This window comes from Chamaea fasciata, unplaced genomic scaffold (assembly GCF_029207755.1).
Source record: "Chamaea fasciata isolate MVZ Bird 193981 ecotype frontalis unplaced genomic scaffold, bChaFas1.0.hap1 SCAF_1, whole genome shotgun sequence".
Lineage (NCBI taxonomy): Eukaryota > Metazoa > Chordata > Aves > Passeriformes > Sylviidae > Chamaea > Chamaea fasciata.
The window spans coordinates 124379780-124482715 of record NW_027094086.1 but is presented as its reverse complement, the minus strand read 5'-3'; the positions used below and the strand labels follow the sequence as shown (position 1 = coordinate 124482715).

Below are 102936 nucleotides of genomic sequence, written 5' to 3'. Positions count from 1 at the left end.
CTTTTTCCTCCTTCATTCTAGGTTCCCATATATTCATGAATGTTTCTAATCTCCTTTTATGTTCAGGGAATGAAATAGGCTTCAAATTCATATGTCATAAGTATGGAATGTATTCCCTGATATTTAGTTGTGGGGAATCCTTCCTGTGTTACAGAGTAACTTCTACAGCAGCTGTGATCAAGATGTTTGTACAGTTTCCTTGCTGTGTTATGTACCTGTTCTGAAACACTCACTGTTTTAACATCTGAACTAAAGCCCAATCAGAATGGTAATATTTGTGATGCATAGTGGTTTGGGGAATGCTTAAGGGTTTGTGGGTTTTTTGTGGCAGTTTTTAAAAATACTGGAAGACAAAATAGTAGAAAATTAGAAAAAGATCTTCAAGATGCAACTATTAAGGTCAGCTCTGTCTACTTAGAGTAGATTTGCAATGAATCAACTCCAGAATTTTGACAAGAATCATCTCTTAAGCTTTTAAGGGACTCATGTGGCACCTGGGGAATGTGTTCATAGTTAAAAGACTACAAAATCTACCATAATCTGAATAAACTGAATCAATCACTAAAATGTTTTAAGTAAATTATATTTAAAATAAAATTTTCAATTTAAAAAAATTTACCTTGACCTCTCAACTTGCTATGGTTACTTGTAAATCTGTAAAAATTTTAGACTGTGGTTCTCAGTTAAACTGCTGTTGGTGTATTTTAGCCACTTTTGTAACCTCCTTAGTCCTTTCCTTTGGGCCATGGATAGGTATGTCTTCGAATCTGGCATGCAGTGAGTGGAAGAAATGGGTAGCAGGAAACAGAATAAATGCAAGCTTACCTCTATCAGCTCTTCAGAATTCAGAGGTGAAAGTTAATATTAACATCAGGTGCCTTTTGAAAGTTCCACTGAATATGAGTGTGCCATCTGAGTCCAGGTGTTGTCACAAAGCTAAAAGAATTTGAAGCATGTAAATCTAGATCTCCAATCTAGTTCACAACACTTTTTTGCTTTTCATAATTTTTCAGCTCTTTTAACTGAACAAACAAAAGATTTTTCTTCAGTGTAAGGTGAAAATTAAAACTGCCAATGTAAAAACTTCTTAAAGGAATAAAGGAATCTTTCCCTTTTTTCCATGGGTTTTTTTCACAGGAATCTTGTTTTACTGGCAGTATCATAATAATAACGTTTTTGACCTTATGCCAGCTGGCATTTCAGAAGCTGAGAGTTTTCATTTTGTTTTTTCAAAATATAAGGGAAGTGATCTCTACAGTATTTTTCTTGGTTATTTTGGGCAACTGAAATTCTCTGAATTGCTCCATTTCTCATGTAAGTACTTGATCTGATTTTGTTTTTCTGAATCACACCTATGCAGGACGCCTAAGCCACTGCAATAGTGTGGAGACAGCGCAAAATTTTATCAATTTCCTAATTGGAACAAAAAATGAAATATGCAAGTAGCCTTCTAACAAAGTGCAGTTGCAGGTAGATAAAGCATCATTCATGTTCACTTCTTCCATTGTCTCTCCTCAGAAAGAGCTGCATAGAAGTCATAGGCAAAAGGATAGATAAGAGGTGCCTGTGGTTTTCTTAAAACTGCTTATACCTTTCAAGATGATTCCTTAGATGCCAATTTAAATATCACGATGACAATATAATCTTTTGGTGGCAAAATTTCTATGAAACTTGTGTCTGCCTTTGTCTTCAGAGTTTTATCAGACTCATCAAGGTTGACTCCTTAATGAGTGTTCAGTGAAGAAGCCTCTTTTTAAACCATTGTGATTTTATGCTATTGTTAGGCAGTGGAAGGTGTTTGCACACATTTGCAAATGTGTTAGGAAACTATAGTTCCTTTCTAGAATGAAAATAAATCTTTTGTATTGAACTGTCAAATTCTCTATTCTCAAAATCATTTAAAATCCTGTTGTGGGATGGGTTTGATCACAAATTTATGGCTTCATCCTCATTTAATCTGTACTGTGAGCATGTACGGAACGGGATTTAGCCATTAGTGCAGTACAGCACAGAAACAATTTCAGTGCAAATTTCAGCTTTGTTTTCCTTTTTTTTTTTCTAAATTGAATGTGTTTATCCAAGCCTCTATTCTGCAATGAAGAATGCTAATGAAGAACCCACTCTACAAAGTAATACTGGGATTTTGATAGGTATTCAACGTGGGCCAAAAAAGGGGGTTAGGTCTTTGTAGCTTTGTTGTTTAATGAAATTGCAATGGTATATTTCAGAAATGTATTCATACAAAGTCTGCTTTTAATTTCATGAGAGCCTAACTCCAGCTTCATCAGGCTTATCTTCGTGCCATTACTGGATCTTTAATTCTTCTTTTGTTAGTCTCTTAAGAGTCCGTATAACTTTTAACAGGAATCTGGCTGAGCCAAAAAGGAAATCATCTCAATAACGCTGCATGCCAGTGCTTTGTGTACATCTCATTATCGCAATATGCTCAGGCCGTTAGGGGCTAAGCCTGATATTGAAAACACGAGAGGAAGTCCTTATGGAAGTAAAATTGTTCTTCATAGTAGAAGACTAGTAGTTCAAAATCATCCAGATGTCTCAGGATTGATCAAAATTTTAACAGCACTACATTCTCAGTTACTTACAGGACTGCTCTTTATCTCAGCATCACATCAATCTGTTGTAAATATTTTGTCAAGGGTCTGCTTAAGGTGGGAGAGAAAGTTGGATTACTTTCATCACTGATAAAGCAAACAATGCAAAGTCTTACTGTCAGAAGGAGTAAATGTGCCTGTGCTCTCCTCATCCTCATTTTTTAAACCACTAACAATGTCAGTCATTCTGAACACCAAGATTACAAATAGTAAAAGGACTGTTTATTCAAAATATCTTCTGAAAATGGCATAGAAAATAGGAAGTCTTGCATTTATACTGGTAATCCCTCACCTCCTAACAACACTCATCTGTTGGGGAGAGAGAAGTGTTGTAACATCTGGCTCAGTGTGGTGAGTTTTCATCTTTAGTTGGGAGGGCTGATGTCATGTAAGGAACAGAGCAGCTCACTAACTGCTGCAAATGAGAGGCGGCAGCAGTGCTTATCCTGGGAGCTGGGGCTCATGGATCAGCTGAATAGCTGCCTGCAGCCCTCATGTGTTGATTCTGGCCCATTAACCAACCTATTAATCTTCAAAAAGCTTTAAGGCATGAGTGATTTGGAGAGTGAATGTAGGTGAGAATTTGCAGGTGTCATTCACAAAAAACAGCCATCTTCCACACTCTTTTCATCAAACAGCTTTCCCAGTCTTTCAGAGCACAGAAGGAAATTCTTTCCACCACCTTTTACCCTGTTTGAAATTTCTGAGAACATCAGGGTTTTTAACATTTTGCAACATAGCAATGTAAGCATAAAGGACCAGCAAGTCAGTTTGTAAGAATCACAAGGACATTTGGTTTGGAAAATTTATACACTTAATTCAACCCACATTCTTTAACTTTCAGTTTTTGAGTGTCACCACAATATATACTGCTGAATGAGTCATCTCAATTCTGTATCAACCAACATTTCAATTCTCTCTAATCTTCCATTCTATTCTTTTGGGAAAGAACCATCTAGGAGAACAGAGCAATTTTAGTCAATTTAAAGTTTATGTTATGCTTGACACCTGACTTCACTTTAGTAACACCTGCCTGAAGAATAATTAGCAGGCCACTTTTAAAGAAAGAACTTCCATACACCACAGATGGCATTTTTCATACCAGACAGGCAACGATGTATGTTGGATATGAGCCAAACTGTCTGCAAAAACTGTGAGAAATTCAAGACAGACATCTGAATGGAAGGAAAGTTTTACCTTCCTCCCTCCCACCCCTACCCCCCACGCCATTTGGGAACATCTGTTCAAACCTACCTTTCTGTATAATGCACTTTATTTTTCTTATCTATTAATACCATAAATTGCAGAATGAAAGCAGCATAGCAAGATTCTTTCATATTGCTTATGAAGCCTGCAATTTAATAATATAATGTGATGATTTGCCAGCTATGCAAATCCTGCATTATGACTCCTGTTAGAACCAAGAACAGAATTTTCATAACCTCACAATATGGGGTTCTCAACTCACATTTCAATGAAGTGGTTCTAATTTTCACCATGTACTCTAAACTTTGTTGAAATCAGGATACTGTGTGTCATAATGGAGGCACAAAGTCAACAGTCACTTTGGAAATTATTGGCTAATGTCTTAATCCTGGACTGTTCACTGATTTGTATGAACTTTTGTGTGTACTTTGGGCTGAGTCCAAATCTTTGTGAAATCAATCGTAATCTTTTCATTGCCATTTACAGGCTTCAGATGAGGTCCTTTGCTGTCTTAAAAGAACCTTTACTTCTTGCATAAATATTCCAGGTAAAAGGAATACTGAGATCTCATCATAATATTGTCATCAGAATCAAATGTCTGACACAAATATGCTAAAATTAGAAAAGTGACAGCTCTATGTTTAACTTAGTATCGCTTATTAAAGAAAGTTGTGTATTTTATTTCCACAGTTCCAGTGAATTGGTATCTACATAAGAATTATAGAAATATGTAAACAAAATTATTTACAATGTGTTGTAATTAGAAATTTTGGGGCTTTTTTTCTCCCCTGGTAGGTTTTACTCCCTTAAACACATTTCTGTGGTGATTTCATAAAATTTTTCTATGCACACTTTTCAAGATACATTTTTAATTTGGGCAAATGCCCATTTCAGTATTTTCTCAGCTGTGCATGTGACTTTCTTGGCAAATAATGTGGTAAGCATTCAGAATAGACATATTTCTAGACGCCTGCAGTCCATAAGCAAACCTGAGTTACATATACAGTGGCTATATGTTCATTGTGACACACTAGAGATGAGAATCTGTCCCTAAATACTAAAATATTCCTACAGATATCTGCCACATTATATGCTTCATATTGTTTTGGAGAATGTTTTTATAATACAAGTTTCATTACATTATCATGTGGTTATTGGACAATAAAGTTCCTACAGAAGTCAATTATTGTGATGTTTGCTTAAAGGATGAGTGAATCTCATGAACTTGTTGGTCACCAATGTAAATAACATTTTACAAAATTTCTCTTAAGAGCTGCTAAATCTTCAAAATTTGCCAAAAAATATTCCAAACATTAGAAAATTACTTGTGTCCAAATTTTCTCTTTCTTGAGAGATGTCAATCTGTGAGATAGCAATCTTATTCTGTTAGACAACAGAATTAAATATTTGAATTCAAGCATATAATCTTAATAAACGTAATACACAAAGATTTCTAAAGGTTTTAGTTCACAAATTATGGACAGGAAAAAATAAATCATTTATGGAAAGAAAAGGAATGTGGCAACACACTTTATTCCTGTCGATTAATTCTCTGAACAGAACTTGTACCATTTTAATAATTATTTAATATCCTGAATCACATTCTTATACTTTATTTTAACTATATTTTTCAATTCTTCTTTGAAGCACCACATATTTGCTCTTTTTTGTGAATCCTGGTAAGGGAAGGTGTGAGGGTTACAAGCGCTGGAATAGGTTGTCATGGAAAGCATTCAAGGGCCAAATAATATTTAAAAAGAAAGAACCATTGCAGGACATTTACTAGAGACCTGCATCTAATCCCACAAGGCTTACTTGGCCAGTATGAATTTCTTGAGTGCCCTTTCTTTTAAAATCTTTGGAGAAGATCTGGGGGGGAAAAAAGGGAACTATGGTTATTTCCTACTATGCTACTATTTAACAAACACTTCATTTACAATGCTTTGTGAGATCTTCTCTGTTTATTGATCTCAACCAAGTCTACTGTTCAGGTGATAGTCCTGCATGCATGACTTGGACAGAGGTAATAAAGGACTAAGAAACTGCTAAGACATTTGCAGTTTTTACAGATGAATGTGATAACCTCTTATTATGCCATATGGAGACCCTGACTAACAGCCAGGGGCCCTCAATTACATTGAAACTGATTCCTACACCACAGCTTTCAGCTGTAAATGATGCCAAAAGACCATGGGCTTAAAATTAAAATGGAAAGAAATATATAAAAGCAAATGAGCTCCAGTGAGTCAATATTAATCTGAGGTTATAGTGTCCGTCACTACAGAACCCCTATGCCAGTTACTGCCGGTTATCTGCTACATTGTCTTTTTTAAATTAATATAGACATCAGGTTGTACAGAATTCTCCCTTTCAATCCACGCACATTACATAGTGATATTAAATTACAGTTTATAATTAGTTAAATGTTGTTCTCTAAAATTTCTTGAATCTTGTAGTTGATCTTAAATACTGCATGTACTCTCTGAAATACAAGCTCACCCAAGAGACACCAACTGACTGAAGCCAGGAAATTCTAAATGAAGGCTCAAGGTGACATTTTATCCCTAACTTATATGTCTCCTCATAGCTACTAAGAGTCCATGTCCTAATGGTGTATCTTTCTTTATTTGTATAAATAATATTATTGCAGCAGTCAGAACCTTCACTTAAGAAAGCAGGAAACATAAACTACCTTGAAACTTGGCCTTTGGTGGAAAGATGCAGGTATGGAGTCTCTACCTGTGCTTCCCTTTTTCTTAGTACTTTTGGATCCAATGAAAAGTCAAGAAAAGATACTACTTTCAGCATGTGGTTAAATAAATTCAGCCAACTGGCAATGGTATTATTTAACGATATCTCTTGAACTGCTATTGTAAAAATAAATCTAAAATAATGAAGCTAAAGTAAACAAAATCATGAAATAAAAAAAAGCAAGTCATAAAGAAAGAAACCCTGCAATTAACATATAGCTTTATACCTGATAAAAAAGAATTCTTATCATCCATCATGTTGAATTAAACTGTTAAATATCACTGTCTTTTTACAGTCAATTGTATTTTCTTTCTGTATTTCCTGAGTACATTTTTGTATCTGGCTGAGAGACACACCAACAGAACATCAAACAGAGGTTGACTCGGGAGAAATACGGTATCAAAATTATGATAACTCAAAAACATTATTCATCAGAAGCCAGATTCATTGACAACAAGTCATGAAAAATGATTATCCACTATTTAATAACAGAGAGTAATAAAGATAAACCAACCTGATTAGGTTTCATCACATTTACATTTCACTCCATAACAAAGTGCTTGCACAACTTCGGGCAGGTCACAATCTTAGGGCTTGATTTTGTCCATGTGTTAAATGGTAAAGCCTTAGCTCTACCATATGGGTAGACTGGTAGAAGACTTAACAGTCTGCAGACATATAAAACAACAAAGATAAAATGAACCCTGAAGTTAATAGTTCAAAAGGCTTTATCCATATCTGTTTTCAGCAACAAAATTGTGCCACAACTTTGATACAAAGTTGTAGTATCCTGATCCCATGAGCTTCCATAAGAGAGTTTTTGGGTAACTGGAGTATTCAGACGAAGATGAGACACAACATGCATTGATGAGTCCTGAGAAGACCTGCTAACCCACAAAGAGGTGCTAAAGTGTGGGACATTTGTTGCTACTCTACATGGCTTGAATTCAATATAGCTGAAATCTGGAAGAAGCATGTCTGTATTTGTGGGGCTGAGCATGCAAGGAAATTCCTTCAAGAGCATAGTAGGAAGATCATTGTGCCAAGACTTCATAGGTTCAATTGCTGCCAGTGTAGGATCTCTGCACCACAGTGTGCACACCAATGGTGTACCAAGAAACAGTTGTTAAAAGCCACCAGAGGTCTTTAAGTAATCTGAGAAATTTGAGTTAGCACCTGACAGCCATCTTCAATTCTGAGCTGTTTTTAAAGCATAGGAAAATTTCAATTTTGTTAGTTGTCATTTTATTCTGTAATATAAAGTTACATTGTTTGGTCCTTTGTTTCAAGGTTCATTCACTTACCTAGGCAAAAACCCCATCTCCTAACACTGTAAATCTATTTATATCTTTCTCTCTCTTCAACTGCTTTAAATCTCAGCAGATTCAGTTAAAACTAGGAAAATGGAAAAATACTATCTTTCTTAATAGGCAAAGCTGGCTGCTTCCCAATGGCAAGTAACCTAGTCCAATCCCTGTGCCACTAACAGAGTAACACACCTCAAAAAATGCCTTGGGGTAGGAACACATTGGTGCATTTCAGGTAATGTAAACAAAGCACTTCCATTTGTTTAGTAAAGTGTCAGCTCAAACTTGGTTGATCTGTTTTCAGATACAGTTGTAAATTTTTCATGAATGACAGCAATAAACAATTCTGCAGACCTTGAAAGGCATTTTTAGCCAACAGAGCACTTGGAAGACATCTCTCTTCTCTACTAGCAAAACAAGTCACATTATATTTGACTAAATCTCTGTGGTTAAAAAAAGTTATTTGAAAATTAAAGATATTTATTTTCAACTTTCCATTGTAATTTTTCATTTTGAAATGTAGTTATATTTTGTTTAAGAGGGGAGAAAAATTGTCAAGAGTAAAAAGCTTTAGTGTGAATCATTTCAAGTTTCTTCTGTTCCGACAATCCCTGCAAAACCCAGAAAGCTTTTCCCATCCAGACATAAAATCAAAAATAAAAAGTGTTCTTAATAGTTAGCTTACTTCTTTTATCCCATCTCTGTTCTCAGCACTTTTCTATGACAAAAGCATTTGAAAAAGAACTGAGAAAAAAATGCAAAGCCCCTTAACTGCTGTAATCAATAAAATGCACTGAAGTCTTTTAAGAAATTAATTACCCGTTGCTGGGGTATTTTGAACTAAAATGGTCACGACAACAGTTAATGTACTAGAAAGATCAAAGTTACAGTGGAAAGGATTTGGAAAATCACACAGATTTCTTGATTGCATTTAACTTTCATGATGCCCTACTGCTCCACATAGCGGAGTTTCAGTGGATGCTCACAAGTATTGTCTAGGATATGCACATTTATTGCTCCCTCTTTTTTTCACTCATCTCCTTTTATTGCACTACCCAGTCCAATTAATCTCTGAGGTTTTGGGGAGATGCTTTGAGGTTTTTCTCCTAAACAACTTTATTGAACAAAGGCATGATTAATATAAGTATGCATCCCTTCCTTATATTTATTCCCTTTTATCCAATTCAACAAACTTCAAAAAAATAACCCTTTACATTTGCTCTGAATCTGGAGAAATGGCTGAACACACTCTTGTTGGTTTTGGCTGAAGACATCATTAGCTGCTAGTTAAATTTTTGCTGCTAACAGAAAGTGTTTCCCAAATGGATCAAGGTAGAAGGTTTATCCAAGATTAAAAGCCTAAATTTGAAAACAGCTTTGTGTTGTCCCCAGAAGTTCCAAAAGACACAAAAAGAGACAGAGCTTCTAAGGCAAAAATCACTTTTAGAGTCCTATGAAATCACTGTAGAGAGACCAGAGTTACTTAAAAAGGATTATTTATTAAACATATTTCTTTACAAAGTACAATCAATAGTTTGCATTAAATTTTGGGGTTTGGTATTTGCCTGTATGTACACAAAAGCTTATAACAGAAAATGTGTCTTGATTTTACACATGGGACACAATATAGAGTTACCTTCATTTTTTGTTTCCTACCAACATAAGCAGTTGATACTAAATTTCAGTTTATCTGCTGTTTTTTCAAACTGAACATGAAGCAACAACATTTCTGCAGAGTGTCAGCATTTATCAATGTACTCAGTTATGAAAAAATAGAAATGAATAATCCTTTGGAATGTTTCCACTGAGATGAGTGGAACATGACATTTTTGCCAGGTTACTGGACTATCCTTATGATCGTAAAAATCACTTTTTGCAGTTATAAGATAGGAAGAATTGAGGAGCTAGGTAAATTCAATAATACCCTATTAGCAGCAGTTGATAGTAAATGCAACATAAGGTTTGTTTTGTCTGTCATACAAGGATGTGTCCTAGCAGACACTATTGTACTGTTCTCTACTTGAACAAAAGTATCTGCATGTATTGTATGTCTTTGGAGAAACAAAACAAAGATATAGAGACAAAAAGCCATTTATTGTCATGAGTGACTACTGCCATCAGCTAATATGAATGCATTGCTAAAAATTAGTGAAGACAGGAAAATGCTGTAAGGTAAATATATACAGAGTTAAAATACATTTCTTATCCACTAGATAGTGATTTTGTGGCACTGTGGTTTTCAGAATATAACGTCTTTTGGGAGCAATGTAATTTTCAGTGCAAGCTTAAGCAAAAATACCTGCCCGCTGTCATAAAAACGACAAACAAATCTGGAATGTTCAAAGTAAGTTTGTCTTCCACTTCTCCACTCTTGAGGCACCTTTAAGACATGGCACTTACTGTAAACCATCTAAGAATCGAGAAAAGCAGACACAATAAGCCTGAATTTTCCGTAACAACTTTAAAGATCACTGCCAGAGTCACTTGCATAAGTAAACGATGCCTGTGTAAGGCTTGCCAGCAAAGCATCTTTCCTGAGAACGGAGCTGGGACACTCTCTGTGTATCATAAGTGTGCGTGCTCAGAGCTGTGGTCGCTGTCGTGGCTGTCGTCGTTGGCTAGTGAGTCCCCCGTGTGCTGGAGCCCAGCGGCGCCGATGCCGGAGAGCTCAGAGGGGAGCAGCGTGCCCTTTTTCACGTTCACCAGTTCTTTCTCCCGGGCTGCTGCCCCTTGCTGGCCCCCTTTTACACGCTTCCACTTCATCCGTCTGTTCTGGAACCAAACTTTTACCTTCACGGGAGAAAGACAAAACAGGAAAATAAAGATGGGGTCACTGAAGGTAAAAAATGAACTTTCTACCTGTAGCACAGCACTTGGGGATTGTATTTTTCTAATGTGCCTTTCTGTCTGGACGGTAAAGAGCTTAGCAAGCTTTTCCTGAAGATCAGGCAATTCAGTTTTGGATAAGATGTGAACACTGGGGATAATGACTGCAAGGGAGAAAAAGGGGTTACTTGAAGAAGACAGCTGGGATATCTGCTACAGACATTTCTGTAGGAACATCTCCGAGCCCTTTAGAAAACATTAAAAAGATTACATACTCTTGAAAAACATATTAATGCCATTTGTCAGGGAGACAAACAAAGGCAAAATGTTTCCCATCAAGGGACTGTGCAAAAGAACATACATACTGAGTAAAAGAGAAAAGAGAACTCTTCATCAGAGGGTAGTTACTCTGCAAAGCAACTTGCCTGAAAAGTTGGGGTTGCTTTCTGCTTTGTTTCTCTAAGCTGGTGATGATTTTCAGGTGCAGCACTTTAAAGGTGCTTTTTTTTTTTGTAAACTTGCTGAAGTATCTGAAAGACCGTTTCTTACTGTAAGAGCTTAAGACTTCCCTGTCTATTTCACAAATGTATTCAAATTATTCTAGTCAATTGATCCTTTATTCTGCTACATTTAACTATTCTAGTCAATTGATCCTTTATTCTGCTACATTTAACTGTAGACCGTGATCAAATTTTTTAGACAAATAAATACCCCCAAAGTCAGAAAGCAAGGAATTTATAAATTTGAGTCAAAAATAACAAATAATTTCAGATAAGAATGAAAAAGAAATTCATAACATGGAAGACTAAAAATGTATCTGTGTTTAAGTCACATTAAACCCCAAGATTTTACTCCAGCTGAAACTCATTTCCCCTCCTCCCCATCTCTGTATGGAAATATATAAGGGAAAAGTAAACCTAAATTATTTGCACTGCAAACCACAATGTTTTTCAATAGCCAAAAGAAAAAAAAAAAAAAAAAAAAAAGATGTGCATAGCAGCTGTCAAATATATTAGACCAGATTAAAGGCTGATTCCAGATCAGCTTCAAGTTCTGTCACTGAGAACAGTATGAATACAATATTGTTCGGTTTGATTCATTTAGAGTTAATGTTGCTGAAAAATCTTGTGTGTGTGTGTGTGCAGCTCTTCAGATGAAGGTTCCACAGAAAAATAAACAATGCCTGCAACATTTAACTTGGAAAAAAAGCAAGGAAGCTTGAAATGCTGGTATATCCTCTGCTGTGTTTAGCAGAATGTGTTTCAGAGTTTTAAAAGAATCAGCAAGCAACAGGCACAGCAGGATATATTGTACAACATGAGTAATAGAGCCACAAAAATGCTGTTTTGCTGAATCTGTCTTACACATCCAGGAAACCTCACAGTTTTTAACCTTTACTATTGCTTTGAATTTTACATTAAAATTTTACTACACTTGAACTGATAGATAGTGTCACTATCTTTGTAAATGTATATAGGAAGGAAGAGCGGTTATTTTTTTAATACTCTATATTCCTGTTAAAGCCAAAGTGAGCTGTTAAGGCAAATCACTTGGGAACAGCGCAAAATGATTCCAGGTTAGTTAAGAGCCTTAAAGCACAGGATATCTTTTCCTCTAGTCAACTCATCAGAGCCAAAAAAATCTAGCTTGCAAAGTGAAGTGTAAGAGGGAAGGTATTTATTACTGGCTGCTGGGATGTTGGAAATTACCATACTCAGGACTGGTACCAGAAGTGTCTGTGTAAACAACGTCTTCAAAAGGGTACAGCATTGGCAGCTTTCTGGTAAAAGTGATAATGTTATTTTGTTTCGTTTTTAGTGGTTTTTTTAAACAGTGAAGTTTCCCTTGCAAACAGCACTGCTCCACTTGTGCCAGATTGTGCAGTAGATGCAATTGCAAACACAATCTAAGCATCAAAAATAATACACTTTGGATTAGACACATTATCACAGGATATTATCACACTTCTTATGAAATGAGTGCCAAGAGAATTTTCTTTGGTAAAAAGAAATTACAGGATTGGAGTAATTGTTAAAACATCCAAGCAGTTCTATGGATATTTCTAGGTCCTTGAACATTCACAGGATAATTCATAGCATTCAAAGCCTAGAAAAGAGTAATAATGTATAGAAAACATGGTTTCAAGAAAAATGACAATGATACATTTGAAGTAAAAGTTTCAGTCCACAGTCTGGATGCAACTTATTTTAACTTACTGGAACAGGAGGCATCCAGGCCTTCTGGATGCAGTCAGTTCATTTGTGGATACTTGAGAAACTGAAGCTAATACTCCTATGACCAGTCAGACACTGTCCTGGATGGGACAGGAGTGAGCAGGATGATTATTGCCTGGCTTCTGTTACAGGTGCTAATTTCTGTTCTCTCACAGACAAAACTAATTCTCACATCTGCCTGAGCTGACATTTTTTTTACTGTTTTCTACTGTAATTTAATAAATTATTCTGGTTCTCATTTTTATGACAATACGTTTTGGTTCTGCTTGTTGTAATCCAGGTCACTTCACGTAGCAGAGTTGAGAGCAGTCTGTCTCATTGAGTATTAAACCCAAAAGAATGACCTCAACTTCCAGGTAATGAGTAGCTGAATCCAGGCTGGGGAGTACTTCTTCACTCATATCACCAACCTTCAGATCAGCTTGTAAAATCATGCCTTAAAGTGCCTCCACCAGGGATTAGTAGAGGTCAGTAAGTACCTGCATATTAGTTGATATAAATCAGTAAAGGGATGATGACTTCCCTATTCGAGAATAAGCACAAGATGTATTTCCATATTCCTCCAAGGATCCAGTATGCATCTATGTCAGCATGTGATCCATTGTATGGGAAACATGGCATTTGGGGAAAGTTGGGCTGAAACTACTCCTTTGCATGCACTCTCTGGAGTGTAGAAGGGAGACAGTAACCCTGACAATCTCATAGGAGGAAATTCACTTCTGATGGATATATAGCCTTTCCATAAAGAGAAAATGGTAACAATGTTAAAAAGGTGGGGAAGGTATTTTTTGGGTTTTTTTCAGTTTATTAATTTAAATAAGCTGCATCTCATTTACTTACAGAATGTAAAATAAGCAATTGCCTTTTTGGTATGTCAAAGATTATTCTCAAAAGCTAGAAATCATTTATAGTGAAGTTTATAATTGAAAATATTGTGTTTATTTTGATGCCATTTGCCGTGGTAATGTACCACAGGGCTCTTATATAAGGGAATACATTATACATCCACAAAATATTTTTAATATATATTTCTTTATGTCCTCCATTATGAAATATTGAAGTCCACTTTTGATCTGATCTAAAGTACACTAATGTCAATGTGAGATTTTCATACAGCTCAATAGACTCTAAATGAAGACTTTAATGCTCATGTGCTAATAATATGAGACAGGTACTTCACTTGTTATTTCCTCTAGAGATCAAATTTAGATATTGGAATTCTGAACTTCCTTTGGAGCTGAAGAGCCAGTTATAGAGGATATAATTGTTACTGATATGTGATCCATTGATATTTTAGTAATGGAAAGGAAGTGAAGCAAACTTTGTGTGACGTAATTTAGAGCATCAGTTTATCTTGGTTCATGGAAAAACATGCTTTTTAAACACACATTTAAATCATCTCATAAACATGAATCAAAGCAAAACATCCTGAAAAACATAAAGGAGAAAGGTCAAAGAAAAAAGACAGAAAATAAAAGAAATAGACTAGACTAGACTAGGAAAGATCAAGAGTGACAGAGAGTGACTGAATGAATGAAAGAAAAATACAGAAAAATTAAAATAAAAATAAAGGAGAGAGAAAAAAAAATCCTTACTGAAATGAACTTGAAAAATTTTTGAAATTTCCCCCAATGAAAGAACTAGTGGTCACATTTATGACTTCTGCAAAAAACTGTACCTTTTAAAGAAGCTTAAAGATCTATTGTGGCAAACCTAATTAGATTTACAAAGCTTTTAGTGTTATTTTTCAAGGCTGAGTTAGCTCCAACAGGGTCTTAGTGTGCTCACCACCTCCCAGAATCAGGTCCTGATTGCCTACTGTTTATTGAAATGCACTCCCTCTTCTCCACCCTTTGACTAGCACAACTTGACTGTATAGAGCAAGCAGATGTATGCACAGAAAACAAAGGAAGTGGCGGGAAATGAGCTATATTAAAGATGATGGTAGCATTAACAGCTGTTTCTAAATGAGCCAGTCTATTGAGCACATCTGCTTACTGGCACGAAAGCCCTGTTTCTTTTCCCTTAGTCAACAAGTTGTTTAGCATCTGCATCTCCATATCTGATGATTAGTCTGTTACTTAAGAGATGAGTAAATTATTTCTCATCGCGTATCTCTTGATATACCAGATAAATACTTTTGCTGTGACCAATTTATTTTAAGGTCTGCTCTGTAGGAATCATAGGAGGGGAGTCAAAACAAGGAGGTTGACATTATTAGTGTCTACATTGCCAAAATAATTGTTACATACTTATATAGGTCTTTAGTAGTCTTAGGGGACATAAGATGTGCTGTGTTCCATTGTGATCTTTGGTATAATTTCCTGATGTGGACATCAACAAATCCTTTTGATTAAAAATGCAAATATTTCCTAAACTTCTGGTTGAATGCTCCTTCTTCAGCAGACCCTTTCAATCATGTTAACTTTAAGAATAGTTGACTGATAAATTAATGACAGAATTCAAACTACCTTAGTTGCACTATCTACTCCCTTTATTCTTTTAAGAAAAAATACTTTCTCTTTATAAATACTATTTTCTGGAAATGAAAAATTCTTTCCTAAAATCAGGTTTTCTGTTCCAGGTTTTAGTGGCATGAGTCCCAAACAAGATTAAAATTTGAGGCCTGATATCTAGAGAGCTTTAAAAAATTAGAAACGAGAGTGCTGTGCCAGTTGTAACTGTTCCTTTGCTTTAAGGGATCCACATTTCTAAGCAACAGTCTTTGCAGTTAGTATCCTAAATTCCATGTTTCAATAGACCTAAATGATATGGCATGAAGACTGAAGCATCAGGCCTTTAAAGCATTCTGTCTTGGTCAGCCACTGTCCATTTTCTTTTGCTTTTATTATTTTTAAATCTTTCAATTTACTTTCCTCTAATACAGACAAACATATGAATAACAAAAAATAACCCTGAGTTTTTGAAATTAAAAAAAAAAAGAGGTTTACTTCTAAACTTTCTTTGGCCTTGAAAACATCCCTGTTATTTTTAGATAGTACATTTCTGCTGCCAAGTTTTAAGGATAGTCAAACTTCTGAACTTTACAGAAATCCCCGGTGTTAGACTGCTGAAGCTTACCTTTTTTGCATATATGGAGATAGTATTTTCATGATAGTTAATTCAGAAACTTACAGAAGTAAATGGAAATATACAACCAACGAAAAATGGTTGAGTTCATAGAATTTGACTTGAAGGAATTCCATTTTCTATTCCAAAGAAATTCTCATAAAAACCTCAAATATTTTTTAGAAATTAAAACTAGTTTAAATAAATCTTAGTATTAAATGTCTTCTTAGTTACTATAAAATATTTCCAAAATCCATCACTTGAAGAAAATTGACTTATCTTTGGAAATTAATGAGTGGTACCAGAACCTTGTGATTAAAACTACTTAAGTCACCTGCTCACTTATTTAAAATGATCTGCTCAGTGTTACATTACAGAACTTTGCACTGAATGTGTACAAGTACTTTGCAGCAGCTGTTGAGAAAAAGGGGAGGTTTTGGCAGGTGCACAAAGGACAGCTGGAGCTTTTGGCACCCAGGAAGGTGTAGGAGTGAGTTCTGGTTTATCGTTACATAAAAGTCAGTTGAGATTTTGGTACTGCTTAGGTGATACATTCTCCTTTCTACCACCCACGTTTGAACAGGGATGGAATAGACATTATATTTCAGAGGACAGCAGTGATAGCAGAACTTCATTCCAGTTTCAGAAATCTTGGGGAGCACTCAGTTTGCCTCCCTACACTCCATCCAAAGAACAGTTTCCTACTCTACCAATGGTCTTCAAAATTGATTTCATGATCAAACAGCTAAACCTCCTGAATCAAACCTTCTCTAAAGCAGATTTCACAGTTAACATATCTTAAGCAGAAAGATGTACAGTATTTCAGGTACCTTCCTCCTACTGACTTGTTTTACATCTTTTTATTTACATAAGGACATATTTTTTGTAAAATTAGTCTTTCCTTTTTTTTTAGTTAAAGGTAAAGAACGGCAATCTGTGGGGCTGCTGCTAAAACTCCCTCTACCTTATTCTCCTGTAATACATCTTTTAAGAGCCTACTTTCATCCATTTCTTTACATATGTATCGTACCTAAAGGGGGCTCACAAGGATGGAGAGGGGCTTTTGATAAGGGCATATAGTGATAGGACAATGGGGAATGGTTTTAAGATGAAGGAGGGTAGGTTTAGATTAGACATTAGGAAGAAATTCTCTACTGTTAGGGTGAGGTTGCCCAGAGAGGTTGTGAACTCTCCATCCCTGCAAGTGTTCAAGACTGGAATGGATGAGGATCTGAGCAACTTGGTGTAGTGAAATGTTCCCTGCCCATGGCAGGGCAATTGGAACTGGATGATCTTTAAGGTACTCTAACCGAAACAATTCCATGATTCCATGTGTGATTGATTGTGTGATTACAAATCTACAAAATAAACCAATGGTGAGAAACTAATTTGCGGGGAAGATGATCTTTAGCTAAACTTTCCTCTTCTTTGTGTAGACATTTACCTCCATGAATTACTCACATGTAGAGTAATTACTTTATGATAAAAAAAATTTAATGTGTATCACTTTGCACCCATTTTGCACAGATCAACGTTTCTCAATGACCTGCATAAAAAATATCTCCTTTATTCTGCATGTTCATTTTTAACTCCATAATCATTGGTTCTCCATAGATTTCTTCTATTTCTTAAAGTGACTACGAATGACAAATTTAAATGAAAAAATTAGCACTCTCTTGCTACACAGCTGACAGAAGCCACAGCTTTCTCAGCTTGAGTCTAAGAAAGAGCAGGGGTAGGTAATGGCAGTGCCTCACACACTTTGTAAAAGCAGCTGTATGAGCTGCTAATATTCCTGTCAATATCACATATGCTTCTTGGCACAGGCAGAGGTTTCTCCCCACCCAGTACCTCATGGGGTTTCTCTACAGGTGTAGAGTCAATTCACAACTAACAGCTTGAAGTTCTAGGATCTTTGCATATGAATTGCTTGTTTGAATTCAATCAATACTGCAAATTAAATATGCTGATTGAATTTTTGGCTTGTGATTTTTTTTAAAAAAATTATTGTACAAATCTAAATTATACACAATTCATAACTAAGTTTTCTAGCTGCATTCTTTCCTGAGAAAGAACAGAGGTAGCACAGTAAGTCTTACTGCAGGTATTTATATTACTCAAGACAAGTATCCAAGTTTTATTGTATTAAGAGTGTTACTTTAAATAAACAAAAAATCTAAAGGATTTCAAGCTACACAAACTCATTATTATAGTGTGGATAGAGTGTGCTTAACAAATGGAAGTGTGGAATGAGCAGCTGTCTTTCAGAGATGATGTGACAACATGACAGACAGATATGGTCAAGCCTGTCTTATCAATACTGTTTGATTTTGTTTGATTTTTGTTTGAAACTATTCACCACCTAACCGCAGAAAACTAGCTTCCTAAAGTAGAAAACTAGTTATGCCATGTAATGCATGAAGAGACATTTATACTTCCAGAGGCTGTGCAGAACAAACACATGATGGAGGAATATTGAACTCCCTGTTTTCTTGTCTGGGTGACCAAGTGAAGTCATCCTTACCTTACCAGTGAAGTCTAAAAAATGCAGTGATTAGCCTCCCTGGACCTTTGTAATGCTGAGAAGTATTTTAATCAAGTCACTTGTGATGAATCTTTGAGGTAACCAGGTCTGGAGAAAAATTTTCTTATAGTAAACTTCATGTAGTATTTGCATGGTCTTAACAATACAGTGCTACAGTGTGGGTTATGGTACTATACCAAAGTATAATTTAAATAATAGTGCTGCCTCCTTCCATTTCTGGCAGAAAAAGGCATCACAAAGCTTCTTTCTTTGTGACTCATTCCATGTTGGTACCATATGCATGGAAGTCAAACACTTGCTACAAAAGCATTCTTCACTTGGACAAAATGTTGTCTTTTGCCTATGCAAAATCAATGGCTTTAGGCCTTTTATAAATGATTGGTAGCATCTAGGCAGATATTGGAAATTAAAGTTGAGAAGAAATAAACCTCTCATTCCATCAGCAGAATTTAATCTGACTAGGTGGGATTTTCCGTTTATGTTGGCAAACTGATGCATTACATATTTGGACTGTTTATTCCGGTAACCTTAGCTAGCCTGAAGAACTGCAACATTACTCTTTTGATTAGCTCCATGCAAAAAGATCTTGCAAGATGGAAAGATCTCCTACTCTTTCTATATTTGGCAGGATCAACTCCATAAAAATGTCCATTTTGCCACTCCTCTGATACCCCACTGCAGCTGCTTCCTCTCCTCATCCCACAGTGAGATATTAAAAAGTCTGCATGGAACCTTCTCCAAGTTTATCTGGACGTACAAAAAAGCCAAGAATGCGCTTGTCAAGCTTACAAATATCTAGGGAGCTCAGATAGTTTTTAGTCTAACTAGCTCTTCAAAATATAATAGAGGCCTGCCAGCTGAAAATTATTAAATGCTGCCTGATCTGGGATTGTGAGTGCACTCTATAGGAAAGGGAGCAAGAATTATATGTACCTATATTTCTGGAATACTTACAGTACCATAATAGAGCCATCCTACGACCAGATGTGCTTAAAATGCTCTCAAAGTGCACTCTTAATATCTAGGCAATTGAGGCACTTATTTCATTTCATCCTCCTGTCTTGTAACTCAGGTTTCCTTTTTAGGGAGTTAGAGGATTACTTCCTTCTCTTGAGCCATATGTTGTTAGGGATTTTTTTTTCATTATTATTTTTTGTGAAATAGCCTTCCATGAGTCATTTATGTTTTAACTGATCTTGTAAATTATTTCAAAATTCAAATGAAGCCTTACTTTGGTGACTGCAGAAAGCTTTAATATCCTTATATAGCTTTTTAAATATGGTTAGATATATGGTTTTTTCTACAGCTTGTTTAAATGCCAGAAAGGTAATTATGAAGTGTTAGTTGGTCAGTGCCTCTTTTAATCTGTGGCGTATAGTAGAAATTATCACTTTAGTCAAGAGGAAGATAGAGATTTTTTAAGATAATAGGCTCCATGATTTATCTCACATCTTGGGAAATAACTGAAAGTTGTAGCTTTAGGATGATCCAACAATACTTTCCCCACATTATTTTGTTGTTCTTCTGTCTCTGAATAATACAGTTGTCATTTTTTTAAAATCTTAGTGAAAAAATAATGGTAAACAAATAATTCCATCAGGGGTTAGGTCTGCTCCCAAACTATTTTCCAAGCAGATACAGTCATTCACCCAAAAGCCACCACTACTTTTTTGCCATTGTACTATCTCAAGCAAGTTTCAATTCTCTGTATGCAAATTTCAGTTCTCTGTATGCAAATTCATGAGACATCATGAACTCTCCCAACACCAAGAGGTCTACAGCATGTGATGAGATCAAGGCTATCATTTTTGTTTTCACTTATTTCGAACAAAGGAACTACTACTACTTTCAAACAAAGGAACTATCAACTACTGCATTTTATGTAATGCAGCTTTGGGGAAAAATACTAAAGAAAAATGGTTTCTCAAACAGCGATTTTCTAAAAATGCCACCTCACAGGAAAGAGGGGCGGGGGCATGGTGGATAATTCTATCAATATATTTTTAGATAAATTGTTTACACCTGTTTAAGGTGGTATCAAATGTGATCTCCTCTGTAGGGACAGCTGTTTTAAAAAAAAGTATTAACACTAGTAAGAATGAAAATAAGTGCTGTTATCTCACTGAAGAGTAATAATTAATTTTGGTAATGATGGAAAGACAGGTCTTGAAGGAGAGTTCCCTCTCTTAACAGGAGAGAAAAGAAATATTATTGTCACACCACCCTCACCCTGAAGTACATTTTTAAGTCACTGGAAGAATACTGGTGTATAACAAGTATGCAAGAAGAGCCAAGTCTTTTGATTCATGGCACTCAGCTTCTGAAGTCTGCCATATACCATGGCAACCCATACCCAGATCCATACTATTTACACCATTTTTCTATCAAAGCAATATATTTCGTTTAAAAGAGACATTTTTACTTTACAACATTACTTGGCTTGCTATGGTTCAGAAACTGAAAAATATGTCCAGAATTTCCCCTCAGTTTTCTTTTTTTTGATTAACAATACAGGTTTTATGCTTTTTTTTTTTGTTGTTGTTGTTTCTTCTTTTTTCAGACCACTTTACTGTGTGAAGATACAGAACTGGACTCTATCAAACTAAAAATCTTAATGCTTTCCTTTTCTAAGGTAGTCTTAAACAGGAAGGCAGGGAGGCAGGGAGGGAGGGAGGGAGGAAGGAAGGAAGGAAGGAAGGAAGGAAGGAAGGAAGGAAGGAAGGAAGGAAGGAAGGAAGGAAGGAAGGAAGGAAGGAAGGAAGGAAGGAAGGAAGGAAGGAAGGAAGGAAGGAAAGAAGGAAAGAAGGAAAGAAGGAAAGAAGGAAAGAAGGAAAGAAGGAAAGAAGGAAAGAAGGAAAGAAGGAAAGAAGGAAAGAAGGAAGGGAGTTATCTCTAGGAGCTCAGTTGTCATTCTGTGATAATCTGGGGAAGCAGAGAAGGATTAGATTACATAATTAAATAGACTAATGGCAATTCTATGGAAATTATCACAATAATCAGCAGAATGCTTAAAACTGATGCTTTGTGACAGCTAGAGAACAGCAAGTACTGCCATGACTTAAATAAATTCTCTGTGCATATGTAGCTGGGCTGCCTTTTCCAGAAACAATATTCAATATTTATCTGTCCCTTTTCAGTATGCTAAATGCTTTTAGATTAACTATTTTCTTCAGGATAGTGAACTCTCTCTTCATTTATCTGTACTACTTAACATGATCTTTGAATAAAAGAGTATAGAATTTCTTAGGGAGAACACTTAAATTCTAGGCCAAATTCACCATTATTAAATATAGGGATATATCCAGCTGACTGATTCATGTCAAATTGTCCAGCAGATATTTTTTAAAGTTTTTTTATCATTGTTCAGTTTCATGCTGACTGTACCTTTGTCACCAACACAAGAATTCATTCCTTCTCCCCTTAGCTGTCAAAATCAGGAGTAAATCTAAATAGAATAGGCAGTGTAAATGAAAAAAGGCAAAATTTTATCCACTGTTTGATAAAAAATTATGTGCTTCACAAATGTAACTACCGTATTTAAGTAACTGAATATTACCCCAGTGAAACCTGGCAATGTGGCCAAATCAAACAAGAAATTGCTCTGTTTTTCTTGAAAAGTTTGAAGGCACAACTATTCTCTAGAAACTTGCAAAGCAAAAAGCTGTTGCACTTGCTTTTGTGAGTAAACATTCATTTTTTTTAGAAAAGGCTGGATTTTTGCTGGATTTGATATGTGTACCTATGGCAGGTGTTAATGAAACTCAAGAAAATTGCAAATCTTCTTATATGTAGACTTCACAAATCATTATGCCATTTTGCTACCTATTTTGAGTATGTCATTATCTTACTAATTGCATCTAAAGCAATCCCTCAATCTCATACTGATTCCTGAAAAAAGAATGACTATCCGTGGGCAAAAATCTTTCCATTTTAATATTAAAACTGTAGGAAATATTTCATCAAATTTTATGTACTTGAGGCCAGTATTCTAAACTTTACTAAAACACATTTTCAAAATGTGTACAATTTGAAATGTGATTTCACTACCTATTTAGTATATAGAGATGAGATCCTGAAATATTTTAATACATGTGTAACATGGATATTTCCATTAGAAATCAATGTGACAACATGCATGATGAAACTTAAGCACATGCAGAAGTGTTTCCTGGACCACAGTTTGGTGAGCAGGAAACCAGTAACAGTGATAAGAAATTCCATCATCTCTGGTTTCAGAGAGCAGGGTAAGATAAAGGGTTTTAAAATGCCTGTATCCCAGTTTTGCTGGCGTTCCCATTATTGCTGCCATCTGGAAACAGGATGTTCAGAAACTCTGCATTAATGGCCACTGCATATACTTAATAGATCGAACCAAGATGCTCGTATTTGTTGCATGCAGGCAAACCAACTATTTGTGCACAAAGTGTTTGGGACCTAGATTAGAAAAGACGTACACCCATCTAACAGATCTATTACTCAAGCTTTTATCTTCCATCTCTGCCTAATAGATGAAATTAATCTGTAAGTGGTACATATAAAAGTATAAATTACTTTCATAGCAGAGAAATAATAAATGTATATAATTTTGCTTAAAACATTCAATCTGATATATCAACATAAATATTAGCATTATAAACAGGAGCTTTACTGTGAGGAACTACTAATCACTGGTATGTATTGAGCAGGCATTTAAAGTCCACTATTTTTCACCAGTACCTGTCTTTCAGTGAGGTCAAGGTTTACTGCTATCTCATATCGTCTCAGCCTGGTCAAATAGTTATGATGAGCAAATTCTGCTTCTAGCTCTCTGATTTGCTCCTTGGTGAAAGCTGTCCTTTCCTTCCTGGGTTTACTGTTGACCTCTGTCTTGTAGTTTCCTTCTTGGGAATCTGCAAAAAAAAAGTAAAAATGGATGTAATGACAAGTGTACAGCTCAACAGAAAACAAGCCCAAAGACAACAATAAGTTAAAGTTACATTCTTCAAACTTTCTTCTCTCTGAAACACACTACTGCTTTCATTCCTATGGAGCATTCACTGTAAATCAGGAAAGCGAAAGTAATTCTGGAAGACTTGAGCTGCTGCTTCCATTCACAAACATCAAACTTTAGCTGTGTTTCATTTTCCAACAATTCTCTGAAGAATTTCTGCAAAGCTTCAATTCCTTCCCACTGTTGGCAACTCGCAGTGCATCCAACCAGTACAGGATATGTATCATTTGATTACTGTACAATAAATAATACTTCAAGAATCTCTCTCTCCTATCATTTCACTAATACCTTAATCCAAAGCTGTTTTACAGCAGATACTTTAAGGCTTAGTCCAGTTACACATTCAGGGAAAGCTAACAGAGAAAGCATAGGAAGTAGAACACATGTCAAAAAGAAGTTGATGAGCATGTCCCATGGGATCTTCTCCTACTCATGCTAAGGTGCAGGTAGGAACTTCTTGGCACAGCTGGTATCAGTATAGGACATTTGCTACCACTGAAGCTCATTACCTAAGGAATACTTTAGCCTCAATCAGAGGAGCTTTGCTGAAAGTTTCATTATCACCCTCATAATTCCTTTTACTACCAGAAACAGGTATATTTGGTCCTGACCCAAACTACTGAACTCAGTCGCTCAGTGACAGTCATTCTATTGCTGTCAGTGAAGTAAGTTTAAATAAATGAATGTTTGAACTATAAGAAAAAAAAAAAGAGAGAGAGAAAAAAAGAAGAAAGAAGAAAGAAGAAAGAAGGAAGAAAGAAGAAAGAAGAAAGAAGAAAGAAGAAGAAGGAAGAAGAAGAAGGAAGAAGGAAGAAGAAGAAGGAAGAAGAAGAAGAAGAAGAAGAAGAAGAAGAAGAAGAAGAAGAAGAAGAAGAAGAAGAAGGAAGAAGAAGGAAGAAGGAAGAAGGAAGAAGGAAGAAGGAAAAAGAAGAAGGAAGAAGGAAGAAGGAAGAAGGAAGAAGGAAGAAGGAAGAAGGAAGAAGGAAGAAGGAAGAAGGAAGAAGGAGGAAGGAAGAAGGAAGAAGGAAGAAGGAAGAAGGAAGAAGGAGAAGAAGAAGGAGGAGAAGAAGGAGAAGAAGGAGAAGAAGGAGAAGAAGGAGAAGAAGGAGAAGAAGAAGAAGAAGAAGAAGAAGAAGAAGAAGAAGAAGAAGAAGAAGAAGAAGACATTTGTAAGTTTGGGTATGATACAACACCTATAAATCCAAAATTAGCAGTATTGTATGATCACTACGAGTATCATTAGTCAAATTCTGGCCTCACAAACCATCTTAAAAATGTCACAGATTAATTCACGCTTCAGCTGCTGATTTAAAATAGAAACATGCATCAACATCCAAATGAACCGGCTCACAAAAAAATCACTCCCTGGACTCTGTGTCAGATGAATCATCGGCATGTCTGAGCCTGTCCAACTGGCCAGTGAGTCTGGTTTCAAATCTACATTTTAGAAAGGTATAAGAATGTTTTCACTTTTTGTCAGTCACTCTGTTACTTGGAAGGGAATTTCAGGGTTTGGGGAGTTTTTTAATGAGAACTGTTGATGTGTGACTCATTGCTATAGTCATTAATGTAAAATGTTTTAAAGCTAATGGCTGCATATCACCAAAGCTCTACTTTTGCTGACATGACACACAGAACTTTGCTTCAAATGTGAAGTGTAGTGCTGGCTGTGTGACTGAGGGTATCCACCAAAGTTATTGAGTGGATCTGGGAGTTGTTCAGCCACAAGTGGAGTAGGGATTTCCTAGGGTAGGACCACATTAGATGGCAGACCCATTGACAATAGTGTGGGGCCAAGGACCTTTTCCAAACTCAACATAGAAAACTTAATATTTCAAAACCACCTTACACCTAGAAATTCACATTTCTTCCTTTATACTAGTAGGCAAACTAGAGTCACTGTAGCTTCTCTCCAAGTTTTTCTGTTTCAGAAACATGCACATTTTTTTTCCTTTAAATTTCCTTGTTTGCCATCCCATTGTAACATCCAAATACTAGTAGGTCACCTGAATTTAAATACTTAAACCCCCATATCCCCATTCCATTGAATCACTGAAGAGAGATATCTAAATTGTTATTCTTGCCATTTTGGCTTACCATTATTATACTTCCAGATGTGTTTCATACAGGTTTGAAAGCGGACTGGTGTGCATAGTCCTCATCTGCAGCATGATACAGAAAAGAATTTCATGGAAGTAATTTCTAAAGTCCTCTTGTAACTGTCCTAGTCATCCTGTGCCTGCATGAGGCCGTGAGCCAAGAAGTCTTCCCATGTCAGTGCTTGCTGTAAGAAAGATCCATGTCTCACTGCTTTCCAGATTAGAGGTTGTGTCTTTAAATAAAAGTAATGTGCCTACATAGAACACTGATACCACATCGAAAATTAAATACTAGAAATGAAGACATAAGTCTGGATACACAACAGAAAGAGGAGTCAAGGCTGTAAAACTTTTGTAGCTACTTCTATTGTGAATATTTGAAGGGAAAAACTTCAGGAGTACCCATCCAAACATGTCTCAGGAGGGTACTGTTCTCTGTAAGTGACTGAGACTTTTAACATGTGCAATTTTCGCAAACAGATGGTTCCCTGAGGAAAACAGTTTTGCTGAACAGCAGCAAATGCTTCTTCATAACATTCAGAGCCAATGGTTCTTAGGATACTGAGGGAATGGGAGGAATACTGGGATAAGGAAAGGGAAATATAGCTGCATAAGTAGCATATGTCCATCATCTTTGCCAACAGAGAGGATTCAGAACTGCTATCAAAGTTAGCCCACATAGATCCTGTGCAAATATAAGCATTCTTAGACTGTTAGTTATTTAGAAATTCCTTCCATTGCTGGATACTACCTTTCATTCAATACTGGATTCTAAATGCCTGACAGCCATGGTTTTTTCAGCAGTAAGATTCCACCAGCAGACTGACACAGTGAAAAAGTTGCAGAGTTTTATTTGGTTTTGAGAATATCACTGATTGTATTTGTAATAGTTGAAATACACTAAAAACCATATGGTATATTTCTGCTGAAAGAAGAAGTTGGAGAGGTACACAGAAACCTCGGACAGGCACAGAAAGCCGACTCCCTCTCAATACTGAGGTTAATGCAACAGAGCAACTGGAATCCCAGGAAATCTGTTTCAACAAAACTACGGCCAGCAAGACAGTGGTATTTTGCTTAATGCATTTGAGATATTGAAAACATATCTAAAAAGAGACTTAAATGGATACTAGTTAGGTGATCATGAGTCTCTTGCTGTCATCTGACCTGCTCGCTGCAGTGTTGCTGTGGTTCATGTACAGATGTACAGGTTGCCTTTCATGTCCTATTCATGTCATACTTCTTGGAATTTTATTTTTAAAATTTGGGGTTGTTTTCATTTCCAAGGAGAAAGAATCTAGGTTTACTAATTGGTTATTGTTTTTTTAACAGTCTATGGGAACTCTCATCTCTTTCTGACCTTCAGGACTCTGTTCATATCACCTGACTAGCTTCTCTTTGGTGGAAAATGGGTGGGAGACTTGGAAGAGATTCTTGGCAGAACTCACATCAGCCTACATCTGTTTTGCAGCTGTTGCAACTAAGGCAAGAAAAAGGTCCCAAGAACCTTAGTTTTCTTCTACTGGCTACATCTTATGCCAAGTGGTAGGTGTAGAGGCAGAGAACAAAGCCTAGGGGGAACTCAGTCAGACTACTTGCCTCTCAAAAGGCACACATAAAATACATACAGATGGTACAAACCACTTGATGAAAAATACAGTAATCTATATTGTCTGTCTTCTGCCTTCTGCCAGACAAATTCTGGCACACTTTCAGAAGATGTAGCCTACATGCAGGTATTTGTACCTTATCAGTCTCTCTTTCGGAAACCTTTGTTCTTTGCATGTCAAGTAATGTAGGCAGTTAAACACTGCTTTGAGGGATGCAGGTCATGCCTTTTCTTAGAACTGTTTTTATCACTTTTCAAAAACTCCAGGCAGCATCTTTTATATCTCCTGTTAGACAAAAATGCTTGTTGGTAACTGATGTAAGAGGGTTCCATTTGGAAAGACATTCAGAGTTATAAATGGCTGTTCCACAAATCTTTGAAGACTTAGATTTTTGCCAAGTTTAATAACAGCTCAAGATTTATTAAAATAAAAAAAAATCCTAATCACACTATTCCCCACCCTAAAAAGTTACTTCTGCTTTGCTTTAAGGAAAGGTTTGTTCTTAATCCCAAAATTTGTATTATCCCACCAGAGTTCCTATTTTCTTCTCTCTACATCAAGAGCTGAAGCATGCCAAGCAAACACAGGATCAAACTCCTATGTGTAGAATATGAAAAATGACAATTTTGATGTTTTTACTTCTGATACATGCCTGGGGAAAGAAAAGACTGATCACAGAACATGGAAAGAGACTGGTGGGGATGTCTATGGTAGAAAGATTTGCTAGTAACCAGATAGGGTCAGAATCAATGATAAAATGTGTAAGAAGCACCTATTTTTTTCTTCTTGTTCAACAGCTGACATACCTCCATTTTTTAGACAGAAATGAACATACAGGTAATACCAGTAATGTAAATCCCCGGACAAAAATTTTCAAAAATCAATCAGATTGCTAGTGTTCTATTGGTCATTACAGAAGGTTTTCAGATCCTGACGTTCACAATGAAAGTGAGTAGTGACAATAACCACTAATGATTTGCGACCAAAAGGGCATAAGGATTTCACCTTTATTGTTCAATATTCAGGTTTTCAACTTTCACTAACAGTTTCCAACACTTACCCTTGAAAAGCCCCTAGCATCAGCAAGCTATTTCTAAATTTATTACACTATTAATTTATAGTGAAGTTGGATAAATTAAATGTTCTTAATCGCATATCTTCCTATAAATGATGATCAAGTGTTTCAACTACTACGCAGGTATGTACTTACAAATGAAGCAATCTATCCAAAGCAATAAAAGCAAAAATCTTGCTACTTCTGAGTAGTTTAATGTTGCATGAAAGAATATTTCTTTCAAACATAAAATTTTGACATTTATTTAAATAACTAATATGCAACAAAAACTTCTAGAAATCAATAGAACACAATAATGATATGTGATTCAATTCAAAATGCTTGCTTACTTTTTTTCTTTCTTTTGAGATATGAGCAATATGAACTAAGGGAAAAGTAGCAAGGAGATGGCGCAAAGGTCTCCATATGGTTCCTATTTTTTTTGCCAGAAACTACATGTGAGAGCAAGATTTACCCAGAAATAGTCACTTTCAGACATTTTTGACATTTAATACAGAATATTATGAAGTTTTATATGATTTTTTTCTAAATTTTCAATTCAAAGTGCTCAGAATTAGTATGAAAACTTACCCTGTATCCAAAACACTGTTCTTTTCTTTGCAGGATCGTAAGTTATCCTTACTCCCTACTTTTGTGTATAATCTTTGTACAAAAAAAAAAAAAATATTCCACATATTTATGTGTACTCTGATGCACCTCCTCTTATTTGCACCAGATATTGAGTAAATGCTTTCCAACAGTCTGTGGCAATTAACAATTTAAAACAGCCTCATATCTGCACCCCAAAAAACCTGCTAACCTGGCACAGCAAAACCTGTTGGTATTCTGAAACATACTATATACTGTCCTAAACCATTACCTACTAGCTGTTGCTGTCATCATTTTGTTATCATTGCCTGCTAAAAGTAAAAGCCTAGGAATTATACTGCAGTATTGGAACATTGATTCATAACACTGTAGCAGCTAGTGCTGCAGGTTCTTCAAGATACCTCTGCTTAAAAAGATATTCTGCTACCTTCTAACTATGTACAGGTCACTGCTTCTTCAACCCATGCAGATATGGAAAACAACATATGTATTCTCTGAGTAATTACCCTAGTGAGCAGATCTTCATGTGGAAGACACTACTCTCTGTCCAAAGTGTGTGTATAATCACAGCTTATTATAGAAAAGGAGACACAGGATTTCTCTGAAAATAGCTTTACTTTACTTTTTTGATATGACATTTTATCCACTGGGATTGACAATTCCCATTTTTAGACACATTCTGCAGATACCTCTCTTAGATGCAGCATCAAATAACACATGTGCTGGATTTTTGCCTTTTTACCAAACAAGTTTTATAACTTGCTTTCATGTAGAGAAGCTTCATTAAATGATGTTGAGATTTGCCAGGACCATCTCCCCAATGGTTAGGAGTGAATATTCCAGAGTAAAAGCTAACCTATGAAATTAAAACAAAAGATTTTCCATGCAGAAGCCTCTTAGAACAAAGACTGACAAATGAAGAAAACTTCACTAGTTCAGAGAGAAGTTTATATGATTTCTCTTTTTTTTTTGAGTCTCACTTCCTAGACATCTCCCACAGAGACTCTTTCCAACCAAGAGGAAGGGAATAAAAGTGAGGAGCAACCAAAGCCACCCCAAACACTGTGCATACCTCAGTCATCCTCGTTCTCATCATTCTGATGAAAGTTCTTCCCTGGAGAGGAGCTGTATCAGAACTCCAAGGAGACATTAAAATATTCCTTTTGGCAGTACATTATTGTATAAAAATACTCGGGAAAATATATCTTCTCTGCTAAGATGGTATTTGAAAGATCTAGAGCACTAGAAACTGTAGGGAAGTGGTTGCTTGAGAAAAGAGTAAGACATACAGAACTTACTTAGATAATTCCCTCTCAAAAAAAGTCTTATCTCCCTAAAATGATAGGTTGTATTTTTTGGCTTTAGCTTTGCAAATCAGAGACCCTTGTCCTGCCAAAAATACTAAGCAGTGTCCTGGGACTCAGGTTTAACAAAAAGCCATATATAACTCACATCTAAAAAACAAACAAACAAACAAAAAAACCAAAACAACAACAAAAAAAAACCAAACCCAAAAAAACCCCCAAAACCTAAACCAAAACCAAAACAATCCCCAAAAACAAACAAACAAACAAACAAACAAACAAACAAACCCCCCAAAAAACAGGAAATCTAAAATACTTCAGTGATGAAAAATTCACTATGGATCATTTAATCCTTTGGCCACAAAGCTTTTTAAGAAAATGCTCTCTCTCAAGTATGCGTAGATTTGCCTATTTAGGTAAAATATGTTTGTGGTTGTTCCACTTTATATGACATAAATGCTACACATCCAGCTTAAGATATTGCCAGCAAAAATTGAGATGTGGGTAACGAATTGAAAAACATATTACAGTGACTTGCTTCTAAGAAAGTCACCAGTACTATAACCAAAACACACCAGGATGCTTCCAGCACGTGCTACCTAGAATTTAAACATCATGAAAATAGATACATTACTTTTTTTCTCTTTAAAGCCAAACTGCCACTGTTAGTGTATTAGAATCCAAATCACAGCGGGATAGGTACATATGTTAAGTGATGCATTTTACAAACCTTTCTTCATATATTAACTTCTTTGTATAAATGGCCATTAGTTTTACGTGCTTTCACACTGGCATTAAAAGTCCTTTGTATTTAAGCAGCAGTACATTCCAATTCAGAACTAGCCATGTTTGCTTCCCAAATGGCAGTCAGAATTTGATAATAATTCTGTTGCTTGGAAAGTGCTGACCCTGTGGATACTATTCTTTGAATAAGTGAGTAAAACTTTTTAAATGTGGTTAATTAGTTACTCCATGAAAAAAAGTCAATTATTTAATTTTCTGCTACCACTGTAATAAATCTGCATTGTGAAATGCCAAATATACTTCTAATAAACAACTGTGTTTCACCTATAAGCAAATAGGCTTCAATCTTTTTTACACATTATTCACATTATCCATAGTTTGCAGAAATCAAGGTGTAATTTGATTACAGACTTCACCAAGTGTTAAGCCTAGAGATCTTTCTGCCATAGTTGGTGTGCCAGAGATACGCTGGGCCATTGCCTCCACTCCTCCGTCACCTTACATTAGACAAAAGCCAGAATTTATAGTAATTCTTGTAGGTCTTACAACAGGCCACATCATTGTACCTTCACTACAGCAAATGGCCTAGAAAAGAGTGTGCCATCTGGGCCAGTTTCTTAGGATAGGCCATGTTCTTCCCCAAATTATAGTGAGCAAACTGGAAAAGCTCCAGAATTTCAGTGGAATCTCTTCTCAACCACTAAGGTATCAGAGCTGATTTTGCTCCCATTATAAGAACCAGTTTACTTTGTGTAGGATCATGAGAAATCTTAAGTTGAATAAAGAAGAGTATTTTCTTAAGCTCCTTCATATATATTTTTTCAAAATATACAGGCAGAGCTTACAGTCAAAATTATGCTGACTTCTACATTTGCTTTTTAAAAAATATTTATTGCAACTGCATAACCTCCTGTCTGAACAAAAAAATAAATACTTTTCACGTAAGCCAAAGACTCAAGGATTTTAGTTTTCCATACTTAACAAAAAAAGTTGAAACACTTTACAGCAGTTTAATACAGTTTCTTGAGGGCTCCATATTGCCCAACTCACTCATCTTTTCAAAGCTTCAGGATACAGTTACACAAAGGAAAATATAAATGAGTACCAACAATTCCACTTTAACTCTTTCTAAGAATTATTTTGCTGCTACAGGAAACAGGAAGCCATTTCACAGTGGTATTTTTAATGTAATTCTTCCACATATGTTACACTACCTAACTTTTTTTCCCCGTTCATCACGAAACAGATTTATTTGGGACCCCTTAGTGATGTAGTGAAAATTTTATATATGTTGAACATATGACAGAAAAAAAGCAGTGTCTGGAGCAAATCTAACATCCAGTACTTCTGTTTAATCCTATGTTAGTGTGCTCTTTCCTATTTTTTTTTTTAATTCAGTCTGCTTGAAATGTTTTTACTCTTTCTAAAACCTGTCCTTTTTAAACACCCATAGCTGGCCTCTAAAGTGTATGTAGCACCTTGCAGAGCTGCAGGATCACAAATCACCTTCCATTTCACAGTCTTGATGAGTGTCACAACCCCCACAAGCAATTCCATGTGGTCATTCCCTGCTTTAGTGGCTGTCCCTATTGTACATGGCTCAGCTAGTGTGGCATTACAGCTTTCAGCATGAGGCACAAATGTAATCTCTGTCTGGGTCTTTAAGAAATATAGATTTCTGTGCAAATGTATTTGCCTGCATATGTTTTAGTGACATGTTTTGTAAATCTTATTATCCCTCAGAAAGCACTAAAATGAAGCCAACAGGCCCAGCTGTGCTCATAACCTATCTGAGCAAATATCCAGACTTTTTTCAAAATAGAAAAACACACACAAAACACACACACACGCACACGCACACGCACACGCACACGCACACGCACACGCACACACAGAGTCTCGTACCCAATAGGGTTGCTTTTCAGGGTGTCTTCTATTATTTCATTCATAGTTTACTTTACCATACTGGGCTGAAGTATAACACTAACTATAAAACTGGAAAAACAGTGAAAATTACTTTCCCACATAAAATTAAATTGAATTACCTGTCTTTCAGGGAAAGCCAAAATAAAAGGGTTGTAAAATAAAAATTTTCAGATGTTTTAACTATTTATACCATTGGCTTTTCAACCATGAAAGTTTCGTTTTTCACTTAAAACTATTACTGTCTGTTAATATGAGATAGAACCCCTCCTAATGCTTTGGAAGTTATGAATACCAGCTGCTTCTGAATATCAGCTGACTGACCCTAACAGTTCCCCTATTTAGCACCATGCCACCTTTTCCTTTCTTTTTGTTTTCTCAAATAATTATGGTAGAATCCATTAAAAACACCCAAAGGATTTGTCATGTTTGACGCAAACACAATTTCGTTTTCAACCCATAGTACAATTGTTAAAGATGGAAAAATGCTCACATAATTAAACTGAAAACCCAAAATGCTTCCCTAAATATCATATTGGGTGAAGGAAATAAATCTGTAAAATAAATAAAATCTAGCTAATAATGTAGGTTTAAATTTTCCTCTAGATATATTTTACTATATATTTTAAAGTATGAGAGGGCTTTTTGATGACTAATTTTTCTTGATTGCTAACAATCAATGTACATAGTTAAAGCCTGTCATTCACAAATGAAGGCTTTGGCAGACTGCAATTAAAAACCCCTTCAACTTTCATGTGAGCAAAAAGATGAAGCATAATTTTTTGGAGGCCTTCCTACATTTGAAGATTAGTGTGCAAGAAAATACTAGATGTCCAAAAGGTGAAGTCACTTCAACTATGGGTTCAAGTACAGCTTTTGCGATAGCAAACTTATGCAATACTTATATTGTTCCCTTTCACATGATATAGTGATACTACAGTTACAGTAACTGAAAATTACAAATCTTCTTTTAATTTTAAAAATGGACTGCTACTTCCAAAGGAGTTGATATTAGTTTTACATCTTTATTAGGAAAATAAAGTAACATGGGACTGATTGTGCAAACATGTCAGTGTGTACATAAAGTTCTGGTCTCAAGTGAGCCCATTGAGAAAAAATAAGCTAAAGAAAAAAAAAAAAAAAAAAAGAAAGAAAAGAAACCCCCACAACCCAAACGCATCCAATAATTAGACCCCACATCCACAGTATTTTAGTCAAATTAAAAGGTAATTTTTTCTCCAGCTTTTTTTCTAACTCCTTGTCAGTAATGCAAAGTCTTTCTGTGATCACTAAACTCATACAAAAGTAAAATCTTTAAAAACTTTTGTTTTTTTTCCAATCAGGGAGACCATTTCGCAAACAAATGTTAAATAATAGGGTCTGACTCTTCCATCACTCACCTCCCACAGCTTGCCACCTACAAGCTGGAGAATAAAGGCCTTCCTGGTAAAGCACTGTGCTAATGAAATATTCTGACAGTGCATGTCAAAGCCTAGTAAATCCTATATATTTTTTACAATCCTAGACAGTATTTGTTTTACTCTTTTTAAAAAAGCTCGTTTTAAATACCTACCTCCACAGGGATAAAAAAACTAAAAAACATTCATAAATATTGAAGATAAAAGTTGGATAGGTATAACTTCTTTTCTTCATCCTAGAAGTTGTAACACCAAAAACAAATTAAGATGTTATTTAATTGTACAAATAAAACGCTTCAAATCAGTACCCACGTTCTCTAATGTGATCTCTATTGTGATACCTCCAGTAACGATTGGCAGCCGGAGGTAACACAATGTCCTGCCTTTTGACTTTAGTAAGTGCTGAACTACATCTTTCTAGGAAATTAAAACTGGTGTTACATTTCTTTGCTCTTCTTCCCATACATACAATATAGGCTTGGATATCTGCAGTAAGAGTAGACACAGTACTTGAGATTATCAGGTCCCAGAAACAGGCAAAAAATATCAATAAAATTATTAGCATACCTATTTGAAGGATCTAGGAGTACACCCTAAAAAGCAGAGGCTCAAAGCAACAATGAAATTCAAGTATAAATACTGGTAACCAGCAATTCCAGGGCTGGACTTCATGCAACAGTAATGCATGCTGTATTTGCCCATGCTAATGGGGTGAGGAGGACAGGTAGATAAATCTGCCTCTAAAGCTCAAAAAATACCTCCTGAACTCTGGTCTGGCTGCTTTGAAAAAGACTATGTAGTAGCTTTTAAACTCACGAGCAATCTACAAAAGTGGAACAAAGGTCTGAAGCTTTCAAAAAAACATAAATTATAGCAGTTGCACACAAGCCCTGGGATGCTACTCCTTTCAATATTAAACTTTATTTCATCTACTTTTAAACTAAGTACTCAATCACTGAAATTCCACCCAACTGAATGAAATTATTAGATATTACGCTATTTTTATCAAGGGTATCTTATTTTAAAATTGCACATCTTTGAAAGACCATTTCCAATCTTTTTTTACACATGGATAACCACCCTGAATATGGGTCTCTTGCTTTTGCGGTTCAGGTTCTGGAGGGGAAGGGGACACCTACAAACAAGGGACTTGTTTTTTGCTTCTCATAACCATCCCTGCAATATTCTGGCTGATAGTTTCTATTGCAATACAAAAGTTGAACCATCTGATCTCAACTGTCTGTTTCATGACAGTGTCAAGAGGCAGCTGTAAAGTGTTGAACAACTTCATTCCCTCTCTTACCCACTGCTCTGCTTAGAGCTCCTTAGCAGCACAGCACGTTTAGGATTCATCTGCTTGCTGTCCAGCTATTTAAAGTGTTAAACTCCCATGAGTTGCATCTCCCTTCCTTTCTGCATTCCCTAGTGACTCCAGGCAGTAGAACAAATGTCACTAAGGCTTGGAGTTATCACAGAGGCTGGACTGAGCATGCTCTGGTGCAGCACAGCCCTACAAAAATGTTTCTTGTTGAACAACTGCACTGGGTTGTTTCACATTGTTGTGATGTTTTCCAAAGGATTTATGGGCCTCTAGGGCATTGAAAACATGGAGCAATATCTAGTTTCACAGATACAAACATCGGTTTGAGTAAATAGTTAATTTTTCCTGGTGTTAGAGCATTTGACAGATGTTCCTAGTCATAAACAAGAATTCTCCATCTTCAAAAGCAGAAAGAAAAACTGAATATTGACTTTCTCTATCATCCAAAAACCCAGCCTTTCCCTTAAGCAAAATTGGATCCAGTTCAGTTCACAAATCCGCGTCAAATCCAAGTCAAAAAGGAAGTTAAAATGTTGGTCTGTTATGGTTATAGCTATGCTGAATTCATATGAAAAATCAAAGACCATAACATGCTGATACATCTGATGTTGTTATGCAAGACTGCCTTGTTTCCATTAAACAGCTAAAAGACAGCTACTGTTTAACTGATGAAAACTGATGGAAAATCCTCATTACTATATAAACAGTGGTACAAGCATAAAAAGTGTTTAGTTTATGCATCTGTGCATTTAACTGAACATTAAGGTTTTTCTAAACACAATTTGGTGCCTTCCTACTCTCATATATTTTCACTTTCTTTTTGAAAGCAGGAAATCTGTGTCTTCTCATGCCTTGAAATATAAACAAACAAAAAACCCCAATTATTTTCGTATTATATATCATTCTGTATCAACTAACCCACCAGAAAAACCATGTACATTGCTTCTAGAATTGTAGTCTGACTTTTCTCTTTTTTTTTTTTTTTTTTTTTTTGGGGGGTGGTTTTTTGGTTGGTATTTTTTGTGGGTTTTCGTGGGGTGGTTTTTCCTGTTGTTGTTGGGTTTTGGGGGGGTTTTGGTTTGGTGGGGGGTTTTTTGGGGCTTTTTTGTGCCTTATTTTGGTTTTGGTTTGGTTTTGATTTTTTGGTTTTTAGTTGGTTGGTTGGTTTTTTGGTTTGTTTGGCTTGGTTTTTTTGTTGTTTGTTGGTTTTTTTGTTTTTCCTTTATTTCAAAGGGAGACTTGGGTCTACTGTTACCCTAAAAGACCTCATTGGCTACATCATTAATTACTCTGATTTGGGGTTTGGCCTGCTTACTTCTTTGGTGTTATTCAAAAATTCACAAATGAACCTGTTTTTCAATGATGGCTTCCACTCCTGGTTCACCTCTTTAAAACTGATCTAGTCCTTATTAATAATCTCAGTATCAACTCCTTTCTTTCTTCTTGCATTTTCATGATGTCAGCCCAGTGGGCCCTAGACATAATAAAAGTTGTCTTGAGTAACTGCCATGCAAGCTAATCTTCAGTTTCATGGACAAAATGAGAAGACATATATATCAACAAGGCTGAGAACATCCAAAAACCACCAGTCATTCCTTCTTGGATTGCATCAGTAACAACCAGATAAAAAGTTCAAATTAAATATCCTTCAACAGAACATTAATTCACCCATAACTTAACATACAGGCCAAGATAGGATTAGTTGTCCAGTTTGTAAATAAAACCTGCCCCTCATAAACTACTGAATGGATCCACACTTTCTTTTGAGTATCTTAATATGTCAAAAGTGCCCTTTAATCTGTTAAGAACTGATTCTGATTAGGTTTGATTTAACTTACTTTAATTTGCACTGACAGACATTAGGAGCTCATTTCAGACAGTTTGTTACTACTTGAGAATATTCATCATTAATTCTCAGAGAAGGGGCATTATCAGGAAACTCATGCATGACCCTACTAAGACTTAAAGGGAAGTGAATTAATAAATATATCTTTATACTATGACTTGGAAAAGACAGCAATTCAATCAAAGACTGAGCTAGAAATGCTAGTTCCCTAAAAGGAACATTTTTTTGTTTCAAAAATCTGTAGAAAAAGCCCAGAAGCTCTTTTTTTGAATAAAGACATGTATGCCCAAAAAGAACAAGACATAGAAAGCTCCTAATATATTATTCTTTTGCATTAGTGCAGCAGTGGTGCTTAAAGGGCTTCCTCATAGTACTGGACACTGCATGCTGTCAAAGGAAAGCCCATGCTCCCAAGAGCTGACAAGACATTTATCATATGCTGCATCCCACTTCTTCAAGGTGGTAACAAACAGGTGAAAATGTTCCATCACTGCATCCTGGATGTTATCCTCTTGGGCATTATACTGGGACAGGTTTTAAGGAAAGACAGGGTAAATCTCACAACCTTCTTCAACTTAGTCTCACAATTTATCAACAACAGTTCCCATCTTGAAAAAGACTTTGATCCTTGTTCAAGTAAGGCGTGGCAAGAATTGACCAATTTTTTATAATTACAGCTGTTTTACATATAAAGAGTATTGGACAAAAATCACATTTTAAGTAACAGTTCAGGGGAAAAGAAGGGCAAAGAAGATGCAGGTTGTGCATGATGTAGTCAAAGATGTACTGACAGGGCATAAGATGATGTTCACCTCCCCTCCCACCAAGGCACAACTACAGAGGCAACAGCAGCGCAGTCTGGTTCTCCAAGTCAAAATGGTTTTTTTAAGTGGTCTGCTTCTGAAATTTCTTACAGTATGCTTATGATCAAAAAAAGCATGTAATTTTTTCTCAAAAGTTGAAGGAAATTAAAGAATCATAGGAAAAGGTCAAAATATGCAAAATCTTCAGAGTTAGGTTCAGAAAAAGCATAAGGAAAGGAACCATGCTACGGTCTAAACCAAGAATAAAAGAGGGCAAAGGCAACATGAGTACGATATATAGTTCTTAACAAACCTTTGTAGACATCTCTGAGAAGGTGTGCAAACCTTTTGTGAGAGCTATGTCAATAGATACCTAGATCTGCTGAGCTGCACAGTAATTCAACAGCTGAAAGCACCCGTTTTTTGTAGGTATAATCAAAGTATCTTCTACATGACAAATTGCTAATGTGCAATGTGGGTATGATCTATTCCTTTCATGAATTCTACGAATTTAAACAGATGAAGAGATCATTATAGATTGAAATATGACTTAAAATACCAGAAATATATTTAGGAAGCAGAAATGACAATTATCCAGAAATGGTTCCAGGGTGACAGCAATTTCTGAAATTATACAGGTGTCATTGCAAATGAAAGATAGCCATTTATCAATAAGATAACTAAGAAAATCAAACTTTTTTTTTTTTAGGCAATTCATATATCAAGTTCCCAAGGAGTAAGATCACTGATCAATTTTTTGATTTTCATCTTCCTAAGTATATTGAGAAGAGAGATATTTTGGAATTTCCTTTGCACACAGGAGGTGTTTAAGGGAATCAAAGTAATTTTTTAACTTGGCAAAAGAACACAAATAGTGTATGAAATTCATTAGCTCAAATCCAGTTCTGAAAACCTGTTTACAAGTCACAATCGCACAGAGCACACATACAGTATATGAACAATAAGTCATTCCACAACTCCCAGTGTGTGAGAAAAGAAAGTAGTAGAAAGTGCTCAGAAAAGCACATTGTCTTTTGTACCCGTTTTTCTAAAGAGAATTACTTTTGATGAAATAAAATGTTATTCCGTTGTAGTCATTTCTCTACGTCTTCTGCTGCTATTGATCATAAAATGTACCTAATCCATTTTTACTGGTTATTACAGATTTTCTCTCAGATAAAGAACCTTATGAATCATTATAAGTAAAATGTCCTGGACTATCTGTACCATTCCTTTCTCAATGCATTTAATAGTTCTAAAAAAGTCATTAAGAAGCAGTAAGGCAATAATGTTGAAGTGCCAAAAATTATGTTTGAGCTCGTTGTTTGCTCTAAATCAATATAAAGAAAAATGTAGGAAATGGCAACCTTCAAAGCTACAAGTCATCACTTGGACAAAGCATAGCTGACTCCAGACAGGACCCAAGTACTTGTCTGAAATGCATCCTTCTCTCCAAATGCCTTCCGCCTCACTCCCCCTCTCCTGATGTTGAGACGTGCAGGCAGATGCCCTTGTCACTGTCTAGCCCCTGTGTATTTGCTTGGATTGATGCTCATTGTGCTTAACTCTCTCTCCAGATGATGAAGATTATGCGCTGTCCTACCCGAAACAAAGCAGGCACCAATGAGCAGAATTTGCTTGCTGATCCAATGCATATGCAGGTATTAAGTCACGCATCCTCAAAAAAATTTTGCATTGCTACATAAACACTCAAGTAGTCTGCTTAGAGTGAAGATTCACATGACCACTTTCCTTTCCTGCTCTGCACACCAGCTCCCCTTTGAAGTAGGGAGTCTGCCTCAAGGTCTCTCTCCAGCTGTTTGAAGACCCCAGCAGAAACAGAATAAGCAACCTGGCAGCTTTTTCTCTCCATGATAAGACTTTTCCAAGACAACTGCGCTCTACTGAAACAATTCTAAAACTTAGGAGTGTGAGAGGCTCATAAATGCAGAGCCAGGTCTTATTTCCCACCAACACTGAACCTCTATTCCTATGCAAGTGAGGCTTCAGAATTCATAATTTATAGTGGCAGACCAAAAGCTCTCTTAACCCTGATTTAATAAGTTATGCACATATAAGCAACACAAACAAAAGTCTATGTATTATATGAAGGAAGAAGCTAATTCTTTTCTGCCCTATTAGTATATAGAATTCATGAACATGACATCTTTCAGTTCTCATAAAGCATCTTAAAAACTATTTATTATTTTAGTTTATCTCATTCTAAAAGTACTCAGTCAGCATAAATATAAACAGTCAACCAGACTTGAAAACCAACTGTAGTTTTTGTTCTGAACACCTGAACATTTTTGATGCTTACAGGGAGCTCATCCAATCATTCCAAACTTATATTCTGGGACTGGAATAATTCTTAGAAAAGAATCACAGAATCACAGAATAATCTGAGATGGAAGGGACCTACAAGGATCATCAAGTCCAACCCTTAAATGAATTCCTCTTTCTGACTGGATTTATGCTGTCTGCACAACAGTTTTTTTCAGGTCAATTTTTTTTGGAGGGCTAAATTTCCTTCCAGTAAATTCACAAACATTTAACTGTTACAAAACTAGCTATCAAAATAAAACCAGAATTGTCAAAGTTTTGAGCTCAGTATTACTTAAAATGGCTGAAGATCCAGTTTTAGCACTACTTCCCCCAACTATTTTTGATCTGGAAAAAATCCGCTTCTTCACTGCATTCATTACAACTTCAGAGACATTAAATGAACCAATAGGAAAAGTGATCCCTTATTTGCTCAGTAAAATGCAGAAACATTCTTTACAGTTGTCGTATAACTAATATTCCTTGAAGTGCCTTTAATGTAAAGTGAAGTGTTTAGTGGTCTTCAAATTTTCTTTTTTCCTGTTAAAAGGTGCTTTAGCAGTAACACAAATTAATCATCTAAGGACATAATCAAAGAATCCTTATGCAATTTTATTCACACCTCCTTTAGCTCTACCTGAGTTTATTTAGTCTTATGAGTGTTTCCCCCTATTTTATAGTTCAGCTTAAAGTGACCAAACCAGGATTCCCAATCATGCAGAAGGCTACATGCTATCTGGCTGATATAAAGATACAGATGTGCAGATGTTTCATTGTGTGAACAACCATCAGCCTTTATTGGCAATGAAGCCAATGGCAAACAAACAAACAAACATTAGAGTATAGTATTTTTTGCAAGTTCAACTTCTATAATCTCTCCTGTTTTCTTTGATTTTTCCCACCATTTCATTTTTTGTTCATGTTGATCACACATTTTGTATGTGATACATCTAGACCTGAACAGTTGTGTAGTTTCAACAAAAGGGCTTTTCCAGTACTTAAAGCTACCAAAATCACTTTGGAAAAATCATCTGTAAGCACATTCTCAGTTTGCACATGGATTCATTTCAGAATATTTTGGCAATTGAAATTTGGAAAGCAATTCCATTTTTTTAAACAAGTAGTGTATTTTGTAGGAATTGAATTGTCATAAAAATGGCAGACATATACATGCCTTTCTTTTCCTTGGTTTTGTTTTGTTACTGAGAAAAAGACCCACATAGGATTAAACATGAGCTAGAAAATATATATGGTCAACTGGAGCCCAAATTTTTTTTTTTCAAAAATCAGATTTAGTATCTGCTACTATAGCAAGTGCCATACCCCTTTTGGTGTAGGTTTACACCATTTTACTCTGGGTCTGGTTTATATCTCCCCATCATTAATGTAATCCATTATTAATAAAAACAAAAAGAAAGAAAAGAGGAAGGGAAGCCCCATCCCACTATCACATGATGTTTTGTGGCAGGGTAAGATCCTGGGTCAGGACAAAGTGTGGTGCCACACATTTCACTGGTTCCACACAGCATTTTCTCTTCCATCTCTTTCAATACTTCAGTATATTACCACTAAGGAAGACAGAGATACTTTAGCACTGTGCTGGTAGCATGCAAATACCTGGTCCAGGTCAGGAAAGGGACAGAATGGAATGTTTCCCTAAGTCACCTTTTTTGTAACTTTTTTTAAAAGTTCTTATTAACTTAAAAAAATCACTACATACTAAGAGCATCAGAAGTATTCAGCAACCTGAATACAGGGGTTTGAATAAGCTTTGAAGAGGATACAAATGAAGCCTGTAATTACACTTGGAGTAATTACCAGAATAGCTTCTACTTTACCCTGAGTTCAAAATGTGAAGTATTAAGTTTGCTAGCAATGAAAAAATAGAGTGGAGTGTCAGCACGAGTGTGAAAATAAGTAGCTTAAAAGGATTTGTTCATGTAAGAACAAATTTAATATTTTATTTATGGGACTAACAGAAAAAAAAATTACTGGCTGTGAATCCAAATCCAAGATAGAACTTTTACTGAGCATATAGTAACACTGCTTTCCAAAAATAACAGTATTTCAACAAAGAAAAAAAAACATTGGAAATACTGATGTCAAAACTCTTAACAAGATTTAAATTATTTAGAAACAAGCATAAAAATGGAATGGATAAAGAAATGTGAAAGGTTTTTCAATACTATTTATAAACTACATTGTAAAACTGTCCCATTTTAAAATTCTCAGCTTCTGCTATGCCAGGGGTCCACTCCTAACAAAGATTCATTAGATTTTTCTAAAAATTTTGACTTTCTTCTATTAGGGATTTTTCCTTCCATCATTTCACCTTCAATTAGAAGCTTCTTGTAGTTTTTATAGTCACAGACATTTGTACAAGTTAGGAGTCAGGTTTTTTATTGGGAAGAAAGCTTAAAGCCACTTTGCTGAAAGTAACTGCAAACTTTTAATAACAGCTTTTTACTTCAATTTTATAAAGAAGTAAACCGTGCTAGTTAAGTTAACCTAAAAATGAGTTACAGAAGCAAAAATCAGTATTATTTTTTCCCTTCACAATGACCAGAACTTAACTTCCACAGCCTTTTTCAGCAGAAATTGACCATCAGAGAACAACTAGAATGAATTATATGACTTTACTAGCTTTCTGAGACTGATTTTTCACATTGAAAATAGGTAGAAGATAACACTTAAGCCATAGGTTGTTGGGAATAGAGACTGCAATGAAATTAATTCCAGTTCAAGAGTAAAGAAAAAGCCGATGCAAACTTACATATGAGAACACTTGGCGTTAAAGGCAGTCAAGGCCCAGAGGGGTGACCTGTGGAATGAAACATGAAGTATGCAGCAAGCAGAGGACCATCTAGTTGAAAAATGGAGCCTGAGAAGTGTGGAAGTCAGAAATACGGACCAGGAAAACAACAGCTAATGCAATGGATATCACAGACCTAGAAGAGTTTCCTGGACTCTTTGAAATTTCCTCCGTCCTTGTGAAACTGGCTTGCTTTAAGTAGTTTCCAAGGGCCTGCAATTCATTTCTTGGCTAGGCAAGCTTACTTTCACTGAACACAGTGATCTGAGGTTTGTTTGAATTCCTGCTCTGTGGAAATCTACTGTACTTTCTAGCAGGTGTGAGAACACTGAGGCTCCTTCAGTTGCAGCTCATTTCCACTTTCTAACTACTTTATCTCCGTAGATGAAGCAAAAGTGACTTTTGTGTTTCCTGGCAGTCTGCTGCTTCAAAGAACCTTATAGTGATTTGTTTATTTCAGAGGAAATGGAGACCAGTCAGTGATGACAGATTTATTGGTTAAATGGACATCCCAAAAAAAATTCATGAAGCACAGGCTGGCTCTAACCACACTGTGAGAACTCATAGTAAGGGGTGATGTGCACTTCAGGAGTCCAGTTCTATTTAATCCACTCCTCCCTAATCTGTACATTTATATAACACCTTTCACACAATTTCCAAGAGCCCTGTATAGAAATGTAATGACCACTGTACTGAAACATATCCAGGTGCATTGATGGGCTACATTTAGGCTTGAAAATACAGCAAATGGAACCAGACTGTTACATATATATATATCTCCTGGCGACATGTCAGACAGTGACAGGCAAGAAAAAATGGGTGCCCAATCACTTCCAATTAAATCTCACAATAGAAGAGAATTTCTTATTTCTGGAGAGACAATTTACCATATGGCAATTCATAACAGCTCCTAGTGGGTGAGAAATTTACTTTGGAGCAATTAAATATGAAACTTGATATGAAAGTTATTGACACTCAATATGAATTGTACAATATAGTTGATCAAACACAATACAGTAGGAGAAGGAGTTTAAGCAGTTGGTAGGCTTGCAATGCATGAAGGATTATTCTGAGGACTGCATAGTTTCAATGTGGCAAAAAATTAAATGAAAATATTTTAGAGAAAGGTACTACCAGACTTATGTTGCTATAGTTTCCAATGATGACTAGTTGTGACAATTGCATCTGTCAAAGAAGGTAAAACAGATTTATGAATAACATACAGGAGCCTGTTTTGAAAATCTCAGATAACCACACAACTGCTCATTCTCTGTTAGGGTGAAGAACACTGGTCAAAGCAAGCACTGAGATACAACCAGCAGGGCATTCCACTTGATCTGGATTCAATTTCAGAAAAATAGCTGGCTGAGGTTGTGCATCAGCCAAACAAACATACCATTTGGAAAGAAGCTGAAATATTTGTTGAGGCAGAGAAATATATCTCTACATCACCTCGAGACATATGGTTGGCTAAAGCACATCTGCCAATAATTGGCTCAAAAATCATCAAAATGTTAAAAATGCCTCCATTTAAGATTGCAAAATAAAGTGTGCTGTTTATTCTTTGGAGACACATACCTGCTCAAAAATACCTTGATAGGTAAATTACCCAGCTTTTAGTAACGGGCACTGTCATTGCATTTTGAGTCCTCCTATTCCCCAGTCTAGTTTGATATCCTGAATGTTTTATCTCTGTTTATCCATGAGGCACTGTAAGCTGGTTCTGTCCTCTATATAGACTGAATATCTGAAGTATGGAGTAACTACAGCACTGTGTCAAGAGCATTGAAGAAAATGAAACTAGAAGATCTGTACAGGGATTCCTGTAGATTTCCTTTGGGTAAATCCCAAAGAAATATACTTTCTTCTTTGCAGGGGCAGTTTGCCTGGCAAAAATCATAATGCTAAGTTTCTGAAAACAAAACATTTTCTCCTTGATTTCTTGACTCTGTCTTAGTTCAAAACAACCCATCTTCTCTACTTTTGAGTTGCAGGGTGCCATGAGGGCTTTTTCATTAAAATTTAATCTTTTAAGCCTACTAATAGCCTCACCTTTTAGTAATTATATCTAAATTTTAAAAATTTATAACACAAGAATGAAGCTCATGTACAACATCTTAAACACCCTGCAGCCCAGAAAAATTTCAAATGTTACTTTTCTGGTATTTGTGTGTGCATGTGTGTGTACATACAGAACTTAGGTGAAAATAAGAGCTGATCTTTACTATAATTTTCTTAACTATAAGAAGGCACAGTAGATGCTTTGTTTGATCTTGATTTAACCCAATCCTGCTATTATGTATTTCATGATCATCTGTATATTATCAACCTCCCAAAATATAAGCACACTGATATGCAACCATCTACACACTAGGCTCAGTTGGAAGTTTTCTAGGACTAGAAGCATACTCCATGAAAGAAAGTGCACAGCCCTGCTTCCTCTAAAATATTTTTTATTTTACAAGATAGTCAGCCTAAAGCAAACAAAAGCATATGAAAGTACAGCATTTTAAGAGTCCACACTGCTTGAACTCCTTGCAAATGTGTTACCAAAGCACTAGATGCAGAGAATGAATGTCTCCAGGATGAAAGCAACGTGAGGAACATGTATTTTTAAAATTCAGGACACTCTGAAGGGGTTTCAGCCTTGCAATATTAACAATAGGTCTCCTAACAATAAGCAAATGCTTGAAGGATATAGATGAGGGACAGTTCTGGAATAAAATCTTTACAGTTAAGTTCTATAGCCAAGAAGAGATAGGCTAAAACCTAGAAGCTGCCTCAACACAAAAGGATCAGCTTTCAAGAAAGTTGCACACCCAACTGTTACCATTTAGGCACCTAAATGAAGAACAATGGGGGCTTCTGGGTTCTGAGCTCTTTCAAGCATCTGGTCCAAATTCTTTCCCTCCATTTGAATCAAAACAAATGTTTAGCTACCAACTTTCCATTGCTATTTAAGTTTAATGCCAGCTTTTCCAGCTTTTAAATTCCTTAGTATAGTTAGATAAATAAAACACTAATTTTACAATATACCCAGTTAGGGACTATTTGCCATATTTTATTTTTATTTGTAGTCGGCATAAATTTTGTATGGAGTCATTGTAAAACTGCATCTTTCAAAACAATATCTTTTGGAACAAAAGTTTTTTGTTTAATGCATTTTAAAAAATATGAATCCATCTTTTTTGGCTATCCAAAAGTGGTCAAAGGTTAACTTACTGATTTGAAGATGCAACAGACTGAAAATCAGCATAAAGCAAAACACAGCAGCAGAAACAGACAAAAAATACCAAGTAAATTATACAAGAAAACAAAAAGGAGATCCCATCATGGTGTGGAAATATATGTCGATGTGTGCATCAGCACACCCTGCTAAGGGAACTTTTAAATGTACAGAATTCCTGCTACTCAAGACAGCTACATCCAGCCTACAGTGGCATGGATCCTAATACCAGAGATGCAATGCTTTGCAAGAGTCCAGGATACATCATTGTGCCTGGACTCTAATACATCCTAGGATGTTTAAGATCTGTACTAAATAATCATAAGACAATGTATTCAAATGTTAGAGGGCAAGTATTGAGACAGACAGGAATTATGGTGGTACCACACCTCTACAACTCAAACAGATCACACAGGAAATGCACAGCATTACCTGATACTAACCCTGGGGGAGTAATAGTCCATTTCCAGTCTTCTTCACCCTGTGGGAAACCTGGGCTGCAGAAAAGTATGAATTCAAGCATATGAAGAAAATCTCTGATTAAAAAAAAACCTGAAATTTTGCAGGCTTGTTTCAGAAAATACTGAAATATTCAACACTTTCAAGCAAGTTCATGACTGGACAAAGGGAAGTAACACCTGAGTACCTCACTTTATTTTTACAGCACATAGAGCAGCAAAGGACAGAGCAAGTAGTGAACACACAAAAGTATTAATGGAAATTTGCGGGTTTTTCTGACTTGAAGCAAGAAGAACTTTTCTTCAAGAAGGATATAAACAGTGTTAGCAGAAAGCATCTTTGCTAATTTACATGAGCTAATTTAAGAGAATATTAGGGGTGGAAAAAAACATACAGTCCATTTTTAGCTTTTCCTTAACTGAAAAAAACCCTTCATCAGTTTTTCTTTTCCAAACTATACACAGGTTTAAAGTTTCTACTGGTCTAAAATTCCTACAAAAATTATATCCTCTAAATGACACTATGCCAAATGGTCATCATGCCAGAGTTAACTCTGAGATTCAGTTGCAGAAAGAGTTTTTATTAAGAAAAATAAACAAAAAATTTGGAATGAGTGACTTGGAGAAAAAAAATGCTCCTCCCCAAACTCCTGTCTATAAGGATGTATGAGAACTGCCTTTTAAATCTGGATAACAAAGAGAAGGAGTTAGTTCCTGAGGACTGCAGTAGAGTATGAGACAAGGCTTGGAAAAAGAAAATTGAGAGCTTTTTAAGATGAGTAGCAGGCCAAAATTCCTGCCACTGAGATTTATTACACCATGGAGTCTGATTCCCGAGATGGCTAATGAAGGCAAGCTATTTTTTAAAATCCAAACGAGCATTTAATAAATGAGTACCACACTCAAAAACCATATATATCACCCATTTTGTCATACTGAATTGAAAAGAGTCAACCCACACTCAAGCTTTTTAGTCATCACTATTTCACTCCATCTCTCATTCATCTAATAAAAGAATATTAATATGGATTGCTGTTTGGCAGGGGGTACCTTTTTCCCTGTACATAGGATTCCTCTAAATAAATCAGCTATGTAGAAATGTAATTAATTATCTTATAATTAATTCTCTCCAGGGGATAGTTCAACCACCGTCCACTGTATTATCTGACCATCATCCACATTCTAAAAATAATGTCATCCCTAATGGACACTGCAGAGTCTGTAATTCTTCTTTGGAATCAGAGTAAGCTGGCATAGAGCAGCATGGAAAAAAGAGGAAAAGAGAGGTGAAGAAATGGAGAGAAAGTTTTTGCTATGTAGATTGGAAGTGAGGTGAGGGGTGATGAGAGTCACTATGATTATGACCAAAATACTTTTCAGCTATGGCAGTTATGCCACATTTCCTGAAGAGGAGCAGCCTCTTGATCCTTTTTAATATCTTTATTAGTCTCCAGTTCAAGAAGTGTGTGTGAGGATGTATTTAACTCTCATTGAAGTCAATGGCTCTTAAGCATATGCTCAATTTTTTTCACAAATCAGGACTTTAATCTGTTCCTTATGCACATTTAGGATTACAGAGAAGTCTTCTGTTTTTGAAGTTGCTGGAAACATCAGCTTGCTGATGAGAGGTTGGGGGAAGGGAGAAGGATTCAATCACTGTCAGAAGTCTGTAACTTTTCTATTTTTTTTTTTTAATTTTGATCAGAAGATCATCTGTCTACCTTTCCAAAAAAAAAAAAAATAAAAAAAAAAAAAGTCTTCTCAAATAGTTAGATTCTTATGTGCTCTGGAAATGTGAGTTACTGACACAACACACTTACAGGTTTTTGTTAGCATCTCCTCCCTCCTCTATAAAGTTGATACAGCTCTTACCCAAAACCCAAAGAGATTTACTCGTAGCAAGGGGAGAAAAGAGTTGAGACAAAAGCTGTAAAACTGTCCCCATTCTACTCTGCAAATGCACCTCAATTCTGGCATCTACTGCTTTTGTCTATTTCAGTCCTGGAATAAAACCCTCTTCACTGAGCCTGAAGGTTGTGCCAAACTGTATGGTGATTTTTTTTTGATATGGAAAGAAGCCCACTGGAGACCAGCCGTAAAGCAGCCAATCTTGTGAGTTGATCCTCTTGTGAATTTATGTCTCCAGAGTTTAGATTTGATATTCTGTAATTTTACCATGCATTCTATCTGCTGATATTACACTGAAAAACTCTAGACATTGAAAATAACTGAAAAATTGCCAAGCCCAAGCATTCAAAAGGTATCACGAGAACTTTGCTTTTCTCTCCCTTCCTGAAGCTTCCTCCTCCTTCCCAAACTGGTTTTAAAACATGTTTAGAAATAAAATAACGCAGTATAACCAAGTGCTACTCCAGTCAAATCACATGGACTATCCAGGCCCCTATCTACTGTTATTTTAGATTTGACATAAATATATGCATACTCACACATACCCAAAATATATGTTCATGTCTATTATATCAGTGAAATGGAACCACATAAAAGTATTTTACTGTTTTCAAAATTCTTCTTACAGAAAACTGGCGTAAAAGAACAATTTGCCAATGCTATTTAAAGAGTTTACAGGCCCCTTCAAAATGAGACTTTACTATCTTTGAACAACATTCCTTCTGCCACAATTACCTAAATTCTTGGAGTTAAAAAGAGTGCATTATAAAAAAGTTTGGGGTTGGTCTTGGTGTTTTTTTCACACATTTGGCTTAGTTTCAAGTACTTCATTTTTACACACAGCTCTGCTCAACACTGGGTACATCACTGTTATTAGATACTAAATATCAGTATTGTCACCTCTGGGTCATGCTTGATTTTTGCTATAGCTGTTTACAGAATCTGCCCTGCGGTACACACCCTTCTGGAGTTAAAAACTTGAGGGAAAAAAGGGCATATGAAGGACCTTTTTTTCATTCCTTTTTTTTTTCTATTTTTTTCTGTTCCCTTCCTGTCTTGCACACTTTTCCTGAAGACCATAAGTCTACACAAGAGCCATGATGGACCTACAGTTACCAAAACAAGTTCACAGTAGAAGAAATCATAGCTTGGTGACAATGGGTAATGACAGAATATTGGTTTTAGATGTTTCTTGCATGTATGTAAGCCCTGCTGAAGACAGAGAAAGGTGTGAATGGAAAAAGGAAGAACATGCTTAAGACAGAACAGAGAAAATGTTGAGGTAGATAAGAAACAGGATCCAAAACACTGACTGAGGCACTGGCAATGCCTTGCAGTGAAATTAGTTTTAACTCCGAGAATATAAGGTGGAACCAGAAGAACGACTCTAGGAAGGAAATTTCAAAAGGATGTGATCGAAAGGTATGATCATTTCATCAGTTTTGGTTTTGGCATGCTTAAAGTAAAAGCCAAGAGAGGGCCAGGGCAGAAAAACAGGATTCAATTTCTGCTAAGTGGTGAAAAAGTTATTTGCAAAACAGTCTGAAAATATGTTGAAGAGAGAGAAGACAAAAAAGCAACTTGCAAAGTCTCACAGCAAAATAAGTTCTTCTAAATCGTAGCTCTCAACCTGGTCAGAAAAAGCAGTAGCCCATGGCCTTGCACTGGGGAAACCAGTGACAAAGTTGTTTTATGCCTGTAAAAGATGCATTGTGCTTACCCTAGGTCTCTTTCGTGAGAATTATTTTCCTACATCTGTGCATTCTTGCCCTGGAAGGAAATGAAATACTGTCTGCTTTTATAAAGACACCGACCTTTACCACGTAACATTTGGCTTTATGGAGAGCAGAGATATATGAGCCATTCATTAAATGACATGGTAGGGAAGGTGCAAAGGCTGACTAGCGAGACCTTCTTTCTTGTGCTTGTTGTGCTACAGGATACACATATTCCCTGGACTTGTTTCAGTTCCAAAACTCACTGAAATACTCTTCCAGAGATACTTAGGGAATATGTGCTCCCCTCCAAATATCTTTTGAACTAGAAAGGCTCCATGTAGGTTTGTATTAATACCTCAGCTAGGAGTAGAACTTCTTGTATTTCCATCTCATTGTAGATTTCAGGCTTGCTTTTTGTAGTAAGACTCTGCTGTTAGGTTAACAAAGTCCTTTTAATTAAGAGGCCAGCAATAATATGTAGCCAGGCTCCACTATATGGGTAACACCAAGCTTTCCCGTTATCTACATAAGAAACCCAACCAAATGTTTCCTGGTTAACATGGATGCATCTTTCAGTTTGTGTGTGAATTAAGATTATCAATTAGCTGTGGAAACATGCTTGAAATACACAAGATAAGCCAGGGCCTCCATAAATAATGTTTTCATGGTGTCTACCCATATGTGGTGGAATCACTAACATTTCTTAGCCACATGGCATGGAGCTGAAGGGATCAACAACAGGGTAGTAACTGACATGCCCGTGCTTAACTTTGTCAACATTATACTGTTAATTCCAGAAGAATTATACACTGTAACCTAAGCTGTGACAGAATTAGAGCAACAGACTGGCATAGCTGTGACTATTGCAGGAGGAAAGGAAATGGCTTTCCCAAGAACTTTGAAGGACTGGCTCATTCTCTAAGTTATATTTCACCAAACATACTTTAAAATAGTTGGACATTTTTAGCCACTGTACTTGAAACACACCACCTCTATCCAAAAGAGTGGTTTTTTGGGTGTCATGTCCAGCAAAGCATTCTCTATATGTTTGCAAACACAAAAACGTGAAATCTCTGATATTTCTCATGCCAGCAGACTGCAAACTCAATTAGCCTTCTGTCTTTGTCTACATTTCAGTTTGGAACCAGTGAAATAAACATAGATTTACAGCTTTGAATATTATTAGATTTCTTCATATTAAAGTAATAAAGATGTTTGCCTCATAAAGTTGTAGCAATGTATTGAAGTGTAAAAGCAAAGGAGTCAAAATGAGTGGAGCAAAAATTAAAACGCAAAACTTAGCCAAACTACAAGAAAGTTCGGCAGAATATTTCTTCATAATATGGAGCAATCAAACTTATTTGCACTCTTGTTTCCAGCTTTCTCTCCCGTGCATGTTCACATCATTTTTTTAAATTTGGAATTTAAGATGTCATATTTAGCACTTTTAATACCAATATATTATTTCATACAAACAAATAATACAGACAGAATTGTCACTCTCTTTATTGACACAGTAAGCTATTAAAAAATCATGTAAATTAAAGTGCTAATAATACCAAAAAAGAGATAATTCTGCAGATTCAAGATGCCCCATGAACAATTGCTAATGAAGCCTTCTATTTTTATCTGAATCATGACTGTTTCATCTTGTGTTGCCTAATAGAATTAACATTACCTTACCTTATTCAGCAGATCACTGCAGTTCTTAAGGTATTGTAGGTTACATCTAATGGAAATCCGATTAAAGTAAAGGGTCATATTTTTTGTTTGGAAATTAAGAGAGTGCTCATTTTGCATGGATTAATGGAAATTGAAAGGCTATATAGTCACACACTTCTTCAGAAACAGACTTGTGTAAAAAAAGAAATAGGGAGAGAGAGAGGGAGGGAGGAGGAGAGGGAGCCAGGAGTGAGACCATTACTGTGTATTGTTCTAATGTCCTCAGGAACTCAAAGACTTAAGACACAGCTGCAGCTTGAGGTCATTGTGGTACTCCCAAAATAAGAATATAGAAACAGGGGAAAAAAAAAAAAGAGCTTAATATTAGTATGTCAATTCTGAGTCAAACAAACCAAACTGCAAAGAACTTGTAACATTCTCAGCTCTTCCTAAGCCCTACATAAGGTGGGTATGAATTGCAGACTTTTACTAAGTTTAAATGCCTAATTCTGAAAATATAATTTTGAAAGGCGCGTATGTGTTTAAGCCCCTATTATGCTGCCACTTTCTTCTGGCAGAAAATACTACTTGGCATTCTAAGCACAGTTTTACAAGAAATCTTTGAGTGTTCAACATCACCGTAGCTGCCCAGGCTTCCATTCACACCATTTTTAGCAATTCAGCGTACCAAAGCCTCGCAAAATATGTTGTCTTTTAGTTTATCAACACATTTCACTTAAATTCTTTTTCCTTCACTAAACCAAACCGATATCTTCACAAATTTAGGAGACATCTAGTCATCTGTTCCTACCATTCTTTTTACAGTAATAAGCACATTTTAGTAAGTAGTTTTTACTTCTCTACATTTTCCATGAAGCCTACAGCGTTCTGGTATTCTCTACCAGATGAGAGAAAATGAAAGGCTTGAAAAGCTATTGAGACCGATGTGCCTGAGGAGACTCACTCACCCTGTCAAAACACTCCCTTTCAAAGAAGCCCGCAGGCACACTCAGGATATATTGTACACATCTAGAATATGCCATTTTGTGCTTGGCAGGTAGAAAAGTTCATTCAACTCTCTTCAGAGCTATATTGTCAGTCCACATATGTCCAACAGATTCTTTTAGTATCTATTTTTGGAAGGACCAAAGTGGGAAACAGTTCTTTCCGCTTGGTAAATTTAAGTGACTAATGCCCTCAATTCACCAAAATGTGTAAACATACACTTAACTTCAGCAGTGTTCATATCAAAGTACTATGACCACTTCAGCTGCGAAGTCCTGGCTCCACTCAATAGCTAGTTTTGACTTCAGCTTCCTGAGATTTCATTCATCTCCCAACATACAAAATTAAATACATGCTACAATCGTCATAAAATCACAGTCTAAGAATTAAAACTCACAATAGTGGCAGAGGATACTGAAGTGCATCTAACACAGTTTATGTAAGGCAGCATTTGTCCAGACTTACTTGCTAAAAATAAGAAACAGCTATTAGAGATCTGAAAGAATGCAGAGGGAAGAAGGACTTTTAAAAGCTTGCAGTAATCTGTTTCAGTTTTAGTTTTTCATACCCTATGTGCTATAAAATAATGTTCAATCAACTAATTTTTCTTTAGTCCAAGAAGCCGCAAAGGAGAGGAAAACAGAAGGAGAGAAAGAAGGAGAGGAGAGAAGAGGAGAGGAGAGGAGAGGAGGAGAGGACAGGACAGGACAGGACAGGACAGGACAGGACAGGACAGGACAGGACAGGACAGGAAGAATGAAAGAGAAAGAGTGAAAGAGCAAGAGTAAGAGAAAGAGAGAGGGAAAAGAGAAAAAAGAGGGAGAGAGGAGGAGAGGAAGAAAGAAAGGAAGAAGGGAAGAGAGAAAGGAAGAGAGAAAGGAAGAGAGAAAGAAGGAGAGAAAGAAAGAGAAAGAGACAGAGAGAAAGAGAAAAAGAGAGAAAAAGAAAGAGAGAGAGAGAGAGAAAGAGAGAGAGAAGGAGAGAACAAAAGAAGGAAAGAACGAAAGAATGAAAGAAAGAAAGAAAGATCACTTGCTTTCCAGTTAGAGTTTCATAATCCACTGGATTTTATTGGTTTAGTAAAACTATTCTCTTCTATCGTAAATTAAAGATTTGACTCATTGCTTTGACACTTGCTTCTTTGGTTTCATCAATTATTTTGTTTCATTTATTAAAGAAAAACAAAAGAAAACATAGAATCAAGTACAATCTGGCTTTCTTTCACATGACCATTAACTTCTAAAGGATTTTTTTTTTTTTTGAGAGAGGTTTGTTCAGCACAGGTAGTTTTCAATACTAAGTTCAGACTGCTTTTTTCCATTGCATTGAGTAAGAAGCTCCAAGGCTTTCAGAATGCACAGCATTCAGTGACTACATCCATCATTAAACAATAAAATATTCAGTAGCAAATTTCCAAATATTATTCCGGATTTCTCTTTTGGCATATAATCATGCGTCTATTTATTAATATGTACAAATTCCAGTAAAGTGACTTATCCCCAAAATTATTTGTAAAAATTTACAATTCCACATAGAAAATCAACTCACATTCTGAATAGGAGATGCTATAGTATCTTCTGTAGGTCAAAAAAAAAAACAAAACACCAAAAAAACCTTTTTCATCTACAGTGAACATTTCATCTTTAATACCACTGCTGTTAACAAGTCAAATTTTGACGACCTACGTAGCCTATTTATAGTGTTTAATAGAAGATTTCAGAAGAAAACTTTCATGTATTACAGTGCAGTGTCTACTACTATATCCCATTATTTTAATGTGGATTTTTTTCACTTTGCATCGTTCATTGAATGTTAGGATGCAATTATGCAACTCTGCAACTCTGCACTAGTGAAGTTACAGATACATGTACAAAATTTGCAGAGTAAAATGAATAACATCATTGTGATTTATACTATTGTCTATTAAATATTATTTTAAATGGATATGGTTTAGGTAAACTTATCAAAGGACATGGACTTTGTAATATGTATTAAATAACAAGGACAACACATACAAGAAAGCCAAGACCAATGGCAGCAGTTTTTAAACAAGAATTCCTTTGCTGCTAGAAGAATTCAAGACAGCGAATAACAAAAAAACTTAAGCACTTCCATGGCTAACTGGTCTATGTCCTTCTCCCAAGCTAAGCTACATTTATAGTAAGAACTCACCACTTAAAATCTGGCCCTAACAAAAATCAGTAGGAGTTTTGTCATCAGTATCTTCCTGGTGAAATTTCCCCTAGCATGTCTGTTTATAAACCATTTATTTCAATAACTTTCTTTTTACTGATTCAAATACTTAAAATATAAGACTAGACTGCGTGTATCCAGCACAATTCCATCAGGCTAGTTTGAATTCAGGTTTTCATTAAACACAATAGAAAAGCATCTACATGCTCATGGAAGACCCCAGACACTCACCGCAGAAGTCAAATGACTTCTGGCTACATATGCAGTCACACAGCTCATGCTGATAAAGAGGATGCAATTGCCCTGCTGAGTAGCAAGAGGAAGGCTTTTTCTCCAGGGTCTTTTTCTGCTGTGCACCATCTTGCTCGTACTCTGCGACTAGCAGTTCTAGAGAAACTGTGATGCAGATCTGTAAGTCTTTAAAGCCTACTAAAAATAAAAGGCATGTACGCAAACACACGCACACAAAGCTTTTAGTTTCATAAAAGTTTACAGTACTTCCTAAATGGAAGGAAAGCACTGGTATGGCCATTATATAAGTTGGGCAAACAGTCATAAAAGGACAGGGCACAGGCTCGAGACAGATCATGGGACTGGGTTCAGTGCCCAGCTGAGCACTGATGTAATGAAGTAGCCTCAAGCACTGTTTATCAAAATTCTCTAACACCACACTATTTCAGTTAGAAACCTTATTAGCGACACATGCAAGTATTTATATTTAAAAAATATGACTTTCCTTTTGCATCCTTTCAAGTTGCATTCTTATGTATATTAGAACAAGGACACAGGGTAGCATAGAAAAAAATAAGGATTGAATCCTGTCCCACCATAACTACGTTTTACTGATGGGTTTAAACTTTGCTCAGTCTAGAAGATGAAACCAGATTTATTTTGCTTCCTGTCCGGAGACTTACAAAACTGCTTGGTAGAGTACATTTCGCTACTGAGGGAAACATGCTACGGCTACTGCCAAGTAACAGTGTCTTAGAAAGCAATAATCCAGTGAGCAATACTAGGGCATCAGCAGACAGAAGCAAAGATAATGTTACCTGCCTTTGAATTTCAAGACACAGAGCTCAATCTTACTCTTTAGGAATGCACATAAGAGCATATCAAGTCATTGCATCACTAAAGAACAAGTATTTCCACACAGCAAACGATATGCAGATTAACAGGCCCAGTTGAAAAACATTTATTAAACAATTTGCATGTCTAAAAATGGCAAAAAGACAAAAAAAAAAAAAGACTCATAATCTGATTACTTATATTAAAAAATACTACAGAAGTCACACTAGATATGTTAGGGCAAATTTTATCCTAGGATGTTAAAACCAGTGTAGTTAAAATTCAATGTGTATGTAAAATGCTCAATTGGCAATTTTCAAACAATCAGGCAATATGAACACTTTATCAATAAACATCTACAAGAATCATAAAGCTTTTTTTTTCACTGCCTTGTAACAGAAGTTTAAAAATCCTAAAAGGTATCCACAACTATGATTTTTTATGAAATTTTTAGTGAAATTTTATCCAGGAATTGCCAGGATGTTTGAATCTTTAATGCCCATGTAAAAGAATCAAGCTCTAATTGTTAAAAAAACCTTGAGCACTTCAGCGGTTTCACTGGAGTCAATGGACTTTCTCACAAAAACATTTGTGATCCCGTGAAGGTCTGGATCGGCCCTCCAAAGTTTCTAAAAGGGTGGGTTGACAAGGACGGGGAGAGGGAGAAGTGTAAATCCTACTGAATCATTTATACAAACAGACAGAAATGCATAACTATAAGCCATACATAGTTCTTTTTCTGTTTGCTTGTCCGTCAACACAAAGTTCTACTTTGGCTAGAAAACATATCAGCAAAATAGTAATTCAAAATTTTAGTATTAGAAAAGTTCCTGATTATATTTCCTGAGAGCAAAAGTGAAATTCTTGCAAGTTCTCATCTATCAAAACAATTCAGCTAGTAGCTCACTAGTCAGCCCATCATTTGATAAGCAATTAATCTTGAAAGTTTTCTCCTAAAAGTATATTATTCATCGGATTTTGAAATTGTTTCATTTATAAAATCTACAGAGTTTTTGTTGTTGTTTTTCTTATGGCTAAGCCATGCTTTTCTATGAGATACCAAACAAATTAACTCTTTCCAGAAAAACTATGCTTTATTATGTATTTTTTCTTGTTTCCGTTTACAACCACACTGAAAAGCACAGACATATTGATGAATCAGTTACACAGTGCTTTTTGACTACAAGCGTGCAGCTCATTTTTCTTACTGACATGTTTTAGAAACCAATCAGAAGTCCTCAAAACTCTTGATTTCACAGTATTTATAATCATTTATCAAAATGACCTGCTTTTTAGAGACCATTTCAAACAAGTACATATGATTTATGATATTTAGATGTGTTTAAAATAAATTCCCTGGAGATATAACTTTTTACTGATTGCATGTTGAGAACAGGTAGGTTATAAAATATTAAAACTCGGGGGGGGAAAGGTATTTTTTTCATGTGATTTGTCAATGAACAAAACCCATCAGAACAGGTATTGAAACACTTGGTCGAACTGTTGAAACAGTGGATTCCTGAAATGCTTCTTCAGAAGCATTTCTAAATGCTACTATTGCAAATACAGTCAAAAATATTAATCATTTTTATTACCTGCTAGCCTTTTCTTGGAAACCTGTGCCACACAGAATGCATTTTCCCATGGCAAAATTTGGTTTCTTTTCTTTTTTTTTTTTAAAGGCTTTTCATGCCTGAGGGAAAGTGTCTAATTACATTAGACTTTAACAGGAATGCAATTCTCTTATATATTTATCTCTTGCAATTAAATGTTTGAATAGCTGCATTGCTAAGAAGAACTCCAACTGTACTCAGCCTCCCCCTGGTCTTTTCAGCACAGTACACATGTTTTTTTCACCATAGCATTTTAGACTCCTGAAGGCTACCAGATTCACTCTTTTTACATATTTTTCAGTAAATCTAGATAGCACTTCCTATATAGGCATCAATTTGCTTTTTTCCTGACTAAAGTCTTAAGAAAACTTGGACCTAAGTAACACAACTTAGGAAATCACAGAAGTAACTTTGCATCTGATGTGTTCTGCATCATCTGAGAATCAAAACCTACTCTATAATAAACAGAAATGAAATGGCCCTGAAACTCAGAGGCAAGTAATGAGAAGAGGAGGCATTAGAAAAATCCAAAATATTCCATATAGAACAACTCCTACCACAAAGCATCAGAGCACTCCAAGAATATGTTTTCTATACACTCAGCATGGTTTTCATCCACACCTCGTTAGCACACAGATAATTCTGACCATTAGAGCACTTTAAAATAAGCGATTTTATTTGTAACCGACCCTAAAATTTAGCATCGTCTCTCTACACATACAGCCTTGACATATGAAGAGCTGAGTTACAAAGGTGAGGATTCAGATGCCATTATTCACTGCAAAACGTTAACAAATAAAGATTTGTATGCATCACTCCTCAATTCACAGACAACTTTACCGACCCACTTCTGGGCCTACGCAGGTTGAAAGGAATGTTCTGCAGATAACAAGAGAGCAACTACAAAACCTGGAGACACTGACAGCTCTAGCAAGCAGGGCTTGATGACTACGTAAGCAGTATTTCCCTGTCCTTTACAATGAGAACAGCTGAAAATTTCACCCTGTTCTGTAGCAGTCTCTTCATTATCTTCAAAGGGAACGTGCCAAACTGCTTAAAACCGGGGTTAGGGCTAAAGAAAACTGTAAGTCAGTTTAAATAACTGTCATGAGAGCACATTTCACCTCGTTTTCTCAATCCCAAATGAAACTGCAACAGATTAGAGGACAATATTTCTATATTGTCCCATTCCCTTGCAATATGTGAATTCCTGGGAAACAGACACAGTCCATCCTACTAAATTCTGCTTGCCCTCTGGATTTTTGTTTATAATTTTAAAATGTTGCACTCCTGTCGTCATAACAAATAAATAAAATGGGGTGTCCCTTCTGGTAAATTTTCAGAGTAGCTGTATGACTAAGAAACAGTTACTTGTTTGGAAGATAAATGATACAAGGAATGATCATGTTTTACATTCTTTAAACTATCCACAAACTCAGCTTTATTATTTTAAACATACAGAAACAAAAGCTAAGTATTGCAAGAAAGGGGTAGCCTAAGGTTAATTCAGCTCTGAAATGCGGAACAGATTCAGTGCTCAAGAAAATGCTGAGCATTCTGTGGCTCTAAGTGATATGCTTAATAAGAGGAAATATATGTGTAAATAAGCAAGAGCATTAATAATTGTCTCAGAATGCTGGCACTGAAACTTAAAGCAGTCTCTCTCTCTTCACCTCTTAGTTATTTACTATTAGAATTGTAACAAATGTCTATTGAAGTAGTTCCAAGTATGATGAAGGCATGGAAGAAATTCTTTCAAGCACAGTCATTTGTTTAAAAAAAAGATTAATGAGAAATAAAGGAGATGATTTTTAATCAAATGAGGAAAATTATGGATGACAAATATAGGAACACAGCAAATTGAAATAATTCTTGCTGCCATATATGAGAATGGCACTAAATATCTAGCACCAGAGTTAAGGTTTAATAAAGGGGTGGGGTTAAATATTCAGTCCAAAACGCAGGCTTTTCCTGAAGAAAAACCAAACATACAGCAGCTATCCAGTTATTGTCAAAAGACATCTATTTTCAGTATGAGAGATTCACAATTGTGTGAACGGTCATATTTTTCTCTTAGCGGAAGGGAGGAGGAAATAGTTACCTGCCTTGATCTCCAGAAAGTCTTAGAAAGTGAGGATCGAAGTACATTGCAAGATAAACGTAACCATGGCTAAAGGCTCGAACTCTTGTCCACTAATCCAGTGGAAGACTCCAGTCACTTCAGAGTAAGATTTAGGACATTCCCCACTGGTGGCTTTTTTTGTTTGCATTGCAGAATGAGATAAACAGAAAGCGGTTCAGATACTTCCCGGACAGTGAAAGGGACCGATTTCCTTTTTTCCTTTAGCTTTAAATAGACCAACAAATACAATAAATCCTTGCATCAGCAGGCATCCAGTTATTTTCACAGTTGTAACAGGCACTGTTCATACACCTCACAAAATCAGATAATTAATTTTCTCATTGAAAGTAAAGAAGACCAAAGGAAAGATTTTACCAGCAGTGTTTGAACTAAATACAGCTTTTAAACTCAAGAAGAGTTTTTAGCAACTATACCGGCTACGTAAAATGAAATTCAGATAAATAAATTCTGAATTACTGTAACTGTAAATGTTTGCTAATGTAATGGACAATGAAGGAAGTGATGGTATTCTTGAGGGTTATTTTTTAAAATCTTCTGTGCTGCTTACACTCTACCAAGCTTACAACATTTTGAGTGGAAAAGGTTATGGTTTCCGTTGTGAACTCCATACATATCTGGAAAAGCCTTTCACTTTCTCTTCCATGAAAACAAATAATTTTCTACCAGCTCTTGAGTTTTCAATCTGTTGAGCCCTCTCTCTTTCAAGTGCCTCCTGCCTGTCTCACTGTAATTTTTGGTGACCCCCCTGGTTCATGTGTGCCCTAAAAGAAGTCCCAACAGTTGTGTTGCCTTCGCCGAGCGGCTTTTGTCAGAGCAGGACTTTGACAGGACTTTGCTATTTTAGAAAGCAAGAGATAATGTCAAGTTTTTTTGCACATTCATTCTGATGATGCCAAATCATAGCTCTGGAATGACTGCAGGTCTGCACATTTTTATGCTTGCTTTTAAGTAAGAATTACTGTGATTTTAAAAGTCAGACTGCTCCTTCCTTTCCTCTATCCCTGCCACCAGCAAACTGAAGTGAAGCAGCTTTCTGAAACTCTCATTCACCCGTTTGCTTCACAGAGTCCACAATTTGCCCCTTCACGCTGAGGATTTGATGCGGGCTCACTCAGATCCTACAGTGTAGCAAGGCATCAGCTCCTCTCCCTAATCCGCGCTTCCAAGGCAGAGCTTCCAAGCGTTGTGCAATCGCCTCGGAGCCGCAGTCAGCTCCACGGCGAAGGGGCGGAGGGGAAAGGAGCGCGCTGGATTCTGAATTTTGAAGCAGAGGTGTCGTATCGGGCAGGGGGGAGGGGGCCGCGGGACCAGATGCTGAAAACCGCATCAAAACTACAAACGTTTCTCTCCTTGGCTGTACGAAACTCTCCCCCACCACCACCTTGATTTCATACTCTATCACGTGCTGATTTTTTTCTTTTTATTTCTCCCCCCGTAGCCTTAATAAAGCTTACATTAGTGATAGAGATCCCGAGAGCGCGTTGGAGGGAAGGAGCAACCCGGCAGCCTGGTGTCAGCCTGCGGCGAGAGCACGGCGGCGGCCGTGGCCGGGCCAGCCGAGCCGAGCCGGGCCGAGCCGAGCCGGGCCAAAGGTGCCGAGCTAAAGGAGCCCAGCCGAGCGGCGGCAGGTCCGCGGGGCCCGACCGCGCCGCTTGCCCCGACACCCGCCGCCCGGGGATCCCGCCCCGCTGGGGAACGCGCGAGCCTTTACCTGAGCTGTCGCTTTTCCTTTTGCCGGACCTCTTCTCTGTTTCCACCGGGGACAGAGCCTGCCTGCCATAGTCCCCTGGCGCACACGCTGCCCCCGTGGGGGTGTTGGTGCCCAGGCTGGAAGAGTTCGAACACAGGACAGGGGGGCTGCTGCCCAGCTCCGGGGGTCCTCCTGAGTCAGGCTGAAGGCAGAGGCTGTGCCTGGCCGCGGCGGGAGGAGACGACATCTGAGGAATGTGCCAGTTCGTCTGCAAAGCCTGGTGCTGCTGTTGCTGGTGATGGTGGTGATGGTGGTGGTGATGGTGATGGTGCCCCCTATGATGTTGGCTGGCAAACATGCCCTCCTCATTGGGGTATCCCGCTATTATGCAAGAGGAAGAAGAAGAAGACAGATCAGGGTAGGACATGTGGTCAGATCTTCCATGCAGGGCAAGAGAAGACTGGGAGAAAGGGTGCAAGCTCTGCGCAGTGGCATGGGGGCTGCGCAGGCAGCCAAAGAGTGTGTGATCCATGGCATGCAAGTCTCAGGTTCCAGGCAGGAGAGTTTAGGAAAGATCCAACTTCACCACCCTTTGTCAACTTTCACTGTAAACAGATCGGGGCTGGGATTTTTTTTTCCAAAACGGCACCGACAGACTCTGCAGCAGGCAGCTGAGCTCAAATAATCCAGGTCTTTTGCCCTAGTGGCCAGTCTCCGCTGCATAAACACTCGGACCTAGATGAGCCGTTCTCAGAGCTGCTCAGATGTCAAGAAGTGGGAGAGGTTGAAGCCAATAGAAGGTGGTCCCAGAGAACTGCTTGAAGGGGGAAACAGCTTCGAGAGGTTATAAATACAGTAGTGTGTAATGTGAGCTGGGGGCTGGCTCAGCAGCACAGCACTGACCACATGCGAACTCCCTCCAAAACGCCAGCACCATCCCCGCGCCGAGCCGCTCCGTCAGCGGGCGGCAGCGCTGCGCGCCCGCGCCCCGGGCGCCCGCGGCCCGACGGGGGGGCGGCTCCGCGGGGGCGCAGCCCGCTCGTCCCTGCCCCCGGGCGGGCCGCGCCTCCCCGCCGCGGTGCCCCGGAGCCCCCCCGCCCCGGGCGGATCGGCGGCGGTGCCCCCCAGCCGCACGGCCCCCGCAGGGCCATCACCTCCCTGTCGGGGCTGACGGGCCGCTCGGGGTCCTGCCACCCCTTCGGGGCAGCGGGCGGGGGAGCGCAATAAAGACGTGAGGCGACATGCGGGGGGTGACTCTGGGGCGGGGGGCGACTCTGGGGCGGGGGTCACCACCGTCCCGTTTCCCCGGGGGTGATGCGCTCTCTCCGGCGCCTCACCTGAGCACCCAGGTGCGAGGGCGCAGGCGGCAGCGTGCGGGGCTGCGCGGGCGGAGGCCGGAGCCGCCCGCCGCGCCGAGGGTCCCGGTACGGGTCATCCTTCCCCCCTTCCCACCGCCCCGGCACTCGACATGAGCCGCGGCGCTGCCCCGGCCGCCCTCAAGAGCCTCCGCTGTGCCCAAGCATCGGCGGCTGGTTCTGCAACGAACCCACCGGCGCCCACCGTGCCAGCAACTCTGGCTGCAGACAGAGACGTTTCCCCTCTTGCCCTCTGCCCCTTCAAAACAAGAAGTCGCATAACGTTTATTTCTTACATCTTCATTTGCTTCGTTGCAAGTGGATTGGGGGGACAACCTGGGCAGTCTAGGCCTGTGGTTTGGGTTTTTTTAATTCCTTTTTAAAATTCTTTTTTAACATGCGTGTAGTGGAATTACAGTAGCCACGAAGGCGGCTCTTAACTGGGTTAAACCAGGATAACGCATCTAGTGATCAATGACCAAAGAGGTGCCCACTGCGCAAAGGTTTTATTCTTCAGCTCTTCCTACTCGGTGTACCTTGCTCCTCCTCCCCCCATACCAAAATTAAAAAGAAAAGGGAAAAAAAAAAAAAAAAGGAAAACCATTTCTCTCAAGTCTAAATTCTTACGTCCATGTGCTAAAGATAAAATGAATTTCAATTGCTAGTGGAAAAAATCAGCAATTGTATGACTTTTGCGAGAGCTAGTTTCTTAAACGGAAATTGAGTCCTATTTTGTGGGAAATTAGTTTTGCAGACTTTCTTTAAAAAAAAAAATCTAAAACTTTTGTTCAGCAGCTGCTCCACTTTTCACTGCAGTTTCAGACTGAGCTGGAACCTGCAGCAGTCTTTCGACGGTAAGATTTCCCCCCTTTTCTGACATCTAACTGTTTTTAATAACTGTCTTTAGATTTAACTGTAACAACGCGGTCTTTACAAAGAGAGCGGCGTCCAAAGCAGAAGTTGCTGCCTCTGTGCACCGTTCAAAACTTGATATTTCTTCAGAATAAAGGAAATATACAGTTACAACACTGATGAAATATTTTGTGCTTTTCATTGTGTTTATCGTTTCAATATGTGTTCTAATATTAGAAGAAAGGAATACAAAGAAATCTCGATGGCTGCACCCCTCTTGAGTTTGGGAACACGCCGGGCTGCCAGCACAGGGGTGCTGCCGTCCCTCACAAACAGACGCTGCCATGAAGCAATAACTGCGAGACGGCGACAGGCGCGGAGCGTCGTGCCCTCGGCGGCCCCGGCGGCGGCGGCCCGAGGGCTGCGGGGGCGGGCGGCCCCAGGTGGGAGCCGGGAGCGCTGGGGCGGCCCCCGCGCATCGCTCCGCACCGCTCCGCTGCCCTCCGCCGCTCTCCAACCTGCTGCTGTCCGCCCGCCCGCCCCGGCCCGGCCCGGCCACGGGGGCGAGTCGCAGCCGGGGGTGCCGGAGGGGCAGGAGTGCCAGCACCCCTCCTTCCAGGGCCGCCGCCGCTGGAGCCCTCACACCGCCACAGCTGGGACAGGGTCGGGGAAGTCCCGAAGCCAAGGCGGTGTAAAAATGCCTTTTCCTAATTCTAGAGGGATGGCCATGCTGGATTTCGCGCACATGACCAAAAAAAAATTAAAAAAAAAATAATAATAGTAATAAAAAAAAAAGTGAGTGAAGCACAATGAAGAAAGAGGGAGAAAGATAAGGTTTCCAAGAGAAATAAGAGACAAGCCAAATAGGACTTTTTAGGGAGAGGTAGGAGAGGCTCTTAAAGGTGAAGAAGAGGAAGAAAAAGAAGAATGCAATAGCAAAGCCATAATGGCACAGCTCCGTGTTTCTCAATAGCTTCTTATCCAAATCTGACTATTCAGGAATGTGCTTCCCTGGGCTTCTGAGTTCCCAAATAAATCCACAAGTCCTACGACAAGTGTTCTTACTACTTCTTTAAAAATCAGTTTTAAGCACGCGTAAACTGGAAATGCAATTCACTGCAGAGCTTTATGCTTTCATTTTAAACTATATAAGGAGAATGCAAATGTAGAAAACTAATGTTAAGGCAAATAAACAGCTTTAAACACATTCTGAAATGATTCAGAAAGTTTCCGTGACGTTACCAAATACCTATGGCTATATGATAGCATCCTTTGTAAAAAAAAAAAATATATATATATATATATATATATATATATATATATATATATATATATAACTTTTTAGTTATAGCTTCAGTACAAATCTTCTCAGTAATAACAGAATAATTACTGTAAAAATTGTAAGAAGTTGCTACCTCTCAATATTAATGATTGAATTCTTGTTCACATTGTACCTTTTCAGAATGTGTGTTTAACCTACATGTGGTACAAAAGCATAACTTAAATCAATGCCAGCAAGTTTGCCCAAAGCTTATAAACATCAAGTGAAAAAAAATAGAATGTTTTAAATATGTGAAAACAGTAAACTGTTTAACTCATAAAAACATCTGGAGCCAACACAGTTTGGAACATCCTTTATATTTTCATGTATGGGCTACTATTTGCATTCACTTTGTGTTTCTTGGTTTTGCTGGTGGGTCGCTTTTGGTTTTTTACCTTACCATTTATGAGGAAGGAGATAATGTGAAATTGACCTGAATGCACAGTGCACAGTTCCTCCTCTTCAGGACTTCTGTATTCTTTCTGATTTTTTTATCTTGGAGGCTGAAAGAACCACCTTCCTGAATATTTATCAGAATGTAAGTAGGATTCTTGTCAGTTCTTTCTAGTGTGTGGTTGGCATATTTGCAATATGCGTATTACAGTAAAATCAGATAGATAAGTCATACTTGGGGACCACCATTTGAGTGATATAAATTGTCATAACTTTGCTGAAGTCAGCGAAAAGATGGCAATTTACACCATTTAAGAATATTTTCTTGACTGTCAAAGGGAAAGCTTACAAATATGAATTCAGTTTCTTCCAGCCAAAGTTTTTATTGTACTCAAGAGCCTACCAAAGCAAGAGGACAAAGTTTTATTCTACTGTAATTATGATCAGTTCGTATTTTTCCATGGCAAGTTGGTCAATGCAGGCATCATTTAACCTTAGAGTCAATCCAGATTCACAACAGATGTATATTTATTTTCAGCCTTTTCTTTTTTTCCCTATTTTTTGCCAGTTTAACTCCCACTGAAGCAATATAATTCGTTTCTCTTGGTACCTGTGCTGCAATATAAACCCACAGATACAGGCAGTAATAAAGCCTGGGGATTATGCATCATTTCAGAAATGCTTGAATGCCTTAACTGAAAATCCTAGCACAGAAAATGAATACTTGTTCACTGACTAGTCAAAAATACTGAATCCCTGACTAGTTAAAATTGACAATAATCACATTTACCATTCTAAACATATGGTATGCCAGTATCTTTACAGTATTTTGTCATAAAAACTTTTTTTTTCTCTGAGAAATTGCACTACCACAGTGTGTACCACATCATTTTAACATTGCATTTCTGTGGTGTACTTCTATTTCACTCTCTATAGCTCTTACATGTGCCATGGTTTAACACTTATCAGACACAATTTTTGCTTTAAATACAACTACTCGAGCTGTAAAAAACTTTTAAGCCTGAATTCATATTTTCAGCTACTTCTCCCAAATACATATGGCTTCTGTTCTTATTTTCATGATCTCCAAGCATTACAAATTTTAAAGTTATGCCAGCAATTTAGTATATTACAGAAAAGCTGTGCTGAGCCATGAGGCCCTCACTGAAAATGATTTACAAGTTTGCATTACATCATTAGAAGTTATTTGAATTGCCAGCCCACTGCAACTGGTAAAATATCTTATGCTTCCTATTTAATTTAAATAAACTGATGAAATATTAAAATTCTGAATGTACTTGAGGCTTCACACCTGAACTATGATGTTTCAGGAATGCTTTTAGAATTTGGGAAACTATGCATTTCACATGCTATGGGAAACTTGCATTTCACATTAGATACTCAAAAAATCCCAGAAGTATTATTCAAAACTTTGGGGTGTGGTTTTTTTAAATAGATAATTTTTTTGCAAACTGAACCCTCTTGCACAATACTGTTTGTCTCCCAATCTTCATGTTGCATTGCAATTTAACATTTTTTTAAAAATTCTTTTTAGTATTATCTCCACTTAAGAATACTTGAACTAGAAAACAGCTATGACTAGCTTTGTAGGGCTTTAAGAATACATATCTTTCATTTGTATTTAGAAATGTACTCAAAATGCACATGCAGGCAAGTCAATAATGCCTGAAAAATATGTTTTCCATTTTGTTGTCTCCAGATCTTGACAATTACATGCTACACTCAGTCCATTTTCCTCATAAAATTACTAATCACAGAGGGGAAAAAAGGCTTGTATTTTACACTTTAATCATTTCATTGTTTGATGCAATTCACATTGTGGATTTTGATCTGTACATGTATTTAAAAGACATTTCACTGGAGTCCCCATTGAAAATGCAGATACTGTTGTGCAAGGAGGAAAGGTGAAGGGTATTTTTATAATTCTGTGTTTTTAATAATGCTTGCATCTAACTGTGCTGCAAAATTAATATTGTGCTGATTATACTCTGAGTCTGAGTCACCCAGACTAAAAATACAGATGCTTGAAAACTCTGTGCATCAGAAGATTTAGGCTATGACTTACACCCATTGAGCGGGTAAATAAACAGTATGCTTACAGTAAAAAGACCGAAATAGAGACAAAAACATACCACTATGTGAAATATTTATTGTCTCCTGGCTGACATTTCCAAGCCCTTGCAGGACCAGCAGCAGGGGGCATATTTCTTAATTCTGCCTCCATCACTGGGAGAGTGATAAGTCACTAATTTTTGTTATCTCTTTTATATGTTAATGAGTATAATACTACTATAGTATGTGTTTGTAGTAGTTCCTAATTTTCTTTGCTCTGGAGGGAGAAAAAGACACACAGACGTGTATCTATGCAGCAAGAATAAACAATTACAAAATCTCTAGGTTTTAATAGTTGCTAGGATTATGTTATTTACTTTGCAGGTGTGTTTGCTATGATTTATAGTGTGATGAGCTCTAGACTTGGAACAGAAACCCCTCACTAGCTAGTATTCAGAACAGAAAGATATTCACTGCCCCACGGAGCTCAGGGTCTATTCATTTTGCCAGTTTCACATGGGAGTAATCCTGGTTTTTTAAGGAGTCGTATTTGTCTTCATGGTGATTTGCTTGACTAGAAATATTTTCAGGATTGCAACATTAATTAATAATAGATGTAGGAAGCAAAAACCTAAAAATTGCTAATGCGTAGTGGCATCATGCACCCCAAAATCGAGTATCAGATAATGCTAAAAAAAGATACTTGATAGGAGAAATTGAATACAAAATAATATTTGTTTGGAATTACTATTTTAGACTGAACTGAGGGCGTTTTTAGATGCAGATATTCTGTCTTGCGAAAGAATGAGAAAAAATTTTCAAAAAATGAAAAAGCAAGCTAGACTTCTCTAAAAATATATATGCCAAGAAGTGTTTAACTTGCAGATAAAGTCTCAAAGATTCAGGAAACTATTGTAAGGCATTAGTGACACTGAAAAAACATCGGTATGTTCTTAAATGTTGTGAAGAAACACGCGGGTGACATAACTTGAGAATGACACCTTCCAAAGCCATGTTTGCATAAACTTATTTTTTATTTTATTTCCCTAAACTAGAATGCAGCTCTACTGATGAGCTGTGAATATATGATACTACTTGTTGAAATAAACCTTTCCAAGATATTTGTATTTGTCATGCTTTATTAAGCATTCTGCTTGCATGTCCTCTGATACAATGTGATAGATTTCAGGATGGTCCAATAAAGTATTCCAGTAAGGGACCATCTGAGGCACTTTCACATCAACTAACTTTACATATTGGACTCTGGTGCTCTGAATCACTTTAAGTAGTCACTTTCTTCTCTTCTTTGATGCATTTTCATATATTTCATTTAAATTAGGTGCCCATAATAAAAGTGTGAAGTCTATTTATTAGTATGCTTTTTTTCTTCAAATGAAAAATGTCTAGCACTGTGGGCTTAGTGAAGGTCAGCTGTAAAAAGAGGTGTATTATTTGGCATACTTTTCAGCTGACTGAGACACATGCAATGTACAGCACGTGGGGACAGTCTGGATTTGTGTAATTCCCTCATAGGTAATTTGTCCATGAACTTTAAGCATTTTTACATTTGAGCTGTAGAACGTATCACTTAGGGATTTAGATTTTATTTAATAATCCAAGTATATTTCAATACAAGATGGTAAACTAAAAATATTTTCCGTTCAACTGTTTCAAAAAAAGCCATGTGCAAAAGAACACAACAAAACGAAATTAACTCATAACATATGCAACTCTTACTTGTTCAAGAGCGGTATATGCCCCTAAATGCAGACTGCAGCATCTGGAGGCATAGCATGTCTCTAATGGAAGAGAAAGGCACGAGACATGTCAGCTTCTTGGCTGTGCTACACAAAAAATCGTGCCTTTTCCTTCTCCATACCCAATGCAACTCCGATTAAAACTAATAAAACATACACTGTCCAGGTAAACTGCCTTTGAAGCATTTTGCTTTTCTTTGTCTCACTAATTGTGAACAATAGGTTTAAGCTGAGATAGATATTTATTGTATGAAAGAAAAAGCCTCTTACATAAACCTCCTTTGCTTGAAACGCTGAAATTTGAATCAAAACTAATATCCCACAGTCTGAATCCTGTGTTCTTAGTGCATCCAAGTCTACACATTCCCATTTGTAGAACTACGTTTTGCTGTTACTAAGATGACTTGAAGTGCCTCTTTATTATTACTGCATTTTACCCCAGTAGTATTAGAGATAATATATTCCTCATATACTCTTACTAGTGTGATCAGCTTGGTAGAGACTCTGAAAACATTTTAAAGAAACAATTCACCCTTTAACTGTTTTACAACAAGAACTGTCTTCATACTTGACTTTGAGGAAGTGCTGACTCTTTTCTTTTCCCCAACGACCTCACAGGATCAACTTCATTGTTAGACTGTAATAGCAATTTTAAAAGGTGCAGGGAAACTTAGATACTATTCCATGTGATTGCAAAAAAAAAAAAATATTCAAACAATCAACACTACTGAAAATTGTGTTTTGAAACAAGCCTGGTGGACAAAATATTTTACTAACGCATTTTAAATTTTTTATTGTACTAAAATTTTTATTGCACTAAAAACTGTTACAGAAGTTGAGATGTCTAATTTTAAACGCTCTTTCCATCTTATTTTTATCAGCTAATTTCTATTATATTCTTAGCAAGCAAGGGGGAAGGTATGTCTGTCTACTGTAGTTACTCTCGTTTGCCGAAAATACCAGTAGAAACTGCAAAACTGTATTGTTAAAAGGTACTAAACTTGAAAATCCCATCATGAACAGCATGCTGGATGTTTAAATACACATATATGCATGCTGAAAGAGGGTGTTCAGCTATGCAAAAGTACAAGCTTACCTCCAGGCTCAAACTCCTACTGTATGATTAAAACAAATTAGGTTAGTGCCCATTGTCTTAGCTACATTATATTGAAATAGAAGCCTCACATTAAATCAAATGGAGGAGCAGAAAAAAGTCTTTGCACAGATTACCAGAGAAAGTTCTGACTTTGCTTCCTAGAAGAAAAAAATGTTTGGGAATGTATCTAATCTAACACACCCTATAAAACTGTACAGTAGTCCCTAGTACAACAGTGAGCTACACGGAAGACAGTCACATCCCAGAGCAAAATTCCAAGATTCCTGTGGTCCGAAACTGCCTGTTTAATTTCTAGATTATGAAGCTATGTATCCATTCTGGTAAGTCGGTAGATAGATTTCTCTTACACATGTACACTAATTTCATTACTTATGACCCCCTGCAGCTGTGGTAATGAAGCTTTTTTAAAAACATACCTTTACTTGATGATGAGAATATTTGGATCTAAAAATAAGGCATATATTTAATTTCTAATATGGAAAGCATGGCGTGTATCCAGAGGTCCTGGCAATAAGTTTATACTATACAATTTGTAGTCAATCAGACTTTCTCAAATGAAGTTCCATAAATAAGAACATGCATTGGTCGTTTGTTTTCTTTTCTGCTTTTATTTTTTTTTTTAAGTTTCCTTTATTGGTATCATAATAGTATGACCCAAATATAAGGAAAAAAACCATATCGTGTTAAACACAGGAATACGCTTTCACAGTCGTTTATTGTGCATAGCTAGTAAACATTTCCTGGCAAACAATTTAGAGAGTCCATAAATTCTACCCTAACGCTACTTCCGTAGCTAGATGCAGTGCACCATACACCAGGGTATTAGCTCAGTCTCTCTCATCCGGAATGGGTGGATTGGAATTGAAAAATCCCCACCCCCCCATTATAGCACCATATGTCTCGAAAGTCTATCCTCTCTCAGGGCAAACGGCTCCTCTCAGATCCGCCTGATGGATCACGACTGAAACGCTGCTGTCCCTCGCTATTTAATCCAACAGCATTTCTGAAGTAGCTATCGGGAGAGCACAACGAGCCAAGCATCCCTTTGGCATTAGTGGCAGTTCCCCACGCAGAGAATATCAAGGATATGGAATAGCAGAGGGAAAATCTACCACGCCATGCCAATTTGTATGGAAAATTTGATCCTCAAGCTAGAGGCAGGAAAAAGAAGAAAGCTTCTCATTTCAGCAAACTGAGCAGTGCTTATGACTCCCAGGTTCTTTATGTAGCTAGTTAACCAGTGTCAGTAGACCAGCTTTGCAGCATCTTCAGAGGAACTGATTCAATAAGAATTTCAAACAACTTTCTCTAAATGTCTTATTGAGGTGTTTATAGATTGAGGGATTACTCAGGGAATAGTTTATCCATAAAGATTTTTTGGTGGATTAGGTTTCTGCTCAATAATTTTCAGGTATCTTTCTGTGTGTACATCTATTTATAACAGGAAAAAAACAAACCTTTAAATAACACTCAAACGTTTGAAAGGATTTGTATGAGGTGATCACGCTAAGATGAAGCTCGTATCATTATCTGAGAAGACTAAGCAGACGTATTTCCACCAGTTTATGTACTTTGTATAGGTATACATTAATATCATTCATGTTACAGGTATTATTTCCAGATTATTTTGGGTTGAAAACAAAGACGTAGCAAAAATCTGGACTCCTTCCAAGTTTCCAAGATCATCTCAAAAGCTCAAAGGAATTCAGTCACTCTGTTGAAGTCCTGCTTTGTGATTTTTAATGTCACAGAAGATAGTGTTAAAATCTCTCCCCTGTACACATTGATTCAGAATCTGAGGAAGGATAGTGTGAAAACAAAGGGCAGAAAGGTTTTATTTCACTAGGCATGCAAATTTCTTTGGTTTTTAGCTCCTTGGTTTTAAAATCCTCTTTCATTTATTCCAATTGAATGGAACCACTATTTAACAAATAGCTCTCTTCTTGATCAACTGCTTCATATATTTTTGATACTCCATGCAAACTCCTTTAGGGTATTATTTTGTGAACAAACAAAAATTTTGGAATAAAAAGTATGATGTGTTTTTGGAGCTTTAGAAACTAATTAAAATTACCAAGACTTCAAGGCTCTAGAATTTTAAACTTTTTCATGTGTTCTTTGCCCTGTGTTCAACAGTACACATTGCACAATTGTCCCTCATTGTCTGGCCACTCATCTTTACAACCTCCCTGTACTTCCTCATTTTAGCTCTGAGGCACTGAGTTCAGCCTCGAGTCCTTCAGGAGTACTCTGAAGAGAAGCAGTTTGTGGTCTGCAATTTGCTCAACTTATTGTCTGGTGATAAAGCCCCTAATTCCTTTCCTGGACCAGGACCTCTGCCAGCTTCCTTTCATTGTGCATATGGGCAAACAGAGCTAGAAGAAAGATAACGCTGAGCTTGTTCAGCAGAACTCCAGCAATCATTTTCTCTTTTATGTTTTCAATGAATCTTATTGCTGGCTAAAGCTGCCAGAAAAAGACAAGTCTGATCAGAAAGAGCATGAGCAGAGAAAGTACAGTTTCCCTCAAGGACTATTCTGTACTGGTGGCAGGGTGTATTAGCCCCCAGGCCCAGTCAGCCCTGGCCTCCCCCAAATCAGTATGAATGTACCCTAATAACCCTTTTTGTATAAATTCTTGTCTGATTGGTACAATACGCTGATTTCTGATATTTAATATTACACTCATGCATGGTTGTATGGACTTTTTCTTCACTTTCCTCACCGTAAAGAATCCCAGTAACAAATGAAATTCATGTGTTTTATGTACATTAAGTAGTAGGAAATAAATCTGTGTAGAAAATGTAGCTAGTTCCTGTGTTTGCAGAGACTCGCTGGATTTATTGCATTGAAGCCAAATCTATTGTTAATCCATTTAATACCGATTTTATTCTCCAAATATGTTTGGTGTTTCCTTTCTGAACTGACATATTGTGACTGAAAAAGTCAGTATTTTACATTCTTAAGGTACTGGCAAAAAAATTGCTGAGAACAGGTAATATATTGTTTTCTTGCTGATAAAATATGTAAAATCTCACCAAATAAGTTTAGATGGTGACTAGTTGAATTATAAGTAATATTTTAATAGGCTTTCTGTAGAGATCTTTGCCCTTTTGTGTAGGTGCTGTGCACTGAACAGGATAGCTTTCCATCGAAAGAGGCAAGAAAAAGGGCCAAAGAAATTATATCAGGTATTTATAAGGCAGCTATACTTAAAATTAGTAATGTCTACTGTAGACATTCAGTTCAGGTCTGTCATTAAGAATAGTGTGCTTGCGACACAAATAGAAATGCAGTATTTCTTTTTTAAAAAATTTTCTGCAGAATCACGTAGAAAGAATTAGGAGATGCATTCCCCGAAAGCATTCTTATTTAATATCATTTATAATAGGTTTCACCCTCTTTAAGAATGGAATTAAATCAGGGTGAGGTAATTGGGTGTTATGGTCCAGTTAATGAACTTTCACATGAGGCTAGTGGCAAGTTAAATCATTATAATATGGAACAGAGTTTTATGAAGAAAACTACTGGAAGTCTAACAGTGAGCACTGCTGACTTCAAAGGGCCTGGAACCTCAGACCTGATTTCCAGAATTTTATAATTTATTGTAATTGTAGCTGAATTTTCAGTATGTTTTGTATTTCTGCTTAAAGCATTGAAGTGAGCAATCTGCATAAGTTACTGTAAATAAACCGAGGCTATGAGAGAACACTGTGACTCCAAGTTAACACTTTACTCCTAACAAGAAAACCCAAATGGCTTCTGTGCGTTAAATCTTTCACACCTCTCAGTAACTGTGTCAAAATTTTTAAAACCACGCTTTACTTTGAAGCAATGATCCAAATTGTAGTTGAATCAGGCTGACATTTTATATCTCACGTTATACCCCTCATTTTAAGGATTCTCGTTGCTGTCAAAATTAAATAAAAATTCAAAAATCTGGGTTTCTTTCATACCAGCCATGAAGCATCTTAAGAAGGAAAAATGCTTATGAGGTATGGAATAGTATTAACAAAAATTGGAAACCTCAGAGTGTCCATTACAAAATACTAGCTACATTAAACAAATCAAAAATGACGATTTCTCTAATTGCATCCAGAGGAATTCTCTACTAGATCCCAGTCCAGTGACAGAAGAAACAGAACAAAAATTAATTGCTTACGTGCACATAGCTAAAACATGATTATATTTGTCATGAGAAAATTAATTAAAATCTCATATTTAAAATTGTTGATATAAGACAATCAGCTTTTACAAATTTGACAGTGAGTATGAAACAGTTATTTGAAGAAAGTCTTAAAGGAAATACTTGACTGACAATTTCATTTTGCTAAACCCATCGTAAAGGATATGTCATAAAGAGTCACACTGAAGGAAAAACCTCCTACTCTTTTGTTGAAAATAATAAAATGACATTGTATTTGAATGCAGCTACTAAAAGAAACCCTCAAAAACAAAAGGGAGGTGCAGAGGAAATGTAGCAATTGACATAAATTAGAAGCTGGGAATTATAAGGCATTTTAAGTCAAATATTGCAGAGAGAAAGCAGAGATAAGGACAATATGAAGACAGTTTGAAATTTTATTCTGAACAAAAAACTCTAAAAAATGTTTTGCTCCATTACTAAGTGGAAATTACTAGGATGTTTTGTAAGAACTTCAACAAAAAAAAAAATCTCAAATATTTTTATTCGGTATTTTGGGGAAAAGTCAAATGATGTATTCATATCAGATGAGTATGATGAAGCTCTGTTTCAGTAGTTGTGCAGGAGAGCGTTAAATAGCAGCTAATAAAACCAGACATTTTTAAAATCAGTAGACCTGAATAATTTTTGTAGAGGTATTTTAATACATTTGGCAGAGAAGTGTGCATGGTTAGTGAGGATTTTTAGTATGTCTTGGAGAACTACGGAGGTTCAAGAGAACCATGCAAAAATTTTTGTGAATAGTTAAAAAGAATAAATGTGATGATCTAAATATCTGTAAGCATTTAGACCACACATTGACATCAAGCAAAATAAGGTTTCTAGGAATATTAGTTCCTATTAATGAAAGCAGCAAGAACTTAATTTTCTGGAAAATCGTCTTGCCAAAGCTAACTCGCTATCATTTAGTAAGAGAATAAACTTGGTAGGATAAAGGTAGTTTTAGTACTATGAAATACGTAGAGAAAAATTAGAAATTATTTTAGTTTTTAATCATATTATTTTGATAACAATATTAAAATCAACACTTATTAAATAAAATCAAATCTCAAGCATGTAGCAAGTGAGGAAAAGTAATCAGTGGTGGTTATTTTAGTGGCGATCCACAGATGCATGATCCTGTCTTTTTTATTTTTTCTGTGGTGACTCTTTTACCATTTTTTTTCTGGTTTATAAAACAAATATATATTTAGAAAGTTTGTACTTGAAATGATTGGAAGATTTGTAAATAAAGAGTGACACAAGTCACTGTGAACTCAGATTGCTCAGGAAACTGGCCACATTTAAATGAATGGTAAATTTCGATCCAGAGAAATATAAGACACTGCACTAGTAACAAAGACTGTGCCACTGCCACAAGGTAAAGACCTTGCCCACAGACTGAAGGCAGCCTGAAAAAGCCTGGAGAACAGATAATCAGTGCCAAGAGCTGTGAGTAAAAGAGGGTAGACACGAATCTGAAACAACCGAAGAGCACATCACCAGAGAAACGTACAATATGGTTGTGTTACCTCTGTCCTTGGCACTGATGCAACCTGTTCTGGAAACACTGTGTCCACAATTCAAGAGAGGTTGTGGAAAAATTGGAAAAGGTTCAGAGGAAAGCAACAAGAATGATAAAAGGATTGGAAAACATTCCTTGCAGTGAAAGACACAAGGAGCTCAATCTATTTAGGTTATCAGAGAGATGTTTAAAAGGCTACTTGATCACAGCTTATAAATAACTCAGTGAGAAACAAAAATTTGATAATGCTAGAGTTTTCAGTCTGGTGACAAAGGTATAACAGAAGCCAGTGGTAAGAAGATTTAGTTGGAGATGCACACTGGAAGGCTTAAATTAAGATGCATGATTTTTTTTTCTGTTAAAATCACATGCGCGCACACAAAAAAGAGTAATTCGGAAAAGTTCTGGTGCCCCTTTCACGAGGGGGGGGCAGACTGAGTAGATGACCATAATAGCCTTTTAGTTTTATAGGCCATGAATCTACAGCTTCAATTGCAGGCTTCTCTGCTTCGTATTTTCTTACGCCATCACTGGGCAGATCCAACCAGTGCAAACTTAATCGTTACCAGGTGGAGCCTGCTTTTTGCAGCACAAGGGAGCTTCCCCCTGAAGCTACATTGGATAGGACCAGTATTGGACTGGACCAAAGGAATCAATACAGTATGAACAGCATGTGTCTATCATATTGGCACTTATCCTTTCTAGTTATTGCAAAAAAAAATTGATATTTGAGTGAGGGACATAGTCTTGGGAGGTGAATTATGATAAATTTTATGACAAGTGATTTTAACACATATGCACACCTTATCGGCTCCAAAGAAATAAACGGGAATAGAAGATTACACACGGTGCACTGCTTGAGCAAGGCAGAGTATGGCAAAGAGAGCTAACTCATTTTGCCTGACATTTGTTCTTTTGAGAGCAGCGCAGGTCCGAAAACTTTCCTTCGACCGCAGAAGTTTTTGAATTAACTTTGTTGTTAGGAGAGACTGCAGGCGGAGGTGGAGCAACAAAGGAAAGAGAAATGCTAGCGGAAAAAACACACATAAACAACATACCATATGTAGGACGCTCACCATATGCCAGGCTCACTTTTTTCCTCTCTCTCTAATGTGGTCTAATAATTCCAGTCATCTAGAGGGTTATTCACACTGTCTACTTCAGGAATCTGATTTAGGTCCTTTGAATTGCAGCAGCTCCCCCCTTGCCTACTGCCCCCCGGCACCTCTGTCTCCCTGCCAGCTACTCAGGGCAGTACAAACACCTAGGTTTAGTTCTTAAAGCTCTGCCTGAATTAGATATCTAAGTTAGCCTAAAGCTGTTGCATAAATATCACTCTTTCCTATTAAATTTAAAAAGAAAGAAAGAAAAGGAAAAAATTATTACTATGGAAAAAATTACTTGTTTAAAGTACAGGGATATAAAAGTGCAGGAAAGTTTACAAATTCAAGGCCAGCTCCTTAGCTGATACGACTCATATACCAGCTTTCAAATAAACAGGCTGATTCCCATTTGCCCTGGCAGAAGTGCAACCTTCAAGCTGGTTTTGCAAACCTAGTCAACCACCTGATTCTGTTGGGCAAAGAACATACGTTTTCATAAAATACAGAGAAGAAAGTTTTACAATGTAAGTCCATTTAAAAAAAAAAACAAAAACCCTCAAAGGGAAAAAAACCTAAAAAGAAAACGTTGCATAGGAAATGGCTGCTACTGCAGTCTGCAGAAAGCACTTCTCTTATAAAAGCAGAGAAAAAGTGGTGAGAGACCAGCATCAGACTAAACAATTGTAAACAATACACTCTCCTGAAAAAAAATCTTACTATGCTTCCTAGAGAAACTGTCATTTTATTTAAAAAAACCCCAAACATTCTAAATTCTTTGCTGCCCCATATTAGCTTTACTATTACTTCATTTTTATTGTGTGGTACTGGAGCAAGCCGGAGTAAGTGAAGCATGTGGCTCTCGGCTCCGCACAAAGCTAGACAATTCACAACAGCAGAAAGGCAACTTTGCATAAACGTTGTTGAAAGACAGTGAAGAGAGAAGAGGAAATTCTGCATCCTTAATGCAAGTTTTTTAATGCTTATATATATCAAACTGCTCTGTATACTCCTGGAACCTTTCTGTTAAAATGCCTCTAACTCTAGGGACACATTCTACGAGGCAGTTATGCACCATTTAAATGTGAAAAATGCACACTTTACTTGGAAAAAGATGTGTGATGTGAAGTGTTTTTAAGAATAATTGAATGATTTTGTGATTCATTAAATGCTTTTTCCTCAGCAAGCAAGTAATGGCTTTTCCACTAAGCACCCAAAAGGTGAAAAGTCAAGCTGTTAGAAGGAGTAAAGCGTTCTTAGGAAGATGATCATTTACAGTGTTTTTTGTTTTATTTCATATCTCTTTTTTATTCCAAGAGGAACAGAACAAAGAATGAGGGGGGGAAAGTGAATAACTACATGTAGGAAATTAAAAAGGTTGAATGATGGGGACAAAACTATAGGTGGCAGTTGTCTATTCTTCAGTTTAAAAGAAAACAGAAAAACTGTGACTCCTAAGGTTTACTGAATATGGCTTCATGTACATATTCCTGCTGAGACCATGGGATCAGTTCTTTAATGCGAGTGAAAAAAAGAGCTGTTTTCATATACCCAGTATATCTTTAAGCCAAAGTGTAAATCTCCAGTTTCTTCCCCTTCCTACTTTTTTTTCCTTTAAAAAATAATAAAAATCTAGGGAAACAATACACACCTTGACTCCTGCAAAAAAGATCTCTGGCACAATCACAAGACGCCTGCTTAAGTAATACCCAAAAGGTAACTCCATGCATTCCACTGGCCAGAAATAATTCACAGCATGATGAATCCACAAGAAAGCCAATAGCGTATTATAACACTCTTAGGGGAGCTATAGCTGTAAGAGCAATGTGAGGCAATGCCTTAGCATGAACTATCACTTTATGTATGTGCTGTATACATGAGTATGAATTATATTACAGCATTTGACACGCTGTGGCTTTTGATCTACTGTGACTTGTGACCTCTGTCCTATTGTGACCTTTATGCCTAAACCTGTAGGGAATAATTCAAACAATAGAACATACATGACAGATAACCCTTAGATAGGATAAAAGTGTATAACGATTATGAGCACTCATGGTCAGGGTAATAGCTAGTCAAAAACTGCCAAAGGCTAGGAAGATACTTCCCCTGGGAAATGATATTATGAATTTTCCTGCACCTTCCTCTGGGGCATCTGGAGCCAAGGATCCTAGTCTAGATGGACCATTGGTTTGATTAGATATGGCAGTTCTAGTATTTCTGTGAACACATGATAGTGGGGGAAAATACAGCTTTTATGGTTAAAAGAAAAGTCTGCATAAGACAGGAAGGAGGCTTTGACCAGTGATAAAATCCTTGTGAGCTTTCAGCTGAAAAGCCAGTTGAACTTTGTGTAGATTCTGTTTCCACCCAAATCAACTGTGATTTCCTGTTGGTTTCAGTAGGAGCTGAAGAAAAACTGCAGAGAAGCCCCACATACTGTCTTGTATGGGGAAGCACTCAGATGCCACAAGAAACTGTATTTTATTTTTAATTTAAAAAAAAAAAAAATCCCTGTAGATCTAGGGTCTCATGAGATTTTCCAGAAAGCAAGGGTTGCACTTATTTCATTCTACAAGAGGGAGAATTTGAAGGCATTCATTTACAGGTCATGTATATCAGCCTCTGGTCTTATTTTTTAACAGCTCCTATCCATTTAGTCTGTCCCAGCAGCTTCCAGCTTTAGTCTTGGACTCCAAAGACTGCTTTCCTGATCTTCAGCTACCTGGCTCCACAGAGCAGTCCAGGGACCAGGCATTCAAATGCAATTAAATTGCTCTCCAAAAGAAAGCTGGAGAGCAAGAAATAGTGTTGGCATGCTGCAGAAAAGCAGGAAGACAAAGAATCAACTGACAGCCTATACAGCATGAGACTGGAGTCTTTGGCTAAAATGTGGAATTAGACTGTATCTTGGAAAAAAAGTATGGTCAAAAAGAGCAGACATGGAATGAAGGTAACCTTAAGGCCTTGGCATACAAGGTTTTCAGCCTTTCACAACATCTGGATATAGACACATTGGTAAACTTTAATCATAAATTGTATTTTTAATATTATTGTCGTAACCTTAAGACATGAATTTTATTTTTATAAAACATTGATGTTATTGCTTGCCTTTATCAGGTGTAAATGTGAATTTATTTAATTAAACTGATTTTAAAACAAAGAGAAAACAGTTTTTTAAGTACATTTTGAGTACAGCCCTCATTAATTAGTTTAAGAAAAACAACTCACTGAAACTGTATCCAAGCTCTACAGATCAGGATTTATATTCATTTGATACAAATCTATTTAAAAATCAAGGACATGCAGACTGGTAGAGCAAGGTCCTGTCTCCCCAGCTGGGCTGAACCTCAGCCCTGAGGGAACTCTGCTCCTGCATCTCTCTTCCAAAGGGCTGAAACAGTGATCACTGCTCAACAGGTGACATCTGCAGCTGCCACCTGCCTCGCTGCCCGCCTGCCTGGCTGTAGATGGGGAGGCCCTTCTGGGGCAGTACAAAGAATTTACAGTGGGGAAAAAACATTGTGGGACAGAAAGATAATGTCTTAAACAAGGCCTAGAGATTGGCAAACTGCCCTTTATGGCAGAAAAGGCACACATGCACAAGCGATTAGTAGTATCTCCTTCATATAGTGAAATATACGACCCAGAGCAACCAAGTCTCAGATGACACCTGCTACCTACACCTGCCCTCATATGTGGATATTCCTGATGTGCCATTCTAGATGTGCTGGGGGAGTGGTGTACAATGGTGTTTGAAAGTAAGACATTGTACATCACAAATTGGTTGGGCCAGTTTTGCTGTTGTCCTTGCCTGATAATCACTGCTACAGCGGCTAGATACAAAGCTTGCCAACTTTCTCTGTCTTAAAACTAATTAAAACAATATTACAGAAGCTAGAAAAACTGTAAATAAAATTTTATTAATTTTACCCTGAAACATTTCTGTTTCCAGAAGCAGAACTGGATACTGTAGCGCTGGCTAAGTAATACAGCAGCATTAGTGGTAAAAAGATTCAGCATCATGAACTGAGATTCACCTGTGTAACTTAAACCATTTGTAGCCTAAAGACAAAATGAAAACTTAGAGTTGGAAGAAGCAGGTACTTCCAAGCACAGCTCATCTGCTTTATTGCAGATGCCTTCTTTGCATAAGATTGAGCCATTCTCTAAGCTCCTGTGACTCAATCTCCAAACAGCTCTTGGTAGCTGAAGGAGAGGACAGCTAAGACACCAATTCTCTCCACTGTTAGAGGAATCACCAGAGCCCCCAAAAAAGAAAACACTTCTCACTGTTACACTACAATAAACCAAATCTATAAATATGTGGATTGCCACTGTGCCCTATTGATAATCTAGCTAAAGTGTACTATTATCTATATATATATTTAAAAAACACATGGCTTGTAAAATAATAGGCTGTCAGCAGTACATGCCAATCTGTTTAGCATGAATTGAGACAGAGATGCATTATAGAGAGAAAGCTGACACCGGCAGAGTTTCTATTTCCCCTATGACACTGAGCACGAACCTTGCCTCCAGACCCTTTGTCTTCACACTTCTCTGACACTGTTCCTTTCCCTCTGTTCCTTTTGTCTCTCTGCTTGTCAAACTGTTGCTCAGACACCTGCATTTTTTATATATTTCCTACCCAGTGCTTTGGAACAGTGCATTTTTGATCTCACAGATGTATGAACTGAGACATTGTATTGCATTTACAGGAAAAAAAAGTCAAATACATATTCAGAGCAAAATAAAATAGCATAAGCTGTTTCCTGAAAAGTACTACTCTGTGAAAATAGAGATTTTATCTTTTTAAGACAAAGCAGAAAATTCGCCCACACCTGAAAAACATGATTTATTCTATTTTAATCAGAATACTTTTTTAAAAATGCAAAGCAATGTACACGGCATTAAAGCAAAATAGCATGTTTTCATGGATATGTAAAGGAAAGCTAAAGAAACAAGGGGTATGATTCACAAAACTGATGGTGGACCCACACATACAGAATCAGGGCTGCAATTCATGCCAGGTGAGAAGTGTGGTCAAATCCCTTTTCTTCGTATTAATAAGACATAAACCTGTATTAGCCCAGTTCAGTGCCTCCTCTTAAAAGTTCTTTTGTATTGATGGACAGCAAGGGAGATAAACTGATACCAAATACCTAGAAATAAGAGAACTACGGATCTATGCAGGTCAATATATTGGTCCTGCAGAAAACGACTAAAAGCTAAAATAAACAGTAAAGTTAGCAGATAAATAGCCTGAAATGACAGAGGAGATTCCTTAAATATAAGGAAAAAGATAGTGCTTGTTTCTTTACAAGATCTTTCACTAAACCTCTTAAGAAAACCCTAAACAGCTTGTGATAAGAATCAAGGTCTTCAGATCTTCTTTAGTTGAAGAGGCAGGACAGTTAAATAGCTAATTCTAAAACTAAAAGGAGGTCCCAGAACAAAGTAATATAATAAATGCCTAGAAATGATGTGTGGCGTGATAAGGGTAAATAGGGAATGACATTTTCTCCTCCAGTTCAGGAAGCAGTGAGAATCAAATAAAGGGCATAGGTACCAGCTTCCAAATGACCTGAGAGTGGTAGCTCTTCAAACAAATGGAACAACAGAACCTGATGGATGCTAGAAGTTTGCCAAGGTCACCAGCTTAACTTGTAGCCAGTGACTAATTAAAACATGAGACAACATTGGGAATGAAAGAAACCCTGAGTCACACTGTTGCAGTCTGAGCAGGTTTTTTTTTTAAATACCAAATGTTTTCATTTGGCGTTTTATTCTTCCCTTCTTCTTGAACTTCTGTCTCTTGCTGTCCGTCTGCAGTGGTGTGTTATCGACCTGCAGAATCTGTGCTAGGATCCAGTACTGTTTCTCTCAGGGTAGAAATGGTACTGGATATCTCTCAGGCAGAGTTAATTAATTAGTCCAGTCACATCACAGGTGAACAATGATATGGTAAAGTAGGGATTAGCTAAATTTTTAGAGTATGGTGCTTATAAATCCAAGGTTATAAATTCAATCCCTGTATGGGCTGTTCACTGAAGAGTTGGACTTGATGATCCTTTTGGGTTCCTTCTAACTCAGAATATCCTGTTATCTGTATCACTTGCATGGCTGCTTTAAATCCAGAAGGAATGTGAGCTGATTTCCATAATGCTGCACCTCCAGAGCTACTCTGATCCAGCTCAGATGGCTCAAAAGCGTATTTCTTATTCTTGATGATACTCACGAACTATTAAAAAGGTGTGTGTATGTACTGAGTCTAGCCCACACTGAGTCTAGCTGCCATTGCAGGGGAGAGAGCAGTGCTGTAAGACTGAAGGCCTTGAAAAGCTCACCCTCCAAATACTGACACTGCACATAGCAAGGAATACCCCAGGACTGGTGCTCTAACCCAAAGTAGGGACTGCCCCCAGCAGTACAGGACACTGGGAGAAGCTTCCCAGGAGGAACCTCAGTCTCAAGCTTTATTTCCATGACTCAGAGCTGGTCAAGAAGGGTTTGGGCTGTTTTCACCACTATGCTGTCAATCTTGGGCATCATTACATGATTCCCAAAACTGTGTGTTTGTGAATAATCTTGAATATTTCAGACCTTTTGATGTGAGATTATAGAAAGTTAGTGACTTAGACTTCTCATTTTTCTTGGTCCCATTTTCCTTTGAATGCTGATAATCCAAAAGTTGTTTCAACACTTTAGAAGTAATTTTATATGTGGGAGAAAGGGATAAAGTCTTTTCACACAGTTATTTCTAAGAGCAGTTGAGACAGGACTTTATTTTATTTTATTTTATTTTATTTTTAAAAAAGCAGTTCTTTTCTGATCAGCATAGCTGATTCTAAGCTCATATACGGGGAAATAGCAGAGTGCCACAAGCACCACATTTTGTTCTATGTAAATGCTCCCAAAATGGAGGAAGTGGAAGTGATGAATTAAGTGAGAAGCTTTTGTTATGATTCTTTTAGGTTTTAAGGGTAAAAAATTGAGAATGGATCTCCTTAGAGAGGAAGGAGAGAGAATGGCACATCTAAAGGATGCAATCTATCATCTTAAACATTGGTAAGTGACATTTCCTTAGGCAGCTGACAGCTAAATATGTCTAGGTTTTTCAACTTGTGCTGGTAGAAGAAAGAAGGAGTCTTATGCCCTCATTTTTAAAAAGAATATCCACAATTCAGTGAGCATAATCTGATCCACAAGTTTCCAGTAGAGTTGTACTAGCATGCTTAGCCACATAGCACTTTCCTGTGTGGATATTTTGAGAAGAAAGTCTTTTTGTTTGTTTGTTTCATATATGTTTTTAATAGCTTTTTTTTAGAAGTCTGTGATGTATTAGAAAGCATCATGTGCACAGAGGAACTGCAGCCCTTCCTGTAAATTCAACAAACTGGTATATGCTGAAAGCAAACCCTGAATGATTTACCTTTTTCACAAAGAGAGGTGAAGAGAAGGAGAGGGGTGGGAAAACAACAGATTTTTTAAATTATATTAACACTCACTACCTGCAAAAGCATTTGTAGAGAGTTACCCAAATCTCCTGTGGGCATTTCAGCACAAGTCCAATACAGAAATATACCAGAAAGGAATGACTAGTTGATTGGGCTACAAGCCAATCTCAGCTACAACTGTATGGTATCATAAAACACCTTGGCCCCTTCCACAAGAAGAAATAATCAAGTCTCCATGATACTGTATTCCTGAGGAATGTGGTTTTTTCCAGATAAATTTCATTTTCTGAGTCACTGTTAATTTTCTTCAGGCCTACATACAGTTCACATTCCTGTTAAGGCAACACCTTAAGAAAGTATTGAGATGGTCAGAAAGCAATAGGAAAAGAATGCTAACAGCAATTACTTCCTCTAAAAGACACCCACAGTTGCTTGGGTGTTTTAAAAATATGACAGCTTAGATTCAGCCAGGAGGCTCAGTGAGCCAACCAACACTCTCCTTGGTTTCCTCTCCAGAGCAGAGCCAGGAGATCCCCAGACATGTCCCGCCAGCAGCTCACACCACTGCCTCACTGTCCCCTTCCACAGACTCTGTCCAACTGGGAATGAATATAGCATCTTGTTACTGAGGTTATTGCTTTAAGACTCACCACTATTGACAGGTCAGTAAAAATATCTTCCCATGACTTAATCTAAAAACACAAATTTATAAAAAAGCACCCCAAACAACTACATATTGCTATATAAAGTTGTTGCAGAAATTATTTTAATTCATTGATTAAGAAAGGGCACAATATTATCTTCCATATGTTATTAGAATGCACAGCAGTAGTTCAGTGCTTACAAAGATTTACATTTGTGTTGGAATTTTATTCATGAATTGGGAATTTAAAATACCACTCAAACGTGCCTTCACACAGTTGGCCAAATAAAGCAAAGTTGTTCAACAAGAGACTTCTGTGTTAGAGACCTTGAAAATAATGGCTTAACAGTATGCTAACTTGTTGAAAAGAATCTCATCAGAGGTCTGTCCAGCTATGACTTGTTATGGATTTACTTTGGACTGAACCAATGGGCTGAGGAGTGCCACTGAGATGAAGGAATACAACTTGAAAGATATATGTGTCTGTTTTAAGTAGGAATGTTCATTCATTAGCTCACTGCTTCATTCACTAAGCTGTGGGCACACTGCTGCAGAAATGAATGATTCAATACAGATGCCTTTAAAGCACCACACAGCAGGAACAAGCAAGATACTTGCCATCATGACTCTCCTGGAAGAAAATTTCTTCGTGGTTGTACTGGGAACCTTGGAATGGAAGGCTATACTGCAAAAAGTAATCTTTAATCAAATGTAATATGTACATCTTTAACCAAATGTAATCCTCCCTCACATCTTCAATGCTTTGAGTTTATTTTGGGCGAGCAAGGGATAGAAGAGGTGAGTCATTTTGAGGTGCAGGCTGAGGAAAACTGTCCAGAGCAGCAGCTCCAGGGGCCATTGAAATAATATACAAGCTTTCAGAGTGCAAAGTATGCTGAAGTGGGTCATACCATTTATTTCCAGATGTTCTCACCCCCAGTATTTTCTAATGATATAGATGAAATCCATAAAGACTTCCTGTATGAGGCTAAAACTGTATAAAAAATTAACAAAACCTGTGCAGAATAATTTATAAGGATCTAAAAACAGAGCAAGTAAACAAATAAACAAAATCACAAAGTCCCTGCATTTAAAACTGAAATTAGTAAAATTTCAGCATTAATAACATAATTTATCAAAGCTCACAAAAAGCCTTTTTTTCCACCTGGAAAGTTTCCAAGCTCAAAAATATTCTAACTAGAAGAGGAAGTTTAACAAATACCAAACACTGGCAGAAGAATCATAAGAGGAAACAGAGAAAAGACCAAGTAATATAAATGGTAAAACCTCTCAGGTAAAGTATTGTGGAATAACTGCCTACTTGAAAAAGCCTTCAATTTGTTATTGTTGAAGTCGTAAAGTGTCTGTAAAGAAGATTGTCAAGCAGACATTTTTGTAATCTGTCCAAGAAGCACATATGTGTTTTAATAAGTGGGCTTGAAATATAAACAGGGGCGTTTTCTCAAAATGAAGTAGAGCATAAAGCCATATATGGTTTTGGTCACTGGAGAGAAGCTGCCCGTTTCAGCAGAGATGAAGACAATGCATCAGATAACATTATGTACAGATTTGAGCCAACAGAGTTGCATTTTGGCCCATATGTATGGAGCAAAAAAATGTAATGCACATTTGAATCTACGGACCTTCCCAAAGTTTGCTAGATGACACTAGAGGATTTATGTTTCTTAAATGGATACATGTGCCATTGCTGCTACAAGGCACTTTCTCATCACAGAGCTAAATGCTTTCTGTTTGGGAAAAACCAAACCCAAAACAAAATTAACCAACCAAACAAAAAATCCAAAACCTAAATCTAAAACCCTCCAATCAACCAAAATAAGAAAAACAAACCTCAAAGCCTTAATACCTGTAGTCTTTCCTTGCTCTCTTGTAGCTGTTAACATACCCATTTAGCAGTGGAGTAGACTGAAGTGCCTGTGGAGAACCTGTGTTAGGAAGGACAGAAGACCATAAACACATATGTGATACATTTGTATAAGTTTTCTTCTGTCTGACTCATCTGCACTCCAACTCTTTTTAGAACAGCTGAAGAAAAACTCTCTGTGCCTCCTCGGTGCATGCAACCATATATAAAATTTCGTAATTTTTGCAGTGTTCACTGTGTTTGATTTAATAACATTAAATTTATTTCAAACTTACTCATCAGTACAAATTGCAAAGCAAATTAGACAGTACTGTACTTAGCAAAAATTACCTGAATTGTAGAGCATAAGGAAATTAAGGGCAGGCTAAGTATCAGAAATATGGTCTTCTAGTTGTGTAGCAAAGCATTAAAACCAGTAATGCTTTCTTTCATTATTTAACATAATTTTCCCATTCCATTATGTTTTTATTGTGATACTGGTATTTATTGTACATGAGTGTTTCCTTTTTCACCCTCATGTATACCCTTGTTACTTTTTCCTGGATGATTTTATACCCATGAGATGCCTTGTGGTCTTCTAACTTAACCTGCCATACAAACCATAGACCAAGACACAGCAATTTCTGCATCAGCTGTACTATCTGTTCTATGCTGGGTGTCTTTTCTGGGAGATATGTTGTTACAGCTCAATTAAAGAACTACAACAGATGGAAAATTCAGCATATTGCTATGTAAAAAATTGTTCCAAAAATTAGCTACTATCACTTGATATTTGTGTTCTGTTTCCAGCTCAGAATTGTCAAAATTAAATTCCCAGTAGTTCCATCTGTAGCATTAATTGGATTATGATCAAGTTACAACAATAACTAGAAAATTAAAAAATAATTTAAAATACCTTATTAAAGTCCATTTGTAGCAAAATGGTCCAGAACATAATTTCCATGAATGGCCATATATATTATGATGGAATCTCCTTCTAGCTATAGTAAACTGGGCTTCAGTGTCTGAGGATGAAGCACATTTCTCAGACCTCATACTTTTCCTGCAGTTTTCTTCTGAGCTCCTTCTAGTTTGTGAAGGTCCTTGACAAAGCATAAATGCTAGAACTGGACAGAGTATTGCAGGAATGTTCTCACTAATGACATACACAGATGTATCATCATCTCCATCCATATGCCATTGGCTAGACATAAAAGGATTGCATTTTACATTTTAATCATAGCTTTATTCTTGTAGCTTACCTTCAAATTAATATTTAAGTCTTTTCTAGAGAACTCAGTTTCCAAATAATAATTGCAATGTGAATTCTTTTTCCTTTGGCCGGTTTTGACCACACAAAAATATTGTGTTGTAATGAATTTATTGCAATGAGCACTCCAGATGAGCTCATTATTCTTCCATCCTCATTAATTTTTCATCAAATGATTTTGTCACTTGAAGGTTTTTCTATCGATAATCTCACATTTTCCAGACTTTTCTAAAGACGCTGCATGGCATTGGAGAAAGAACAGATCTTCACTGGACCACACTAGAAATATTTTCCCCTCTGTGACTATACCTCATCTATACTTATTTCTTTACTACCTCCATTTTAGTCGGTCTTTTGTCTGATTTTTAACATGTTTTTTCATTTAAAATATTTGCATTGATTAAGTTTTCTGCAATTTCCCCAGCATCCTGTAATCAAAAAAAATATAAGTACACTGAAATAAACTACCTAAGCTTGCATCAAACCTATTGTCTGATCCTGCCCACTTGAAAAAAAAAACAAAACTGTTCAGCATTACTTCTAGCTACTGATATAAAACACTTCTCATTAGCTTTAAGGTAGAAATAGATCTTCCTGCCTTTTCTGACAAAAAGATATGAATGAGCAAATCTGCCTTTTGCACATTGTGATCTATGTTTTTACTATCCTTGCTGAGAACAGGATATAAAGCATTACGAAGATCTCACTTTTTCTTTATATACTTCATGTATTGTTTCTTATTTCCCTCCACCCTCTACAGAGTTTTTCAAAGATATTTTCATCTTCCTGTATCAATTGTCCATATTTCCCCAGAGTCAGCTTTAAATCCACTGCTATTACTCTTGTTTTAGTTGTGTGAATTTTTATCTCTGTCTTCATTTTCCCCTCAACCAACAGAATATTTTTAGGTTAAAGATGTCTGTTAAGAATTGCTAAGTAGTGTGTCTTTTCACTCTGAATTTATCAAAGCTGAATTGTATTTCATATTTTCATGTTTAAATGTTTCCTGACACATAATTTTGCTCACAGTTTTTCTCAGCCTTGGGGAAACAGTTTTCTAAAAGGCAAAATATATACATTACTAGTAAAGTACTGCCAAGGCAGATATTGACAAAGTACACAGATGTTTCTGATGGGAAAAAAATAACAAACTTGCTCTTCCTTTCCACAAAATACACATCAAAATAAAGTTAATTCCAGAAATACGCTGGGTTGTTGGGGTTTCTTTTACTCACCAAATTAAATTAATAATGTTTGGCTTGATTTTCCAATAAACATTAAGCAGTTTAATTCATTGCTGGCACTGATTTGTCCAAAGGAAAGCTATAGAGTGCTTTAGAAATTAACCATAAATTCTAGATCTTTTAGCCTGCTCTAACTCATGTCCTCGAAGATCTGGGAAAAGTCCCTCAGTCTCTCCGTGCCTCAATTTCCCATCAGGAAGACTGAAATAATAGTTTTCTAATATAGACAGATATTACACACATATGCACAAAATTATGTGATGTCCAGGAAAGTATGCTGTGGAAAGCATAAAAGTATCTCTGATTAAAAAACAAAACCACCTAATGGATCCATCATAAGAGTAAGTGTAGAACCATCCTAAAACTATCTAGTGTTCCTATGCTACTCACATTTTGGAAAGTACAATTTGGAAAGGGCAATTATGTCTCTGTTCGACTTCAGAAGTTCTGAACATCTTAATTTTGAAATTAAATATTGCGTACACATACATATAGTCAATAGTACTAAGGGTTTTTTTAATTTCCTTTCCTCCTGTATGAAAAATCTCCAATTAAAAAAAAATGATTAGTACTTTCTGTGGTTTTTTTTAAAGTTGCATTAGTAGCATGGTAATTCATTTAGGCATCTTTAGATTTTTTGACTTTTCAGTGAATGGCGCAAAAAACAAGCTTAATGTGTGAATGGTTAGCTGAAGCATGTGTCAAAGAGCTCATATAGGTAGCAGGTGACAATCTTGCTAAATAGGCTGAAGAACAGAACTTAGTTCTTTCAAAAGCAATAATGAACTGGCATTAGATTCACTGATCCAGTAATAATTTGTGTGCTTTGACAAAAATGACTAATCACTTAGGGCTGTGCTGATACTGTGTCTTGGAGATTTACCAGCGGAACTGGAGGGAAAGTAGAGATCTTTACTGAATCACAGAAAAATAGTTGCTGCAAATGTGAAATGTGAAGGCTGCTACAAGCCTTCAATTTCTCAGTTTTGTAGTTGATCTGAAAAACAATTTGGTCTTGACACGTTTAATTAAAGAGCACAGAGGACAACGATTAATTGTTTTGCTCAGGCCAGCAAAGATGTTTCCTCCACTGCTGCTTCAGAAATGACTTGCTCACATTCAGGTCTTCCATTACGATCTCTAAATATTTTTTCCTCTACAAAGAGAGAACATTTATGGATACATCTGATATACAAACATTTCAGTCTTGAAACTAAAGACTTAGTCTGATTTCCTTCCAATTATCACTTATTTCAATTCAGATCAGAATATGTATAATCTACTTCTAAAGTACACAAGTTCAAACCCAAACATCTTAGACCTTAGCAGCTGATCCAGATTTTGAATGCTGAAGTGCTAGAGTTTCTGTTCCAGCTTGAGGTTCTGGGCAACAAACTACTGAGAACTTCAGTTCACATGTGGTTTTTGCGTATGTATGTGTGTGCACACCTAATTTTCACAGGTTAAATAAAAAAATAACTTATAGAATCAGGAACTTGATTACAAATACCTACACGTAAGGATTTTTCTGCTTGGCTAAAAACACCTTATTAATTTTAGTTCACTAAAACACAACCCAGCTGTAACTTGACCCATTTTGAGTAGCTATACTTAAAACCGGCGTTACGCTTTCTGTAGTAAAGACTGATAACTTGATAGCTCCCCAGGGATTGTTGGTTACAGTTTAAGTACAGAGTTGACATTACATGCTATTTTTCTGAAAATCCCAGCAGTGATATTACAACTGAGATATTGGTAATTGAAGATAGAGTCAAAGATTGTTGCAGTGTGGATGTCTTCAAACATACAGTATCATTCACTAACCTGCAATTTAATTCATTTTCAGGTCCCTTCAATCTTATGAAAATGGAACTGTAAAACCAAATGAAAACGGCAGCTCAGAAGTATTCTCTGGGCTAAGACAAAACCAGCCTGGATTCTCTCACCCTTACTCACAGTGAACAGTAGGCTACTCTGTAAATAGTTCTCATTGTTTAAATATGAATAAAGGTCACCCAATCTGGTGCTTAGGGTTTACATAATAATTTTTAATGTGCATTTCCTCAACATTTTAGAAAATATTCACAACTCAGTCATTCTTGTTTCACGGTTGAGAAGCTGGTGCAGAGCTCGATCAAATGAATTATCCTATACTCTTCAACAAGGCAAAGGAAGCCAAAAATATAACGTCATTTATTTTTCTGAACGGCTTTCAATGGAACAGGGTAGCATTCTATCAGACTTTCTTTCTATTTCTGCATCATTTCCAGAAAGCTCTATTTCTAAGAAAAAATGTCTACTGTATCTGCTTGTAATTGTCGTTTCTTAGACCATCAGTGGATGCAGTCAATGATGCTGTCTGATCGCAACAAACTCTTACTCCAAATGTAGAAGAAAAGAATTTCCACAGGTAGCAAATCTATGAATCTGAATGATTTAAGGCTTTCATGCAGATTAATGGAGTGTTTTATTCTATTTCCCAGAATTTATGTGTTTGTTTTCTCATAATAAAGGAAGTTTCTAGCTTCTGGTTGTGAAGATAGCCTTGACAATGTAAACCAACATACTTTCATCTTGTTGAGTCCTCATCCTCACCAGCTAAAACAATAGCATCAAGCAAGTTAACTTCCCCCATTCATCTTGCCAGGGTGTCAGCCTTGAAGCAAAACATGCACACTTAAGTACCAACACTGTTAACCAATTCACTGCTTATTATCAGATTAGAAATTACTAGTCAGCACAATTAGACAGTGGGTGGACATTTGTGATGTTCTTGACATGCAAACACTTGAAAATGTTGAATATACCATTGATAGGAAAATAGAGAACAGTACTAATTTTAAAATGTATTTTTCTAAAATAAGTATCTGCATAAAACTGCACCTTCAGTTTTGAAATGCTTTCTAAACACCTTCTTCTGCATACCTAAACCTCTCCCAAACAGTGACTCTTAAGATTTCTTTTCTACTCCCTACCTCTAATTTTGGTGCTCTATGACCAATTGCTGCATGACTGCCAGATTCCTCTGACATAACAGAAACTTTACTTCATATATATCTTCAAGTTCTCTAAGAGAATGTTAAGAAAGAAGCATTCTAAATTGGCCCAAAAGGACACAGATGCACATTTATTCTGAATTGATTGAAACAACCACGCAGAAATTATTAAAAAACCTAAAATAACACCATCCTTATAGTATTGCAAGGATGAGAGGAGACAATGGGACCACAGAAAACCTGCCCTGTCTTCTAAAACATCCCAGATAATAATTTCTAGTTATTCTATACCACATTTTCTGTCTAGAAAGAAGAATACATTAGTGATTGCTTCTGCAATGCTTACTGCGTCCATTTAACAGAATAAGAAACAGACATTCGGCTAAAAATGTGATTCAGCAGGAAAGCAGTGGCAGAAGATGGGAAAGGATGCAAAGTCCCAAGACAGCTCTCAGTTTATTGAATCACCCTGCTCAGGTAGCATCTTAAGCAGACATTTCAAACCCTGTTAACAGCTGCTTGGAAAAAAAGCTGATCTGCCCTCTGGCCCCCTCACCTTGAATGACTGAATTAAAGCATGAACCCGGAGCCGCAGCATCAATCAGAGAGGCTGCATCCCAAGAACGTTACTTTTGTTCTTTGCTACAGAACAGGACCAGGAGCAAATTGATGTAATTAGTACACACAGCAAGTACTTGATTCCTGGAAGCTTCCTACTTGGCTTTTGTTCTCACCCGCACTCTTGCTCAAAGTAACTATACTGGCAGCTTTTCTCAAAACTTTTTCGGACTGCATCTTCCTCTCTCCAACTCTGTCTTGAGGTCTTTCAGCTCAGTAATTTTTACACTGGAAATGCAGATAAACGCCTAATAACTTCTTAAAAACACCATAGTGTGAGGACAGGGGATGTATTCTTTCCATCATGAAAGCGCAAACACTTGGAGTGAATTTTTTTTCAGAGTAAAAATGTATTTTCTGACACAGTTATGATGTTGCGTTTACTGACATTGATTTACTAGCCATCCTGACAGCCCTTAATTAAAGTCCATGTGGCTTTAAATTATGGGAAGCTTATAAAAAACCTCTAAAATTTAAAAACTTTATTTAGTCTGCTTGCCAAACGTTTAGCTATTGCACAGAGATTCTTTTTAATTGTTCTATTTAGAAGGCGTTTTTCACTTTCAAAGCAGTTAACAAAGGTTCTGCTAGTTGGACAGTTATTTTGTGAATGGATTTGCAGTTCCATACCTAGGGGAGTGTGCAGAAGCTGCAATTGGAATGAAGAGCTTTAACAATGGCAGAAGAAGAAGATACCAGAGTGGCAGTGATCCCAAGCCACTCACACACTGATATTCAGGACAGCACATGTGGGTGCCACATGAGCAGGTGAAGCTGTGCTTCTAGCAGTATGGAAAGGCAGATAATTAAGCAATCAGATGTGCTAAGTGCATCATGCTGGGACATCGCTCCCTTTCAGATGGCTTTGAGAGGTTTGAAACTGAAGGCAGTAAGTGAGGAAGTGGCCAAGTTACAGCTGTAATCCTAAGGTTTTAGGATCTGTAATCCTGGAGCACCACGGTGCCAGTCTCGTCCTGACACACTCCGGGAGCGTGCCAAACGCTTTTCAGCCTAAGGAGAGCATTTGACATCTTTCAGCTGCTAAGACTCAAGGATTTGGGCTCTGGATATGTTCCAATGCTCCTCTCCTACATGCACGTATTCACCGCAGCCCTCCCTAACCACCACCCCGTGCAGGATTCCCAGCGGCCGCCTGCTCCCGGGATGTTGCCGGGCCCCGGCAGGCCGGGACCGGGACCGGGACATAGACAGGGTCAGGGGCAGGGACCGAGCTCTGCCGCCTCTCGCCGGCCTGGAGCAGCGTCGGCACAGCCCCTTGGCAGCGGCGGCGAGGGGAGCCCGGGCACGGCGAGGCTTCATTTCTTTTAGTTGTAGCTTCGTACAATGATAAGAAAGCTCATGATGAAACCCAAGGAGCTAAAACCTGCCCTTGCAGGTCTTTAAGAGCCATGAACTGCACATCAGTACACGCTTCTGCATCCTGGCTTATCCTTCCCTCACCATTTCTGCTGACAGTCTTTCTCTGGACGTTGTTTTTTTAATAATGTAAGAGTGAAACAAATTATTATTATTATTATTATTATTATTATTATTATTATTATTATCGTTATTGTTATTATTGTGTGGTTATCATTATTGTTACTGTTGTTTCTTTTGAGGTAGAGTCTATACGATCTGGAGACCACAGATTTAATCTCTGCACTCACTGTAAGTGAACTATTAACCTGAACTGCACGGAAACGTTACACCAAACAGCCATACATTTGTTCAGCTGGTTCTGGCCCTTTTTGAAGCGAAACCGAGGCAGTTTCTCAAGAAGAGATAGAGCAGGGGGTCACAGAGGGCACCGGCCCCTCCGCTCCCAGGTCCTGACCTGAGGAGCCGAGAGGGGCCCTCCCGCTCCTCCTGCCCGACACCCGCGCGGAGCTGCCGGAGGGACCCGTGGGGCTGCGCGGCCACAGCAGTGTGCGGCTCCGTGCTTCCACACGCTCATTCCACGCCCCAAGGTCTGAAGGGAAAATGAACAAACGTACCCTTCTGTGGACTGAAAGTCACAGCTTGCACCATGGGATCCCAGCCTCTGGCATCACTCCTCCTTTCATTGCTGCCACTGGCAGTTTGTGGATTGCAAATAAATTGCTTCTCTTAAACGTTGGCTTCCCTTTCCATCAGGTCTGAGACATCTGTATTTTAAACTATCAGCTCTTCTGGGTGAGGATGATGTCTGTCTACACCCTTGCAGAGTGTGTAGCTCAGCAACCCTGATGTCTTGCATCACTTCTAAGACCTACAGTCATACACCACTAGCAGTAAATGCACATCGGTGAATATATTTACACCACTGGCTCCAGCTGAATACAAAGTAACTCGGAGTTTTTGCCCCTCCTGATAGAAATCTTGCATACACCGTGAGTTCATGCTACTTCACAAACCACCTGCCTCTTCTAAGCCATGTGTAGAACTGACTCCTAGGAATCCCAGTGTGTTTTATGTGTTATTAATGAAGTTAATATTTTTATGAAATACTACTCCAGTCTGGGATTCTCACACAATCTTGAGAACAATAATCAAGAAAAACAATTTCTGTCACATTATTAAAAGTTCAGTTGCAACAGTATAGAAGACTCGGGTAGCAAAATGCCATGTTGACCTATTTCCAGTATGTGGAATATTTTCCATAGTTTTGTTTTGCTTTTTTTTTTCAACTTATTGCAAAACAGTTGCTTTCTGTAATATCACAGATTTATGCAGAGTTTACAATACAATCATTGCTCCTTGCTATTGAAAAAGATTTATTTAACCAGTTTTGGCCTTCATTCCAAAAGGCTGAATGCCAAATCATTACAGTGTATCTGGTGTTTTGCTGTCAGAAAATATGATCTAGCATTAAGATACTATTCAGAGACTCTAAAAGCCAGAGAAAATGATTGTGGTAAATCAAAACCTCATAAATACTTTATAAAGTTGTTTTTAATCTCTGTCCTCATGTGTGACAAAAAAGTACCAGTTTACATGCAGCCAGAATACATGAATTTTGAGGCTTCATTTCCTATACAGTCTAAGTTTTAAAACAACATTAAAATCTATTCCGTATAGATGCAAAAAGTCAGGCAGTAGTTGTCACATTATATTTTCTGGTACTACTGCAGTTTAATAAGCCAAAAGACAGCAAACCACTTCTCTAGACTTAACTCCAAATGACGTCTTCTCTTTTTTTTTTTTTTTTTTAAAGACACTGAGAGGCTAAGAAACATATATATGGCTCTGAAGCTGCAGCCACAACTGTGCAAGTAGATACAGACAGGCAGCGCTCTATGTGGTTAAAGAAAAGCACATGCCAGAGACTCGGGAGCAGCTGGCCCCAAATTTTGGCCTCAGCACACCATGTAAAATTGAACATATGCGTGGACTAGGTTTGACTCCCTTCAGATGCTTCTGAAACACAATAATATCTCACTGGGTAAGAAAGCTGCTCTGGCTTCCAAACTACCTATGCCAATAACTTTTTATTTCTCCACCAAAAAAAATGCAGAACAATTTTCCTGTGCGGCACATCAGTGTGACAGATAACAGCAACTGCCAGAAACTTGGAGATGGCAGTATATCTGGGGTGGATATTAAACTGAGTCTGTCTAGAGGCATGAGAAACTTGGGGGAGCAACAGGCAGAATAATAAACTCAAGCAAAGATCATGTCCAGATCTTACTTTGTAAAAATTCCACTTATTTTTGCAGCACCAGAAATTTATCAATAATTTACCTTTTAAGGTTGTAAATTGCATAACTTGTGGGCCAGAGAATCTGCTACCTCACATCATATTACATACAAATTCAGAAGCAGTTAACCAATGCAATATGGAGGGGTGCTTTTTGCAAAGAGGAAACCACAGAGGCCAGAAGGGAGCACTGGTTTGAGAAAAGGAGATTAGCTTGGAGGTAGCACTCAGCCTGATCTGACTCACCTCTGAGAAGTTTAAACTGTGGCCATATTCCAAAGGAGGACAGAACTTATTAAATCACTGTTATGAATTGCTGGTAGAGGAAACTGAAGGTAATGAAATCCTGCCAAGCTCTGATATTCATGGTAAGCTGTAGAAGCAATATTAGTTTTGCCCAGATGAGATTTTGCTGGTGGGGAAGGAGACTGATCAATATGTTCTGAGGTGACAAGTATTTTATAGGCCTAGCTCAAAGAAAACAGTTTTCCAAAGAGAGGTGTTGATCACTATCTGAATATTAGAGGATCTTAACAATGTTTCATGTTGAACACTCAGAACTTGATAATATTCGGTTTTCAATCAACTTGGAATAGTCTTGCCATCATATGGACCTGTCCCTAGAAAGAACAGAGAGGACACCTCACCAAGAAGAAGTCACCAAACGGAGCACCATGTAATGTCTGTTTACTTATACCCTCCCTCAGAGTGTTTAATCCATCCTAGCTCCTATTATGTCACTGTGCTTTTTGGATAAGTCAGCCCCTCTGCTGATGGCTCTGCTGATGACTCTGCTGACTCTGCAATGACAGCCTTGTTTTGTAAAACTTCCCAGAGGTAGTAAGCCTTAACAAAGCTAGAATCAAAATTCAAAGTTCTAAAAGAGCTTTGTTTTGATTTGGGTATTTCAGTTTAGCAGACTGCAGGTGTGATTATGAATTGATTACTCCTGGTTTACTAATATTATGGAATGGAAACTCGTTATTTGGACACTGCCTTTGACAGTCATTAAATGCCCTCAAATTTTGATAATAAAGCTGAAGTATAAAAGAAAACCCAGCACTGAAAATGGGAAAAGATGCAACATAGAAGAAACAACATTTATTTCCATTAGATTCAGCTCCTAAGAAATATAAATAAAGCTTGGTACCAACACGATTATTTTTTATTGAAACATGCTAGTCATCATATTACTTACAAGTACTTAAATATAGTGAAAATACAATGAGGTTTCATAGCAAAATAGTCAAAATACACAACTTCTAATACTGCTGCCTGGACAATGTTAATTCAGTCCTGTTACATACATATAAAAATAAAAATTACTGACTTGCAAAAGTGTTTTCCTGGGGATATTCTTAGTAAGCATCTACTGATTCCATTTTATCTGTTCAGTTCAAGATGTGAAAGCATGTCACATTGTGGTCCACAGAAAGAAATAATGTTGATTGTCTCAGATTTCACAACAACATTAATTTTTATAGTGCTTCCATCAGCTACAAAATAAAATAATACCTGTAGGCATTTAGGGGGCATTCCCATCCACATTATAACTCTGAATGAACAGAAATGCAGACACAACTAAAACTGACAGACCAATTTCACATGCATAGGAATGATTTTTTTTAAAATCTATCACAGCAAGTATTCTATAGCTTTTAACATCATAGTTCCCCATTCAGTTTAGCTGCAATTGTGTGTTGAGATGTTCTGCATCTTGGTCCTCCACAGGCACCCAGAAGGCAGTGGCACAGAGTTCTGAATGCCTTCAGGAAGTGAGTTATAATAGTCATCTGGAGCCACCTCCCAGGAAGCAGAGGTAGGAAGAGAGGCCAGAGCATCATAATACCATGAGGTTACTGTGTAAGATGGTCTTTCTATCTTCTGCAGTCCCAGACTCATTCAGCACTCCCGGCCTCTGCAACAAAGAATGACTCCCATCACTACAAAATCCTGATTTACCCCTTAATGAGCCCACCTTATATGCTGAAATTTTATCCTGCTAAAATAGTAGATGAACATGTAAGAAAAACCTTTTACGATTAGAAATACCAAAAGAATTCAGGTTATCTCTTTGTGTTCCATAGTAAATTCTGTAGTTAGGGAACATTGAAAATGCCCCACAAATCTGGGAAAAAAAAAAAGTCTCTGAAGGTCTCTGAAAGGTCTTCTTGTTTTGATTTCAAATTTTGAAAATATAGTTTTAAATGTTGTATTTAATTAAAAATAAGAAACAAGATGACAAGAAGTATCAAAACATTGAATCCGGCTGATGGGGAAGCAAAATCTTGCAGCAGCATCAGAGCCTTTTCCTTCCCTAATACGAGGCTTTCTTTCCATTAATGCTTTATTCCTTCATCTTGCTGCTTTTTCATGCTGCTCTGTTCCTTCACCTGAGTTGTCTCCCTAAAGTACCTCTGGCATCCTACCAAGTCACAGTGAAAGATAGACAGTATCTTACTCCTGAGCACAGTGGCTGGGGCAACTGTTTTTCCTGGTGAGCACAAATGCAATATTATCCCTAAAAACATCCCACTCTCTTGTCTCCACCAAAAGAAGACCTTGGGTCAAGGCTGGATCTGTATTTACACTGATATATTTTCAGGGGGAATATAGTGAAATCAGAGGGTTCAATTATTCAAGTTTAGTGTTGTTAGTAGTGTTTACACTAAGAATATTCTTATCATCCTGTCACAACAGTTACTAAAATTGAAACCTTAGCAAAATAGATCAGGTTTTCTATTTTACTTTGCAGGAACCCAAGTTAGTTTTGACCAACATTAATTCTTTGAACTTTAGCATTATACCATCCTGTAAGTCAAGTTCCAGCAGCAAAGTTTTCATAACATCTGCAAAAGGTCAAAATATATTTCCATAAGCTCTATCTCTTTTAGAAACTATGAGCAAAATTCATTAATTATCCTCTGTTTCCTCCTCTTTCATCTACTCCAGCCAGTGTGAAACCTTAGGATGCATACTGACTTTCACATTATCAGAGTCTACAGTTATTCCTACTCGGTTGTGATTTCTTGTTGATGTCTTCAGAACACGTAATTTCCTTGTGAATTTCCCTTAAAATATTATTTGACCTGAGACCTACTTTGTGTTTATGAAGAATGAATATCCAGTTCAATGAACACACTCTGGACCAAGCATTTGTGACTGTATGTGAAGTTTTACCCCACGATACCCTCTCTGACACAGCACGCTGACAGCAACTGGGCTCCAAGACTAAAAGGCAAATGTACCTTACACATCCTCTGAGAAAAAGAAGATCTTACAGCTTACAGCTATGAATATGAAATATATAGCTATGAATATCAGACCCAATAGTCACTTCCAAAGATTTTTTTTCTTCTAATGCTATGAAAGCTTCTAGGCTTTGAAAAATCTCTTCCCATGTTAAAACTCTAGGTGCTAAACATTAGAAAACAATTATAATCTTCTCAACCTGCACTTAAAGATCACAACAATATTATTCCTATTTTAGCTGTGAAGAAGGCTATATCTAGATAGCTTTCTGAACTTATTACAATTTATTTCTGCTACATCTGCTTCTCATCCAGTTTTGGATTTGAGACTCACTTTCATGATAAATGTCTGTGTTTGGTGAATAATTTTATTTTTTATAAAGCATATTAAGGGGAACATGACAAAAATCTCACTTAAATGAGATTTTTTGTGATGCATTGCAATGGTAACTCAGTACTTTGGGAGACAATAAGGAGAGTACACACACTACTGGGACAACACATGATAAAGAGTGCTCCACTTGCCACACTGCCCCTGGCCCAAGGTTTTCAGGCAGCACAGTTTATTACCTGCTCTCCTTCCTGCTCCACCAAAAATCTATGGTATAACCAGGGATCCTAGCCCAGAGAGGGTAATTAATGGGCATGTGGGACATGATGATATCTATAGATGAAATAATGCAAAACAGATTACATTTTAACATTTTATTTGTTCTATAGCTCAGAAGGAAATAATAAGATAAAGACCAAATTACAAATTTCCATCTGAGGAAATTCCCAGTTTCTTTTGCAGTCATACTTTTTTGAGTTTAGAATGTTTTACAAAAGCTTACAGGAAATGTTGATGAAGACAAAAATTGCTTTTAGTTTTCAGTTTTCGGTGAATATTTCATAGAGGGGGTGGATAGATGCTGAATGGAAAGAGACAGGAAAAAGGGAAAAAGATATTTTCAATTAACTCTATTTTTTTTTAATTTCAGCTGGCAATATTTGAACCACTTTTGTACTTTTATGCAACATGCTATAGGATTATTATGATGATTTGAAATACTTAATTTTGGTCAGGTTCTTAATTTTTGACCTCAGAAAAAAACCCAGCAACATCCTTCCAAACACGATGCTCTCTGTCCAGAAGAAAAATGAGTACTAACACAGTAGGTGGTCTTCCCACTGAATTGCTATCAATGCCTGCACCATCTGGATTTTCCTTGGAGGCCTTGTATCCAAGAACTGACAAGACCAAACCTTCCTTAATTTATGAGACAAGATCATAGCCAATAATGATCTGAGTGCAAGCATGTATAGTAAGATTTGTGTGTTACTATACACACTTGCAATTGTATAAGAATTGTAAAAAAAGTTGTATAAAGCTTACAAATATTGTATGAGAACAACTGGTGCATAAGTAGGATTTTAGGGTCATTAAAACATCTTTATGGAGTTTTGTGTCAGTGAACTTTAGTGGCCTATTCAGTTTACATTCTATGTGACTGGCAGAAGTACCTATTAAAGAAAGAAGATTTTTTTTTTATAAATAATGCAAAAGCTTTATTTACTACACATGGATTGTGTTTTGAAGTTCTAGTATCCAATTTTGAAGCTCTAGTGACCAATTTTTTTTCTCCTCCAGGACATCCAAAAGCAACAGTCAAGTTGCCTACCAAAAACAAGATGAAGAATAAAGCAGAGTTTATGCCAAATTAAACAACATATTTGTGTCAAAAACCTTACCTTTTTACTAAATTTAATTTCATCCTACCTAGAATTTAACAGAGAAAAAAATCATGCTAAAGCACTCTAAACAAGAAAATTATATTTTTTAAACCCTCAAACAACACATATAGAAGAACATAAATTACAAAGAGAAGTACATATTTATAGAGAACTATAAAAGACAACTGAGAGCAGCAAGGTTTTCAAATCTCTGAACAGTACATCTGAGTCATCAATACCACATATAAGACGGAAAGAAACTGATATATTTCATGATTAATAATTTCTTAACCAATAACCCAAGCTAGAAAGGTTGTGGAAAACCTAGTCCAGAAGTTCATATCCAGGCTTAATACAAGCAAAGCTGAATTACAAGTTGCTGTATTCCTGACCTGTTACTCACAAATTTTTCATATTGCCAAAAGTTTTTGTTTCTACTC

General features: G+C 37.1%; 1 protein-coding gene and 1 long non-coding RNA gene across 2 annotated transcripts in view; both read right to left on the bottom strand.

Annotated features, from left to right (window-relative positions):
• Positions 1 to 9355: 9355 nt before the first annotated feature.
• On the bottom strand, positions 9356 to 63041 carry MEOX2 (mesenchyme homeobox 2). Its single transcript, XM_066196463.1, has 3 exons — positions 62108 to 63041; positions 23267 to 23439; positions 9356 to 10666 (listed from the first exon to the last, which is right to left on the bottom strand). The coding sequence occupies exons 1-3, from the start codon at positions 62616 to 62618 to the stop codon at positions 10442 to 10444; spliced, it is 909 nt and encodes a 302-aa protein (XP_066052560.1). The 5' UTR covers positions 62619 to 63041; the 3' UTR covers positions 9356 to 10441.
• Positions 63042 to 99405: 36364 nt separating this feature from the next.
• Positions 99406 to 102936, bottom strand: part of LOC136289701 (uncharacterized) — a 5423-nt gene continuing 1892 nt past the window's right edge. Inside the window, exon 3 of the long non-coding RNA XR_010720849.1 lies at positions 99406 to 99448. This is a non-coding gene — a long non-coding RNA (uncharacterized lncRNA). The remainder of the gene's footprint in view (positions 99449 to 102936) is intronic.

What these genes read in the sequence shown, in the direction of transcription:
- MEOX2 (XM_066196463.1), bottom strand. Translation starts at nt 62,618, where the DNA reads ATGGATCACACACTCTTTGGCTGCCTGCGCAGCCCCCATGCCACTGCG. An exon ending in AAGGAAAAGCGACAGCTCAG is followed by an intron (nt 23,440 to 62,107) that starts GTAAAGGCTCGC and finishes TTTTTTTTGCAG; the next exon opens with ATTCCCAAGAAGGAAACTAC. An exon ending in TTGACCTCACTGAAAGACAG is followed by an intron (nt 10,667 to 23,266) that starts GTACTGGTGAAA and finishes TCTCCCGTGAAG; the next exon opens with GTAAAAGTTTGGTTCCAGAA.